The 118,053-nt window shown below is 42.0% G+C and overlaps 11 protein-coding genes and 1 long non-coding RNA gene across 22 annotated transcripts in view; 4 read left to right on the forward strand and 8 right to left on the reverse strand.

The window, feature by feature from the left end:
- Positions 1 to 2,951, forward strand: part of atp8b2 (ATPase phospholipid transporting 8B2) — a 37,924-nt gene extending 34,973 nt beyond the window's left edge. For all 6 annotated transcript variants that reach the window (XM_025007818.2, XM_025007819.2, XM_025007816.2 and 3 more), the window contains 2 exons: positions 1,467 to 2,036; positions 2,122 to 2,951. In XM_025007818.2, coding sequence (XP_024863586.1) covers positions 1,467 to 2,036; positions 2,122 to 2,220 — 669 coding nt within the window. In that variant the 3' untranslated portion in view covers positions 2,221 to 2,951. The remainder of the gene's footprint in view (positions 1 to 1,466; positions 2,037 to 2,121) is intronic.
- Positions 2,952 to 3,792: 841 nt separating this feature from the next.
- Positions 3,793 to 11,504, forward strand: il6r (interleukin 6 receptor). Its single transcript, XM_017424917.3, has 10 exons — positions 3,793 to 4,028; positions 5,020 to 5,541; positions 6,532 to 6,655; positions 7,164 to 7,336; positions 7,426 to 7,589; positions 7,708 to 7,852; positions 10,380 to 10,417; positions 10,533 to 10,590; positions 10,822 to 10,939; positions 11,123 to 11,504. Exons 1-10 carry the CDS (start codon positions 3,947 to 3,949, stop codon positions 11,373 to 11,375), a joined length of 1,677 nt encoding a protein of 558 aa, XP_017280406.1. The 5' UTR covers positions 3,793 to 3,946; the 3' UTR covers positions 11,376 to 11,504.
- Positions 11,485 to 15,528, reverse strand: LOC119617748. Of its 2 annotated transcripts, XR_005234144.1 has the most exons (3): positions 15,065 to 15,528; positions 14,449 to 14,589; positions 11,485 to 13,745 (listed from the first exon to the last, which is right to left on the reverse strand). It is a non-coding gene; the product is annotated as an uncharacterized LOC119617748 (long non-coding RNA). The 2 variants fall into 2 exon arrangements; XR_005234143.1 differs by having other exon boundaries at positions 14,449 to 15,528.
- otoa (otoancorin) lies at positions 15,528 to 26,859 on the forward strand. The gene is made up of 29 exons (XM_017425065.3): positions 15,528 to 15,665; positions 16,371 to 16,440; positions 16,547 to 16,617; positions 17,303 to 17,324; positions 17,564 to 17,612; positions 18,015 to 18,153; positions 18,739 to 18,801; positions 18,889 to 19,076; positions 19,165 to 19,298; positions 20,013 to 20,131; positions 20,234 to 20,373; positions 20,641 to 20,746; positions 20,874 to 21,080; positions 21,157 to 21,327; positions 21,419 to 21,553; positions 21,699 to 21,748; positions 22,179 to 22,299; positions 22,378 to 22,496; positions 22,595 to 22,736; positions 22,894 to 23,087; positions 23,166 to 23,256; positions 23,348 to 23,477; positions 23,586 to 23,785; positions 24,097 to 24,246; positions 24,324 to 24,466; positions 24,802 to 24,938; positions 25,048 to 25,145; positions 25,362 to 25,521; positions 26,258 to 26,859. Exons 2-29 carry the CDS (start codon positions 16,383 to 16,385, stop codon positions 26,338 to 26,340), a joined length of 3,420 nt encoding a protein of 1,139 aa, XP_017280554.3. The 5' UTR covers positions 15,528 to 15,665; positions 16,371 to 16,382; the 3' UTR covers positions 26,341 to 26,859.
- Positions 26,860 to 27,363: 504 nt separating this feature from the next.
- On the reverse strand, positions 27,364 to 36,083 carry znf687a (zinc finger protein 687a). Of its 2 annotated transcripts, none has more exons than XM_025007783.2 (11): positions 35,973 to 36,083; positions 33,772 to 35,569; positions 33,319 to 33,574; positions 33,000 to 33,196; positions 31,093 to 31,277; positions 30,822 to 30,998; positions 30,561 to 30,723; positions 30,256 to 30,477; positions 30,059 to 30,171; positions 28,768 to 28,861; positions 27,364 to 28,676 (listed from the first exon to the last, which is right to left on the reverse strand). In XM_025007783.2, the coding sequence occupies exons 2-11, from the start codon at positions 35,545 to 35,547 to the stop codon at positions 28,038 to 28,040; spliced, it is 3,822 nt and encodes a 1,273-aa protein (XP_024863551.1). In that variant the 5' UTR covers positions 35,548 to 35,569; positions 35,973 to 36,083; the 3' UTR covers positions 27,364 to 28,037. The 2 variants fall into 2 exon arrangements, with proteins under 2 accessions (XP_024863551.1, XP_037836027.1); XM_037980099.1 differs by having other exon boundaries at positions 35,977 to 36,048.
- Positions 36,084 to 36,766: 683 nt separating this feature from the next.
- Positions 36,767 to 41,199, reverse strand: LOC108241132 (26S proteasome non-ATPase regulatory subunit 4-like). The gene is made up of 10 exons (XM_017425077.3): positions 41,133 to 41,199; positions 40,027 to 40,167; positions 39,810 to 39,924; positions 39,386 to 39,472; positions 38,478 to 38,546; positions 38,162 to 38,377; positions 37,929 to 38,034; positions 37,654 to 37,791; positions 37,271 to 37,326; positions 36,767 to 37,188 (listed from the first exon to the last, which is right to left on the reverse strand). The coding sequence occupies exons 1-10, from the start codon at positions 41,156 to 41,158 to the stop codon at positions 37,018 to 37,020; spliced, it is 1,125 nt and encodes a 374-aa protein (XP_017280566.1). The 5' UTR covers positions 41,159 to 41,199; the 3' UTR covers positions 36,767 to 37,017.
- Positions 41,200 to 43,896: 2,697 nt separating this feature from the next.
- On the reverse strand, positions 43,897 to 53,950 carry LOC108241131 (phosphatidylinositol 4-phosphate 5-kinase type-1 alpha). Of its 2 annotated transcripts, XM_017425075.3 has the most exons (17): positions 53,848 to 53,931; positions 51,592 to 51,630; positions 50,461 to 50,495; positions 49,847 to 49,939; positions 49,515 to 49,645; positions 49,281 to 49,398; positions 48,810 to 48,962; positions 48,166 to 48,465; positions 47,059 to 47,294; positions 46,884 to 46,967; positions 46,730 to 46,778; positions 46,248 to 46,332; positions 46,001 to 46,171; positions 45,759 to 45,858; positions 45,619 to 45,681; positions 44,963 to 45,062; positions 43,897 to 44,872 (listed from the first exon to the last, which is right to left on the reverse strand). In XM_017425075.3, the coding sequence occupies exons 1-16, from the start codon at positions 53,891 to 53,893 to the stop codon at positions 44,966 to 44,968; spliced, it is 1,800 nt and encodes a 599-aa protein (XP_017280564.1). In that variant the 5' UTR covers positions 53,894 to 53,931; the 3' UTR covers positions 43,897 to 44,872; positions 44,963 to 44,965. The 2 variants fall into 2 exon arrangements, with proteins under 2 accessions (XP_017280564.1, XP_017280565.1); XM_017425076.3 differs by lacking the exon at positions 51,592 to 51,630 and having other exon boundaries at positions 53,848 to 53,950.
- Positions 53,951 to 55,185: 1,235 nt separating this feature from the next.
- On the reverse strand, positions 55,186 to 62,463 carry LOC108241034 (extracellular matrix protein 1-like). Of its 2 annotated transcripts, XM_017424932.3 has the most exons (11): positions 62,249 to 62,463; positions 60,230 to 60,280; positions 59,818 to 59,883; positions 59,691 to 59,738; positions 59,369 to 59,386; positions 58,982 to 59,259; positions 58,081 to 58,286; positions 56,247 to 56,523; positions 55,967 to 56,166; positions 55,775 to 55,862; positions 55,186 to 55,668 (listed from the first exon to the last, which is right to left on the reverse strand). In XM_017424932.3, the coding sequence occupies exons 1-11, from the start codon at positions 62,316 to 62,318 to the stop codon at positions 55,483 to 55,485; spliced, it is 1,488 nt and encodes a 495-aa protein (XP_017280421.1). In that variant the 5' UTR covers positions 62,319 to 62,463; the 3' UTR covers positions 55,186 to 55,482. The 2 variants fall into 2 exon arrangements, with proteins under 2 accessions (XP_017280421.1, XP_017280422.1); XM_017424933.3 differs by lacking the exon at positions 59,369 to 59,386 and having other exon boundaries at positions 62,249 to 62,462.
- A 5,472-nt stretch (positions 62,464 to 67,935) lies between these two features.
- On the reverse strand, positions 67,936 to 92,978 carry rorc (RAR-related orphan receptor C). 2 transcript variants are annotated; one of them, XM_017425139.3, is made up of 13 exons: positions 92,733 to 92,978; positions 92,546 to 92,633; positions 88,794 to 88,823; positions 77,437 to 77,522; positions 75,812 to 75,953; positions 75,351 to 75,722; positions 75,158 to 75,259; positions 74,961 to 75,082; positions 74,406 to 74,538; positions 73,749 to 73,856; positions 73,557 to 73,667; positions 70,364 to 70,473; positions 67,936 to 70,268 (listed from the first exon to the last, which is right to left on the reverse strand). In XM_017425139.3, the coding sequence occupies exons 2-13, from the start codon at positions 92,595 to 92,597 to the stop codon at positions 70,101 to 70,103; spliced, it is 1,536 nt and encodes a 511-aa protein (XP_017280628.1). In that variant the 5' UTR covers positions 92,598 to 92,633; positions 92,733 to 92,978; the 3' UTR covers positions 67,936 to 70,100. The 2 variants fall into 2 exon arrangements, with proteins under 2 accessions (XP_017280628.1, XP_017280629.1); XM_017425140.3 differs by lacking the exons at positions 88,794 to 88,823; positions 92,546 to 92,633; positions 92,733 to 92,978 and adding an exon at positions 85,852 to 86,164.
- Positions 92,979 to 97,085: 4,107 nt separating this feature from the next.
- On the reverse strand, positions 97,086 to 104,003 carry them4 (thioesterase superfamily member 4). The gene is made up of 6 exons (XM_017424974.3): positions 103,651 to 104,003; positions 102,234 to 102,423; positions 101,532 to 101,694; positions 99,865 to 99,975; positions 99,503 to 99,627; positions 97,086 to 99,376 (listed from the first exon to the last, which is right to left on the reverse strand). Exons 1-6 carry the CDS (start codon positions 103,762 to 103,764, stop codon positions 99,333 to 99,335), a joined length of 747 nt encoding a protein of 248 aa, XP_017280463.1. The 5' UTR covers positions 103,765 to 104,003; the 3' UTR covers positions 97,086 to 99,332.
- A 603-nt stretch (positions 104,004 to 104,606) lies between these two features.
- Positions 104,607 to 106,521, reverse strand: si:dkey-87o1.2 (uncharacterized protein LOC796684 homolog). Its single transcript, XM_017424973.3, has 4 exons — positions 106,096 to 106,521; positions 105,919 to 105,973; positions 105,617 to 105,734; positions 104,607 to 105,501 (listed from the first exon to the last, which is right to left on the reverse strand). The coding sequence occupies exons 1-4, from the start codon at positions 106,390 to 106,392 to the stop codon at positions 105,468 to 105,470; spliced, it is 504 nt and encodes a 167-aa protein (XP_017280462.1). The 5' UTR covers positions 106,393 to 106,521; the 3' UTR covers positions 104,607 to 105,467.
- Positions 106,522 to 106,992: 471 nt separating this feature from the next.
- zgc:174935 (uncharacterized protein LOC796019 homolog) lies at positions 106,993 to 112,665 on the forward strand. Its single transcript, XM_017425112.3, has 4 exons — positions 106,993 to 107,438; positions 109,133 to 109,187; positions 109,337 to 109,451; positions 109,540 to 112,665. The coding sequence occupies exons 1-4, from the start codon at positions 107,145 to 107,147 to the stop codon at positions 109,820 to 109,822; spliced, it is 747 nt and encodes a 248-aa protein (XP_017280601.1). The 5' UTR covers positions 106,993 to 107,144; the 3' UTR covers positions 109,823 to 112,665.
- Positions 112,666 to 118,053: the final 5,388 nt, after the last annotated feature.

The raw sequence follows: 118,053 nt of genomic DNA on the forward strand, positions 1-118,053 counted from the left end.
GGCCCTGGGCTAGGGTTAGGGTCTCCTCAGTTTGTGAGCGGTCAGTACTTTTTGGCCCTGGGCTAGGGTTAGGTTCTCCTCAGGATTTAACTGGTCAGGGCTTTTTGGCCCTCGGCTAGGGTTAGGGTCTCCTCAGGGTTTAAGGGGTTAGGGCTTGTTGGCCCTGGGCTAGGGTCCCTAGCATGTGTTTCAAAAACACACGCAGACAATGATTAACTTCTTGCCAAGAGACTCTTCCTAAGTCTGTGTGTGTGTGTGTGTTTACCGTCGCTGGACTCCAACTTCACTGAAAATATTGACCTGATCGGTGTAACTGAATGACACGAGCTGCTGTCAGTCAACAAGTTTCTTCTGAGTCCGTGAAGCTGCTGTCAAGGTGGCGCGAATAAGTTCCTTTTCTAATTTAAAAAACATTTTGGAGTTTTGATGAGTCTGTGAGACTAACACTTGTGCTTTCCTGGCTACAAATAGAAAAAGCAGTAAAAGCAACTCTACAAGCATGAGAGAATATTCAATATTTCTTTAGGAAGTGAACAAATGTTAGGTTTTTTTATCAGGGTTGCCCGTGCAATTTTTCTGTTTTTTTTTTTTTTTTTTGCAATCTACTTCTGCATACTTTGTGTTATTTCAGCCAATGGGCAATTCATCACTCGACATCTTTCTCTCCCCCCCTTTCTGGTTTTAAGCTTATCTTACAGAGAATATTGTGCACTAGTCTTGTTTCTCTGCTCCAACACACCTGATTTGAATCAATGGGTGTTTAACAGGCTTCTGCAGAACATGAAGAGGTGATTTAACAACTGAATCAGGTGTGCTGGAGCAGAGAAACAAATAAAACATGCAGGATGGTGGCTCTTGAGGACCAGGATTGGAGACCACTGGTGTAAAGGAAATTCACATAAAAAAAAAAAAAAAAAGCAAAAGATGTCCCCATACACAACAAAGTTTCCTCACTGGCTCCATAACTCTGGCTAACGCTGAAATGGGTCCCAGACAGTTAGATAGAAAGTTTGATATCTTTAATGTTCCTTTTATAACAATCACTTTAAATTTTATGATTTTTTGATTTTTATCACGGTAGGTTCAGCCCAGTGAGATGTATTTTTCCAAAACAATAATACTTCTCTTCTTTTTTCCAGTTTTTACATTTCCTACAATTTACACATCAAAATGTGGGCATTCTTGTCTATTTTTTAGCCCAGGGTGTTTTTACTTTTATAGGACTCACAGATTTCTCTCAAATCTCACCAGAGTGGTCACATCCAAACTCTCGTTGACTTCCATTTTGTCTGTGCTCAGATTTTTTTCTTCCAAAGTGAAGGTTATTTTTGGTCGTATCTCCTACATAAAACGCTGCAGACACCCAGACACTTCTGCCACTCAGTCTTCTGCAGAGTTTTTCTACTTTTTTAGTAAATGTGTTTAAAAAAAATGAGTTATTCTGTTTTTTTTGCGTATGTCTTCAGGTGCGTTACACTCAGCTGGTGCTGCAGAAGAGGCGGAAGCCGGCGGGCCGCAGCCTTGGAGGTGTGTGGCGTGGTGCCGGCAGCGTCTCGGAGAGCCGCCTTGGGACCCGCGGCGGCTCCAGGAGGTCGGGCTACGCCTTCGCCCACCAGGAGGGCTTCGGCGAGCTGATCACATCAGGGAAGAACATGAGACTCTCCTCTCTGGGCCTGGCCAGCTTCGCCTCCAGGCACAGCTCGAGCTGGATCGAAACCCTGCGCAGGAAGAAGAATCCTCACACCCCTCCCAGCGCTTCCGGGGACAGCAGCCCGGCGCCCAGCCGTGCTTCCGGGCCGGTTCCGCCCCTTTCCAACTCCTCCTCCGTTCTGGGCGGCTCGCAGGAGACCCCGATCGAGGAGGAGACGGTCACGGAGGCCCGTCAGGATGTACCGACCGTCTCCTGCTCGTTCGGGCAGCCAGCAGCTTCGGGATCAGCTCGGGCGTCTCCGCCTGACGACCTCACCTCTGCTGCGGTGAGGTCCCACGGAACAGACTCGCCTGGAGGCTGGACACTCTCCCTGGGGACGGTGCAGGTCAGCTCGCCCTTTTCACCGCATCCTGTTTAATGCGTGGCGTTTAAGGCCACGCTGACCAGTTCTCTTTCTCGCCGTCTGACAGGAAGCTCTGTTCGGATGGAAGGGCACTGAAGTGCGTGTCGACGCCTCCGACAACCAGGAATCACAGCACGTTGCCATGGAAACCAGCCAGGCTGAGTAAAACTGATGCAGCAGGTGGATGAATGTTTTTTTTTTTTTTTGCACACGCGTGCAGGGATGCATTGTGGGAACAAGGACAGTTTAACGGCGCAGTGCTCCTCTCCCAAAATAAACGGCTTGCACCAGAGTCGGAAGAGGAAGCAGCACATTCTAATGACTTAAACTTTCCCGTCAACAAGTTAATATTTTTTGTGGTGGAATAATGAGAGTAAAATTTTCTGCATAACGGCCGTCTGTGCAGGACTTAAGGTTTGCAACATTTAAGTAAAGATCAGAGGGATAACCAGCTGTTTCTGCATCATAGATGGCAACTTAAACACACAAACCTTCTTTTAATTTAATGTTAAACTGATAAACAGATGGGGAAAAAAGAAACATGTGGGCATTACCTGTAAAAGTTTTCTGTGTTGAAAAACACTTAAAGTTCTCAATGAGAACGGCATTTAATTTACAGAAAACCTGCGTTCCCGTTTCCCCACTGGCTTGCTGTCTTTTAAATCTGTTTTTTTTTTTTTGCATCATATTGATGTGTTTCTAGTTGCGCCTGAAATGAAGCTTTAATTGCTTTAATTTAGAATTTAGGCCCCTTTTTTAATTTTTGGGTGTGAAAGAAAAAAAAAAATTTAACTTCTCGCTGTTTATTTTAGGTCGAATCATAGCAGAAAGCGGAGAAAGTATGTGAAAATGAAAACATGGAGGTAGTTTGTCTAAATAAATGAATGAAAAATGTTATTTTGTGGGTTATCAGTTGTTTGGCTCTTTATGTTTTTGCTTTTTCACAGATGAGGTGGAGGTGTCGCCTTAATACCAAACATTCATCGTCTTTTCTGGATTGTTTTCCACTTGTCTAGTTTAATTTTTTTTTATGCAAATGTGTCATTTGTGTCACAAATTGACCTCTGACCCTTGCTGAGGTGAGATAAAATATGAAGTTTAGGGGAAGAATCTCCTCTTGAACATCTTCCAGATTTGATTTCTGCAATGGTCTGTTGCAGATTTCAGTTGTTTTTTGCAGACGTTAGCTCTTGGTGGAGCTGTGCGTTGCTGAGTAAAATAATAATAATAATAAAAAAAATTAAAATGAGAGAGACAGGTTGATGCAAATACGATCCCGTGCAGCCGTCAAAGTTTAAAGGCAGAAACGTTGATGCGGCCAGACGAGACAGACAGAAAAAACTAAACAAAAACTTGAGGATTTTTCTTTTTTTTTTTTTTTTTTTTTTTTTTTTTTTTACCAAAGAAACACATCAGGGATGTTTTCAGTTTATCCCTTTCTATCGGCTGATCTAAATCTGTGAGAACACCATTAATCAGATTGATTTGTTCCTGACACAGACACAGAATTTCAAATGGCTCCAAAACACCTGCAAAAACTTTACAAAGTGAGTCTGACCGTCTCCAAACAGATATAAGATGGTAGCCCCAGCTCTACAGGAGGGGAGGGGGGTTATTTTGACACTGAGGAGGATTTCCTCTGTGTAACGGCGCTGAACGGGGGGGGGGAGCTCTGGGATTTCACAATAACGGGTCAGCAGGCTGCGGCGGCCAGGGAGCCTCCAGCTCTTAACTCTCCTGCCTGCAGCCGAGCGCACTCAGTTTCCTCCTCAGCTTTCAGGGTGCGGAGCAAAGCAGGCAGGAGTGATCGCTGCGTGGCCGCCATCGCTGCAAAAGTGATGCTTTGAGGACCTTTTTTTTAAAAAAGGGGGGGGGGAAGACCGCCGGCAAAAATGGTTATTTTTCTCCTTCTGCTGTGTGCCCTGTGCATCCTGCCGGTTTGCAGCATTTTTGAGGTGACCTGTCCCAGAAAAGGTGAGAGCTCTAAGAAATCATCTCAATTACATTTGTGATTTATTGTTTTTTCACTTCTCATTAAGTTGTTTTTTTTAACTTGGTAACAGAGTTTATTCTAAAAAAAAAAAAGAAGTTGCTGCAATCTGGTGTCAATGATACGTCTATTTTATGAGTGTGTAATAAGTATTCAAATAGTCTGAAAGCATAAAATAACAATTTTATTATTATTACTGACATTTTCAATCATTTATATATAATTTAAAGGTTTAGCTGACATGGTTTCTGGTAAATGTTGTATTTTATTTCCTTTTAATTCGTTTTATTTCAGCTGGGAGAAAATATCTCCCTAACTTGTTTTGTTTACTGTTTTGAACTCGTTCGGATAACTTCATTGGGCTCGTGTTTTCCAGTTTTCCGTCAGAAATCTGCGCTTTTAGAAGCTTTGATACTCAAAGTTGTTTGGGCACATTTTAAGTTGAATTCTGTGTAAAGATTAAAAGGTACTAAAACCGGTCTATACGCTGTTCTGTGCAGAGATCTGCCCTCTTGTTTCGAGAGAATAACAGCAAGAACGAGAGGTTAAAGGTCATTGAATGGAAAGGACGGGCAAAGTCCAGAAGACATCAATCAGTTTAAGAGTGGAAAGCAGGCGGTGAAGAAACGAGCAAATAAGACAAGAATCTGAAGGTTGTTTTGAGGAGTTTGCAGCTTTTTGAGCTCTGAGCAAAATCAAATTGTCCAGCAGATTAGGGGAACTGTTTATGTAAATGGAGACGATCCGAAGAGGGCAGAAATAAGGGTAGAAGAGAAACTGTGTAGGCGAGAGACGAATCAAAAGAGGAAGTTTCAGAGGACTGGGTAATTTTGGTTATGCAACGTTGCATCCTATCTGAGCTGCGCCTCATCAACCGTGACTGGAGCCCGAGGAGTAGAAGTGAAGTCCAAAAAAAAAAAAACCATACCTCGCTGATATTGGGCGTCCAAACTGTTTGTTTGGTTTTGTGTGCAGATCCTCCCCCGGGTGTGCTGGTTGTGACCCCTGGAAGCAGGCTGGTTCTGACCTGCGGCGGTGACGTGACGGTAAACGAAGCAAAGGTCGTCCTGAGCGGCGCCGGCGGCAACGAGAAGAAGCCGACTTCAGCCCGAGCCCCAACCACCGCATGGGCCCCGAGCATCCGGACAGCCTCGGCTTCCCTGCCGGATGGCGAGAGTCACCTCCCTCCAGATGCCGAGGCCGGCGTCGGCTCTCCACAAACGGCCCGTCCGACCAGGTTGACCGCGGGCGAGCCGGACCGGGAGGACGAGGAGGGGCAGGAAGGGGGCAGCAGGGTGACCAGAGGCGTGAAAGCGAGGCACCAGTGGAAGAGGAGCAAACTGCCGGGGCAGAAAGGGGACCGGGGCGAGGGAGGAATCGAGGTCGTAGGTGACGAGGTGGTCCTGTCTCTGGCTTCGGTGACGCCGACGGACGCCGGCAGGTACTCGTGTCATCGCAGAGGCAAGGAGACGTTTGCTGTTAAAGTTCTTGTTGCAGGTGAGTTTTAATCAGGGGGGCGTGGCTACAGGTGAGCCTGGGCTCCAGGCCCATCCAATCAAATAACTCGTTATCTTTCATCTTTCTTTTCTCGGCTGTAAATCTGTCCATTTTACAGATATTGACCTGAAATTTGAAATGTCAGTGGCTGAGACTGATTCCCAACAGATCTTATTAACTGTCTGTTAGCAAAATATCTCATGAACCACTGGATGGATTTTAATGGGACTTAATCCTAATTCAAGATGACCACTAAAACCAAGTTCCCTTAAAAATAAGGCTGTAATTCGATTCATTTTACAGATATTGAGCTAAAATTTGCTTATTGTCATTCACAATACGTACACCAAGTACCACTCGTTGCACAAGATCCTTACTTTTTTCTCTGTTAGCAAAACATCTCATGCACCACTGGCAGGACTATAACGAACTCTTCAGGAAATAATCTCTGGATGTCCGTCTACAACTGATTAACTTTTGGAGGCAGTCCAAGTCAAGATGGCCGCCACAGCTGATCAACATTAGCCAACACAAAAACGGCTATAACTCGGTCAGTTTTACAGATATTGAGCTACGATTTGATGAGTGACTCATAATAAATACTCCGAGCATGACATCCGGCAATACTGCGTTAGATTGAGCTAAAGGTTATTTTCAAGGTTTGACCAAAAACATCTAAAAGTCCAACGTTTCTCAACATAATCTGTGTGAAACTCTGGGATGATGTGTGAGTATTGGTTTCAGTTCCGTGGCTGTAAAGTTGCTTTGAAGTTTGTTTTGATTTTAAAAAAGACACAAAAAGACTTTTAAATCAGAGGCACGAGTTCTAAAAGCAAAAGCTTAAAACAGGTAAGGTTCTGCTCAGTAGCTTTAATAATGTCATTAAACCACTGCTCCTTTTTTAGTCCAAATGCTTCCCTAAATAAGCTGTCTTGATGAATAAAATAATTAAACACATTTTTGAGCCGTTGCTTGTATTTTGTCCCGCAGATCCTCCGGAGACGCCGACTCTGTCCTGCTACAAAAAGTCACCCAGTAGTAAAATCCGCTGCGAATGGAGGCCTCAGAAGCCCGTCATGAAGAATCCGAACTGTTACCTGTTTCTGAAAAAACGGTAAGAATGCAACAGGTGGAGTAAGTCCCAAAACAGACATTATTACACGTCTACGAATGCTATTTATGAACCATTTTTGGACAAATACACGGTGTAGGAATTAAAATTGCATGCAATAATATAACAAATGGGCTTCTGGTTGATTGAGACAAAGCTACCAAGCCAAATAAATTCATTATTTCACTTTTAATTAAAAAAAAATAATTCAGAACTCAAATGTTTTGTGAATAACTTGAGTTGAATCTGATTTCTTATCATCGCTTCAGTTCAAAAAGCAGCGTTTGTAGCAGCGACTGAGGCACGAGGGATCTGCAGGTTTTAGAACATCATCTTGTGCAATCCAGTCGATCTTTTGTCACGGAAGAGAAATCATGACATTCTTTGTGTATCACAGTACAAAATATATATCCGTGTTACTGTCCCAGACACAGACCTTACCTTTGTTTTGTAAGAATAACCACATGTGCAGCACGGTACGTGAGGGATCATTTTTGCATTTTTCTCTCAGTAAAACAAAGGAACGGATCCCCTGCTCGTACTCCTCCCAGCACTCTATGTGCTGGTGCACTGGGGAAAGCGCTGAGGACGAGCGGAGAACCCTTCACGTGGCCTCCCTGTGCGTCACGAGCATCTTGGGCAACGCCACCAGCCCCCCGATGTTCTTCTCGCCTCTGGACATCTGTAAGTGGGCGTGGCGGTCGTGACCTTTTCCGGTGAGTTTCCTTGTGAGCTCAGGCTGCTCTCACCGTGCTCCCTCCCTTCTCCATCAGTGAAGCCCGACCCGCCGTCGAACGTGTCGGCCCGCCAAGTGGAGGGCAGCGAGAGACGGATAAGGGTCACCTGGAACATGCCGCTGTCCTGGAAGCAGCAAGACGAGTTCTACGACATCGTTTATGAGATCAGATATAGACCTTTGACGTCCACGTATGAACAAGTACGTTGAGCTGTCAAACAGTACGCCAGGTCCTGAGGAATCCAGCCTGAAGCGGTCCGACGAGCCACCGTTTCGCTCAGTAAAGTCTGTTTTGTGTGCGTCTGTGCGTCCCCCGCAGGTAAATGAGGTTAAAGGCCGGCGCTCGTACACCATCACCGACGCGCTGCCTGGCGAGGAGTACCTGATTCAGCTCCGAACCACGGAGGAATACGACGGTCACTGGAGTGAGTGGAGTTCGCCGGTCTATGCCAGGAGCTGGATGGGTAAATACCAACGCCTCCCCCACATATTCAAATCAAGCCTCTACACCAGTGGTCTCTGATCCTGGAGGGCCACCATCCTGCATGTTTTACTTGTTTCTCTGCTCCAACACACCTGATTTAAATCAATGGGTGATTAACAGGCTTCTGCAGAACATGAAGAGGTAATTTAACCACTGAATCAGGTGTGTTAGAGCAGAGAAACAAGGAAAACACGCAGGACAGAGGACCTCGAGGACCAGGATTGGAGACCCCTGCTCTACAGTAGGATAAGGAGAAAGTGCTCACAGTTCTGATCCGTTTAAGTTTTCCTGGTAGATAAAGCAGAACTTTTATCAACTCCTGGATAGAGTTATGTAACTCTGGACACAGACTGAAGAACCTGAATTCTGTTTTCTTCCTGCACTAATGGATTTTCCCATGAAACTGCAGCCATAAATACCCCCTCACACTTTTACCGCTTCCTGTTTCGCTTCCTCTGTGAATAAGTGTGCATGATTTTTGCCCTTTGCCCTTTTATTTTGAACAAAGACGAACACCTTCCACTCTAGCCGTGCTTTACCAGACGCAAGAGGTCAAGATTACCAAGTGGCTTCCTGACGCTCAGGAGTTTAAGACGCCGAGCATCAAAAGTAGCTCAAGCTTTCCTTCCGTGTGAGCTGCAGCTGTGCTGTTTCAAGCTTTTATTTTCTTATTTCCTGTCACTTCTGCACGCTGTCAGAAGAAAAGCAGAAACAACCTGCAGGGTTTACATTAAAGCAGATGCTTTAAAGACATTTTTTGGTTAACATTTGGATCACGAGCAGTGGAGATTTTCGAACATATTATTCTTCAAGACTTTATTTTCAAACCTGTGCTGTGGTCCTAATTTAGTGAAACCTAATTTAGAGCGTCTTGAATTTGTCGTGGCAAAAAAATGAGAGCGACAGGAAGACCCAGCTTGTTGGTTTCTAGCAATTTATTACAAAAGAAACGCCAATCAGAGCATCCCAGGGACGAGACAGAAATGAGGACATCTCAGAGAATCATGAGTCTAATTTTTCTACAACAGATTTGTTTTACAACATTTCACCAACTTTTAAAAACACCTACAAATAAAGTCTTAAAGGCAAAAGCACAATGTAGAGATATCCTTTTTTAAAATGTGTATTTGAACCTAAAAAAGCTCACAGAACTCGGCTAAATAAGCATTTTATTGTCCTAACCTATTAAAACCAAGTTCTATCTGACTATTAGTGATAGTTCAGATGCTTTGGGGTTGGTTTCTGTGTTGTAGTCTTTAGTCTCAGTCAAAATCAAATTCTCACACAGAGCTAAGCTGATGGTTAAATAGCGGTTTGTTAAACACTAACTTCCTCAATCTAAAACAACCCCCCCCCCCCTTTAATTTTGTCGCCGTTCAACCAGAACACAGGGCTGTGGACTGTGGCTTTTAACACCACGCTGTTTTTGCATCAGACGGTTCCTCTGCGTTTAACACCGTCTGTTTCGCAAGCCCTGTTTCGCAAGCCCTGTTTCGCACGGACGAAACCGCGTTGCGACAAAACCACAGATTGCGTTCCGACACGGCCAGCCTTCCCAGGGTAAATAACCGTCTGATGCAGAAGCTGAGTCGTCTGGTTCGCTTGACGCCGCCGTGATGGTCTCGCCCCGACTGTCCAAAACTGAAAATGTCCATTTCTCATACCTACTCCACAGAAGCCCCCTTAGAAATAATCTGACTTGTCCTTTTTTATCCCAGCTTACTGGTTGTAGAAGTGGAACTACAGCAGCCAGATTTTGCTGTTAATCGATTTTACACATTGAAAATCCTCATAAAACGAGCATTTTTTTATTCAAAGACTGTAGAAGAAAACAGACATCGATATGTTTTCTGCTTTCAGTCTCATCTGTATTCAAATTATTCACTGTCACGCTTGACGAGATGGCATTCCCCCTCATGAAAATGAACTATTCAGGACACATTTTATCGTCACGGTAAATATTGCATAATGGCGATCCTCCTCCTAAAACGCCACCATCACCCCGTAAAGACAAGCCTTGACTCAAATGTTCAACCTTTCAGCAATTTTAACCTGAGATAGAATAAAATATGACAGCCTGCCAACACACACAAAGAACAAGTTTAATGAGAAACCGGCCAGCAGGTGGTGATGTTAGAGAGGGAAACGTTCCCTCAAACGCTCAACTATCTGCCTTTTATTTGAAACCAAAACACTTTAATAACTTTAGCTTTTTTTTTTAACAGTCAGCAGTGCTTTCACACCCTGACATGAAAATAAAAAAGTCCATCTCCTGAGAAGTAGTTTCAAAAAGACTCAAAATATGTAGCTTTAACTGAGTGCCCACCCACCGAATACAAAACAAACAATGTATTTATGAAAATTATTCGGTCACTTATTCAAGCATTAACCTGACCTGCAAAGGCCCGCGACCCACTGAAAACACGTCCACTTTTGGGTCGTGGAGCCACCAGTTGAGAATCTAGAGCGTGTTTCTGATTTTGTTTGTGTTTTTTGTGTCTCCTCAGACGAAGTTGCAGAGACCGATTACGTCACGACCCCGATGGTGAGAGTTTGAACTGTTATTAAACCCGAACTCGTGCGTCGTTTTGCTTTATTTGTTCCATGAAATTGACCCCTTTTTTTTTGTTCTTGTTTGTTTTGGATTCTTTGTCTTACAGGTTGATTTGACAAGCACGGAAGACTCGGGCTCTGGTTTGCCGGATGACACCCCTGACGGTGAGATGCTTTGAAGTGTGCGTCTGTGAGAAAACTTGAAAATACTGTCTGCGCCGAAACTCTTCTCTGCCTCGCTGGGTTTTAACAGGAAACGTGCCACCATAATAACTGAGACTCAACAACAAAACAAGCCACAGGAGACATGGTTCCTACATCCACCATGCTCCCCCCGCTGTAAGGGTTAGATTTATGTAAAGATTTCTCACAGTTTTCTCCTTTTTTTTCCTGCAGGTCCTGAAAATGACCCATGTCTCAACTCAGAGGGTCGGTGGAAGACGCCACATTACGTGTTTTGGATTTCTGGTGTTTTTGCCTTGTCATCAATCGTTTTGGCCTTCTACATTTTCAGGTCGCGAAAGCTGAACTCATTATTATTGTTATTATTAATTATATAACATGGGAAATATGCCTTACCCAACTTAAATTAGATTACAGAGAATAAATTCTTGTGCATGCTCAGTTTCACAGATTGGGCGATAAGATTAGGCACATTTTTCACGTCAACTTTTTTTCCGTTTTTGTTAAATTTCAGACACAGGGACAAATTTTTGTCCAAATTCCACAGACTTAGCGTCGTCACCTGGTCTGGTGACTTGTCCCCACCTTCGTTCCCCGTCCCGGCAGACCGTAAGGGGAAGACCCTGGTGACCCAGCCTTACAAGGAATGCCCGCCACGCTACGTGCACGAAGAGGAAGAAAATGAGGAAGAACAAACTGTGACAGGCGGGGTGGAAGCCATGAACTTTAACAACACGACTTATTTCTTCCTGCAGAATGAATTGTGAGCTCGCTGGACATTTTGAACAGCTTTTTGGGTTGTTTTGCTCTTTAGAGCCAAAGTTACAGGTGACAAAATAAAAAAAAAAAGATGGTTTTCAGCCGGCTGATGGGGAAACTCAGGGACAGTTTGTATAGATTGTATATAGAACTATGTAACTATGTCATGCTTGACACTTTTTAAAAACCTGTTTATGTTGTTTTGTTTTGTACTTTTTTGACTTCTTTGTCCTGCAATTGCGCTTACTTGAACTGGGCTATCCACTTTAAGCCTGTATAAAGGCCAGTTTTCTTTCCACCTTGTGTTTATACATATCACTGAATATTTGTCAAGTTTATTCTGTTGTTAATGCTCTGTCGTTTGCATTAAAAGTTTCTTCTGAAAGGTTTAAAAATCTGAATTTTGCAGCTTTATGTCTTTTAAACCGAAAAGTATTGAAATTCAATTGACCTCTTCTTGTCAAACAGCGCCACCTGGTGGGGTAAACGGGTCACTGCAGTCGTTTAAGAGCAAATACTGTTCAAACAAGCGGCCAAACGTGCGTTTTTTTACGGTCTAAGTTTTAAAATTATATTTTAAACACTTTAAAGTTATACACGTCTGTACCAGATTGTTTTTTTTAATTAAAATTAAATTTAACGTTAAACGCTGCTTTCGGGCTAACTGTTGCCGTCTCGTGGACCTAACCGTTAGCTGCATTCGTTTCCATAGCAACAGCAGTTGTAAACCGAAGCGACCAAACGTTTGAACGTTTCTTTTATTTTATTCAGCTAAATGGACTTCGCACATGTTGCGCTTTGAGCTAAATGGTAGATAAACTAGCACAAAAAGACGCGCTATGGACGGAAAAAGCGTTTTAAGCGCTGAGTATCAAGAGAAACTGCGACAGTTTAAGGTAACGACCAAAAAAAAAAAAAAGCTAACCGACATCATTAGCTAATCAGAAACTGTTAAATGCTTTTGTTTTAACTTTCAGATCAAGACCAGAATCGACAACGAGAAGTATTTAAGAGCGCACCCCGAAGTAGACGTGATGATTGGTGAATTTTTAAGGTTTTGCCCGTTTTAATATTTATTGTAATCAACTTTCAAGGGCAAAATAAACAGAAAGCCTAAAGTTCATGTTGTTGGGAAGAAGCTTTCATGCATACATGGTCAAAGTCAGTAGCTACACAGCAGTCCAGCTGTTTCAATCGAGTGGCTGGACTCTACCAACAAAATCCATTTTAGGCAACCAGCTGAACAGAAAGTGTAATAATAGATCTTGGTGTTTTTAGGTTATGGCTCATTAAAATCTGTCAAACAAAATAAAAACTCTGTACATATAAAAACTATAAGCATGAAATGTCTCATTAGCTAAATCTAAACAGTCTGACAGGTGTTAAGGTTTCTACAGTCAGACTCCTTCACTACTGTGGAGCTGACTTCCTGAATGTAAGTTGAGGTTTTATTTCCAAGTTTGATAGAAGATCTGAAATCTGCCCATTCTGCAAGCCAGGCTAATAATCACCCGGTTGAATTTAAGTATCTGCAAACACCAGGTGGTGGTTGTGTAGTCGGTCCTCTAATTTTTCTTCTTCTCCTGGAACAGAAAGCTGCTTCTTACGAGACCGGCTGATATCCGCCAGTTTGCTGCAGGTGAGTCACGTGCACAAACACACTAACAGGTTTATTTCTGCGTCCCTCTGTGATGCAAAATTCAGAACCCTTGACCCCTTTCCTCCACCCTGAACATGAACTTCAGTCTAATCCCTAACCTCAAACCAAAATTTTAAATAAAAACTAAAAACACAGACATTAAAAATGTCAAATTTAATATTTTGTTTGCCATATCAGTCAGTCTATATTGTTCCCTTTTAATATTCGTGTTCAGACAGTTCACACAGTAGCTTTGTTTCAACATGATTGTCTGCCACTGACAGAAGGAAATCACACCAACCTTTTCCTTTAATAAAGATAACCAGATAATAGCTAAAGGGGATTAAGTCTTGAACCGACATGAACACACAAACGCAGACAAAGCTATACACTAACAAGTGTCAATGACTGCTTTTCAGATCACTTTACGAACCTCAACAGTCCCACTGGTCTTCTGATGGAAAGAAACGGCGACGTGGAATGACCTTCTCCGTGCGCTGACGGACCGATCGACACGTGTAGGCGCTGCCACGGGGTCTAACCGAGCCTGATTAAATGTAAAAAGAAGAGGATTTCCTGTGGGTACTAATTATTTCATGAATTTTGACCGTCTTATGTTGAGGAAATGACATTCTGGTCACACCTGAATGAAGTTGTGTGTGTTCTCATGAGGTATCTGGAGATGTCACAGTCAGAGCACGTGTCGGCCACGTCAAATTTTAGCTCAGTGTCTGTAAAACTGGCAGAGTTGGAGCCATTTTTTTTAGTTGGCTGTGGCAGTCACATTGAATCAGTTTGACTCCAAACGTTAATTAGTTATATGTGATTGTTTTCTGAAAGCTTCATTAAAATCTGTCTACTGACTCATGAGGTCATTTAAGAACTCACAGACACGGGCAAAAACATGATTATAATAAATTATTATAAGTTATTTCTTTGGTGAAAGTTTATTGGATCTCGAGCCAATTTTCTTGACTTAAAATCAAGCTTTCAGCATCTGTCTTAAAGGGGAAATGAAAAGTGTTTTGAAGTCAACGTAGTTTAAAAGAAGTCATAAAAGCTGTTTGTTTTCTGAGTCTCCCATTTAAAAGGATTTACACACACCAATTTAAAGTTAATAATCAAAGATCAAAAAGTTAAGTTAAAAAGTCTCATTGGCATTTTCTGTGATCACTCAGAAGTGTGACGTATCCTCAGCCAAACTCAGGAACACAAATAAGACAGTAAACAGCAAATATATAGAGGTGAAATGATTCAGTTTGTTGTAATTAATTATCTAAACAGACTCAAAACTCCAACAGCTGAATCATTCTTCAGCTTCAAGAAGGGCAAGAAAGTTGGATGGATGTGGTTAGTTCAGCTCCTAGTAAAAATTACAACCCAAAGTCTGGAGACTGACTAAGGAGTTAACTTTTTTAAAAAGGACCACCTGAAATCCAAACCTTCAACAGAAGAACCACCACCGGCCTCCTCCCGCTGTCCGGATGGGAAACTCCTTGCAGACTGTGTGACGTCACTGTAAAGCTCGGGGGTTCATCTTGTGAAATGTGGGGCTCCAGTTCCCGACAGCATCACTCCAGACCCTAACCCCCCCAAAAACAAACAAAAAACATGTTTTCTCCTCCATAGTGTCCTACAGCCGTTCACCACAGCCTCAACGTCACCAACCAACGTGGTAACACCGCCCTCACGATCACCCCACTTTGGGATTTTGACACAAAAACTCTAAAAACCAAATCATTAACGTTTTAAATCAGAGAAATTGACCACTCAGGTGTTTTATGATAGTGTTTAACTAAAAGAAAAAATCATGAAAACTCCTTATTTTGATATTTTTTTAAAATTTCCCCATTAACATTCAGGTGTGCCTTTTGCCTCACTGTTTTGTTTACGTGTCCCCCCCATGCGGAATGTGAAATAAAGCGTTTTTGTTTGCTTTTGGTTACGCAACACAATTTAGGTAAAGCAGGGCTGGATTGCAGTATGCGTGCATTTTATCAGCCCGTCAACTTTATTTTAAGTTTTAAAGCTGTTTGATCTTAATCAGCTGATACGTACGGTAGATATCATCCAGGTGGAGGGTCGGGGGTTCGATCTCGCCCCTGCCGAAGTGCCCCCGGGCAAGACGCTGAATGCCCCCACTTCCACTGATAAGCTCATGAGTGAGAATATAAAAGTGCTCTACATAAAAAAAAAGAGTAAAAACTGTATAATAGAAAAGCAAACTGTATAAATGTGGATAAATGGGTGAATGAGAAACATTGTCAAATGTTTTGAACCTTAATGAGGTTTAAAAAAAGGCTCCGAGTACCTTTTGTCTTGATTCTCGTCATCGGGTGTCTATTGTGTTTAGAATAATTGGCAGCAGTTTTACAGAAAACAAGAACAATGTCATTTCACCATTTTTCTAACCTAACAAAGGACAATTAGTCATCGCAGAAATGGTCTGTCTCTTTGCTTCTCCCTCTCTTCTTCCTACAAAGCCACCGTGTCTCACGCAACCTCTTTAAATAATGCAGGACAGGTAGACGCCCGTCCACATCGGAGCAGACACGAGCCCGAGGCTGAAGAAGAGCGCACTCATCCTCACTCTGTCCGCAGCTTGACTTTTTTATAATTACAACTTGTCCAACGTCTACAGGGGAGAAGACTCCGACTTGTAAGTAATATCTAATTTAGCCATAAATCTGTAAGGTTTTTATTTTTTGTAAAAATTAAAAAAATTACTGGTTTTGTATTCAAACCTGCGCAGACCTAAAATATCATGTCTACATGTTATCGATCCGTGTAAAAATAAAGGCAGTGATGAATAGTTAGGCGTGAAAATCGTGTTTGCTGTTTTAGAACATATACAACTTTTGGACACATTAATACAAAGGTTATTAATGTTCGATAATCGGCCTTCTTTATCTGTGATCATTAGACGTATTTAAATGAGAAGTCAAATGACAGGACAAAAACAAAAAATAGGCAAAATACCGGGATGCAAATTTCTCGGAAATTAACTGTCACCTTATAGATGTCAGTAAAAATGCCAAACATGATATGGTGGATGTAAGCGAGAAGAGAGAAGAGGAGTTGGCAGAACGTCGTCGTACATCAGCAGGTCTGTTTTTCAGCGCGCGTTATCCTCAAAAGTCCTCGAAGTCTCCCTCAGGGTGAGCAGCAAAGAACGTTACCAGGGAAGTGTAATTACATGACCTCTGAGGAGGAAGTTTAGAACTGGAGGTACCCTGCATGGAAACGGGATCCATAACAACCACGGTTCTGTAACGTCCTGCTTTTACCTCACCAAGTCAATATAGAGTTCAAACCAAGTGAGGAAAGTGGGAGCTGTGTGTGATAATGTTCTCTTGTTCCACAGATAGACGTCCCCATGTCTCCAAAGGGAGGAACAAGTGTCTTTCTGCTCACTGTGGCCTGTGCAGTCCTGGGTTAGTAACGAACCATTAAAGTTAATTTTTTTCCCCCTCCATCCTTCCTGCTGGTTTAAAGTGCTCGTTGATCACACTCTGAAGCCTTTTCTTTAATCTATCGTAGCGACCGTCTGCACAGCCGAGCCCCCGGATGTCATGTCTGCGAACGACGCTTCCTTCATCGCCAAAAAACTGGTATGACATCTTTCGGAGGGCTCAAGTCTCACAAAGAAATCCCTCTGATTTGTAACAACTTTCAGGTCGGCCAGGCTAACGGCGTCACAGCTCAAGCTGAAGACGCACAACACTTTTTCAGCCACGATGTTTTCTCATTATCCTACAGATTAACAAAAAAAAAAACAAACATTGTTAAACAAGAAAGTCAGTTTAAGGTTCAATCTAATCTAGGAAAAGTAAGAAACTAAAGCATCATTAAATTTCTAAGTTGGACTTTTATTTGCCAAAATAAAAGCTTAAGAAATGTTACTTATCTATAGAAGATATCTATATCTATCTATCTATCCATCTATATATATATATTAGTATATATATAGTAGCTATATTAGAGCTTTTCTACAGTGACTTTCTAGGAATCTGTTATTAATATTCGTCACATCCCCACCCTTTAACCACATATTTGTGCTGGTGTTACAACACCGGTTTCCTCCACCAAATATTTCACAATTAAGCCAGTTTCTGTGCTTACTTTGGTTATAATCCTAAATGAGCAGATGTTTTTTGTTTAAATATTACTTTATAGAGTTTTAAAGCTCATTGTAGCACTGTATTTTATGACCATAGAATTTTGAAACACCCGAATGTCTCGCCCTAAATGCCTAAACAAGATTTTTTTGTTTGTTTGTTTGTTTCCTGCTTTCAGATGATGAACTGCCGCGATAAAGGTGAGAAGGTTCTCAACACGCGTTTTTATTAAATTCAATCACATTTAGATCCTGAACAGATTTGTGTCAGAAGTTAAAAGCATAAACGTTTATATATTTCTATGTGAGGTGCATGAATGTGAGACAAAATAGGCTAAATCCTGTCTGTAATATGAGTCACAACTAATGCACAGCAAATAGACCGCTCCTGTTTGGGTGCTCTTTGTGCAACGTGCGATTATGAAGATTTGTTGTTACAGGATACCCTGCGCCTGCGACGACGCTGCTGAACAGTGTTTTCAATAACAGGTAATGTTACATATACGGGTCTCTGCTTAGAGCTTTGTTGGTCATCCGATGACCCAAATGATGGCTGGGCATTGAAATACAACAACACCTGTCCTCATGTTTGCCCTTAAAGCCCAAGTTCCTTCCAGTCACATGTTTCAGATTTGTTATTAGAACATGAGGTTCTTTTTTTAGCTCACATGCTATGGGAGTTCCTCTAACCTTTTATAAGCTATGATTTTATTTCCCCATTTTGCTAAAGTCGGGACAAATATTTTGGCCTTTATGAGCAAAACATTCGGTTCAAACTGGACCGTACAAGTTCCCTGTGCGGTCCAGCTTCCCGAAGTGTTGCACGAATGCCTGCATGAGTGTAAAAACGACGTTGCCCTACAGAAACCGTTTCTCCCATTGCTTTCCTAGTAACCTGCCTGCAGAGGCAGCGACCACCGATCAGTCCAGCACCATCCAGTCCTCCTTCCTTCAGTTCCTGGGTTCAGTCGCTGAGGGCAAATACAAGAACCCACTCCGCCAGCTCTCCATGAATGTCTTTGAAAAAATGGTGCACACACACACACACACACACACACACACACACACACCTTACTCACACCGTCAAACTCTATGTACAAAACCATGGGGCTGTTTCACAAAAGCAGAATGCAGTAATCCAGGATAAGAGAGGAAATCTGGGCTTGACCAAGCCTCGTCAGGGCGGGTTTCACAAACGCCCAACCAGGCTGAGGATGAGCAGCTCACATAATCTCAACACCTGCAGCTGCAGAAAGCTTTCTGTACGACTAAACTCAGCATGTAACTCTATTTCAAACTTCATAGAATCAAAATCTGGTCCGGAGCGGGCTAACACCACAGAGCGGATGCTTGTGGCAACTTATGTGTCACGACTTTTGTGAAATCCAATCAAAGATCTTTGGGTTAGGCCAAGATTACCAGAAAAATCCATCCTAATCCCCTAGGTATGTTTTGTGAAATATCTCCTTGGTCACAAAAGTGCAACAAAGGGAATTTATTCACACAGACAGCAGGCTTTTATCATTTTGAAGCTTATTAGTTAATAAAATCTGTTATTTGCTGTTAAAATTTAAAACTTGACCTGCTAATATCGTGTGTTTTCTCTGTCTTTCAGAAGAGCAACACGTGGAACTGCAGTTATCTTGCCACCATGATAAAGACGATGAGCAGTTCCTCCGTCAGTACATTAGAGCAAAACGCAGTTATTCGTTTAGGAATTTATGCCGGTTTGTAGCATTTGAACCCTCTGCTTCTGTGTCTGCAGGACCCCTCTGTATGTTACATGAAAGCCTTCGTGGCTCCTCTGGCCTGGGTGACTCTGACGTCGCAGAGCGTCTTCAACTCAAACGACTACGACACGCTGATGTCGGCTGCCAAACGCGTGCTGCTGGACGTACCCTCAGCAAGGACAAAACTGCCTGCTCAAATAGAGATCCAAAACCTGAGAAAGCTGTAAGTGCGGCGTGCAGTGACTTCAGTGACTTCACCCACTGCCTCCATGTCAGCGTCTCTAAAAAAAACCAAACGCTTTTGACTCCAGGATGAACACGCTGCAGGAGGTGTACGACGCCATGACGGAGGACCAAAGGACTGAAGTCGTCCACTGGGCCAAAGAACAAATCCTCCAGAACAACTTCAGCTGTACGCAGAGGAAGACATCCAACCCTAAATCAAGTATGAGACAAAAACATTTGTGAATATAGCTGACTCACATCGCCACACCGCAAGCTCAATCTCGCCGTGATCTCAAACTGTTTTATGCCGACATCTCTTTTTCTGTGTTCCTACTTCTTTTAAAATATCAACAAAAGAGGAAGAACATATATTGGAAAAGAGAGCAAATAACCACATTTCTTCTAACTTATTGCAAAGCAGAAGTGACCCTTACAGACAAAACAAGCAACACTGAGATGAGGAAAGAAACAAGAAACAGAGAAACGGGCCGGGAACAAAACATCGCACGCCACACTCGGAGCAGGTTTCATCAAACGCGCAGGCAAAAAGGGTCGACGCGAATTTGGACAAAACAGCCGGAAACCGGGTGTGTCTCAAGAGCATTGCAGTTGTTGTTTGTCTTTAGGCCCCGACACATTTGCAAATCACAGCGTGAGCGCACATTTGCAACGCATTTGAGTGTTTGCAAATGTGCTTGTTCTCAAAATAAGATTCAAGCCACTGAACTCTTGCAAATCCCGGAGCATGTTTGCTTCTACAGGCCCGTCGTCTCCGTCACTGGGAACGAAACGTGACCCATCACCGTGACAGCTCATGTTTAGCAGTGCCTAAAGAGCTGCAAAATAAACACCAGGCTCTTTTGCATCAAACCTTCTTTGTTGTTGCGTTTCTGTTCCATGTGCAAGTGAATTGTATAAACTTTGCTTTACATAGAAATGATGGCGAAGTGCAAGCCAGGACTGAAATGGCTAAGTTCGGACGCGCTGAGCATGATCGGGCCTTTCCTCTCCGGTTTGTCACCAAGCGATGTGGACTCCGCTCCCAAAGACGCCGTGAGTTGCCTGGAGAGAAGACGAGAAAGCATGTAAAGCTGGACGTTTCAACAGCTGTCGTAACGTTCCCCTCGGATGGTGTTCTTCTCTTTTCCTTCCCAGCTGTGCGAATTCTTCAGCTCGGCTCGGCTCAAATCCAGCCTGAGCAACGCGACGAGGCTGAACCCCAGCGTGGCAAAGAGGTTCGTCCAAAACATTCAGCAGTGCTTCACGCCAAAGGACTTTCCGAACCACGTGGATATGTGCGTATATTCTTATCTCAGTGCATTCGAACAACAAACATTTTAGAAGGATCTAGGTGTGCACGGCTCATTTTAAAAATCATGTGCTTTTTTTTTTTTTTGTACTTCTCTTTTTTGCACAAAGTTATGTGACATCAGAGGTTGTCTCGCTGTGATTTGTGACTAAATATAAGAGAGTTGTTGTGTTTGTGGAAAGGCTGGAAGGAAAGCTGCATTCATTCAAACATTAAACAAAATCACTACATTGTTACCTTTGATGCTCCCCAGGCTCGGCCCGCTGGCTTGTTATTACAATCCTCCAAAACTGACTCCTGAACTCAGCAAGAATCTCCTCTCTCAGCTTGACTCCTGTGATGACTCCATAACTTCAAAGGTACCTTTCGTTTTTTACACACTTCCTAAAAGCCTCCGTAACAACAGTAAGTTCCTCGCCCGAAGAGGAAGAGGCCGCTATGAGTCTCCTCGTCACTCTTTGCCTCTTTCCTGTCCTCTGACCGAAGCTGAAGAAGAACCTCGTCGACTCCGTGCTGTCGGGTCCCAGCGGCACTCAAGGTCTGGGTCGACACATCACTTTGCTGAAGCCCAAACAGCTGCGTGACCTCCCCAAGGCCAGTCTGAAAGAAGTCATTCAAAACCTGGGGTCCAGCGTTGAGTGGTCGCAAAGCCAGCTGCGCACTCTGGCCAAGAAGCAGCTGGGGGACAAGAAGGTGAGCCTGCAGAGGTGACGGCTGTTCTATAAATCCGCTGCGGTCTCGATACCCGCCTCACTCCGGTTCTCCTCAGTGCGGCGAGGTGACAGCCGAGGATGTGATGGACCTTCGGTCAGCCGCAGCAGGTTTGCCGAGCTGCGCGCTGAAGAGCATAAAGGCTGAGAAAATCCTGTCGGACCCGGAGGCCTTGAGTAGCATCACCAAGCAAATGAAAAGGGGGCAGCTGAAGGCCATGCTGCAGGGGGTGAGCTGATGTACACCAAAATCATTTATTCATCTCAGTTGGTAACATCTGCGCTGACGTTCTTGTCGACGATTATTCACATTTTCCGTAGCTTGGAAGGAACGTCTCGGAGCTGCTGCAGAAGCTGTCCGGACCGTTGCTTCGCAGCGTTTCTCTCTCTAATCTGGATGAAGCCAACATCACCCATTTGGATGAAGTGGAAAACAAAACCTGGAGTCTCCCGCAGGTAGGGCACATTTTTATCTTCTCGCTGACAAAAGGAGCGAGGTATCGTCTCGTCTATCATCTTATCAGATTTTTTTTTTCCTATGAAATTTCTTAGAAATTTACTTTAAAAAGTGTCTTTTTTTTTGTTTGTTTTTTTGATGTAGGCTACTTATCTGGCAAAAAAGTTGCATAACCTGAGGAAGCTTCAGTTCAGGTGAGTTATACAGGTGTTGTTGAGGACAAAATATACAACGTTTTTTCAAATATAAAAATATAACCAGGCAACGAAACAATCTGCTTTAACTTATATTGTATAGTAACAGATTTAAAGGTCATTGTAATGCTTAAAGTACTTTATAATGTGGACCGTTACAATGACTATTACTGTCTAAGTGTTCGAACTTGGGCAGAAATCTGTTTTTATTCTCACAGTAGTTTATGAGTGAAAAATAACTTTTATGATTTTGAGAACTACAAATAAAAAAAACTCTTGAATCTCCTCAGAAACAGACGGCGACTCTAAATAAAACCCTACCTGATGCGGCCCCAATTCGTACAGTTCACTGTTGAATGCGTAGTTGTGTTACTGCAATAACGTTTCCGCCGCTGCTTCTGTCGCTCAAATATTTTATTTTCCAAATCAGGAGGCTGAATTCCCTCCTTCGGGGCATCACCTGTAAGATGTTCGCGGAGGTTAACGACACCAACGCCCTCGACATGGCTCAGGCCGTGGCGGAACATCCAGTCTGGCTTTCCAAAGTCCAAGTAAGTCCCTGCCGCCGTCTTTTAAATAAAACAAAACCCCAAGCACGCCTTCTGGTAGTCAGTATGCTGTGTTTTCAGGTGGGATGTGCTGCGCTCAGACTTTTTAAGAGTTTGGAGCAAGAGAGAACCGACTACTTCAGAAACATCACCGAGCAGGAGCTGGCTGCCATTCCGACGCTGTTACTGATTCACCTGCCGTGAGAAAAACGCCACATTCTCTAAAGTACTTTGTTTGCTTTTTATACATGTTTTTAAAAACATCTTTATCTTTTTCTCCCGGTTTTATTCATCCCAGACAGGGGAAGGTGAAGGATTTGCCCGACTCTGTGTGCCAGGTGTTCCTCTACAAAATGGAAACGGCCAACCTGAGCTCTTTGTCTCTTCAAGCCCCATCTCGACAAGCGCTCAGCCAGAGAGCCCTGCTTTGCCTGACCGCTGTACGCACACACAGACATAAAAACTGGTGACAAACTGAAAAAAAAAAAAAAACTGTCGTCCGCCTGGCCTTCAAGTCATTCCATGTTGACTCTCTGTGGTTCTGACGCTGTGTTGCCCGTTTAAAAGATTCAAATCCAGCTTCCTGTCAACTTTCAGGGGAAAAATATGTCTGAGCTGACCAGCGCAGACGTGCTGAGGCTCGGACCGCTCCTGTGCGAGACAAAGCCCTCCGAGCTGACCCTGATGGCGCCTGACGTGATCACGTCCAGCCTCCAGGCCATGGCCTCCTGCCAGTACATTCCCGGACGCCACGTAGCCGATCTGATGCAACTGGTCACCAACACGTTTGGGTAGGTCGTACGTCCAGCGGACGCCGGAGCTGCTTCGGGGAACGCAGAGCCTGACGCAGAGTTATTTGTCACTTTTAGGAGCCCCTCTAATTGGACAGCTGACACCGTGGAACTGCTGGGCCCCCTCCTTCTTCTGGACGACAATGCTGTGTCTGCTCTGCCCAATGAGGTGTGTTTTCTCCTTGAAATTCAACTAACAATCTTCTTTGTTTGCCTTTGCCACCTGCTCAAAACTAACTAACTCTCTGTGTCATTGTTAGCCTTGGATGAAGGACGTTCTTATTTTCCTGAGGTCACGCCTCCCCGATGTTTCAGAGGCTTTCAAAAGGAAGCTGTTTGAGGTCTCCACCAACACCAGCGCATCAACTCCGACACGTAAAAGGAGAGCAGGTGAGGAAAAAAACATGTTCAGTTTGTGACTTTGTGAAGACGACCTCCGCTCATCCAGTTATCATTAACACTTACCTTTCTATGCTTCTGTCCGTCTGCTTTTCTCAGCCGAGAGTAACAGTTCCAGCAATGCTACAGAACCCACTGAAACACAGATTGAGGAAATGGGTCAGAATAATGTGTTCTGGGCGGCAGCAGATCTGGAAATGATATCCAATAGCACCTTCCTGGCTGTTGTAGAAATACTGGGGTCGGTCACTGGCTACAGTTCAGACCAACTGAATGTGCTCCAAGGAAAAGCGATCGAGGTACAGAACTTATCCTGGAGCAGGATTGTTTCTAACAATTATGGAATAACAGCAAATTCTCTGCAGCTAATAACTCAAAATAACTCAGTGAACTCTCCTAATGACGAACGGAGAGCATATCAAATAATATAGCCTTTCTTAGGAATTTTTACACCAATTCTAACATTTTCAGTTTTTGTATTTGATCCCAGAGCTAAAGATACAGCACAGTGTTTTAATCTTGGATTAGATGTCTGTTTTTAAGGCTAAAACACAATTTGGAATTCATTCACTGTGTTCAGATAAAATGTCATTTGTGTGAACGTCTGCAGGCCTTCGGCCCCGTAGCGCAGATGTCTGAAAGCGTCGTCGTGCAGTTGGGGTGCATCGCTCAGGGCTTCTCCAATGCCGAGCTGAAGGAGCTTCGGCTGCCCCTGGACAGCCTGGATGACGTGGCTCAGTGCGGCTGGAACCACTCGCAGGTGAATCGCGCGCACGGTTTTGCACGTCCGCAGCGAGCGCACGAGTCGGGGCCGTAACCCTACTCCCTCCCCAACAGGTGAAGTCGGTGTGGAGGGGCGTGGCCAACTACAACAACCTGACGGTGGAGCTGCTGGGAGCCGCGGAGATGGTTGGACTGAGCCGGTTCATCTGTGGCCTGAACTCCAGCGAGCTCAGTCAGCTCGACAAAAACGCCTTCAAGTTGGTTCAACAAACACAAATGTCTTTGTCAACTGATTCATGCCACTCTGGTGCTTTTCCTTCTACTGATAACATTAATTTAAAGCTTTAAAAAGCTAATATTTAAACAAACACAAGATGCAGCATCACCAGAACTGCAAAACAAGCTGAAACTTTCCATTTAACCGCAACAATCTATAAAAGATTTATTAATCTCAGATAGCAGTATTAAAGAAACAGTATTAGTGTAAATAGTATCAAGTACAGCTTAAATAGAGTAACTAATCTTTGCATAAAGGCTTGTTCTTCAGTGTGTGAGGAGCAGAGTAAGATCTGTGTCTGGATGTTTGTCTCAGGGACGCCGTGGGCTCAATGAAGGGTCTTCAGTGCCCTGTTGACGTTTTACAGCAGCTCAAAACTCTTGCCGTGTCGGCATTTGGAAGCGCCAGCAGCTGGACTGAAGCACAGGTGTCCGACTTGGACAACATCATTGGTGAGATCATTTTTATCTACTTACTAATCAGTGAAACTCCAACGATTACAGAGTGTTTCCACTCGGCAGCATGTTTAAATCTGAATTAACGCCAGTCTGTCTCCCTCAGCTGGGATGAATGCAAGGGAAATGAGTTCCCTGGACCCTGCCGTCTTCGCCTTCTTCAGCCAGAGTTGCATTCCACAGATCCCTCCACAAGTCTTTGCTGTGAGTAGCTCTCACCTGATTCGTTTAATCCCAGGAACACGTGCTGTGTTATTCTAGGACAATCTCATCTCCTCGCTGTGTCCTGATATTTAATTCATTTATAAAATGCATTGTGCATTTTATAAATGAATTGTGCAGATTTTGTTTGTTAGCACAAGCTTTTTCCTGAAGCAAACGTTCCAACTTTGGTACGTCTCTCCTATTTTTCCCTGTCAGGCTCTCTCTGTAGCTCAGCTGGAGGCCCTCGGGCCGGACAACGCCGCCTCGGTGACCCTCGAACAGCGAGCGGCTCTGACGGTGGAGCAGCGGGCCGCTCTGGACACGGCTGCGGCCGGCACAGTTGGCCAAGAGACTCAGATTGAGCCGAAAGAGTCGGGTAGGAAATTATCTGTTCTCTTAATTCACACATTTAACTCGAGCTGCTGCTTTCATTCTGACCACACTTAAAACCGTCAAAACCTGAGAGAACTGGGTGAAGTGTTTGTTTTTTTTTTTAAGATGTTGCGAATATAGATAGTTCAATAACAACACTTCAAAGCTGGGGTTTACCACGACGAGTTTGTGGATCTCCTGAATTTATTCAGCAGCTGTTTGAGCTGAAAATCCACAAAACGCTGCTTTCTCATTACCAAATAGTGAACTTTTTAAAGGGTAGAGCCAAATATTTCTCTAAGAAGGTGAAAATAAAGTGTAACACTATGGTATGGTTGTTGCTGAACGCTAATCATTGTTTTAAGTCTGTTTCTTAGCCTTGATGTCAACTAAAGGCAACTTCAGCCTTCAGCTGGAAACTGTTCTTCAGAAAGTAACATTCGAGTTCGACACATCAATCTGAACAGGTTTAAATCAGATTTTTCTGTGAACGCTGCATTATACTGTCAGTTTTTTGCTCCTGCTGGCCTAAAAGCAGCTAATAAATGTTAAAATCTGAAATTTGACAGATTTACACAACTTCTCTCTTTAGTCCCCCGCCTTAAAATCAACCAGGGACAATTAAACAGTCGTTGTTTTACGATACGCCATCACGCATATTAAGAAATAATTGTGACTTAGGGTTAATTGTGGCCTCTACGAGTTGTTTTCATCTCACCCACGTCCTGTTTTATGTTCAGGAGCCCCCGCGCTGAGCGTGGAGGGGATCTACGCCTTCATGAAGCCCGTTCTGGTTCTTCTCATTGGGCTGCTCCTCCTCTGAAAACAGAGTCGTCTCGTCCGGCTGCAAAAAACGGCCACTAAAGCTCAGCCTGAGCTACCTTCTTAAAGCACTTAATTAAACACAACTCTTCTAATTTCATCTTTTTTTTTTCATGTTGAAGACGTAAAACACTGTTTGACTTGTTGGGAAGTGATTACGCTGCACTTTTTCAGATATTCTGCTAAGATGTTTAATGATTACTGTACGATAGTTTTTAACTGCATGTTCATAAGAGTCTATTTTAATAGAAGGAAGAGGAGTTTTAATGTTAAAAAGAAAATGTTGCTTTCTCTGAATAAATTAAATAAACTCAATAATAAACTAACACGTCCAGTGCGGGGGTATTTAAAGACAACAAAATTAGGTATTGCCAGTTTTATTTTCACTCAGAAATATTTGATTAGAAACAGATTTTAGCAATGTTTACGGATGTCATTGACGTATAAAAGTGACATTTTTTTGTTTCCCAGAGAACTGGCAGCTCATCAGGTGTGACATGATTTGTTCAAAAAAAAAAAATTCAGCAAATGTAAACATACAGCATCTGACATTCTTCATAAAAAAAAAAAAAAAAAAAAAAAAAAAAAAGAAAATTTAAACAAAAATAGGTCAGAATATTTGAAGCAGGCACGACAGTACGGGATTTCTACAGAACAGGTAACTTCTGGACATAATCCGTTTCAATCTAGGTAAACAAATTAAATGTTTTAACAGTGTCTAGATCTGAAGAAGTAAATGGCGACAGGAAACCACAGAGTACAACTGAACCCATATTCTGTTTACAGTAATCTGAGAAAGAAAAACTTCAATAAAAACATTTACCTGCAAGAATAAAAGCAGTATATAATTTGACTTACATCTCTTGATCATCGGGAAAGGAATAAATCAGAAAACTATGTCAATAAACTACTTCCATTTTTTAAAAAAAGTTAATTTTTTTTATTATTTTGAAGGTTTCATCCTAATAAATATGATGCATTTACACGTCACGTTATTGCTGACCGTTTTCCAGAAAGTTGCGGGTCGACGTTCGTGCTTAAAACTCGAGATGGACTAAAACTCACAACTGCAGACGATTAAAGTACAAATTCACATTTTCTATTTTTTTTTTTTTCCCCACGTCTGTCAAACCGTTTGAAAAGCTTCTGTACATACTGTAAGTTTATACAAATTAAAGTTTTTGACAGAAATGTAATCAGGATAACAGCTGAAGGTGACGATAAAACAAAAAACAATATATAGCAAGCTGTAGAAACTGTCAGGAACTTAGAATGACGCGCAACAATAACTAACTGATGAGGTGATTATTTTAATTTTGATTTTTTTTTCTAAACGACGGCTCTAAAAGTCTCAGTTAGGGACTCTCGGTCGCCTAAAAGTTCCTGAAATCAGTTATAATCACAGTGGGATTAGATCATTACAAGATTCGCGGCTCTTTACAGCACGACGGTGGGAACGCGGTCACGCTGAGGTCAACCTTTAAAACAGGAAGTAGCTCTGATGTCGTTAGTATCGTGACTGAGCGGAGAGATGCGACGGTGGATCCTGAGTATCAACATTAAGGCTTATCTCAGACAGTAAGAGGAACACTGAACTGTTTCACAGCTGATTTACTGACAAGCTTTCCATGAATAATCTTTGGTTGTTTTAGTGTGAGTGTGTGACCGATATCAGCAGGAAAGAAAAAAAAAGGCACATCATGATGTAGTTTTACCTGCGTTCCTCGCATTAATAAACGCCATCCCGTGAGTTCTGAAATGCGTGTTCAGGTCGGTCGCCTTTTCGAAGTGTTTGCCACACACCTTGCAGATGAGCGCTCCGTCCTCGTCCCTCCCGTGAGCCGTGGCGGGCTGGCTGGAGGGCGAGGCCGGGTCGGAACCGTTCAGCGGGCTCCTGTCGTCAAGGTTCTTCGCGCCGGCCGAGGAGGTGGACGGGTGCGCGCCGACGTCTTGTGGGCCGTCGCCGTGCGCGTCCCTCACCTTGTGGGTGATGAACCGATGGCGTGACAGGGAGGAGGTGGACGCGAAGCAGGCGCCACAGTGCACGCACTGCAGGTCGCCGCCCTCCGTGCCCCCTCGCCTGTGCTGGCCAATGTGCTCCATGAAGGTGGCCTTGTCCTCCGTGGTGAACCCGCAGGGGGCGCAGCTGAACCCAGACTCGGGCTTAGTGTAAGCAGGAGCGGAGGACAAAGAGGAGGAGGAGGGCCGTAACTTCTTCGCCAGACTCGTCCTGTCTGCGGACTCAGCATCCTGCTCCGTTTTCACAGCCGCTCGACGTCTCCGGTGAGACCTGAAGCCGCCGTCCTGCTCCGAAGAACTCTCAGCCTCGTCGGCTCTCTGTTCACAGACGATATGAGAATCTGGTTACCTTACAGGATGAGTCCTACTTTGACCTTTTTTATTTAGGAGCACGGAGCAAGTGTCTCACCATCAGCGTGTCCGGGCTCATGCTGTGTCTCAGCTGGACGTGCCTCTCCAGCATCGCCCGGCTGCTGAAAGTTCTCTTACTGTCCGAACAAAACCTGCAGAGCACACAACAAATATAATAATGCCTTCGTTGCGATGTTTAATCAGCATCGTATTTCCGCCGTTTTCTTTTCAGGGGTCGCCACAGCGGGTCCTCCTCCTCCATCTAACGCTGTCCTCACTCCAACTACCTCTTTGTCCTCTCTAACTGCATCCATATGTCCCCTCTTTGTCTCTTTCCTGGCAGCTGCACCTCTTATGAGCCAACAAAAAATGAGCTCAAAATTTGCAGCGTTTGACATCAACTGTCAGCTGAACATTCTGTGGAAAATCCCAAATAAATTGTAATCGTACAAAAACCAAAAATGCCAGTTCAGACACGTGAAGTCCAACTTTCTGTGACCCGTTTAAACTCTGAATGATGTTTCTACAGTGAAGTCTGCCTCAGCTACAGAGCTCCAAAGAGAGGCTGGGTTTTTCCCTCATCTGCTGCACCAAAACCCCACTGATCTCTCATCATATTTTAACTCGCAGCTTTTTGAAAATTTTGTCTAGTACAACGGGCAAGTTTGATTTCAAAGCTGCATGACGAGATGCAGCACGTGTCAAACTCCGTTCTGCATTCACACCTGACAGTCCGGTGGACTCGGTTCAATTTGGGACTAAAACTGCAGCATTTGTTCCATTTTTCAGCTGCTGTGGTTCGCATTCACACTGCACCGAGTCGATCGAGCCAAACCCTTTTAGCGACCTGTTCCCCCCACCCACCTGTGGTGGCGCTGCAACAAAATCTACTGAAGGAAGTGACAGGAAAACCTCTGAGGAAGACACCAAGCGCAACTTCCTTCTGATGGAGGAGAAAACAAAAAAGGAGTGGCGTCAAATTTTAGTGGTTTTAGGATTTTGTTTGTATATTTGTATGACGGCCTTTAATTCCTCTGACACCTGATTTAAATGAACGACTCGTGGACGTGCTTCTGGAGAATTCGATGATTTGATGAGGAGGTAATTAAACCGTTTAAATCAGATGTGTTGGAGCAGGAAAAGCTAAAACGTCCAGGACTGCGGCCCTCGAGGCCCGGAGTCTGACGCCCCTGAGACACAGGCAAACATTTTGAACAGGATCCAGATCTGTCAGTTCTCCATGCAGAGCTGCTGTTCAATCTGACACCTTTTTTTTTCCCCTTTCCTTTCCTTGGCAGCAGCGTTGTGTAATAACGTGGCTAAAGAAATGAGCAGAACTGAACACTTACTGGCAGCGGAAGCCTCGATTCATGATTTTGTGTTTGTCTCTGATGTGCCGCCTCATACTGGAAGTGGTTGTGAAAGAGCTCTCGCATTTGTTGCAGGGAAACTTCTTTAAAATCTACACAGTGAAAACACAAACACACGAGGTTCATTTGGCATAAAAAAACTCATTAGTGAGTCTGACTATAGATGGCTTCCAGACCTTGCCGTGCTGTTCGCTCATGTGGGAGATGTAGTCTTCCCGTTCTGTAAACTGTGTGCTGCAGGAGCGGCACTTCCACCCTGAGGGGGTCTTCACCCTCTCGGCCTTCGCCTTCTCCTTACCCATCCATTCTTCTTCTGAGCTCTCCAGCTTCACGGGAACGCGCGAGGAGGCAGCCGCAGAAGAAGGCTGCTCCTCTTTTAACGTGGGAGCCTTGTGCATCTGAAGAGCAGAGTTAAAGAAGATGAAAACAGTAACATCTAACAGCTTGCGCTTCCATTTTAAACATATAGGCGCGGATATACCTTGAAATGATCCAGCAGGGAGCTCCTCTGAGAAAACAGCTTGGTGCACTCGGGGCATTTGAAGACGTGCACCTTCTGGTTGGTTAAATGAGTGTCGAAGTGGGAGTACAGCAGGGGCTTGTGTGTAAAAACTGTGTCACACATGACGCATTTATAGATCAACCTGTAAAAGGAATAAGATGGGGGACGAGTTCATTTAAAGGAAAACCTTGTGTGCGAGCGTACGGTATGCGTGCACATTTGTGTCCCGTGTATATATACATAGCCTGTCCGTCGGTGAGGTCTGGATGCCGAGATGAGATGTGGCTCTGAATGCTGGGCGCAAACTTGAAGGCCATGGGGCAGCTGGGACACTTGTGGAACATGTCGCAGTGAGCCTGTTGGATGTGAGACTTCACCGAGTTCAGGCCTCCGAACACGACGAGGCAGCTGGAGCACCTGCAGGGGGGAGGAACAGAAAAACCAGACCGGTTCAGCAGTCTGGTGTTTCAGCATGCTCCCGTTTGTTTACGTGGCGGGGGGGGCGTCGTACCTGTACCCGATGCGGCGCGAGAAGTGCAAACAAGTCTCGAGCAGGTGCTTTTGAAACAGGGGCTGCTTGACCGTGCCCCCGCACTCCGGGCAGACGTGCGGGGCGCCGCCCTGGTGGCTGCGCTGATGTGCTGCGGCGCTGCAGCTGTTGGGGAGCAGCATGGGAGGAGAGCACTCTGTACACGACTAAACAACAGGAGAAGAAGAAAGGAACCAAAGACAGGAATAACTTGGTGCTCTTTCATCATGACAAACTTTGAGGTCTGTCCTCAAAGTTTGTAAATACGACTATAGAGGTTCTGTAGAAAAATACGCAGAGACAGAAGTATCTGCAATCTTATGGAAGTTATTTGACACATCAGTAGGCCACTTCCATATTTGTTGGGGAGTGTCGTAAGATCTCCCCCTACTGGACATATGTGGTTAAAACCGTTCAACAGATTATTGAGCTACAGCTGCAGGAGAGCAGGAGGACAATCCTGGTCCTCGAGGGCCACCATCCTGCATGTTTTACTTGTTCCTCTGCTCCAACACACCTGATCTGAATCAATGGGTGATTAACAGGCTTCTGCAGAACATGAAGAGGTGATTTAACCACTGAATCAGGTGTGTTGGAGCAGGGAAACAAGGAAAACATGGAGGATGGTGGCTCTCCAGGACCAGAGTTGCCTACCCCTGAACTAGACTGAAGAAATGAGATGGACACCTGTCAATAACACAGAAATGGTTAAATGAGAAACCATCGATTGTTTCAGAACGGGTGGACAACACACCGACTTTACATTATGGAGCGATTAACTTTTTCACCCTTCAGAAAAATGTGAACAATATTGGAAAGAACAGAAATGTTTCCCTGATAAGAAATCAAATCAAATCCGTGAAGTATTTTATGTACCATCTCTAACCAGAAAACCTGTGAAATGTTTTACTTCTTTCTTACTAAATGGCTCTTTTAACCATTTTGTTTTCTTGTTGTTGTCAGACGTTTAGAAAATGTTAAATGAAAACAAGTTTAAAAAAAAAAAAAAAGCAGGACATAACAGGTTAAATGTTTACACTCGTAGCTCGTATCGACATGTTTAACTTTCAGGCAATCTTTCTATTTCTGATGCGACCTTTGTGCAAGACGCTGCCCTAGTCGTTGTTGATGACAATAAACGAGCTGTGAATATTAAGGTTAAAAGTCCCCGTTTGAGGAAAATATTTAGAATTAACTAGAAGCACTAAAAGAACGCAAACCTCCACAGTTATTTTAATCATGTGTTTGTTGTGACAACCTCATCGTTTCTTGAAATTTTCATCAAAATCTGTTCTTTAGTTTTTAAGTCATCTTGCCAACAGACAAACCATCACTACAGAAAACAACCTCCTTGGCAGAGGTAACTAATGCTGCCGCAGAAGGAATAATGTTTCATATGTTGGAGTTTCATGTAGTAAACCACATACAATGTTATCCTTCAGCGAGTGAGCTCACACAAAAGATCTGTCGACTGTTTTTCGCCAGATGCAACCTGGGCTAAAACCTTCAGCCTCGGGATTACGAGACCGCGGCTCTGACCTTCGACCTTCTGCAGCCCTGGTGAACCATATACGATAAAAACTGAAATGACCGCAGCAGCAATCAAAAGCCTAGAAGTTTTCTAAACCGGGTTTATTGCCAAGTTCACACACACACACACACACACACACACACACGTGTTACACTCAATTTAACAAAAAAGTGCAAAAACAAAGTATGTTGAAGTATGAGACTACAATAAAAATGTGCAAAATATGAAACAGGCAGATGTGTAGGGTTTAAAAGTAAAACAGGCAAAAGTATTAAAAGGAAGTTCAGACAGTCTGAGTGAAGGTTTCAGTGAACTCCGGTCAGGACCAGGAACACACACACACACCTGCAGTACTTACAGTGCTGTGAGCTGGTTTGATTTCTTGAAAATGGTCAGAAACTTCCTCCTTGCTGCCGAACTGAGCCTGACACTCGGGACATTTGTTACCGGCGTGCTGCACCGCCTCGGCTTCTTTCTTAGACCCTGCCGCATGATGTGTCTGAGGAGCTATTTTGAAACTGGACTGGCCTGAAACCGATGATGACGATGTTGGTGCTGAAAAGACAAGAAGATAAAATAGATGAAGGAGGCAGACCCACGTAAACAACGAAAATCGTCCGCAGTAATTACATCCCGTGGATCAGGATTAAAGAAACAAAACGAACTGATTTCCTCACCTGCCGCTCCCGGCTCTTGCTGGCTGATCATCTGATCCACAGGCACGGGCTTCATGACGAGGTGCGAGCACTGCATGATCAGGCCCTTCTCTTTGTGCTCCCGGGCGTGCAGGAGCAAGCTGCACTTGTTGAAGAAGGCCAGCCGCTTGGCGCAGTGGTTGCAGGTCACCTCGATCCTCAGCGAGCGCCGATCGTAGTGCTGAGCCAAGCTCTGCTCCAAGGCAAAGGCATCGCCGCACTCCAGGCACCGATAACCCTGCAAGCCGACCGCACGGACCTCCGGTCAGATACCCAGGCTACTAATGTCGCACGGATTTATTAGAAATGACATCCATTCTCTTTACAGGCATAGGTTTGAGACGATAGAGACGAAATATGTGACTTCAAATGCAAATTAATTAGAACGGTAAGTTATTCAGTCGAGTGTTTGGGATTACCTGAAGGAAAGCTCACCTGTGCAGGGAGAGAAAGGCCCCACTCGGCTGGAAGAGGAGAGCTCAGGTCTGGTTTGTAACTGGGCAGCAGGTTCTTGTTGTTGAGGATCTTGTTGAAGGCTTCCACCAGGTTGGTCTGGCTCTTCGAAATGATCGCCCCCGTGCTGTTGACTATAGAAGCAGGTTTGCTGCCGCTTTGAGCCGGGAGCGCCGTCAAGGAGGCGCTCGCGCTGGTGAGGGTCTTTTGACCCAGGCTGCGCAGGTTGACTGCACTGGGGCTGGTCCTGGAGGAGGAGGAGATGGAGGGCAGAGCTGCGGTTTTTGTGATGCTCACAGCCGTCGGGGACACCTTGGCCTTGGCCTCCGCTGGGGGTTTCTCTTTACAGGCGCTGGCAGCGTCTTGATTTGCCGCAGCTGGTAAGTTGGACTGCTCCTTTTTGGACTTCGTGTTGTGGCGTTCCGGCGAAGGTTTCGCACAGTCCGTTTCCTTCGCGGCGGCCTTTCCACTCCGTTTAGGTGGCAGGCCAGTCACGGTTCTTGTGATGCTCCTGGTAGGCATTTTGATCTTAACTTTGAGCGGTCGCAGCGGGGAGGAGGCCGTCTCTGCCACATCGGAAGCTGACGCATCCTCGCTACCAGCACGGCAGTCTGCCTCGTTTGCTTTTTCTCTTTCTTCTGTCATTTTATCACTCAGATCTTCAGCATCTCCCGACTTCTCCTCCTCTTCTTCCTCCTCCTGACTGTGCTCGCCCTGAATGAGCTCCTCTTGGTGGTTTAATTTCTCCTGATTCAAAGCAGGGACCAAATCTAAATCAGGGCTGCTGTTTCTGCTGGCGAATACGAGACCGGTCTCACTGGGCGGCGGGCTCTCAGGCGAGTCTCTCTCATCGATCACGTGCTCGGGGTATTTCTCCTCCCGGACCACCGCTGAGCTTGTGTCGACGGCTGAGAGGAGACCCTGGGGTTTTTGTGGAGAAGCGATGGGAGAGCTGGGAGTGGAAGGCTGCCCGTCATCCTCATCCTGGGCTTTCGGGTTATTTGGCGACGAGAGGTCAGGAGGAGGAGGAGAAACGAGACAAGAAGTATTGTCATGGGACCCCAGCAGATCGGGATGTAATTTTGCTCTGCGTTTAAATTTGGGAGGAGAAGATGGTCCGGACTCTGGACTCTCCTGAATCACCAGTGGACTCCCCAGGTCTGGCTCTGAATCATCTTCGTCTTTGTCCAAGACACGCTTGATGTCAGTCTCCAGGTTGGCGTTCTGCGGCATCAAGGGGGACAACGGGTTATCGGGAGGATCAGCTTCATCGTGCGGAGGCAAGTGAGGCGAAAGGCAAGGGGCTGCTGCTGAGGGAGGAGATGATGACGTGTCCATCGTCGTAGACGTGAACGGAGAGCTCTGGGACCACGACTGGGTGTTGGACTGTCCCTCCTCGAAGCCGTTGGTTATCTGAGGCTCCACGGCGGCACCGGCTGACAGTTTGGGTCCCAGGTCTGAGGTGAGGTCCTGCAGCTTCACAGGAACCTGAGAGGCCAAGGCACTTAAAGGGCTGCCGGCCTTGTCCCTGACGGGTTTGTCTTCATGCTCGGCAGTCTCAGGTCGGACCGTGTTCTTCACGATGACGCTGACCCCGGACGGCTCGCTCTGGGGGGCCGCAGAGCCATCATGGACGCCGGGACCCTGCTCATCCCGGTGCACCTCCGGGTCGGACTGGATGGCCTCTTTCGCGTCAATGTCAGGGATGTCAAAGGCCGCAAGCAAGTCGTCGAAATCCGGGGTTTTCATGTCCCCCATCGCCGGCGGAAAGACTCCGGACCTGTGAGGGTGAGAACTTTATGAGTAAACCCCCCCGAACAGCTGGGGAGGTAACCTGTTAGCACCGAGGAGTCAAAACGAGAGAAAACACGCTTGGGACAATTAATTTACAGAGACTCGACTGATGCAAAACAAACAAGGACGGATGAGGAGCTGAAAGTCAGAGTTACGCCGAAGTTCACTGTCACGCTGCAACAAGTGGCGGCTAACGGCTAGCTACCTTTAGCATCGAGGTGCTAGCTGGCTCTGCTAACGCTAAAGAAAATAAATAAAAACAACCCTCCGAAAAGCCGTAAAAACAAATGCTTCAGTCCGCTCAAACACTCGGTTGCTGCAGGCCTGATATGCGTCGTTAAACGCGCGTCGTGTTTGCTGAAAGCGACGTGAAGAGATATTTTATTTACCTGCCTGTTAGCAAAGCTGGTTCCTGACTTTCCTCTCGGTCGCACAAGTTTGGTGTCAACAAGTTCGCGACGGCGGCTGCGCTCAAATAAGGACAGATTTATGCAAACTTTGAGCCAGATTTCCCCTCTTTTTTTAAAAATTTACTTCACATACAATTTATAAATACAAATTTACCAATTTATTACTGAACAGTCTATGTAATTATTAAAGTAAACACTTTCGGTTGTTTGGTTTTATTTTTTTTTTTAATATTAAAGTTGTTTGCCTTTACAAATAAAAGCCCAAATTGAATTTAATGAAATCACTACATGCATTTAAATGACTAATATACATTTATTATATTATATAATTAATTTTAAATTAGTAATTTCTTATATGTATTTGGTTAAGAAATAGTCCAACAATGTAATGTAAATTGTTTTTATACAAATGTATTGTTTTTTAATAAAATCGCCAAAATTATTAAAGTTTAAACAAGTGTTTGTGTTTATTTACAAACCCTAATATAAATAAAATAAAAGTGCTTTATTATTCTTGCACAAGAACTAAAATGTGGAAAATCTCAAGTACCTTGTGTGCAAATAGCACATTTGATTCGATGTATAAATGTGCTAGAGGGTTTTATTTGTTTATATTTGGCATTTTAAGTTTAGTTTTTTTTCCCATTTAAAAGTGCTTGTGACTCTAAAGCGATGCTTTAGGAGCACTGTTTTTAAAAATAAGTTGCCTTTAATGCAACTTTCTCCAAAGCTGAACTGATAATTGTTCTCGAGAGACTAAAAGGAGGACTCAGTTTTCTTTTTTTTTGTGTAAATTTATTGAAGAAACCTGTTCATGTTGCTGAGGAGTTATATTACAAAAAGAAAAGGAAAATCAAGCACATGCGCTCGTCACAGAAAAACAGAAACAGAAAACGTTCAGGTCATGAAAGAGTTTACACGGAAACGAACAGAACCTGTTCTCCGCTGAGAAGAGACGTATTCTTACTGCGCGACTCTCCGATCTATTTATCATACAGTACATCGAGCGTTTCCGTCTCGGTGCTCATTTCTTCTTCTCCTCGTCCTTCTTGGCGTCGGGCTTCGATCCCGCCTGGGAAGCCAGGGAGCCCATGGCGTTCCGGATGGCCTCGTTGTTGGGGTCGACCCCGGGGAGGTTTTCTAAAACGCTCTGAAGGAACTCTGGGTCCTGCATTACATCGTAGTCCTCTTCGTCCTGCACACGGAAAAAACGAGGGCAGTCTTTAAATCCGGTACTTAAAAAGACGCATTTTAACACTGAAGCGGACTGTCCTGACCTTAGCCTCACTGGGATCCACGTCACCACCTGTGTCCATGTCCTCAGCAACAAACTCTGAAGGACGGGAGGGGGAAAAAAAAACTGGTCATCTGTGCACAACTAAAAGAGTACAGATAATAAAAATAAAATTGGTTGAAAGATTCAGGTTTGCTCACTTTTGACTAGAACCTCTTAAATAAACAGAAGTGTTTGTAATTTTTAGATATTAGCCACATTTAAAACATCAATCTAAGCTTCAAATTTCTGTACAAAACGACGCAAACTGTCGAGCAAAAAGGAAAACTATGGAAAAACTCAAAAAAATAAAAATGTTCAGTAAGAAAGGAAAGCTGAAATGCATTTTTTCCAGGGAAATCCAGAAGAGCAAAGATGAATTTCTACCCGCTCCCGCTCCCTGCATGGACATCTGCAGAGCATAGGCGATCTGCTCGTCCTCCGTCATGCGGCTGAAGTCGGGCAGAGCTGGAGCGGCCGAGTCCGTCTGTGGAACAGACACCTTCAACAGGGCGTCGTCAGACTCTGAGGTACAAAGACAGGAAACAAAATCAGGAAAAAAAAATGTGTCGTTGACGCACTCACATTCATTCGTTCATCATGCTGGAGAAAAGCGAGCTGAACGTTAAAACGTTAGCTCCAGATGGTGTGTGTTTTCTCACCATCTGCAGGAGAGGAGATGTTGGCTTCGGCCGCTGACGCTACGGCAGCTCTGCGAGCTTCATCCTCCTGCCGTTGCCTCTGCTCCTCCATGGACACACGAAGAGCCTAGAACAAAAAGCAGACGACAGCAATGAACTGAATCGGCCCTGAACGTTGTTTGGTTTTACCACCTGATCAGAAAAATCTAAAGAAAATAACAAAAATTGCGTATAAGTCCTCGGCTTTTTCTTACCAGTGCCAGCTCGGGGTCTGCGCTAGGATCCACTCCAAACTCAAAGTCACTGGCGCCCAGGCCCAGCACGGCCCCCCCTTCCCCTGCCAGGATGGGTGAGGACAACAGGGCATCAGCCAGACTGGGCCCCGGAGGTACCGTGACCAGGTGGGAGCCTGCTCCCTCTTTACCATTCAGCGTGTTGATGAAGGCTGTCAGCTTCTCTGTGTTCATCTCCTGCAGGGGACAAAAAGGAGTCAGGAGGAGACCGGACAGCACAAACACCAGCAGGATACCTGGGATGCTGAGTGTCTGTAGAGCTCAGATAAATAATCACCTCCTCGCCAAAGTTAATGACATCCACATTGACTTTTTCTTTCTTCAGACGCTTTGCCATTTTGACCAACTGCAAAGAGAAAACACTTTAATTTATGCAAAAGCTGCTTTTAATCAAAGAGTTGATACATTTAAAAGAGAAATGATTTTGTGATATGTCTTAAATAGTCTGTTTGATAAACCACCACTGAGGAAGATGGGAAAAATTTAGAGGAAGCAAAACTGTACTCTAGGCTGTGCACATTGTTTATTGCACCTCTCCACCCCCACTGTACCCACCCTGACTGCCAACCTCAAGTTGGCAGTCTTAACTTTATTTAATCTACTGAGGAACAATTTAGAGATGAAGACAGGCGGATCTGGACCAGTTTTTTAATCATTACTGAGTTGTTGTTTTTTTTTTTATTTAGACCTGAACAATCAGAGCTGGAGCCTCAGATGTCTTCTGTTATAACAAGAGCTCCTGTGCAGGTGTCAAAATACAGCTCCAGCAATCTGGAATTTCTAGAAACTAAAATGAGGCAGCTTTCGAGACGGGGGGCCAGCGACTCACGTGAGGAAATGTTAAAAGCCCACAAACGCCCTGAGACAAGTCTTCCTTGTGAATGCTTTTCAAAAACTAGTTGTTAACAGACGCAGCCGAGTGAGATATTATCTTTAATAATGTAATAATGTTATTCTGTGATTTCTCATGGTTATGTATTTTGTGTATTTGGTCTTGCATTTTGGATTTGTTGTATGTTTTATGCTGCAGTCTTGGCCAGGTCACTCTTGGAAAAGAAGTTTTAAATCTCAATGAGTCTTTTTTTTCCTGGTTAAATAAAGGATACTACTACTACTACTTTAGTAATTGATTTATAGCAATGGTCAGAAATCCACCATTAGTTAAGTAGAACACAGGGAACTCACTTCCTTTTCGTTGTCCTCCACCGGGCTGCCAACAAATGCAATAATGCGCATCTTGTGGTTTTTGCCCTGCCTGTGCTTCAGAGCCAGCTATAGAGAGAGAAATGTACAACAGAAAGTAACGCAATTAAATTGTGAATTTCACTGAGTGTGTCACAAACAAATATATATAAAAACAGTAATCACAGGCCATTTTCAGTGCAGATATTTTTATGCATTATCACGTTTTAGCTGAATTACACTGAGATCACTTCTTCTGTATTCGTTCCATCTCAAATGGAGTTAAACCAGATATTTATTCTGCATTTATGTTCTTTTTCTGAGCAATCTACGAATCTTAGATCTTCACCACAGTCAGCAGTATGTTTGCTCCTCCACTGTAGTCCTGCAGGAAACACTTGTTATATAATAAAAGTCACGGACTCACATGTGCCACCCTGATGCCGGTGCAGAAACTAATGTTGCCTCGAGGCTGCACGGCGTGCAGCTTGGACAGTATCCTCCCTGTATCTGGAGTAAGTGTGGTCAGCACCTCACAGTTGCTGCACACGGACAAAAAAATAAATAAAAATGTTAAAATGTGACATCACTGTACACAATCTGTTCAAATGTCAGAGCACAACTTAAAGTACGGCGACTCTTACTTTGCCATGGTGATGAGGCCCACGTTATTCTCTGGGTTACTGCGGGTCTTGGAATGACAAACAATGTTAACTGCGTCCTGCTGAGCCTGCAGCCGAGTGGGCAGGAAATCTCCATTTCGCATGTATTCACTGTTGTCCACACTGAAGAAACAAAAACCAGTGTAAAGCGTCGCCAATTACAGAGGAAAATCCTGAAATCTAATAGACTGGACCAGGTACAATACTGTAGGTGAACTCCGCAGATTACATTTGTATAATATTTTGTGTAGCTTCGGTATCGCAGAGCCACATCACAACACCGTGTTGTACAAAACTTGTCTTTTAACTTTTTATTTTCCAAACCACTTTCCCACAACCTTTGAGAGTTTTTCCATTTAAGTCAAAGAAAATAGCAAAGGAAATAGTAAAATATAGATGATTGTCCAACCCTTCAACCAGACACCAGGCCTTCACAACAACATAAGAGTCCCGGGATCTGCTCATAATATTGATAAAGGGTCAAATTCTTCCTTTGTTTCTATGAATCTAATGCTATATTTGACATTCAGACAATGAATTTTCAACAATGGAGGCATCTTTTTTTTAGGAAAACAACATCGATTTTAACAACACGCAGACTCTGTTTGGGGTGTGTAAATATTACATTGATCTGATAGCTCAAACAAAAGGTAATATTATAACATGACGTGATGCTTTGGAGAAAAAATGCAGGTTTTGGTTTTGCTAGCTGGCTAATGCTAAAGGATAAAACAGCCGCTTTCATTCAGAGACAGACTCAACCCGACTTTTACTGTTCTGGATATCTAAACGTCAGGCCACAAGTAATGTAAAAAACGATGTCCAGAAGCAAACGAGCAAGTTGTTAAATGAGCACGAAAGGAATAAAAATAATAAAGGTTAGCTGCTAGCGTCTGGCTACGGTCAGGTTATGGAGTGACTCAGGACTCGGACAAGAGAAGTACAAAACAAAGCGAAGGACCGCAGTTTTTGAGTAAAACAAAGACGGTTTTACAAATATATATTTCAGTTTTCGCGTGGTAGCTTTATCTATGTTAGGTTAGCGTTTAATGCCTTTTAAATTTAAACACAAAATCTAAATTCCTTACCAGACCATAGTACTTTCAAGCACCATCTTGATTTTGTCGTTTGCGTCTACGTCACAGCGCGGTGGCTTATGGGTAATGAAGTCTTTGATTTAAAGCCACAGCACAATATACTACTTAAGACCAATTGGTGAGTATATTTTTAAAATTTTGTTACTTTTAGATATTATAGGCTACTGTACTGCGCAATAGACTTGTGACAGACTTGTTTGTAATCTGTTTTTAATTAATCTTTAATAATAATAATAATTATTATTATTATTATTTATTCAGGTTCTCTTAGGGACTTTCAATTTTTTGTTTTTCTTAGCAATAAAAGAACCAAGCTTAAATAAGCATTTAGTGGGATTTTTGTTATTAGTAGCCTGTCACTGAGCACATTTGCTCCCATTTTATTTAAAGAAAAAAAGGTAAATCTCAGCCAGGTGTGCAGCGTATCCTTAAAAGAAACTAAAGGAAGCTGTGGAGTGGCAAAACAATAAGAACCGAACCAAAAAAGATTACTTACAGTAAATGAAAGAGATGCCTTTAAAAGTACAGGTGACAGAAATGTAAAAACCCCACGAAGACCTGAAGTCCACCAGCAGAGTATCCAGCACCATTCTGGCTCAGGCTGGATTCATGATTTCTTTTATTGGTGTGATCTCTCAGATCCACGTTGTTGCTCCGGCTGAGGTCAAACAGTGTGGAAGACAAGAACTTCACCCCATAAAATGTAAATAACTGGAAAGCCCCAGAGGATGAAACATTTAGCAAAAGGAGGAGACTACAGTCGTGCAACTAAACCAAACAAATTCAGTGTCTCCTGAATGAAAAGCACGGTTACTCAATGTGCATTGATACGTAACAGATTGAAACACAGTTTTAGAAAGTATTTTTTTTTTTAATTCTTTAAAATCAGACATGAAAACATCACCACCACATACTGTGACTGAAACATGGCAGGAGGAACAGGCAGTTCATGTTGCATGAGAAGGCATTTTCGTGACTCATATGTACATATACACATTTCATACACTGTAAAAATATAGCGATCGAAGCATATAGAACAACCAGCAACACTGGCTCATAAGCCGTGTGAGACATTCATGTAGAAAAATGGAAGAATAACAATCCAGAAACATCATGGAGAGTATATAGCTATCATATCACAATCTAAACGTTAAATATAAAAAGGTGAAATTGTCAAATAGTCCTTCTTTATAGGCAATATAAGCTATAAAGTTTCAGACATCCTTCTGTCAGTATCCAGTTTGCTTACAATCATACAACTTTTATCTTCTCAACCTACAGCAATCAGTCAGAGTCATAAAAAAATACCTTCGGGCTGAAAGGCGGCAGATTGTGCTTCATATTGCATTTCTTCAACATCACTGTAGTGTTTACGTCTGCCCGCACCCTGAAAGCACCAAAGGATGTTTCTCTTGTGCTGTGATGTGGTACAAATCCAACTCAGGCCTGCTCTGCATCCAGAAAACTAACCACTACTATTAAATTACCAAGAAAAATAAAAATAATAATAACAATAAATCCAGGTGTCACCGAACAAACTGGACTTTATCTCATCAGATTCAGATTCCTCGAGTGTTTTCTCTGGTAAGCAAACGTGTTTGAAGTCATTAACATTTAACATTTTTGTTTAATACCAGAAACACCTACAGCATAAAGGTGATAAATAGCAGGTCCTAAGCGCCACTACAAATGTAGTACAGGAATGTGGGGTTATATTTTGAAATAACAGAATATAAATGAACTGCTCGACAAAGAAATTAAAGTCAAAACACTCGGTCTATTAAAAAAAAAATAATGAAATTGTTCGGCAAAGGAACAAACAAACAAAAACAAACATCCAGTTTAATGACAGATCATTAAAACACAGGTCAGCCCAGTGTTATTACCGTAATAAACCCATCAGTTCGTGTAGGAGTGCATCACATCAAATTAACCATGCCAAAAACATAACAAAAAAACTTCTCAGCTTTTCTCTTTGGCGCCAGTACTTGTTCAGAGTACCAAACACTCAGTTCTAAAGTCCTCACCTCTGTGCATTTACCTTTTTTTTATGTTTACTGACAACCCTGCTCCCTCTCCGCTGCATAGACCACATGTGCTTCACGATTTGTAACCATAAGGATCCTAAAATGAGATGATGTCAAGTTTTCCTACAGCCACTAGGTAGGATAAAAGAAGTGACTGATTTTAAAAATGGACAGACACATAAATACTTCAGTATAAAAGAAAGAAAAAATAATAATAACCTTCAGCACATGGTTAGTGATATTGGTCCGGGGCTCAATAAGGGCAAACGTCACTTCTGTAACCAGCAGAAATGATTTAGACATCCTCGCTGATGTCAGGAGGAAAAAAAACAAAAACAAACTTCACAGCCGTGCTGATAAATCAGATTAGCAACCGAAAATGGGACGACCAGGTAGGTCAGTGGTGTCCAACCCTGGACCAGGCGGGCCGCCATGTTTCCCTGCTCTTCATCAGCTCTTCAACGTTCAAACCAGGTGTTAAAAGCAGGGAAACACCTAAAACACGCAGGACGGCGGCCCTCCAGGACAAGGACTGGACGTCGCTGAGGTAAGCGGTTGAGTTAGTGTTCAAATTTAAATTTGAAATTCCTACAAACCCTCAGAGCCGATCGCTTGGTTCAGACAAACAAATGGAAGTTTGTCGACTTCAGCCGTAGTGATGAGGCAAGTTTCTGTGCGCAACTAACGCAATAAACTTTAAACCTGTATAAGGAAAAGGGAAACGGACACAAACGTAACAGATAATAACTTAAAAATGACTTATTCTGGGGTTTTTTTCAAATGTAACAGCGTCTACTGTCCAGCACATTCAGCACATATGGCCACATTAGGGGGGTGGGGGGGGACGTTCAGGGCTCAACGAGCGCGGATTGCCATTTCAATAAGACACGTTTCAAAACATGATATACATTCGACAGTGGCGAGATCTGACTTCCACGAGAATAACTTAAATGCATGAAACGAAATGACCCTCGTCAGGTTCAGCTCCACCCGTTCGCCGTCCTTCCGAAGCGGGACTTCAAAACAAATACTGTATATTAGCAACAAGTAAGGAGAAATGCATACTTGGTTGCAAAGTTGACAGCTGCAGGTGTTGATTGAATGATTTCTAAGGATTACGTCGTCAGTTCAGAGTGCCCCCTGCTCGATGGGGAGACGTAACGGGCACGAACGGCGCGTCAGAGTTGAACCCACTCGAACGGAGAGCGAATCCTTCACTCCGTGTATTCAGGCTTCGCCCTTCATGTGCTCTGAAGTGAGTGACGTCCTGCTGAAATGTCTCTGCCTGCACAGCTGTGGACAGGAGGGAGGACTGGTCCTTCATCGTCCACTGATGATGGGGGACTTGGCTTTTTACAATATACAACTGATTTTTTGTTTCTTATTCAATGTGACGCTGCTTCAGCCACTAAAGATTTCTTTGGGACAGTTGTGGACAAACACGGGGACACAGAGACAGGGTTGAGGAAGCCTACCGCATTCCTGTCCTACCCCTGCTCTCTTCATTTTTTCTTTGTAAACTCTGGCACCACACAGCTCCCGTCTATACTGCAGTGGTGAGAAAACAACACAGGTGCAATGAAGGGTTTTGCCTTGGATAGATGACTTTCGTTCACGCCGTTCCGCATCGTCGCATCCAGAGGTGCCTCCTCTTCACAGACGGCACCGGGGGCAGCTTTCTTTTTTTTTTTTTCTTCTTCTTCACTGTGAAACAGAAACTGCTGTCAGTGACGAGTTTGTTAAGCAACACAGGCTGCTTCAAGGCATAACATAAAAACATTAATTCAGACTTACGAATTAGAGGTTGGTCTCTGGGATGATGTCAGTCAGAGAAACTACGTCTTCATTTCCAGACAGGTTGCCTGAATTCTCAGCAGACCCTTCGGCCCCCAAACTGGTGCAAAGAAAAGGTAATTAACAGGCTGATGACATTTATACAATCAAGATAAAAAAGAAAAAAAAAACACTCATATTAACTCCTCTGTACAGAAAGTTGCTTTTTGTTTAACTTCGATGAGAAAACAGGTGTTTCGTACAGAAGTACAGTTCAGTAATTTGATTAAGGTGATCCATAAAAACAACCTTCAGAACAAAACACTAAGATTAAATCAACTAAAAGCTCCTTTCAAAAGAGCAGGCGGCTGTGTGTCTATTATAAATATTACTTTTTGTAAGTCTGACACTACAGGAGCTCAAGAACAGAACTTGTGTTGAAAACCGATGCTTCAAATAACATATAAAATTCAAAACGCTTACTGAATGTGTAGTCAAAGTAAAAACAATAAGAAAAAAAGGAAACCTTGGCTTACAAAACATCTGCAGCGAGACGTCTGTGCATTCTGTCAGCGCCTAATGCAGAGTTTAGTTTCTTAGATTACAGCACAGCGTAATAAAAAGCAAAACAAACCTACAGATTTGACTAAACGGGTCTGGTCTGTGGTGCGGTTTACCTATGAGAGGTTCCCTGGTCGTGGTCTGTGTTTGCTGATTTGTGCACCTCCACTCCAACGGACCTGCAGGGGAAAGTTCGAGTCAGACCAGGAGAAGTGAAAACTGTGTGGAGGTGCGAGGAGGGTGTGGGAGACTCTACCGGAGCGGAGGAGAGGTGGACGGGTTGCCCTCGCCGTCAGCGGGCTGGCCAACTGGCGGAGGCGTTCTAGGGACCAGATCTGGTTTGTCCAACTGGACGCCTGATGAGAGAAAGGAGGAAAATTTACAGCAGGCTTCAACACTGAAGGCTAAATCTGGATACAGATACGAACAGACGTGTGTAAGCTGACAAATTAACCACAGATCTGCTTTATGTGATCACATAACCAGTCAGACACTTACCACTGTCAGCCTCTGACTCTGTGCTTCTAAAATGACTGTGATAAGCTAGTCTGGAGTCGCCGGCTGACTGCCCCGCCGTGTGGGACAGTGGGGTGGGAGCCCCCAGGGTGGGGGCCCTTCGAAGCCCTCCTTGACCTCCGCCACGGCTCTTCTTAGATGGTGATGGCTTAACTGGAAAAGGACGTAAAACTAGTCACTCAAACCTCAGATGTTACAACACACTTGAGTGAATAAACACAATCCTTACGTGGGATTTTTTTAAACACTGTGCTGCACATAAATTGCTGGAAACGCTCCGCGTAGAAGCTGGGTCTGTGAACTGAAACAGTGTCCTAAAAAGAAAGGAAGAACTTTTATTGTCATGACATTACGTCTGGCATCTCTCCATGTCAATAAAGTAGTATAGATACATAAAAATTGGAAAAAAGAAAAGTTGGAGTAAAGGGTCTACAATCTTGAAACAGCAGCTGAAGTTAGAAACGTATGGATGTCAGTGTGACATTTGCAGGCATCGATATACATTTTTTTAGTTATAAAAAAAAGGAGCATAGCAACATTGCAACATCAGAACTAGAATTTATTTCAGGTACACATGGAAAGAAATCATCCTCTAAATGCTCTTTGATTTGTGAACAATTATTTGTAATACTTATCAACTTTAGCAGTATTATTCATTAACCAGCTTTCCGCTTCCACTTTAACTTCAGTAAAAGACAGCTGGGCTCTTACCCCATCGTGGACCAACGCTTTCCAAGAATGTTCCAACTTCTTAATAAACCTATATCACAGAAAACATTAAAAGACATATGTTTAACCTTGATGTGTTGCTTTCTAATGGGCTGATAACAGAGGCGTTTAATAAAGGGTTCCTTTAAACCCCTACCTGTACGACTGGAGAATATCTATGATGCCGATGTAGATTAGCAACCGATCTCCTTTTGCGTTGCGAGCCGGAATACCTCCCATGCTGAAAAGTCACGGTCAGATGAACGTGTTGTTGTTGCCGTTTGACAGTCAAAACAAAGTTGAAACGTAAATCTGCCAACAGGAATACTCACTGGTCCTCTGAATCCAGAGCTCCCTTCCCTCGCGCCTCCCCCTGGATGGACTCCATGGCCGTGCAGTACAAACTCTTCTGGGCTTGAGGCCGGCGCTGATCCGGGGTCACCGGACCCTCCAACACCGCGCCGTCCCCCGAGCTTCCCCCGCCGCGCTCGCGCTCTCGACTCGCCTGCTCCATGTTGTGGATACCCATCAACAGACTGTAATCCATGATCTTGAAACTCTGCAGGAGCTGAAAAAAAAATGCAGCAATAAGAAAATGATGGATTCTGGTTGCAAACTATCAGGCAACAACTACTTTAAGGATTAAATTAAAGTATGATTTAGGTCCAAATCAAGAATTTCCTTTTATTTCTTGGATCGACTGACTGATTGATCAGGTTACTTAATAAAACTCTCCTGCTGATCTTCATTTTACAACTGCCCTAGTAGTCTGACGGGACTGTCCCAACGTATCTGGCGCAACAAAAAATATTCTGTGATATTTTTTCATTTGACACTTAAAACAAAATCAGAAGTTTACTTTCAGTGTTACACACAATCTATGAATTTTAAAGAAACAGAAAAGGTCAATAATTACAATAGCTTAACGTATATTTTCAAAGCTACATGACAAAACTTGAATATGTTTATGGTAAAAAGAACTAAAACCAAAAACTTCATACATTTAAAGATATTCAGCCATATTGGTTGAGTGTGATGACCCCATAGAGATAAAATCCAAAATGTTATTTCTGTGAGACAATTAATTTTTCTAGGACTTTTCGAACTGAAGTGTGAAATGTGTAAAATGTACCTGTTCAGCAAAATTAGGTTCAAGATACAGAGACTAACCTTCAATCAAATGTTTGACTTAAGTTTTGGGACACACAAATCAAGGGTTACAGCAGATCAAAGCCATCCATAGTTTCCATTTTAGAAAACTGAAAAGGTTACACAACAGTTGCCTCAAAGCTGATATGACAAAAAGCAAGCTAACATTTGGTCTGCTGGTTTATTTTATGACCTCGCTCAGTCATTTTAACACACTTCAAAGCACGACACCTGAAAAACAGTCAATCTGTTAAATAAAAACCCAAAAGTAACGTCTTTGTGAGACTCACCAAGCAGTCCCTTTGAATAGTTTTGCACAGAGCGTTGTAGTTGTCTGCTTCCAGCAGCAGGCCGTCGGGCATGTCCTGGATAAAGTCCAGGTCTTTGTAGGTGGGAACAGTCTTTTCTCTCTCCTTAGGAGAAGCTCGCCTCTTATAGGTGGAGCCTTTCAAGTCGTATTTGAGGTGCATGGGGATGATCCGAGGCAGAAGGTTATTCATGACAACAATACGGATATTTTTCCCCCCGGCCTGAACACAATACAGTCCGTAGAACTTGGGAAGCAGGGTTCGCTTGTTTTGGTTTATATTCTGGAAGGGAAAAAAGAATAAAAATACTTAGAATTAGAAATGATTAGAACTTAAACATGTTAAACCACGGACTATTACAAAAAAGTGTTTAGCTCCACAGCTAACAACTTTATGCCACAACTTATTTATTTATTATTTTTAATTCTAGCAAACACAAAAGACTTTTATGGTTACTCTGGAACAGTAGTATGACAGACAAGCAAAAAGGTGTTTTTATTACCACTAGAGGGAGCTCATGCCATGTTATCCAAGTAGGTAAAACTTTATTTTTAATACTAGTGCAACACAAATAATCACCACTCAGTCTGAACACACTCCAGCTTTCCTACCCTTTCAAGACTCACCATGAAGTAACCTGGCAGGAGTTTCTGGAGGAATTCTGCCTCTTTGTGTTGGACGGTTTTGATGATAAACTCGTCGTCGCTGGACACGTAGAAGATGGATCCGCTGGCTCCGGGGTTGGACAGCTCAATCAGAGGCTCATTGCACAAAGAATACTTTAACAAAACAAAAGTTCTATATTACTATACACTCAAAAATGCTGTTTAGTCTAAAATAAGTAATAAGTGTGCCACCTATTGGGAAAACGGCTACAGAAAGATACCTGAGAGCACAGTTACTTCAACGGCACTGATCAACTACAGAAACAGAAACTGAACAAAGAAGCTATAAAACAAAAATCCATCTAAACAAACACAACATCCTCAGTCATTGTTCCATACATCAAATGATGACTGCACTTGAAATAAATACATAAAAAGGCCCTGAATACAAAGGGATAAAACGGGCTGGAGGTGCTTCGTGTCAGTACTGACCAGGTAGTCATCTGGCCGGATGCCAAACATTTCTCTGAAGTAACGGAAGGCGATGGGAGCGTAGGTCTTAAAGCGAAAGTCACTGTAGTGATGAGCAGGAGTCAGGTTACTGCCCTCGCTGGAAACACACAAGACAGAGAAAGCAAGAGACTAAATGTCCACTGAGCTTTGTCGCGCAACTAATTCAGCCCGCTGTTTTCCTTTTTCTTTAAGCTACCATTTATGTGAACCCACCTGGGGAAAAAGATGCTTTCGACCACCACAAAGTCCTGCATGAGGACGTCTCTCTCTGCCTTTTGGCTCAAGCTGCCCACTGTGTGAGCGATGCCCAGCTGGATGGCCCCTTTTAGGGCCGATGACGTCGTCTAAAGAGGTCAGGGAGGAAAACAGAGTTAGAACTGAGACAAACAACGTTTCACCACTGATAAGGCTTTTTTTAACCTAATACTTGTGAGTTTAACTTAAAAAGCAATAATAGAAAATTATGGAATAATAGACAATACTTTTTTTTCCCCTACTTGTGCTCTGTGGTTGCAGGTGTCAACAAGCAACCAATCTGCACTCACCTTTTTGTATGTGGTCTCCCCTGTTGTAGTCTCAACGCCCCGGTGCCCGATGGTCTTCTTCATACTTTGAGTTGTGCCTGAAGAGCCAGGCATCTGAGAGGGACAAAAAAAAAAAAGGTTTAACATGTGTGTTTGTGGGTGTAAACACAAAAAACTGAGCACTATCTGCAACAGAAGGAACTTTAAATCACACTGGATGAACATCTTACCACAAAAATCACAACTTGTGGCAATATTTCCATCAAATTAGCGTTCAAAACTCTCAGAGTCAAAGTGTGACGACACAAAAAATAAACCAATAAAATGTTGGTTTCTTTGATGTTTACTTTTTATAGTTATAATGGGTAGACAGTTGTAACTGTTACACTTCATTTTTACATTTGTTAAACATAAATGGAGTCTAAAGAAGCAACTTTGTGTCTCTGCCTGCTTAAGGAAATTGTAGGACACCTGTAATTATGTTTAATAAGTCCAATCTTTTACTTTCACAGTAAATCTTTAGTAACCAGCATCACAAAAGCTGCTGTTTCTAAACTGCCCTCATTTCTTTGAAAGGTTCAACATTAACGTTACTCACTGCAGATAAGATTTGGGGCAAAACCTGGCAACCTTACCTCTGAGGTGGCCATTTTTCGAATGCTGCTGGTCCCTGAAGACAGAAAAAAATAGTTATTCTGAAACATACATTATAAAAGGAGACAATGTCTTGAGAACCTAAAGAGGAAAATGAACACAAAAGGAATTACTTTATTTTACTCAAGCTCAATTTAATAAAAACCCAAGCAGTAGTAGCAATAAAGGGGCTTAAAACAATCTTGAGCCGTTAAAACTGGAAGCTTTTGTCATGGAGGAACCTGTAAATGACTTGTTTATAAAAAACCTCTGCTGGTTAATTAGCATCAGGGCTATTTCCAGCATTTGGCTGACGATTACGAGGGCAACGATGAGTCCAGACCTAAATGTGGCCCTAGTTACCGACTGCTGCATTCGATACAGCATATCTATGTAAACTGGAACTACTTTTCCCCCGAGCTGGGCGCCTGCTCCACATTCATCTGTTCCCAGAGGATGTGCTAACATCACTATGTCCACTACCCCATCATAGCCTGCTTATTATGCCACAAAAAAATTAGCTTTTGCTTTGAATAATATCAACGTTTAAAACATTCCAAATGAGGTCATCCAGGAAAGTTATCCATCTGCGTGTTGTTCGTTGTGAGGGCACAAATGTTAGCGGCAACGTCAAGGAAATGCCTGTGGATGCGTGTGAAATGAAGCTCAAAATGCCGAAGATTAGAAGTCAAGGCCCCGCACAGAGACAGCTCGTAAGAAAGCCACACAACTGTGCCCTGAGAAAAACTTCCTCGCCCACCATGCGATCACCTCTACCCCGTAACCAATGGCAACATCTACTCCATCACCGCGCTACGACTGGTCAATGCGAACGGACTGAAGACTGAGACGATCGCTTTTAAAAACTACTCTCCTTCCCACAAGTTTACTCCAGCGCACGCAGAGTAAAAAGCTATTTCTGCACAAGAAAGGAGGGAGTGCTGTTAATAACTGGAGCAGATTCTCTGTAAGCCATGCGTCTCCACTCAGTTAACAGGGACACACTGCAGTCTGCCGGGAAACGACGAGCATCAGACTGCCCACATTCCCTCTCATTACGTAAAACATCACTACTCATGCACTTTCTGATCTCACGCACACACAGAAACACTCGCGCACACCCATGCGGGTACCTCGCTGCAGTGCCCTCCTCCAGAACTGAGTCCTAATATCTGTGAAGCAGGACATCATCATCATCATCATCATCAGGCCCAAATACTAACTTTTTTTTTTAAGAAAACTGTTCTAGATGTTTCAACTAGAGCTAAACAAATCAGACAACTAAACAACAAGAAATCAAAGAATAATCAAAGATGTGATAATTTTTAACTATTAGATTTAATGAATGACAAAGTCTATGTATTAGTAAGTTTGTATTATGTTTAAATTTTTAATATGTTAGCTGAATGTGTGAGGATGGGAAGGTATTGAGGATGTGCAAGGATATTTATATGGGCGGCAGTGGCTCATCCTGTAACCGGAGGTTTGCTGGTTCAAACCCCGCTCCGCTCCATTCAACACAGCTGTTGTGTCCTCGGGCAAGACACTTTACCCGCCTTGCCCACTGGGTTCGATGGCACCCAGCCATCTTCTATTGGGTTGACTTCGAATGTTAATTCGTTGTAGATGTGTCTGTGAGTTTCACTAAAATCTGCCCGGTGGTTCATGTTATTTTGCTAATAGACAAATAAGGGTGACGCCACTAGTTAACGGCAGAGATATCACACAAAGTGTGTGTTGGGACTGACACTCAGCTACTAACGCACCAAATTTTAGCTCGATATCTGTAAAACTGTCTGTGTTACAGCCACTTTAGTGTTTGTTAAGGTTGCTTAGCTGTGGTAGCCATCTGGAGTGTGGTTAACTGCAAAAATCAATAAGTTGTAGACGTACTTTCAATGATTACTTCCTGAGAGTTTTATTCAAATTTGCTAGGCGCTTCTTGAGATATATCACTAACTCCACAGACAAACAAACAGACACACACACACACTCACAGGTAAAAACATTATTGCCTCCTGTGGCAGGCGATAAAACAATTATAACTCATCACTTTGCACTTTTCTCAAACTTAGTAATAGCACACATTATGCACCGGATTTAGGGCAGAAATTAGACCAACCTAATTGCTCAACAATGACTTCTGCTCATCAGCGGCAGGCTTGACAAGAACAGAAAAACCATCTGTTCCCATACTAGACTCTGCCAACCCTATTCACAAGTAGCCTGCAGCTAAGGATTAATATGGGACACACACACGCACGCACACACTTTTAACATCAAGTCTTTATATGTACGATTTCTTGGCCATAACTGGAAACAATACTATGTTATTGTCACGCAGTCTGCGAGCTTGACGGTTTGCTGCATCTTGTATTTGTAGCTGAGCCAAAGCCACAAGTGCGTTTTAAAGACACTGTTTTTACCCACTGATTTCTACAGGGTGGTTACCAGCTCAGAACAACTCCCACAGGAAAGACACCAGATTAGTGAAATGTATGTCCCTCATTGTCTGCTTAGCTCTTTGGAAATAAAAATAAACAAAGCATCAGCCTGTGTTTGGGTGCCTACTGGAAAAAAAAAGACTTGCACAACTCACAGTGAGCCAGGATAATAATATTACTATGATTATGAGCTGAACAAGGACAGCTGCCTGGGTAAATGAGCCGAGGCTATTAACCGCATTAACGTGACGCGCATGCGTAAATGGTTGAAGGAATCAATCTAGGATCGATATCCATTAGATGATGCGCCACATCAAACCGTGAAACCTCTGGGTATATAAAAAAATAAAATAAGGGGGTTTTGGAGGTGGGAGGTGACGGATGTAAAAAAAAAAAAAAAAAAGGGATTTTATCTTCACCACAAACAGAGTGAGGAAGAGGAGGAGGAGGGGGAGCGAAACAGACGAGGAAGACGAGGGGCTGCTCCAGCATATTTCCTTCCATCGACATATATGTTTAAGATTTGAACAAAAAAAGCCTACGGGCTCGTTCAGGGTGTTCGTTTCACCACCGGCATGGTGCAGCTGCTTCATCACTTGCTGTAGAAAGATAATGGTACCGACACCCGGCTTCATACAAAACACACACACTTTACTCAGCTCTACCAGAGTCTACATTAACATCTTATCCAAATATAAAAATAACTCCGTGTGCTCTGGCTAATAAGGTTTATTTTCCAAGGAGCTAAACACGCCAGCCGCTCGGTCCGTTTGTTAGGCTGAAAATCTTCCAAGCTAACTAGCCGCTAGCTAACAGGGAAAATCGATAGCCGCCAGACGACACCGTTTTTTTTTATCGCGATGCGAAGTTTCGCCTATCAGTTTTTATCTTTTTTTTCTGCCCACCCACCAGACAATAACAGAGAAACGTGAACTGGCATGGTACCTGTCGGGACTGTTGATCCCGAGTCTGCGGTTCCAGCAGTCGCCATTTGCGCCGACGGTTGAGTTCTGGTGCGGCAGCGGCGCAACGGCGCCCCCAGTGGACGGACGCGGTACTGCTTCAGGTTTTAATTTTTTTATTTTTGTTGGAGGAGTTTTAAATTATTTTTAAATCAATACGACAAACAGGAGGACCGACAACGTTGCATACCTTAAAGAAAGTTGTCAGAGTAAACAAAAACCCAAATCATGAATTAAGTCACACAACCATCCTGAATACCTGTGTCTAGAGCTGGAATGGACAAGGTTTTCACAAAGCTGTGACCCTGACCTTTGACCCCGTGACCTTAAACTCAATAAGGATCATCCCCGACCCATGAGGTGTCCAACTGTGCAGTTTGACATTCCTACACTACATGGTTCCAGAGTTATTGCACGGACAAGGTTTTCACAAAGGGTTCACCTGTGATCCTGACCTTTGACCCTGTGCCCTTGAAATCTATAGGGATCATCCCCGACCCATGAGGTGTTTGACATTCCTAAGTTACATGGTTGTAGAGTTAGAGTGCAAACAAAGATTTCACAAAGGTGTTCCCTGTGATCTTGAAATCAATAGGGATCATCTTTGACCTATGAGAGGTTTGGCTATGCAGTTTCACATTTCTATATTAAAGGGTTATAAATAAGGAAGAAATTGTCCACAAGCAGATGGACACCATACCATAACACGTCCCATCTTAGGACGGGAGTATAAAAGCAGAAACTGGCTTTTAGCTTTAGTTTGCAGTTTTGCTTTTAGTTTCTTTATTTTCCTATAAGCAAAAAAAAAATTACATATGTTATTTAACAATGTGATGAAATATTTGACTTTTTTTTTTTTGCTGAGAATCTTGCAACAAAAGTACCTAAAGTAAAAACCCTTTAGGTACTTCTGCGACATCTCCATTAAATTAAGGACATAATTCAGTCTAATTTATCCCAAAGCAATAAATATATTTCTCTTTAAGGAGTCTTAGATAGGCACCAGCTCCCTGAGACCTGGAATGGCGAAGCAGGTAAAGAAAATGGATGGACAGATGGAGTCTTAAGTAAAATTTGATGCAACAATTTGTTATTCATCGTCGTTCCATTAACTAAAAATTCTAGCCTAAAATGTAACAGATTTTATCTGAAACGCAAATAAGAACAGCTCTCCTATAAACCAAAAGACAAAAAAAGTCACTATAGCCGGTCATGCAAGGTGTCACACAGTGCATCACAAGAAAAGCCTTTAAAAGGATTTTTATTAAAATAGTTTCAGATACAAATCTATGTAAAAAAAAAAGAAAAGTAAAAATATATCTTGTAATTCTCAAGTTTTAATCAAATGCTGTATGCAAAAAGCAACAATGAAAATAAAAAATAGTGAAACAACAAAGACAAGTGTGTTTAAAGCTGCATTTAACAGTGTTTTGTTTGATTCTTAAAGATCCTTATTAATTTACACTGGCAGTGAAGGAAGCTAGAATTTGGTTGACAGTTTTAATACAATTTGCCTGATTTGTGCTGCGTCACTTATTGGTCCTCAGTGGTTGAAAACAACATCTGGAGCAAGTTCGCCCATTTCACCCGACTGGCCCCGGTGTTAACAAGTGGGGTTTTAAGGGAGAGGGCATATTTTCTTCTTTTTCCTCCTCTGGATGTGTGTTGCCCTGGAGACGGCGTCGGTGACAATATTGGACACGCACTGTGAGATCCCCTCCTGTGACTGCGTTTTGCAACAGCGTCGAACAGCCGGACCGTGGTTCTTGTTCGAGGAGCACAGGCTTTGGGACATTTCCTCAAGCTGATGTCATTAAGAAAAACGAGGAAAAAAAAAAACCCAAACGGTTAAATATTTCGTTTGAAAGTTTGCTGTCATATGAACTGATTCCCCTCATTTCATCGCTCACCTTTTGCACAAGGCAGTTGGTCTTGTTCTCTTCAGGCAGGGGGCAGCATTGCTTCACAAAGGCCTTCAGAGAAAACCCAACATGGAACCTGCACACAACCACGTTATCATCAATTCGTCTAAACTTGAGTGCTTATACATCTGCTTAAAGCGATTAGATTACACCTTTGAGGCGGCTGCAGCACGGTCCTACCTGTTCTTGATGATTTTGTGAGTGTCACATATTTTGCCAAGCGGGACCTCCTCGGTGGCAGCAGTTGCGTTGTAGTGTGGGTCTGGAGAACTGAGCCGGAAACAGCTGTGCCGATCCTTCCCCTTTTTGCCCACGCAACACTGGAAGCCCGCCTGATCCTCCATCCGAGCCGAGCAGTACTTGTTCACCTCCATGCGCCACTTACAAAGAAAACAAACAAGAACAACGGTGTCAGAAGTCGTCCAGATGCACGGAGTGCAGCTAAGTGTGCTTGCCTTACCTTCAGTTTGGCGCAGCTGAGCGCCCTGACCTTCACTCTGCAGCAGTGTTTGAACCCCTTCTCCAAGCGGTTGATGGTCTTCACCTGACGCGCCAGCAGCTTGTAGCCTGAACTCGGCAGGCACTTGGTGGTATAAAGAGGTCGAAGCATCTGGTTGTCACACAGCGAGTCAATGTTCTCTTTAGTGGGCCGTCCAGGAGGAAAGTTAATGTCTGCAATCTGGGGAGTGGATGGGTTCGCCGCTGCTGCTCTCAGATTGAATGGATTCATCAGATTCCTGAAACACACACAGCATCAGATCTAAACATTACTTCCTTCGAGCTTAAGGATTAGTTTGAAACTAGGGGAGTGTGTTTTGCAATTTTGTCATTAGAGTTGTTTTACTGCACAAGGTTCAAGGAAAAGAACGCAAGAAAAGCTGAAAATAGCTCTAATTTTGAGCCTTGATGGATGCTACAACTCGCTACATCACCCCACTTTTATGATATTTTAAACCACATTAGGTTTCAAAAGAGTATTTGATAAGGTTGGTTTATATTTGTAATTACACTTAAAAGTTTCAAATAAGTGTCTCTGTGTTGTGTCCTACACTTTTAGCCTAATCATTCTGACATTAAACCTCACCAAGACTTTTAAAAACTTCCTCCATATAGGCAGTTTCATCTGTTGTTCAATAGCTGCTTGTATACATCGATTATTTTCACTTAGTTCTATTATCTTGTCTTATAACTACCTCTGTATGAATACTGATCGATGACTAGATGTCATCATTTTCCCATTGCCTCCCCAAAATCAGAGCACAACAACGTTTTCTAAAACAGTCAAGCTCAGAGCTGAAACCTAATCACCACCATAACCGTAGGGGGTGTGTGTGTGTGCTGTGACCACGTGTGAGTTTAGGTGAGAACATTTCTATGACCCGAAACACTCATATTAAAATACCAAACGTATGCAATGAAATGCAGACTGGCAGTACATGTTATCTCATCTAAATACAGACATTAATAATGTTTTTTGCAATATCTATAAAACTGGCCTCATGACCTTTTGCATGCTAAGCTGCAGCAAACGGATGGTTTTACAGGATTTTATTCATCAATTATGAATTGAATAAATGTCATGAATCAATCAAAATATTATTCCGTCAATCCAAAACAGATTTAAAATAAAGGCTTGTAGCAGGGCTGTGTTTTAAGGTTGTAAAAGTTTGTGCACAAATATACAGCTTATATAAGAAAATTTCAAATCTAAAATTAATATGAAAATATTATTAGAATTTGAGGATAAGTAGACCTAATCAAACCTGATTTAGTTTTTTTTTTTCTGTAACTATGTTTTTGGTCTGGCACCCTCTGCACCCCTACTTCCCAAGGCTTTGATTGCCACCCTAATAGTTTTGCACATTAAATCATTTGGATTTTTTATTTGCTAATGTTTAAATGTGAGTTTTATTGGGTAACATGAATTGACATCTGTCAGTCGTATAATGGCTGAAAGCTATTTAAACACATGAACAGAGCATTGTACACGGCTTTCACGGCTATAAATGTTACTCTGTCTCTGTTTTGTGCAAATAAACTACTTAGTTTTAAGAAGGAAAACAATGCTAGTAGTTTTTGGAACTAGCATTAACAGTTGTCTGAATGAATTTAGTGTTTTTTTTGTTGCCGAACCAGAGTATTGCCGGTCAAGTTCTTTACGGTCCTTGATTTCATTACTTTTCTGGTTCTTGTCTCTTCTGTAGGATCGACAAATATGAAGCTTTATTCATTCCTTGAATATCTAACTAACAGGGAAAGTGAAAACGACATCAGTCCTACTCATCCCTACAAACCTGGAGCAAGCAGCGCGCTCGAAGTTAAAGTTGGCGGGGGAGTGAAGCGGCTCCACCGGCAGCTCCTCTGTCGGCTCGTAGTTGGGGTTTGGCGAGTCCTGGCTGAAGCAGTTCAGTCTCTTGTTGCCCGTTTCCATGCAGCATTTGTAAAGCCGATCCTTCACCGACGAATCCGCCTCGCAGAACAGTTTGACCGAATGCTCCCACTGGATGAAAAAAAAAACACAGAAAAGAAAACATTAATTTACAGTGTTTGATATAAACCTTCCAAACCTGACAAGAATCCTTCAGCACTGAGGATGAGCACCGAGTGAATATAAAGTTAAGGTACAGTCTATAAGCAAAAAAACATGGTTCCACTTTAGGATTGAGTTCATGCTTTACCAGTTCATTGAATTTGTGCAGCTGCTGGCTTTCTGCTCTCCTGGTATTCGTGCCAAACACTTTCTGTTATGTCTAACTGGGCTTATCCACTGAAAACACCCCGAGGCCTTCAACTTTGGAAAAATGCAGGAACCGTCCTCTGTAATGTGAAGAATGTTTCATCCGCTTTACACTTTCAAAATCATTTCAGAACATGCGGACTGTTCATTGTGTGCTTGGTACATTTCAGCTTCAATTTTCTGCACTTATAAGCCGCTAAAAAAATAACACATACGGATTTTTCTGCTTGAGAAGTCAAGCCGGGAACATAAATAGTGTGGTCTGACATTTTACTACAGTGTGTTTTTTTTTCATCATTGGGCGGTGATTGTGTTGAGTGTTTTTAACTCGAAGGGTCAAAACTGCAAAACCAAAAGGGAAGAATCCAAGTGAATAACAATTACAACACAAAGGACACCAAATGTCATCTAACAAAAACAGCTGAATGAGCTACAAGAGCTGTTGTGACAAAACTCACAGCCTGTGTGGCGCAACACAGCGTCCCCTCTTCCCCCCACGTCTGGTTCCCTTTGCAGCACGTGCTGAACCAGGACTCTGCGTTGTTGACGGCGGCGGCCTTTCGCTTCTGTTTGCTGAAATAAGAGCGAGGGAAGTAGGAGTCCGGGTAGCGGGGACGGTGGTCTCCGTGGAGGCAGATGGCTTGGATGTTGTCGGGCGTCGGTCGGCCGAGAGGAAACTGAACGGGATAGTCCAGAGGCAGGCCGCCGAAAGAACGAGGCACGAAACCGCGTGGACCTTTGGGGGGGAAGAAGGGCGCCGTACAGTTTACTGGTGTTTTTGAAGTAAGCGGTGGTGCAATGAAGTGAGTTTTGAAAAAACACAAGTCAGGAAAGGTGATACCTACGTCCCATTGGTGTCATTTCTGGTGCAGAATGCCCAGGTCAGGAAAAAAGATGTGATGTAAAACTATATTTATTGTAAAATAAATTAAATTTTGATACAATAAATGGATGGATGGATGGATGGATGGATGGATGGATGGATGGATGGTTGGTTGGGTGGATGGATGGTTGGTTGGGTGGATGGATGGTTGGTTGGTTGGGTGGATGGATGGATGGATGGATGGATGGATTGATGGATGGATGGACAGATGGATGGATGGATGGATGATGGATGGATGGATGGACGGATGGATGGATGGATTGATGGATGGATGGATGGATTACCTGTGTCCGTCGGCGGATGCACCATTCTTGGCTTGTCGACAGAGAGCTCTGTGAAAAAGGAAACACGTTGCAGCTGTTATTCCAGAACAGGCAGTAATAAAAACGATTAGAGGACTGATTTCACCACCATCGTCTAAGAGATCCCCCAAGTCCACTTCTGTCTGCTCCATTTCTGAATTGTGTTGCTGTATCTCTGAAAGACACATTTGAAGATATTTTCCAGTGGTTCCCAATTGTAAAAACATAAGACAGACAGAATATTAAGATATTAATTAGATATTAATTGTTCATAACCTTTCCACAGAACCCCACTTAAAAAAATAAACTATCCCTTTAAACAACCGAACACTGTTTGTGTTTATAAACCTGAGAAAGTTTCCTTCAGGAGTAAATTGCGTATTTTGCAACTGTTTCCAATGCTCCTCGGCCAAGAAACTTAAAATTAATGTGGAAAACAAGGACAGCAAACCTAGGAAGCCACCAGCCTAAATTCTGATTCTTTTAAATGATTCAAATGATAGATAAATACAGACACACACCTCGCATGATTTCCTCAAAGGTCACTTCGTGCTGAAGGCAGTCATGTTCATCTGGAAAGTGGGACACAAAGAGAGAGAAGCACAACAAAGTTACACAACTTTTACAAGTTTTGATGCAGTTTCCTCCAAACAGAGGCTGCCAACGATGGATTTAAATTCCTCCCTGAGGGAACGTTTGGGAGTGTTTATGTGTACATACAGTCATGGGAAAAAAGAAAGCCCTCCCCGTCTTTCAGCTCTAGGCTTTTATGCATCAGGATACAATCAACAAAAAAACAGAAAAAAAAAAAAGATTTGGTCTTAACCAGGATCTGAAATTCTTCAAATCTAAACTAAAGTTTACAAAAACACACAGCAGATTCCAGCGACTCATTATTTATTAAACAAAAATGATGCCAAACTGGAAAAGATGTAGAAAACTATTTCTCCCCCATGATTTATTAGCTGCGAAACCACCTTTAGCAGCGATAACTTGAAATACTGTTTTCTGTACATCTTTATCAGTCTCTTACATGGTTTGGCCCACTCTTCTTTACAATGTTGCTTTAGTTCATTGGGGTTTGCGGATGTTTGTTTTTGTTCAGCTCTCTAAAGGTTCCACCACAGGTCTAGACTTTGACTGGACTATTTCAACACCTCGATTCTTTTCTTTTTCACCCGTTCTGCTCTAGATCAGCTGCTGTGTTTGGGATCATTGTCCTGTTGCATCGTGGCCCAGTTTGGTCCAAGCGTCCGCTGTTGGACAGATGGCCTCACATTTGACTCAAAATATGTTGGGCTTCAGAGGAGTTCATGGTTGACTCAGTGACTGCAAGGAGCCAAAAACAAGCCCAAATCATCACCCCTCCACTCCCGTGCTTGACACTTGATACAGTAGTTGGTTTTCACTGAATAGAACGTTTTCACTAAACTTTGGCCTCATCTGTCCACAGGACATGAGCTGTGCTGCCATTTTCTTTTTACATCTTTTTCCTCTGAGTCAAACCTACGTTTTAAAACTCAAGGCCCGCGAGCCAGATCTGGCCCTTGGTAGCATTTTATCTGTCCCCCGAAATAACGTTGAAATATTATTAGATCTGGCCCCTCAGCTTGTGACAGATCGAGTCTCTGTCGCTTCTCATTTTGCTTAGTGAAGTCTTCCTTACTTTGAAGCCAAGAAAAATAAGTTTTAATTTCTCAGTAAACTTTGATTTTGACGTGGAAAAGCAACAGAGAGCATCGAACGGGACGGATCAAACTGTTGTTGATAAACTTGCAGCCAAGAAAAGATACCGGGTGTCTGACTTGAGTTGAAGGGCATCGGAGGAATAAGTTTGCTTTAATTTATGCCGTCTTTTTCTGTATTTTCTTCTTGTTTCAGTGTTAGTAGCTGTATGACCAGATTTTTGTTGATGGCTTTTTAGCTGTTTTAATGGAAAAAAATCATTAAATTAATGATAATGATGTGTCTTTTAAAGTTCGATCTATTTTTCTTTGTTTATTAAAATGAGTTTGATCTAAATCCTATATAATATGTAACTGGGAAAAGGCATTTCTTATGTCTATGCAAATGATTTCACATATTGCACCTAAAACCAGAGTTAATTTATGCATGTTTTCAATAAATATTGAGGACCAAGTTTTTAATTTTGCTCCCCTTGTTTTACACCCCTGCTTTTTAGTGTTAATTGTAACATCATGTTTGTTATTTCTGCATGGTGTCAAACCTTTTTTTCTAAAGTGAGTCTCTCTTAGACTCACTCACGGTTTATCAGAGGGCATGTCTCTGCAGCTGCAGCCGATCAAACATGGAGCGTGAAGCAGAAACAACAAAAGGAGGAGAAGGCCTTACAAAAAAATCCCACGAAAATCACATGTGACTTTCACATGTGATCACATGTGATCACATGTGAATCACATGGGAATCACATGTGAAAACGTGATTTTTGGGGGGATTATGTGAATCACATGTGGAAAATGGGAATCACATGTGATCACATGTGAATTTCGTGGGATTTTTTTGTAAGGGAGTGGACCCACCTTTGCAAGAGGAGCTCAGGGAAACGAGGAGCAGCACCGAGGCGCAGACCGCCGCTCCAAACGCAGCCATGGCCGACCTGATCGGATCTCCTCCCTGGGGGGGTGGGTGGTTCAGTTCCTGCTCCTCCTCGGTCCGGGTCTGGACTCAGAGCACGCCCGGGTACTGGTCCAAACAGGAGCTGTCTGGATGAAAACCTCTCCTGCTTGTTGTGGGGCTTCAGGGAGGCGGGGAGCAGAGGGGGAAGTTTTCCAGCATGACTCATGGACGCAGAAAACTAACCCTTTTTTGTTTTTTTCTGTCTGGTTCTGGTTCTTTATCTTACACATCAGAACAGAAAAGCTGTATTAAAGCTGCCGTTTTCTGTCACATGTTGACATGCAGATAGTTAAGCTATAAGACGCCTAAATAAACTTCATCTGCAGTGTACAGGTTTGACAACATCAGTGATTTAGGAAAAAGTTTAGAAAACAATCAAAGCAGCATTTATTCTTTTGTTTATTTGTGGAGCACACGGGTCCTGTGAGAACTCTCAGCTGTTTGTGCTTTTTTTTTGTTTTGACTGGGGTAAATACAGCAAAAAAAAAAGAGTGTTGCAAACTATGAACACAACATGAGAAAAAAAGGTTATCCTGAACTATGTCTAACGGTGAAGTTTGAAATAATTCACTCCGTAGCTGTTCTGAAAGGTGGGTAAGCACTCAATGTAAACAAAGCACTGAGACGAATCCACCGAAAACCACGAGGAAGGTTGAGTCACATGATCGATTTGGCTGGCTGAAGTCGGTGGAGGTTAAGAACTGTGTGTGCATCAGAACGAGCCAGAATGAGCTCAGGCTGCAGGGCAAAAAATGTAGAAACGAGTTCATAAAGACCCCATTTAACGAAAATAATCTTCCTAATATACCTTTAAATCAAACTTTTTTAACAGGTCTTCAGAAATAATCTTATTATGAACAGTGGTCACTGCAGTGGAGATCTATTTAAAAGCCATTTTCCTGTATATGTATTGGTTTTTATGCACGTAGACCAATAAAGTGGACACTCATACACACTGCCATCTAGTAAAACGTCTCAAAACATGCTGTCCATCTGAGTGGACATGTGAAAAAGTTCTTGAATAAATACAATTTTCACAAACAAATTTTCCACTCTTTTTAAGCCCTAAGAAGAAGAAGAAGAAAAAAAAACACTTTGGGAAAAAAATCCTGACAGAAGTTATCATAATAAATAATTCTAATTCTAATCTTTATTTTCTCTGCCGGCTGCCGTAGCGTTGGGAAATCCCTTCGTATAATGTTTGCAGTCAATGTGAAACTGGACGATTCCCCTTTTAAATATACGGCTGTAATTCCTGATGACATCCCTCCAGACCAACAAAGTCAAGTTTCCAAAACTAGCTTGTTACCAAGTGATGAATCACCAATCTCTGACACGTTACGGATCTTTTTAAAGCTTTTTGAAACTGAGAAATTTTAAAATGCTATTAACTCAATATTGAAAAGATGTTTAGATGTAAATATGAGAGGGAATCTAATATAAAACACGACAGAAAAGAGAAAAAAACAAGTAAAAACCAACTTTAACTCCGAAAGGGTGAACAAACACACCTGGTAGTTGGCAGCCAGTGACAGTTTTGTTTATAATTTTTAAACTGAGGGACATATTAACCACCAATATGAGAAAAAAAACTGTGGATTTGGTTACTTATGATTTATTTTTTGATCTTTTGGTCTTCATTGGAACGAGTACCTTTAACAATACTCATTTCTTCTTTCTTGTTTTGCTTCAGCGGTATCTTTCTAAAAATGTTTTTCAAGCAATAATTCCTCATGGGCTTTTAGATTTTCTTATTCCAGTCTTGTCCTCATGGGCAATAAAGAGAAAAACACCTAACTTAAGGGGTGAGCCAACGTGAAACCAAGAGAACAGTTTTGATGCTTTATTTTTTTGCCTCTATTTTAAGGAAATGTCTCAGAAATTCTTCGCATTTTAAGCCACTTCTCCCTTTGAGCTCCTTCTTCTCCAACTTCCTCTAAACTGGCCAAGACGTGACAAGTTCTTTAAACCACTACATTATAAATTATGAAAGAGTTTGGCTGATTGGAAGCAAAACAAAGGAAGTTCGACATGTTTTGAGCTTCTGCAAATACATCTTTAACACCAAATTTTGTAGGAAACTTGTGTTTCCAAGGCCATTTAAACACAAATACGTCACACAAAATAATTAATGAGAAAATCACCAGACAAAGCAGTTTATATTTCTGTTTTCTTTCTTCCATAGTAGGGGCTAAAATGAATTAATTGCCCTTTCTTTATTGTAATAGTTTTACATCTGACTGCTGGGCTTCGAAGATCAGCCAAACTAATTTATTTAAGACAATGAATGAAGACAAGCTGCCTTTAAGGACTTTAGGGATCAATAAAAAACTCGTGGTGCGATGTCACAACAAGTTGTCTGAGATTTGCACAAAAATGCAGCGAGGAAATCTTTTTTTTATCATAAAATATCAATTTTTGAATAATTTGACAAGAGTGTCAGTGTGGAATTCAGATGTTTATACAAGCAGACAGTCTGTTTTGAAAGTAATATGACAAATAATCTGAAATTCTCCTTTATCATCATTACAGAATCATCATGTTATGTTTAGAGTTTCAGGCTTTTGATAAAAATGAAAAAATCCTCCCGATGCGCAGGCTGTAACGAACTGATTTTGTTTCATTAGATGTTTTCCCTTCCCTATCTCGCTGAGTTTGACCCCAGGTCAGCGTGACTTCTGCAGAACGTCTCCCATCGTAACGAGAGTCAGACCAAAGAAAAACTCCCTTTTTCAGACGTCAACTGCAGTTGAACTCGCCCTGTTTGCTCTCTGAAGGCCACCGCTTGAACTGTTTGAACACGGAAGATAATTCTGCTTTTCCTGCTCCGTTCACAGCTCATTTCCCAACACGACGGCGACGCTCGTCTGCGTCAGAAGCTTGACGTCGAGCTGAAGAACGCTGAGGGTCCGGATGCACAGAGGAGCTGAAAGTTCTTTAAAAGTTCAGACGGTAAAAAGGATGACTATCAGAAATACTGATGTAACATTTCGCTCCTTTGCTCCTGCTTAGAAACTAGAAACTGATTTTCTTTTTAAAATACTGCATGAGTTGTTGATTTGACGATGTCACGCTTAAAGGAATAGTTCAAATCTTTTAAAGTGGGGTTCTGTGAAAAGGTTATGGACAATTATTATCTTACCTGTGGCAGATAGCTCTTTGAATGACCTTAGTTTGCAGAAATAGTTTAGTTTTGATTAAAATGACGTTAGAACAGCTCTAATCTCATACATTTTATAGTGATTACTGTAAACGCTGCCAATTTGTACATTTATTTACATAAAATTATGCAGTTGTGTTACAGCAGCAGTAGCTAGCTGCTGCTGCTGAAAGGTGAAGATAGTTTATAATGTTTTTGCTTGGGTCTGTGTGAGTTTTTGTTAGCAAAATATCTCATGAACGAGTAGACAAACTCTATTGAAACTTGCCAAAATTATTCACCGGATGTATCTACAACCTATTAACCTTAATTTAAGATGGCTGCCACAGCCAGTCGACCTTACAATACAAACAAAAATGGCTGTAGGTCAGTCATTTTTACAGATATTAAGCTGAAATTTGTTGTGGTAGTAGCTGAGACTGGCATTTAACACACATTCTGAGCACTAATAGATTTAATAATAAATTTACTTTTAAAGTTTCCCATTAACCTGGCTTTTAGTAAAATACCTCGTGAACCACTGGACAGATTTTGATTAAATTTTTCAGGAAATAATGATTGGATGTTCATCTACGACTGATTAACTTTTAGAGTCAACCCAATTCAAGATGGCCGCCACAGCTAATCAACAGTAGCCAACACAAAAATGTGTATAACTCAGTCGATTTTGTGCTATAATTTGATGTGGTAGTAGCTGAGAGTCATTAGACGGCGGGGGATATGCTTTCCATTAAGGAATGCTAGGCCTTTAATATATTTTTGGGATTAAAGTTGCTTTAAAATGGCAGCAATCCAGCTGGACCCTGGCTCTGCCTGGACTAGCCCTTAGCTCATCAATCCTGTCCGAATTAATCTGTTTTCTCCAAACTGAAGTCATTCATAGAGCTATCTACAACAGGTAAGATACTGTCCTCTGAATCCCCACTTCAGAAGGTCTGAAATATCCCCCTTCACGTCTCAGTGGGCCTTAGAGGTTCAGAGCAGCGACGATGAAATGAAAAACACATAAAATACATCACAAAGTTATTATCTACCCCTGAACTAACTCAAAAGGCAGCAGCGTTCACCCAGCGTGAAACAAACTGAGACATGAAACCCAAAAAACCACCACATGTGAAAGCCGTTTTAAAGGCTCAGAACTGCACACAAATGACACAAATCACACCGAAGTAACAGACGTGTCCCGCAGACAGAAAAAAAAAAAACAGATCGTGTTTCACAAACGTGGCATAAATCTTTAGTCGTAGAAAAATGTGAGCGATTTGGGCTTTTTAAGTTGCTTCCTCTGAACTCGGTTAGCAACAGTTTTGTGTTTGACGGCCTGATGAAAACTTTCCACAAACCACTTCCAAGTTCACCCACAATGACTAATATTTCCTATGTGTCAACTGCTGCAGCTGCATTTTATAAAGCCCTGTTTTAAGTAGAAAAAACTCAGCCATATTTTCACAGCTATGACTATATTGTGGTTTTTGTTGAGTTTCTCCTCATACCAGATCATAATAATTTTCCCTGCCCGTCCTTGTTTTGCATATCTGTTTATATTAGCCTCTTTTTTTATCTCTGGCAGCTGAAGGCCAGAGATGAGTGATGATTTTTGCTCATGTGTCTGCGTCTGTGTGTGCACCGTTAGGAAAATATCTCATGAACGACTGAACGGATTTCAATGAAACTTTCAGGACGTAACCACTGGATGTGCATCTGCAACTGATTAGCTTTTGGAGTCGCCCCGGTTTTTAAGATGGCCGTCGCAGCTTATACAGAAAAGGCCAAAATGAGCGGTTAAATAATCACCCCCACACCTGTTTGACGTCGCAGCCTCTGCAAGTTTATTTTAAAGGTTTACAAGGAATCAAAATTGTCAAACTCACAGCGGTTCCAGTTACAGAAAGGACAACATTAAATGCTGAAAACCTCGCAACTTTGCTTATTTTACTCAGTGATATGTAGGGAAAGAAAACAAAAAAAGAAAAAAAAGGTAACACAAAACAGAAGAGATTTTTATTATTCCTTAGAATCTGATTTCTACATTTAACACAACATTTAATTATTTTCGATGAAGTCCTTCATCAACCTGAGCAAAAAAAAAGAAGTCTCTGGAGACAGACGCAGAGACACGGGCTGGACGAAACAGACGCCGTCACCCCTGGAGAGACGGGAAGTCTACGGAGGCTGTGATGGTGACGAGGAGACGGCGCTTGGTCGGTTTTCTGTTTTACTAGATGCGACGGTGCAGCACAAACACTGAGCAGTGCAGAAGCGGGAGGCGGATTCGGGTAAAAAGAAACAAAAAAGCCTGAAACAGCACGATGTACAAGCGCTGAAGCAGCTTCGTCCTAACTCAGCCGTGTTATACAGTAGATATGCAATGAAAATAAAGTGACAGCAGAGAAGTGGATTGTGTAATGATGGGTTTGTCATGAAAGCGGACCGACATCTGTGACAGTTTATCATTACGTTTTATTGCTCTTATTTTTTCTTCTTATTCTATTTGTTTCTTTTTTTTTGTCAGAATCTTTTAGTCAGTATCGTGAGTTGTGATTCTACAGAAGTCAAGTTTTAGCCTCACTCCATCGTCAGATTTGGATTTTTCTGTCTGATTTTTCAAACCTTTTACAACAGCTTCATACTCTTCAAGTTCCTGTTACGCAAAGAAATAACCTCAGTGACTCTAAGCTTATATCTACAAAAAGCTCAATCTAAAAACCTGAAAACGGTTAAAATCTTTAGAGGAAGGAGGGGTTCTGCTGAATAGTCATGAACAATTAATATCTTACCTGTTGTAGATAGATCTTTGAACGACTTCAGTTTGGAGAAACAGAGTTTAATTCTGACCGGACTGACGGGCTAAAGGCTAAAGAGGATTGCTGCTATGGGTGGGGTTATAATCTTATTTTCTTTTGACGATTCTGAATTATTAAAAAAAATAAAACGCAAAAGATGGAACCTTGTAGGTGCAGTTTATGGCGTGACACAACAGAGACACGACATACAAGCAGCACCCTCTGTACTAAATGTCATATTTTGGTACTTAAGTACTTAAACTTCTTTGAAGTTAAAGGTACTCATTGCAAAGTATAAAATCAATCGTAAAAAAGGTATTTTAAACTTTATCCACTGCTGCAGTTTGAAAGAGTTTAGATTTACAGATATACTGAAGTGCAACTCTGAAATGCAGGTACGCACTCAATGTAAACAGAGCCCTTTTTCCTGCATACTTTACAAATCTGAGCATAAATGCATCCCAACACATCAAACATTTTCGATTTAAAGACACATTAACAATCTGATATGAGGAAAAAAGAAGTGCGGATTTTAATTCTTTATGATTTCTTTTGACCAATCTTCTTTAAAACGACGTTCATAAAAGCCCCTCTTCATGCAGGCTGAGTAGACGTTTCACCCGGAGGAGAAGAAAAATGGCTGCTTGTTGATGCCACTTCCTAACATATCTCACCGGGCTGCAACCGCCGCCGGCTGGTCGGCGAAGGGCATTCGTTAAGAGCGTCTCGAAATGTTCGCTAAACATTAATTGTTTAAGAAACAGATTAAAATCTGCCTAACTTAATTTCTAAAATGTTCTCCAGTAGAATAAATCCTAAACGTGAGGGCTGCTACTGTGAACTGCACTCAGCATTTTGACTCTGTTTTTTGTTTATTTACTTTCTAAAATCTAGTTTTACTAAAAAAAACATCTTTTTTTCACTGCAGTGTAGAGTAAAATATTTTATTTCTCTGAGGGCTGAGAGATTCTACATTCAGGATTTTGTTTGAAGCGTGATTACTGTTTTAGTGCATAGATTCCAACCCCTGATTGTTTTAAAACAACTCCTGTTTTATTAATTTCACGGAAACGTTATTTCATACACCTTTGACTCCAATGTCAGTTTTGCGTTACGCTGTTCTTTCAGCGGGAATGTTGTGAAATTCTTGCATGAAGTGCTCCAGGATTCACACAGGAACCTGTTTATTCGGAGGCACAAACAGCAGCCGCAGCTTGTAACGCGAGACTGGCGGCGGGTTAGCTGTTAGCTCGTCAGAATAAAACTCCATTTCTCCAAACTGAGGTCGCCCAAAGAGCAGTCTACAACAGGTAAGATATTCATTCACCATACCATTTCCACAGAACCCCACTTTAAAACATCTGACTTGTTGCTTCGAGGTCTTTTTTGCTGCTTCATTTTGAGGTAAATATGACTTTACACCAAAGCGTCCTGCTTCTTTGCAGCTAAGACTGAGCAACTTCACATTCTAAAGGAGAGAACAAAGACGAAAGAATGAATCGTTTATGCCACAATGCTCTCTCACACAACATCAGAATCACCCCTGGAGTTATCAAAAAAATAATAATTCAAGCTATCAAAATACTCAAATTTATCTTTGACATAATCTAAAAGGTGAGAGATGCTCTGAAACTTTCGGTAATATTTTTTTCTTTTAAAAAAATAGATCTGACTTTTGGGAGACAGGATGGGAGTTCTGGTTCTATGTGTCCAACTTGCTTATATATATATATATATATATATATATATATATATATATATATATATATATATATATATATATATATATATATATGTTTATCTGGTGTTGGCTCAGGAGTGAGTGGTCCCTGGCAGCAGCTCTGCCTCGGAGGCAAACAGCTCCTTGTAGAGCGGCGGGAACAGCGAGTGAGCGGTGAGCGGGTATCGCTGACTGAACCAGCGCAGCTTCTCCATATGCAGGCTGCACAGTGAGCGCAACACTGCCATCCTCTGGTACAGCTGCAGGGAGGAACACAGAGGGTGGGATGAGGGGCGGATGCTCCCGGAGGAAGAGGTGTGTGAACGTCTTCCGGGCGACTCGGCATCTACTGTACCTTGTGCATCAGGCTGTCCTGGTTGTCTCGGTGAAGAATGTGGGTGAGTCCCAACTCCACACTCCTCTGCACTCGCTGAACTCTGCCTCGGTCTTCCAGACAAGGACGGTCTGCGCAGGAAGAAGACGTTTAGGCGGATATTGTCTCCAAAGGTGAAGGCTCATATCTGTGTGTGTGTTTGGCCGTACTATCATGATATCTCATGAACCACTGGACAGATTTTAGTGAAACTCTCAGGATGTAATGACTGGATGCGCATCTACAACTGATTAACTTTGGAGTCAACCCAGTTCAAGGTTCCCACAACAGCTAATCGACATTAGCCGACACAAAACGACTCTAACCCTGTCGATTTTACAGATATCGAGCTAAAACTGGGTGTGACGATATGGAGAAAGAGTTTGGAGGATACCCAATTCAAAGTGTTATAGGGGATGAAGATAGATATGAGAGGATCAAGAAAAACATGGATCCAATTACAGTGTTTACACTGGATTTATGGTTCAAAACATTAAAAAAACACAAGATAAAGAAAGAAATGAAAGTGCTCAGATGGGTAGCATATGATAGCGATTTCAAACCAGCAATGTATGATAAAGGGTTCAAGCAATGGATAAGCAAGGGGATCACAGGATGGTTTACCCTTCAGAAAGACGGGGAACTGGAGAGTTTTCAAAAAATGAAGGACAAGTATAATTTAGATAAACACGAATTTTATAGGTACCTGCAATTGAGAGATTATTATAGGACAGAAATCAAGTGGGATCCCTCTGTGGAAGTGAATGGTGTGATTGAAATCGTGATAAAATCATTCAGTGGAACGAAAATTAAAATAATATCTACTCTATATCAAAAACTGATGATGAATAAACATTCAACTAAATATGTAAAAGAAAAGTGGGAGTCAGAACTTAACATGACAATCACAGATGAAGATTGGTCAGACATGTGGAAAACACATCAGACATCCACCAATTCACGGATATGGAGGGAGTTCACATGGAAAAATCTAATAAGATTTTTTATTACGCCCAAAGTCAAAAACAGATATAAGAATACAAACACAGGATGTTGGCGGAACTGTGGATCAATGAACGCTGATCACTCACACATATTTTGGAACTGTCCTAAAATTGTTCAATTTTGGAAAGATGTACATGAAACTGTGAAGAACGTTTTGGGATATGATATTCCGATGAGTAGCATGGTACTATATCTTTGCAATTTTAACAATACCAAAGTGAGGGCAAAAGACAAGTATCTGATTAAAATAATGTTAATAGCTAGCAAGAAAGCTATTACGAGGAAATGGGGAAAGGCCGACCCCCCTTGTCAAGAACAGTGGACTGGAATAATAGAAGAAATCTACATTATGGAAAAACTGACATATCGTGTGAGACTTCAACAAACACAAATGGAAGAAAAGTGGATGAAATGGACATCATTCAGGACAAAAGACAGCGACAAAAACTAAAGAAAGAACTGGACAAACTAGGTGGGACAAATGCCAAATAGAAGAATAACTCCCAAGCAAAAGTTTTTTTTTTTTTTTTGTGTTAAGTTTAATGTCATGTTGTAAGTGAAGTGTTCATGTACATTGTATATATAAACAATTGTGAAAAATACCAATAAACAGTTAAATGACAAAAAAAAAACTGGGTGTGACCGAAGCTGAAAGTGACTCCCAACACACACTCTGAGCGCGGCACTTTACGCTACACCTTGGCTCAAAACTTTGCATTAACTATTGACGTCGATATCGTTTTGTATGTTTTTGTCTCATTTAGGAGCAAGAGGCATGAAGCGTTGAACCCGTTGGTTGGTTGGTTGGGGCCGTATTTGAGGACTTTCAGTCCCTGAACATCTGTGGCTTCCCGTCTACTGTACCAATATTTAAATGGGTTAGAATCAATGGTAAATTGAAACTGGCCACATTTCTAACTATAGGTTGCATCTGTTTTACCTTCAGCTAGATTTTTTTTTTTTTCAGAGACGCTGTACAGAAAAAAAACCCACATTTGTCTCATAGATTGATGGAAATTACACATTTAAAATCAAATCATCCCACATGTAAATAATCCTAACTCACTTGAATTTTTGTTAAAGATATTTTTTTTATTTTTATCAACTTTTAGATTTTTTTATTATCAGTGTGACAGAGAGTCTGGAAAGTGTGATGGTCTACAGATAAACAAAACCTAAAGTCTTTACTGGAGGGTCATATTGTTTCCCACAGAAGACACCGCTCCTGACCAACTTGAAATGTTTCATTTAAAATGGAGGAGTTTTGTTCCTCGTTTCTCTGCATCACTTCACGACATATTTTTTAGCACATTTAGCCTTTGGTAAAGGCGCCTTAAAGACAGCAGAGCCAAAAGTAAAATATTTATGACATAAGGGGATAGGAAGGGCTTTAATGTTTGTATTTTTTAACATAACATTAAATAATTTATACCTATTCTGGTTTACTTTCAAATAAAATTTGAAAAAGTTGGAAGAGAAAAGTATCTGCAATGTCACATAATGGCCACTAGGTGGCAAGACAGCTACTTCCGTGTGAATGAATAAACAAAATAAAAGTCCTGAGAAAACTGTTCAACATTTCACATGAAATAAGGTTTTTTAGTTATAAAAAAAATATAAAATATAAAAATACTATTTAAATAAATTCTGGGGAACAAGCAAAGCAAAAAAAAAAAAAAGCTATATGATAAAAAAAAGTGTTTTTGAAGCCTGGTCAGCATAAAATTTTGCGAGATGGATCCAAACCCTGAAAATTAGCTGAATCATTTTAATAGTCAAATCAGAAATATATTTATCCTCCCACTTTTTGTTGGGTTACGCCAGTGGTTCCCAAAGTTGGGGTCGGGAGCCCGTCGTGGGTCATGAAACCGCCAAAGGAGGAGCCTTGAGATGACGTCCAGAATCAAATTAATTCATTTTAAACTATTAAAAATGACTGCTGATAGTATGTTTTGGGCATATCTTTCACAATGAATAAAAACAGGGGTCATAAACTGATGAAAACAGTTTTAAAGATTGTTTGTTGTTGCTATAATAACCTTGTTTAATGACGTATTTATACACTTATCAGTGATAGACGGGGTCACAGTCCTTCGCCTGTTATTTGTGGTTTAAGAAAGAAAACAAACTAAAAGTTGGACGGGTGTGAAGCTGGTTAAAGTCACGTTACCTGCGTTGATCAGAACCAGAGCGCTGAAGAGGGCGATCTGCTGCTCGCTGAGCTTCAGAGCGCACATGCCATGAGCGAAGTCGAACACCGCCGCGATCAGATCCCCGCACGCTTGGAGACAAGACGCCACAGGGCACCGGTAAGTCACGGCAAAAACGCGTTCTGCGCCGATCTTTTCTGTGAAATATTCACCCAGGGACTTGAAGACCTCGGTGCCGGCGAATTTTCCGTCGAAGAACACGGTGTTGTTCTCCGTGTTGAAGAAGCGACACATTCGGACCAGAACCACCTCCATGGAGCCTGCGGAGGAGAAAACAGTGAGAAATCAGGAGGAGAAAACGACTTTTTTAGAAAATAATCATCGCCCACCGCCGAAAGGCGAAGATGGATGATAATGACTTTACATGTGTCTGTCAGTTAGCAAAATATCTCAGGAACCACTGGATGAATTTCAATGAAACTTGCAGACAGTAATTATTGGATGTGCACCTACAACTGATTAACATTTGGAGTCACTCCAATTCAAGATGGCCACCATAACTAAGTGCCATTAACCTGCACAAAAACGTCTATAATTCAGTAATTTTTACAGCTATTGACTTAAAATTTGATGTGGTAGTAGCTGAGAGTCATTCACAACACATACTCTGAGCGTGGCATCTCATGGATATGTTACGAGGTTTTGCATAATGTTATTTACAAGGTTTGACCGAAACGGCTACAACTCTGTCGTTTCTCATCATAAGGTGAGCTCAGTCTAAAACTCTGACATTAAAGAGTGACGTGCATTCCTCCAAGGAATGCAACACTTTTAATAAAAGCTCGATTTGAGAGTGAATAAAGGCTCACCCGTCTTTAAGAGGGCAATCTGGTCGTTCTGGCTGAGCATACGGAAACCCGGGATGTGTTTCGCAAACTCCACCACGTACTGCACAGCGTTAGTGAGTTGGATGGCACAGTGCTGCCACATCTTGTCAACTGTCTGGAAAAAAAAACAAAAAAAACAACAACATCACATAGAACAAAAGAAACAAGATTAATTGATTTGTTTCCTTTCTCGGCAGACTTCCTGCATGTAAAATGAGCCGAAACCCGTCTGTCACCCCACACAAACCAATCCTCACTATCCTATTTGATCAACCTACTGCTCAAGTCTATATTTTCTAACTTTATTCACCCCTTCTATCTTCAAAAAAGAAAAAAATTTGTGATCAAAGTGCGAGGAGGAGGAGGAGGAGCGGGAAAACGATGAAAGGAGTCGACTCAGTTCTCTGTTTGATTCATCAAACAAAAGTAACCTCAAGCCATGTGAATTGGCGTGTTTTCTTTTGAGTGTGTCTGAATCACACACGAGGAAGCCAGAAAAAAGAAACTAGATGGAAACAGAGATTACGTTGGTAATACCTTGCTTTGGTAGACTTGGATCTCCTCTCTGCTGAACAGCTTCCATCTGAGGGCCTGCAGCTCCTCCAGCCTGTACTGGCTGGTCTCGCGGTGGGAGCGCACCACGCTGGCGCACAGCTCGTCTGAGGAGAAGCGGAGAACGTTAAGCACGTGGCACGGTTGGAGACGCGCTTCGTCCCGCGTCGCAGAGTGCCCACCGATGTTCCGTGGAGAGTGAGGGTAGAGGCTGTAAGGATCGTCGACGTGGGTGTAGGGGTGAATCGCCATGGGGTCGTGAGACTGCTGCCTGAAGTCAAATCCTGAAGAAAAGAAAAGAAAACGGCGCAAGTGAGGAAAAAAAACGGGGAAGAATGTAAAAAGACTGCGTGTAATCCAACATGAATGGCTCACCTCGTATGTCAGGGTGTCCGCTGCCGTCCCCCCTCCCCTGGGATCGTGATGTGGGAGAGACACCGGAGCCTCGGTAGATCCTTCCAGACACCTGAGAATCGTTGGGGGAGCACACCAGGTAAGGGTGGACGTCAGCGGCGTACGACATCAGCTCCACGTCCCCGCTGCAGGCGTAGGCTACGGCCATGGGCTGGAGCAGCTGGGGGGAGCGGTCCTGACAGGTCTTGCCAGGATAGGGCAGCGCCACCGGGGCGTCCCCCTGCAGCTGCTGCTGTTGCTGCTGCTGCTGTTGCTGCTGCTGCTGCCGGTAGCGCTCCACCTCGGAGTTGAGGGAGTCCCGCTGGCGTTTGGACATCCGCCCAAACTTCACCGCTGGGAAGGACAAAACGCAGACATGAGGAACCCGGAAGATGCTGCAGACGGAGGACGGAGCGGGCTTGGCTGCTTGCGTCTGGGCTCACCGTCTTTGCTCATGCCCTGCGCCAAGCACTTCTGCAGGCGGCAGTGCTGGCAGCGGTTGCGGCTGGCGCGGTCAATCTGACAGTTACTCTGCCTGGAGCAGGAATAGGATACGGTGGGCAGCTGGCTGCGCCGGAAAAATCCCTGAGGGTTGAGTTAACACGGCAAAGCATGATGTCAGAATCAGAAACACTGACATCTGAATTTCCCCGTAAACACATGAGCTGTTAAGGTTTACAAACAACTGTCACTGTTCTCTGTTTTCAAGCTGTTTCACTCTGAAACAGGGGTGGGCAATCCTGGTCCTCGAGGGCCTCCATCCTGCATGTTTTACTTGTTTCCCTGCTCCAACACACCTGATTCAGTGGTTAAATCACCTCTTCATGTTCTGCAGAAGCCCGTTAATCACCCATTGATTCAAATCAGGTGTGCTGGAGCAGAGGAACAAGTAAAACCTGCAGGATGGTGGCCCTCCAGGACCAGGATTGGCCACCCCTGGTCTAAAAGGCCTTTAATGGATCATTTATATCTTGAAATGGAGTTTAAAGCAGGTCATGCAAATACTATTTGATACAACTTAAGTCTGTCATCAATTTTCCACCTCGCAGCTGTTCTGTCAGAAATAATTTGATATTCCTTATGGAAGTGCTGTGCAAATAATCATGCAATGCAAAACTGATCGCAACGTAAAGGTTTATAAAAATATTTCTCACAAGAACGTCTATTAAAGTTTGAAGATTGGAGCTGTTTCAAGAGGGCTTTGACGCCACTCAGACAACAAATTAGTTTGTCAGTCCGGTCAGAATGAAACTCTAATTCAACCGAGTCACACTCATTCACCGTCTCGGTCCTGTTCAGTCGACTCTAAGAGCAGACTAATAACCCTTTATAACATCACATAGATAATCAGGTGTAATGCTACAGTTACTGAGGTTTAGAGAACAGACTAAGGTGGTCAGCTCCAGTTGAGTGTTTTGACAGTGATGCAACTTGTGAAAAACTATTATGCAGCAAAAATAAAACCAGTTATCCTGCAGGAGCTAACTCCAATCTGAGCCGAAACAAAACAGAAGTAGAAGAAGCTGAGTTAACATTTTTTAAAAGCTCCACGTGTCATCTTTGCTCCCTACAGGTGACACAAGAAAAAAAAAGGATAAAATCAGATGATTTAGGTTTGCTACAGTCAGACAGTTCAGTGGTTCTTCAGTATGACAGCTTCAGATACATGAGCAGAAACTGAAGTTACCAAAAAAAATCAAACATTTTGAATCCGATCCAGAACTCACCATGAATATATTGTAAAATAAAAAAATGCAATGCCAGGGCACAAAACTGCTTATCGCTGTCTGTTTTAGTTAATCTCACTGAGCCTGTGAAATCAGAGGGGATGTAAGAATATTCACAATGAAATATTGTTTTGTTTCAGCTCAGGGTGAACCAAAAGAATGAGCATTAATTAAAAAAACAGAACCTAAGAACTAATGATAAAGGCAGCCAGGTAATACATATCAACCTGATGCTGTGCTTCACACTTTTAAACCGAAGCTGGTTTTCTGCTCTTTTATTCCATCTTGACGGATTTGTTTTAAGTGAACTGCAGCACATTTGTTTGTCTGCCGGATCTCACCTTGCAGCCCTCGCAGGTGATGACTCCATAATGCACTCCAGAAGACTTATCGCCACAGATCTTGCAGGGGATAACTTCAATCTGAGCTGAAAACGACAAAAAGAAAGACGTTGCATTAACAGGTTTTCAAAGCTCCAATTGTCCTCTTTGTCCTTGTTTGACCCTCAGCTACTACCACGCCACACTTTAGCTCAACATCTGTAAAGCTGACAGAGTCATCGCCATGTCAGTGTAGGCTATCGGCCGATTAGCTCTGAATCGACCCTAACATTTAACGAGTTGTAGACTTTCTGAGCGTTTCGTTCAAATCTGTGCACCAGGTCACGAGACGTTTCGCTAACAGACAAAACAAATGACCACACACACAGAGGCAAAAACATTAAACCCCTAGAAAAACAATAAAATACACGGAGTGATTGATTTCTTGTGTCTTCTCTGATCATTGTTTTTTTAAAAAATAAGCAAATCTAGCGCTCAGCACTCAGAAACGTCGTCAGAGAGGGAAAGAAAAACAAAAAGTTTACAGAATAATTGAGTAGCGTCGTTCTCGAGGACTCAACAATCGGTAGATTAATGGACGAGGGTGTCAAGATTGGGTCAATTTTTTTATTTTTCCAAGAATGAATGACTTGTGGCTCTAAACTTTGTGCCAAACTCTGCATAAAATCCTCGATCTGTTCAGAGGATGTCTGTCAGAGAAAAACTGCGAAAGACTTCTTAGGTCTTTCAGTGCAGCAGATACCATGGTGTGTGTGTTTGTGTGTGTGTGTGTGGTCAGGGAGTTTGAAGAAAAGTTAGAGGTGAAAACCACCGTTGCGCTACGTGCAAGGATTACAAACAAGTGTGAGCAGAAACACAGCAGAACAAGTTCATCTCAGACGGACAGAAGGATGCTTTAAAAAAAAAAGAGAAGCAACCTGTTCCACATGCTAATAATTAAAGAAACCATTCAGGTTGTTATCAGCAGAAAACATCTCATCCTGGAAGGCTGGAGGTTATTTTAGCAGAAAATTGTCATCCTCATATTAGACAACACACCTCTTTTTATTATATTTTCTAAATACAATGAAGTCAATCAGTAAAAACACCAAATCTTTTGTTCCATCTTGTCTGTTTTTATAAGCGTTCAAACAAAATTTCAATACACAGATCTAATTCTTTTTTTTTATTTTAGAAAACATCAATTGTTCTCCTTAAATTGTGGCCTGCGTGCTCAAACTAACAGCTTTTTACCTTTTTGAGTAAAATCTGACATCATGACACAATGCAGATTTTTTTTTTTCTTCACCCAGAGACTAAACTCCAAAGTGAGAACTTTTGTCAGAAGCTGTACTTCCCCTCTCACTTCAAACGGCTGCTGTGTGACCACGAGTAAACAGAGGGTATTTTCCGTCCCGTAACTTAATAATAATGAACAGAAGGCAATAAAGAGGGGTGTCGTCTGAGGACGTGGAATATTTGCAAGTGGAGAAAGGTGGCGAATATGAAGGTGTCAACCTCAGAGTCCTTTCAAGTGGTTGGCTGGCTTCTCTTTCATTCTGACTGGCCCTCTTTCATGTCATCTCTTAACTTTCTGATCCTTCTCTGTCTCGCTCATGTAGGACACAACTGCCAGTAATGCACTCTCCTTCCCTCATCACTGCCAGTAATGCCCCCCCCCCCCCCCNCCCGTGCCTCTGATCTCTGCAGACTCTCACACCCGTCAGGTTTCTTTTTTCTTAAAGCTTAGTGTGGATTTTTGTCACGTTTCTGAAATCAGCGAAAGGCTTTAATAGCTGTTAGAAGATGTGCCTGATTACTAAACGTGTCTAGCCCACGTTATGTTAATAAACCCTGCAAAGGTGCAGCCCGATGACATAATCTCTTATCGAGTCGTCGCATCTCCCTTCACGCCCTGAGAACGGCGGTGCGATTGTCCCCGTCGCGTCTGCGCCGGGATCCTGCTCACATTCAGAGGCGCCGTCTTTTTTCGCGTTTCCGTGCATAACTGTGTCAGAGTTGTGCTTCGAGTGTGTGTTAGTGTGTCAGTGTGTGCCCTCTTTTTCGTCTGGTGCCACTGGGATTGCCTGAAGAAAGGAGGACCGACGATCTGAGATGAAATAAGAAACAAACAGAGAGCGGAAGCAGAGTACAGTGTGAAAACGAGGAAGACAAATGTTTCGAGTGCCGCCGAGCTCGCAGCCCGAGAGACGGCAGATTAACCTCAAGATTTATGGCGTTATCTTTAACCAGTTCGCCAGCTAATGTTCGGTCTGCGCGCTCTGACTTCAAATCAACTTTTTGAGCAGAAAATAAAAGTGTCAAAACTGTGAGTTCAACTTTCTGTCAGTGAAGCAAGATATGTGGAAAGAACATTGGTGGTCTCTTTTTTTTTTTTTTGCTATTTCAGTTTTGATTGTGAACCTCAAACAACAGGAAATCCACCGTGACCCACAACCTTTCACAGCTCACGCACACAATCTCACACACACACACCTAGAAAACACTCAGTGATCACGCAACGCTGTTGCTTCATGATGTTTCCATCCAGGCAATCACGACCTACAGGGTGCAGAAAAGTCTAACCAAAATTAATACTTGTTTACCCGTAATAAGAAGAAATAGCCTGAGAGTTTAAAGGCCTCTGGTTGCATTAATCAGCTGAATTCTGGTGTATTATCTGCACCCGCAGGCCGATCCAATCGGTGTGTGTGCGCGCGGGTTAGTGAGAAATAAACTTATCTTTTGCATTTTGTGTCTTTTTTGGTAACCAGATAAAGACAGATTGTGTCTCGGTGCAGCTGAAGCGAGCGCAGTAATACCACCCTGTTTACGCAAAAACCAAAAAAAGAAACTTTGGATGCTGGGCACAACCCAAATAAATACCTCACCGAATCAAAGAAAAGTCAGAAAACCAAACTGAATAATACGACTGCAAGAATGATTAAAGCTTTTCAAAATATACATCCATTTTTCTCAATTTGATGCCAGAAACAATGAAGGAAAAAGTTAAATAATTGGTTTATTCAGCCTGTCATTTGCTCTTTTTATAACACTTTGCAAAAACAGCAAGTTTTAGCTTTAAAAGCTCAAAGCTTTTCCACCCTTTTAATGCTCATCAGATAAGGAAAGATATCTTTCAGAAATCTCAATATGTAAAGCAACAAATGTTTCATGCACGGCCTGCAGGCAGGACCGTTCCTGGACTCTTCCATGTGAAACATGGTGGACGTGGTGAAAAAAACAAAAAGAGCCATTCTTGAAAAATACTTCATGAGTGACACCGTATGTTGCAGAAAAACTACATCTGTTGTTCAAAATGAATGCTGCTTTGATACGGTCTAGAGAGAGACTGAATATTGTTTATCAGCCGAGATCGAACACTTCAAAAATATCAGTCGCAGGAAAATGAAGCTGCTGCAACCAGTCTACTGTAGGCCACTATTCAGTTTTTTTAAAGGTGAAAAAGGTCTTCTATATATTATTTTTGGTTGCTAAATATATATTTATTTAAGTTAAAAAATTATTGGTATATTTTGTTAAATGAAAAACAGAAATTGCCCCCCTTAAAAAAAAAACAATAAAAAAAAAATCAAACAGTGTTGTATATCGTGCGCAGCATGGTGGAGCAGTGGTTGAGGCTGTCGCCTCACAGCAAGAAGGTCTCAGGTTCGCCTCCTGGCCTCTCTGGGTGGAGTTGACATGTTTTTCCCATTTATCTGTGTTTTTTTCCCCAGGTACTCTGGTTTACTCCAACAGACCAAAAACATGACTGTTAGGTTAATTGGTCCCTAGGTGTGTCTCGTTTGTCTCTGTGTGTCCTTGTGATGGACTTGCGACCTGTCCAGGGTGTCCCCCACCCTGATAGGCACCAGCTGCCTGTGACCTGGAAAGAAAAAGCAGGTAAAAGAAGATGGGTGGATGTATATTAGCTGCTCTGATTTCTAAAGCTTGGCACCGATCGTGGAAAAATGTCTCACGTGGGTCGACTTTTACGGGCAGACTCTGTCTCTGCGCCTCAGCTCAGACAACACCGTCTTCTTAACTTCTAAAGAGAGTTTAAAACTTTCATTTCGCCCAATCTTCTGACACGTGGCGGTGCGGTGATGCAGTTCGTTAGCACTGTTTCCTCCCCACACAAAGGTCACAGGTTCGACTCCCGGCCGCAGCCTTTCTGGGTGGAGTTTGCACGTTCTCCCTGGATTTTCCTCCAGGTACTCCAGTTTTCTCTCACATACCAAAAACACCTGTGGCTACTGTGTGTGTGTGTGAAGGGTAGGACTGCTGACCTGCTCAGGGTGCACCTCGCCTCTCGCCCCGTGATCGCTAGAAATCCAACCAGAAAACTGAACAGGAAACAGACTCATGACTGATTTCAGACGATGTTTGACGGGGAGGTTTTAAAGAGTGCACACAAATCTGTGCGAAGTAATGTTGGATCGAGCTCACTAAAGCGAGGCGTGCAAAACTATCTGCCAGCATCTCTTCTGTGTGAACGATGCTCCCAGGGCCAAACTTCTTAAACCCTCCTGAATTATGTTTTTTAGTCTCAACATTCAATATGCTCCACTTTAACTTCTCTACATTAAGCATGGGATTTCCAGAAACAAGGTTTTGCACTTGTTAAATATCAAATCCCCAACCCTGAGTCTTATTTTGATTTACTTTCACATACGTTGGCACAACTAGGTTGACATTTTTTTCCCAGCAGCTCTCCGTCCTGATGCTCATTGTTTTGCTTTCGGAATTGCCCTTCCAAGTGACACTGTTTGCTTTCGCTGCATTGACGATATCTCTTCGCGAAGCCGCAACATTTCTTGCTTCCGTTGACGTAAAAAAAACAAAAAACAAGACAGGGTGAGCCGGAGCGAGGTTTACGGGGGCTTAGTTGAGCCGAACAGCAAACCCAATCAGTTAGGAGTTTGAAAGTGTCACGAGTTAGGGGCTGCAAAGAGGTTCGAGCAGGGTGGATGTTCAGGGCTGGAAATATTCTCATTTGTCACCGAAAACAAGAGTGTGCCGCCTCCCACGTTTCCGTACACCAAGATGTGGCTACAAAGAGATGGTGTGATAATCTGCCAATTAGTCTTCAGTAATACCAGTACTTACAAACTCCAGCTTACATGGTGCAGAAAAGGTGGACAGTAAATTTATAACATAAAAAAAAGTTCTTGAAATGTGGTTTCTTAAGAAAACTTGGATCTCCGTTTCTGTAGCTGCTGGCTGATTTTATTCCTGCAATGTTTGCAGATTAATGAGCCACAACATTTCAGAGGGGAGACAACGTCTGAGATGTCTGTCAACTTTACGAACCCCGATATTAACGCAGGGCTGCTTTTAATCGCTGTAAAATCTGAAGGAGCAACGAACAGCAGGCACAGATAGGAAGGTGGGGAAACAAGAGTAAAGATTAGCTGTAAATTATTTATTTTATCTTTAACATGCTGTCCTGTTTCAGCTCACTATTCTCACTCCTCATTACAAACCTGGACAATAACTTTTAACCAGTCAGGCTGCAGAACGTGCATTCAAATATATATTTATATTTTTTTGCATGAAAGAAAACAGGCAAGGCACTGAGTCTCAGGTCGGTAGAGAAGAAATCAAACTATCAAATCATGAATGAGTAAAACTTTGTTTTGTGTGCAGTTACCTTAAAGAATGCCTGTAAACCTGGAAGAGTTCATGATTGTGTTACAATTAAATATTGGAGAAAAAAACAAAAGGTAAACATGTAAAACTGCAACAGATTGAAGACTCAGGTGTGAGCTGAAACAAAGAGAACAGCAGGTTTGATATTTGATTTCTAACCCGAGAGGAGTCCATTAGTTCCTCTCACCTCATTTACGTCAAGCTGATACAAAACACGACCATGAGCGTTTGACTGAGGGGGCAAACAATACCTCGACACTGTAAACCAACAAGAGATTATCTGCCGAAAATCATCTCGTCAGCAGTCTGTTCTTTGCACTGTAAACGGACAGAAAAACCTCAACTTTCCTGCTGCGGAAGCTTACCTTTGGTACAGACGCAAGCAAGAGTGCAAACAAACTTTGTGTACACACACACACACACACAAGAGCCGTGCAAATACACAATGACACACACGCACACACAGAATGTTAATCTGTAAAATAACACACACAGCTTTAAGTTTTCAAGGCTTACTCCGGATAAGCCAATAAATGTTAAAGCACTTCAGATGTTTTCCTAAGTTTGTAAAATGTTAACTTTAAAATCTTAAAATAGTTTTTAATCATTAAGTAACAATAAATGTCTTGGAATAAAACTACTGCTCAAATACATTTAACTTTATCTTTTTTTTTTGTATAGAAATTTATCAGTAAGGACAATTGGAGACGTTCAGGAACTTTTTTTAACTAAATAAATTACGTGCATTATGTAACACATTTAAACAGAATAAGCTTTTTTGCAAGTGTGTGTAAATAAAAACGAAAAGATAAAGCTCAGGTCACAACAGATTAAATTTAATTACATTTATTCTGCAGCGCAAAACTGAATCCGGTTGATTAAAAACTTTAAAAAAAAATCTTTAAAAAAGTGTAGTTAAAATTTTAATTAAGAGGTTATGATTTCAGGATGCAAATAACTGTGTTTAGTGTTTAATAAAATGTAACAAAACGACTTTTATTATCAATAAAAAGAAAAGTTATTGTCATGAAGGGGTTACATTAACAGGTATTTATATTACATGTAAGTTTTTTATGAAATAAAAATAAATACATTATTTTTCATATTATTTTTTTAACCAAACTGTGCATAAATGTTAAAGCTACTTAAATAACGACTGGCATAATAAATAAATAGCAATAAAGATCAGATAAGGACAAAAGAAGACATGTTGTTTTATCTGAGGGAAAAGGATGAATTATTAAAGCCGATCTGAGCACGAATTAGCATCAAATTTGCCAAATTCGACTTTGAGGTGCTCTCTGAATTAGTAGGTGTTGGAGGCAGGTAATGATCTGACAGCAGCAGCAGGTATGAATCAGCTCGACTGCTGTTATTTCATTTACCATATTTCAGGGGGGGGGGAATGTGTCACCTGCAACATTTTTGATGTCTGCTTTGATCTGAAGCCAACGCGCTTCTGCTGGAAGTGCTGTGCAGCCTGCTGCACCCAGAGGAACAAGGAAATCCTTTCTGATAAGGAAACTGTATAAGATCTACACAGGAATCCCTCAAAACGCAGTAACAAAGCCATACGAAGCGTGTGTGTGTGTGTGTGAATAAATGGATCTGACTCTTTTCCTGCTGTGGCTAAGAGAAAGAGAGAGAGGAGAAAAGAAAAAAAAGGAAACATTTTTGGTAACATCATCAGTTAGCGCGTGCTCTCCAGGTTGTTTCGCTCGAGCCGTATCCCCAGTGCAGCTGCAGGGCAGAGATACGCTGCATCTAGGCGCCATCTAAAAAAAGCAGGTGTGGAGAAATGCGCTGTGTGTGTGCGTGCGTGCGCGTGTGTGTTTGCTTGTTGCAACAGCGACGTTGTGTAAGCAGCATGCATAGGCAAATGTATTGATTCTTTCCATTTTTCTCCTTCCCCCGTCTGATATGTTTTAGAAAATAAACAAAAAAATCTGCACGGAGTCGATCCATTTAAACCGATGCACTGATTCTTATTTCCTTTGGTTAGCACTCAGTGGAAGTGCGTGCAAAAAAAAAAAAAGTTTGTATAAGTCAAATGTCAAAGCTTAAAGTGAGCCCCTGGGTTCAGGATTACTAGCTGGTTTTATTCGCCTATTATTATGCAAAAAGGACAGACACCGACTTAAGATAAAGGTCATCTGGAAGATGAAAACCGTTTCCAACGCCACAAATTCGAGTCTAAAACGTTGCCCTTTACTTGTCACCCGCCATGAGCGGTACAGTATGCATGTGGGAGAGACAGAGCGCAGAAATATCTGAGACATGATTCAAATCTTAAATCCATCAAAGGGAGCCAACATTGAATCACGCTACCGAACCGTAAGAGCAAAACACATCAAACGTGGCAAAAGTTAGGGCAGAAGTCTGAAGAAAGCCAAATAAGTTTCACAAAAAATAAGATCGTCTGTCTTCATATTAACAGTAAAAATTATGTGTGTGTGTGTTTCGTACAGAATCTCCTTCAGGGCGAGAAAAAAAAAATCATTGAGTAAAACAGAAAGAAAAAAAAAAACTAAATAAAATGATCAGATTTCAACAATGTTTCCATACTCGGGTGAGTTTATCTGATTTAGCATGATCAAGCTATTGGAAACCACAGGTGTCTGAGAAGAAGAAGTTAAAATATAATAGTGCTACTCAAAACCAGAATATTGTGCAATAGCAGAAGCATCATTTCTAATTGATTTATCTGATCAGATGTCCTGGATTGCACTGCCCACACACACACACACACACACACACACACGGACCGGAGAACTTCATCCCTACCTCGCATCATCCTCACTCCTCCACGTCTCAGACGTTTGTCCCACTTTCACAAACTCTTCTTTTCCTCTCTCGCTGTACGACCGTCTATCACTTTTTTTTTATAGCGCTGATTGTATCTTTTAATCTGGCTCAGTTTCTTTCTTTTTTTTCCCTTTTGTTCGTCCTTTACAGAGCTGGGTCAGGTGCTCACTGCAGCCTCAGCGCACATATTCAGAGTTTTGAGTGACAGTCGCCGCCTCACCTTCCTCGCGAGCGAGCTGGTGTGTGTGTGTGTGTGTGTGTGTGTGTGTGTGTGAGAAAGAAGTGAGACAAAGAGAGGGGGACTGTCCCATGCGTTGTCTTTTTTCTCAAGGTACTTTTTTTCCTCATACCTTTGTTGTTATCCTGCACCCCCTCACTCTAAAACACACATCAGAGGCAAAAAAAAAAATTGCATCGTAGTGTCTGGCACCTTTGATACTCTCCATGAGAATAAAAATTGAACCAGTTAACCGGAACTGAAGGAGATGACGTAGAAACACGTAAGTTACTTAAAGGTTTTGGCCGCAAACTCGATGGATTTTCGGTTCAATTTTTTGTTTCTTGCTCAATTTCGGGATATTTATTGGTGATCAGTTTATAAGTCGCGGATGTCGGTTTGCTGCTGCATTCTGTCACTGTGGGGACAAGTGTTAAGATTTGTTTTTTTAACTTTTAATTTTAAAATGGCAAAATCTGCTTTGGGGAAGGGTCAGTTCGGCCCGTACCGACAAGCTTCGGACCCATTTCCAAACAAGATTTTGTCTTAAAACAGCTCCAGTATTCATCATTTCACAGCGCTTCATGCAAAGCGACATTATTTTAACCCTTATCGTGCTGTCGATTTCACATTACACTTTTATTTCGACAGAAATCATGTGAAATGTCTGCAGGATGTGACGCCTGGAAGTCCCAGAAGAGCGACATGTTGCTGCTGCTGGTGCTAATGACGCTGTAAACAACTACATGTAAATGACCGTGTAATACAACACTGATAGGAGGGAAAAAATTATAAAATAAGTTTTATGAAATTTATGAAGTCCCTGTCGGTTTTCGCTACGCTCATGCTAGCCTTTATCCCATCAGTCCAGTCGAACATAAACTTTATTTCTCCAAATTCAGGCCATTCAAGAAGCAATCTACATCAGGTAAGATAATAATTATTTATAATTTTTACACAGAAACTTGTCTCAAAGTGGCCACAGTTTTTCTTTAATATCTTAGCTAACAGCTAATCTCAGCAGAAGCTAAAGTAGACTGCTGCTGTCCCAGTGGCGCCATTAAAGGGGGGCCAGGGGTGGAAATGACCCCCCGGCTGGACCAGTCACATATATATAATATTTATGTATTTATGTGTTTATTAAAGTTCTTGAACCAGGCAGTTGTCTGGCAGTATTACCTGTAAAATAAGAAACTGGGGTCCATCAATCTTTAAGTTTTAAATCACTGTTTTCCAACAACAGCATAATAAAGTTTCTGAAATTCTTTTTCGGCTTTTGATTTTGCTGTGCCACCCCAGGACTTTTAGTGGCCCCCACATGGCCACCCCAATCAAAAAAAACAAAACTTCTGGAGGCGGCACTGTGCTGTCCCAAAGCAACTCCAGTCTTCAACATTTTATGCAAAAGCTATTTTAAAAACCTGTGTACTGCTATCAAATTCACATTACACGGTTATTAATTAGTTATATTAGATTCTGGTCATTCACAAGAGCAAATAGAAGCAGCAGCAGCTAGCTATATCACTTCTGCCCGGGACATTTCCTGCAGGAACATCAGAACATTTCTGTAGGAACAACCGTGTAGTTCAAAGCTTACAAAATAGCCAAGAAACACCATAAAATATAAAATATGAACGTTTTCTTTGAAACAGCAGCAATCCAACTACTGGCCCCACCTGAGCTGGTCAGTCAGTCAGAATTAAACTCTGTTCCTCCAAACTGAGGTCATTCAAATAACTATCTACAACAGGTAAGATATTAACTTCTCATAATCTTTCCAGAGAAACTCACCTCAAAAGATCTGAACCACTAAAGTGTCTAAACAAGGCAAGTTATATAAAATAACTGGATTTTTGTTTCGAGGCAGCCCAGCTGTTAGGATATTTAATTTGTGCTAATGGATCATATTTAACGAGATGTTTGCATAATTTGAAAGAATAATCTTTAGTTTCAAAGGAGCTGTAAAGAGTTAAAATCTTAATGGTGCAAAAAGGTGGAAAAGAAGAAGAAGAAATAAAATTAAACGTATATTTAGGTAGAAATACAGCACTGTAATTTCCTAAAACCCTTTTTCGTTTGTTTTTTTTACTCATTTCTTCATTTGATGATAAACCAAACCACACAGGACACACGTCCAAAAGCACAAGTCCATATTACCCTTCCACTCCTGTCTTGTGATCATTCAAGCCTCAGTTTGTTGATCTGCGCACCACTTGATACAAAAGTTATGTTACACACAGCATCCCACACTTGATAACACGACCAGGTGTGCTAAAGTTGTGGCAGAAAGTGTTAAACCCAAAAAGGTTTAAAAAAAGACGAGATGTTATCTCTCTCATCTGCATTCAGATGCCAAAGTAGCTGGCGTTTGTGTGTGTGTGTGTGTGTGTGGGTGGGTAAATGGGTATGTGTGTGTTTCTGTATATGTGTGTGTGAGAGGGGGGCTAGCACAGGTGCAACAGAGCTCCCCACAGTGTTTTCTAATAGCCCAATCCCAGTGACACCGATGTTTGTGTGTGTCTGGGTGTGTGTGTGTGTGTGCGTTTCTCTACAGGTGCAATGTTGCATGTTCGCTAACTATGAAGCTAACCACAATGCATGCACAAATATCTAGCACAAACATGAGCACTGTCATTACCGTGTGCAAACGCAGACATGCAAGGCTAACACACAGACCGGGGCCGGGTGTGCTCAGGCGACTTACTTAAATGAGTCTTCTTGGACACGACGCCTCCTGAAAAAAAAAAAAAAAAAAAGCTGTTTAGTTCATTACAAACAGACCTCAACAAGCTGGTCTAAACTCGAGCAGCCAAATTATTGTTTCTGAGCCAGAATTAAAAAAAAAACGAACTCAATTCTCCATAACAAGGTTAAACTGTCTCAGCTAAAACATTAAAACACAGATAAACCGTTCAAATGTAAAAACCATAAGAAAAAAGCCAGAAAGTGAACATATAAACACAAAGAAAGCGCAGCTTAATTATAGCTGCAGCAATAAAAAAAAAATGATCCAGTGTCACAAAATCACAAAAAGTAGGCACATTTTACTTTAAAAATTACCAATACTCATAAAAAATCCTTCTTTTTTTAAAAAAAGAGGGATTTCCCTTACAGAAAAAAGCACATAAATTTACAATTTTTTTAAAATCCCACACGATCACATGAACGTGCTGAAAATGCTCCAAAGCATGCATTTCGCATCCTAATTTAACATGTTTCCACAGGTAAAAAGAAGTGATTTTGTACACGTGAGGTTCGTGGGCTTTTTCCGTGAGCGTTTATGAGAGCTTGCTTTTCTTTAGAAGTGAACGATCTACAAACTGCTGCTGCCGAAGAGTCCAACAAATGACGACTTACTGAAAAATCAGCAAATGTGGTGTTCGAAAGGCAGCATTATTTTCTTTAATCACGTTAGACCTCTCATCTAACATATATGAAACACAAGAACTCTGCTTTCAACCGTTAGAGTTAACAAAGCAGAATAATAATTAAAATAAAAAGCAACTTTAATTCATATTTGGCTGAAATAAATCCTTCTCAGCCTCTTAATGCCAGTTTGACGAGGGGTTTAGTTTTTTCTTCTTCTTTGTCTTCCCCCTGGGCAAACAGGGCAGATAAGAATCTCAGACACAAGTGGTTAAATTAGAATATTACTATTTACACCGGGGTGAGTTTTGTGTGACTCTTCAGCGCCTTTAAATGCAGGAGATAAAGGCAGAGGAAGGTGGGTGTCTGTGAAGCAATTTGTTGTTGTTTTTTTTGTCTGCCTGTTTGACCGCAGTTGTGAGAATTTGAATTGCAGTAGGTGTGAGAGAGGGTCGGCTCTGAACCGAGGGGTTTATTTCTGGGGCTGTGTGTGTGTGTGTGTGTGTGAGAGAGAAAGAGAGATAGAGGGGGAGAGAGAGACAGAGAGATGTATGAAGGCAGAGAGCAGATAAGTATCAATGGAAGACGCAGAAGCTTGCCGGCCTTTGTCTGGCGCCAGTTCAGGCCCTCTGCGGTTTCCTCTGTTTTCTTGCCCTCATCAAGTCAGTTTTGCTTCATAAGCAGAAAGTATGGAATGAAAGCAGAGCAGCGCACGCACGCACGGAAAAAACTACAAAAAAAAAACAACACACACATCAGAACTGACTGAGCAAGGTGCTGAAAGGGGCGTTCGCTAAATAAACAGCGAACAACTGGAAGGAATTAGTTCTAACCACGCTCATCACAACTTTAGGAAAACTTTCGAAACACAAAGCGGTGCATTCGTTGGGTTTTAATGTGACCTTTTAGCAAAAACTCAAACTGCAGCTTCTTGCCAAATAAAGATCATTCTGCCTGACGGGGAAAAACGAGCACACTTTGAGTGGCTTTAACTCATTAAACGTGTCGCTTACGATTCAATTTAATGGAATGACAGCGAGCAGAGCGGAGAGGATTTTATTCTCGGGTGGCTGTGAGGTGGAAACGGAGGTCGCAAACATCTGCTTCTGTGCAAACGAACTGTGGCAAACCGTGGACACACCTCTCAGGCTGGTTAGGAACCCACCGCAGCCCTACAGGAACCTGCTGACTTACAGAGGCACAAACAACAAACAACAAACAACAACAAACATGTCTTCGCTCCGACATCTGAGCCAGCAGCTGGGTGACAGTTGCTGTGTTACATAAGACCCCCGAAGCCCTGAGAGGAGGCTGAAAACCCTGCCTGAGCACAAACGATTCTGCTCGCGTCTGATGAGGTTAAACTCAGCTATATGCAGATCTGGTGAGGATGATTTAGTTGCTGATCAGGATTAGAGTGGATTGTGGACCAACAAGTGGAATTAACGCCACATCTTTGGAGCTAATTCCAAGGTTAGGGACGATGCAGCTCAGGAGTGACGCGCTAAAAAAAGAGCGAGCAGATTTGTAAATGATGTGGAGGAGCAAAACTTTTCAGAAAAAACAAACAAACAAACCGGTAAGTTTAATTTAACTGGCGGCAAACAATATAAAGAAATCAAGTATAGAGATGCAGCTACCGCAGCTGTTTGAGTTTTGTGTCTTGTGTTGCCGCGTCAACAACAACAAAACGCCTAAATTAATTTCATCATGGGCTGCAGGAGGAGCGGAAAGCGGCGACGGGTTCCACGGTCGATCCGCAGGCTCGTGTCAGAGAGCAGCCATCAAAGACAAACGAGCTTAGGAAAACTGAGAAGACACCCACGGAAAACCAACGCGCTCATCGGTCGAAGAAACGCCAGCTCAGCAGCACGAAACTCGACATAAAAAAAGTGTTCGACTGCACAGAACCTGCACTTCAACCCGAATAAACAAGCCCTGGGACCTGACTCGTAAGCCGATGTTGTTTTACTCCAAGTCCCTAAGCCCCTTAACGTCCAGTTTTAACATTTTGTTTCCCCTAAAGCGACTTTAATCCTGTTAAAACTGTCTTTTTCCACTGCTGCGAGGATGCCACCGTGCACAGGGTACGAGCCTGATTTCATCCGCCCCCCACCAAACATCCTGTCATGTTTGATACATTTACTGTCCTTATAATCAATCATTGTGTGCATTTCGGCAACAAGTGTGTGTCTAAATGTGTTTGTTTCTTGAGCATGCAAAGGACACTTTAAACTAAACGTGTGTGCATCTTTTTCTTTCTGGTGGTTACACAATCGAATTAATAAGAATAAATCATCTCATCGAAGACAAGGGCATCACTTTCTGTACGGAGGGAGAACAGAAAACCTCAGTGACGACTTGCTGTTGTGGTTATTTGTGATAAACCTTCCAGTGCCGGCTTCACGTGGAAACTGTTGACAGTAAGTTTCAGAGCTTATCTGCGGCATCCTTCAGCTTGTTTAAAGAAAGATGCTGCAGTCGATCTTTGAAGATAAGGTCTCGTTTCGAGTAAAACTCTCTTTTTGGCCGAATCGCCAACTGTGTGACTGCGATCCTGCTGCTGCATTCAAAGAGACATGGGCGTGAACTCCCATTCCACTTCTGCACTCTGACTCCTCTCGAGTTTAAATAAATACTCTCGTCGAGTTCGCAAACTTGGGTGAGCAAGCGGCGGCGTTCTCTGCAGGACTGAAGGACGGGCTGGCTTATCTCCCACGGCGATGAAAGTCAGGCAGAAGCTCCGAATAGGAAAGCAGCCTCCAGAGCCAGAAATAAGAGCTAATCCCGGGGGATTATTCTGCTTTGGTGCCATTCACTCCCAGCACCTTACAACACTGCGCTGGGAGGGATGAGGGAGGTTACTGGGGTAAGGATTCCTGACTGCAGGTGCCAAGAGAGGTGAGAGTGAGTTAAAGAGTGTGTGTGTGTGTGTAGGGGGAGTTGGCACCAGGTGATATGCTGGGTAATAACAGGAGCATGTTTGTTTTTTTTGTGCGAATGAAAAAAATCGCACAGGACAAGATGAACACATTGCATTTATAGGATGTCAGCTGATGCAATCCTTTTTGTTTATTTATTTTTTTTTACCTTTTTTCCTGGGGGTGTCAGCTGTGAGCAAGTCGGGCTCCTCATATTCCATAACGTTCCTGTCAAAAACACACACTCGCTCACCTCTCTCTCACACACACACACACGAGCCAAACTGAACTCCACCCGCCTCCGTTTGAAGTCATAAAGTTGAATACATATAAAAAAAAGCTAAATGACATGCTACCTGTTGGTGGTCCTAGCGCCCGGGTCGGCGCAGGCATTTAAAAACATGCACAGCCATCTTCCTCCTCCTCCTCCTCCTCTTCCTCCTCGGGCCTTACTGCTCCCACATCTCGGCCATCATCTTCCAGTAACACCCCCTCCTCCTTATCTGTCGCTGTGTGTGTGTGTGTGTGTGTGTGTGTGTGTGTGTGGCTGTAGCAGAGCGGAGCGTGCAGCTGGACCGGACCGGGCCAGGCCGTGTGTGGCTGTAACACCCCCCTCTTCCTCCCCCTCCTTCTCCTCCTCCTCCTCCTCCTCCCCCCCAGCGCGCGCCCTGACCGTCCCGGGGCTTGGAGAGTTATGTCACCGGCTGTTACGCAACAGCAGGCGGATCGGGTTTGCTTTGAAGCGCTCAGTTGGGAAATATAATCCCGTGTCGCCGCCACTAATTTCCGTCGAGAAACTACAACGCGGACACGCGCGAGCCCACGGTGTGACCGAATCACCCGCGCGCGCGCGCCGGGAGGCTGGGAGGGCTCCGTGACGCGCAGGGCCGACATGAGTTTATTGATGGTTTCCAGCCACGTCGGCTGGACGCAGGAAGAAAGACACAACGGAAAACGATGAATAATCGATATGTCTTCTCGTCTTACGTCGCCAAACGCGCTGCTCTGCTCCTCTTTAGGCGGTTTACGCGCCTAAAACCTGCCGGGTCACATTTGGACCGAGCCAACTCGGCAGGGCTGGGTTATCAGTTTGACCCTGCGGACAGTGGGTTAAAATGACTGATTTGTTGAATTAGAGCTACTAAAAAGTTAATTTCAAAACAACAACCCCCACAGCGTTGTTATTAGATAACAGGGTTCTGTATTAAGTTAAGAAGGAAAACTATTCCTTATTTTTAAGTGCAAACATCTTCATAGATGACAAATAAAACAGGCATTTGGTTTAATCAGAGCAGAAGATGTTAAACAGAAATATACTTCAGTTAATTTAGCTGCTTTGTGCCTAATAAGCTGAACAATGGCTTTTTATTATTGTAGGAGTCAGCTATAAATACTTAAAGCTTAACACATAATGTTATTTTGTGTTTTTTGTTACTTGAGTTGTTTCTGTGAGTTACAATCAATATTTGAAGAAGATTAACATCTTGATTTGTATGTTGTTTAAAACTATTGCGTGGTGCCTTTTGATTGGCTGTTGACTAATTAGTTTAAGGATGAAAGGACTTGCTCATTGTAGAAGTCTGGCACCCCAGGAGTAACATAGTCTTTTGTATGTTATTTTTGTGTTTTTCTCACAAGTCCAGTAAATACTAAAAACATACCCGTTGGATTCAAGACCTTTTTTCTGGAGAAATGTGTCGCGTACGAAAGAGCTTTAAGGGGCTAGACTAGTGAGAGCTCGCTGCACTTGCAATTTTAAAATGGCAGCATATTTCAAACACAAACTCAGAGAAACTTGGATTTTGCTGCGTGAATGTCAAATACTGAACAACTGACTTGTTGGAGCTAAAAGAAGCAGAAGCTAGAAGCTACAAAGGCTAAAAGGTGTTGTCGTTTTTTCTTTCGGCTGCTCCAATCTGCAGGGGTCGCCACAGCGAGCAAACAAGCACGAAAGATACTCTCCCTGACGCAACCTGGACTCAAACCCGCAACCTTGCACTTGCAAGACCGCAGCCCCGGCAAAACAATAGCTAAAAAGAGCAAAATACTAGCTTGTATTTGTTTGTCTGGTAAATGTTCAGCTGTTGTGTCCTCCCTCTGCACCACCCTGTCCTGTCAGCATTCCTTAGTTCAGGTCCTGAATGTTAGTTACCCCATTAGATAATTACAACTTGGGTCTGCGCTAGCTGGCGTTAGCCTATATAAATATGATTTTTATATCCAGCTTCTCCAACCTCTAATCATGGAGGCTCTCTTGGGCCATATTAGCCCGTAGCCAAGTCTTCATCCTGTGCAGCCTCACGCGAGGACACTGTCGTCACCAACTCAAGCCTGATCAGAACCCCTGCACTTCCACCTCTGCTGCCTCTTTAATGCTGCTACAAGAGTTATTTGTTGTGAAGAAGGGACAACTGCACAGCAAGAATCTCTGTTCGGTTCAGGATACGGATTTAGAGAATCATCTGTCTCATCAGCGAGGAGTGCACTCTCTTTTACAAAGTCTTTAGGCTCTCCTGTTCAAAAAGCGTTCCCCAAACTGAGCCTGCACAGCAAACTAACACTTCGAAAGAACTCTGCCCTGTAGTGATTCGCCTTGAATGTGTCATCTCAGTGGAGTCGGCGTAATCAGCAGAGTCAATCAATGCCGTAGCTGTCTCATACGGTGCAAGGTAGCTTTTCTCTTTTCCTGAAGAGAAGACCGCACTCAGTGAACTGCAGCCTGCATGCCAGACACAGTCTGCGTTTTCTTCTGCGGTGAAATGTTGAAGGCACTCGAGCTCTCCGACAACAGCAGAGGCAAGTGTGAGTGAGGCCTGGCACAGCCTTACCTTTGCTGAAATGTTCAAACAAACCCACTTGCAGCTGAAGCTGTCCTAGATGCGCCATTTGCCATCTCCTCTGTCTAAGCTGCAGAGTACCCGCTCACACTGCCTTAGAGCTGTAATTGCACAGTCCCAACTTGTTGGGCATAGATTTTCAGGGTGGATAGATGTGGCAATGTTCCCAAACATGCTCTTAAACTTTCCTGACTGGCCATAGAGGATGCCTAACTGGTGAGCCCAGGAAAGCCACTCTTGAGCAGATTGACACAGTGTGCGCCGCGGTGTACGCAGAGAGCCAGAGGCTGCTGCTTTCTCAGTGTTGCCTGCGCACCTGTGCGTTTTCCTGCCGTATTTGAAGAGCCACCATGAGTCCTGCCCACAAAAGCCAGACACGGGCAGATCGAGCCTCAGCAGCGCATAAGCTACTGCCTTTGCAACGCCATGGCCTGTTGTGTCAGATAAAGCCCAACAAACTCTTCATGTGGTCCACACAGCGAAGACGAGACACTCTCCTGTTCAGCGCCAGAGACATCCTGAGTCCCATCAACAGTAACTGGAAAACAGAGCAACAAGATGAGATCTGATTTCATTTGCAAATTACTGTATTGGCCACGATGTTCAGAATTTCGTTCTGTGCTTTGGGGCTTGTGTACATTACGGTGCAGTCTGCTAACCAGTTTAGTAAAGTTTGAGAAGCTGATCCAAACTTACATTTTCGGCTGTGTGTCCTCTTGAGGCTTGCCACGTGTCGCACAGAACTAACAATTTTCTGTAATCAATGCCTCGTCACCTCCTGCTGTTTACCCCATGTGCTGAATAACTGGACACTGACTGGATTCAGCTGACGTGCACTCACAGTCACATAGTGACAACAAACCTTAGAGTTTTGGTGAGCTGTATATTTATGAATGGCTTTTTTCCCCAGTTTCTAATGAAAATCCTTTGATCCAGAGAGAACAACAAGACTCCTTTCGATGTTGGACTATAATGTATCCATGGAACATCGTGAAACCATTCCTCTTGGAATGATAATGACTTTCCACTAGCAAGTGTTTGTGTTGCAATGCAAATGGGATGTGGTTGATAAGGTTTTGTAGACACTGGGATCTGAACTTAAACATCTTGTGCTCACGTTGGCGATAGGGTCCTCCTGCTCTGGTCCTCCCGTGTCCCTCATGCTGACATGTGAAGGTTGTCTCTCTCTCCCTGGTCTAGTCCCTGTCTCTGAACAGTCTACGTCCTAGAATAAAAGATTATTTTACAATTCTGAACTACCCAAACACAGTTCAACACAACAGCAACGCTATTGTCTTCTCTTTATTCCATGTCAAAATAATATATTTATCTTTTTACATCAATAAGCTCATGAAAACTTACACTTACCTGATGAGAAGATGCAACTTACTTACAGTGTAGTAGAAGAGAAGCAACACACAAGACCTGAATTAAATATGCCAAACTGGATATAATTCAGATCATTACGAGGGCTGCTAGAGACATTCAGAGGCATAAATGCATCGTTTTACATAAACAAATAATGGATATGCTTTGTTTTTTTATATTGCTTAAACGTTTACTTTCCTCCAAATGATTTATTGGCAGCGACAATCTGTGAATTTATGAAATTGGAAATTCAGAGTATAGGACATAATAAACACAACATACCAGAATACTTTCCCAAATTAAAGTATTAAACTTTAGAGTTTTGCAGAAACATGTGCATGTAAATTGCATGTTTTATATTTCTTCTACAGCTTAAGATCATTTTCTAAAAAAGGTTCATTTTAAAATAAATAGTAAACCGTGAAGCAGAAACGTCCCCGTTTAATTACAGCTCAGTAATAATTGTTTTTTTTATAAAAAATGACACCGAAGCACTGACTCTTCTGCTGGAAGGAGATTTTGTGAGATTTGGGATTGTGAAATGGAGCCGTCTCACGTGAAAAAAACACGGCGGGGCCTGAAAGCGCTGCAGTGGACAGAGCTCGCTGCAGGTGGTTTAACTGAAAGTGGTAAACAAAAAGCCCCCACACCTGCTTCCCCAAACCCAACTTGACCACATGAGACTGGAAAGGAAAAAAAAAGACAAGTGCTCGTCTTCATTTTGTCCCGCTCTTACGAGGCGGCAGAAAGGCTCTGAAAAACGAGGCAGAATTTCCATTCGTAGACGACTTCAGCGAGGTTAAAAATGTGAGGGGCCCTCGGAGGACCAGAGGGCCTGCGCGCCGAGAGGAACCCGTGTACCGAGAAACAACACTGTGGAAAGCTGACGTTTAAATATAGTTGAAGAGGCTCAGAGCTGATACGGCTGTGACCATTAAAGGCTGAACAAACACTAAAATCAAGCATATAGAATTATTTTCTGATATTAACCACCCGTGTGTGGCCATTAAAACACTGAATCACATTATTTTGATCCTGGAATACAGCAGAACTATCAGCTTTGATGAATATTAACGTTGGAACCTGCAGTAAAAAGAAGAAAGCACATTTCTATAGCCAATTAGGGTATTATGTTATTTTTAATAAAAAACAAAATACATATATTTATAGTTTTTATGCCATTTTGAAGTACACAGAATGCAAAAATATAAGGGGCGTCCTTTCTGCGCGTCACACAAACAGCAGACAAGAAAACCACGCCGCTCTGACAGGCACCTTTGAACGTCTAATGTAAACACAGCAAAGAAATCAGGTGTGTATAAAAGCCTTCGTGGTCTGCAGTGGATGCCAGAGCAGCGCAGGTGCCCTGTAATGTGGACTGCGTTGCTTATTATAGAGCGCTGCTGCAGGATGCCTCGCCGCAGTCATCTCTACGCGCAGAGCAACGAGAGATGAAAGAGCGAAGGGACGATTGGCTGTCCTGGAGCTGTTGTTTTCTCCACCGTAAGTCAAAATATGCTTGTGGCGTGAAAATGAGCTCACACGTAAATAAAACCACAGCCGACCACACAGCGGGGGTAACAGCGAACAGCCCACACTTGAAAATCAAAACTGACGTGTGGAATACGTGTGCTACAAGAAGCCTTTATTGGCTGAAATGCAGCACAACTTAGACGCCGCCATCGTTTCTTCATTTCTGTTTTCACTAAACTGGAATGGCACTATGTCTTGATTAAACCTCACAACATACCGCCTGCCCCTGTGCACTTTTTAACAACAAAGTGATTTGGAGCGCTATTTGGCCCAGAGTGTGCAAAGCATGTGCACAAGTCTCCTTCTGAGTAAATTTACAATAACTCAAATAATTCACGGGGTGCTTCTTAAAAGCACAATCTTGATGCATTTAACAAAAAAGCAAACATTAGGAATATACATTCCAGGTAACCTTATAAATTACTAAAGGTTTGTTCATAAAGGAGTTATGAATTAGGCTGCAAACACTTTATAAAGCAGCTACAGTGCATTAAATAAAAAAGAACAATTCTGACTCCATTTGTCTGTACTCTTCAGTGTAGACATTTTTCTACACCAAACATTTGTCAGTGAGTTACCTGCATGTAAGCACTATGAGCTTTTGCACATAAAAAGTTACATCTAAAGTGATTTAGTTTAAACATGTTAGCTGACTGACTGACAAAAAAACCTGAAAGAATAAAAGTACTTGAAGCACTTGAATTTGCCAAACAGTAAGCCAGCTTCAATGTATGAACAGTGTTTTATAAATGCTCAATAATGTCTTATAAAGTGTTCACAAAATCCTTCATAAAGGCACCCTTAATTTGGACCAACGTTTCCTTTCTATTGACTCTAATGCCCTCCTCACAGACGAGGCCTTATTTAAGGACAGAGATCATCTAACTCTGATCTTTAAGGCCCCGGTGTAACATAAGTAGCATTAATACTCTCAAAGTTCAAATAAATAATGTCTAAAAAAATTGACCTCAATAAATAAAGTTTTGATATGTCCTATTTATGTGTTTGTAACACTCTGCGAAGTCAAGCAAACCCACTTAAAACGGTCAGCAGTGACTTGTTAGTATATAAGGTTAAATTCGGAGTTAGTGAGGTTTCTTTAAGTTGACCTGGAAAATATCCTCATGATCCAAACTAACGACACACTCACACACTGATCGTGTTAGCCTCGGTGTTCTGACAGCGTTTGAGGTAAGTTACCAGGCTGGAGTGTTCGTGTCAGCCCCTCAGAAGATGGCTGACACTGACTGACACAAACAGGGCTGCATGAGGAACAAAAAAAAAAGAAGAAGAAACAAGACAGTGAGAATACAGAAGGAAGGGTGGCAGACATGGAGCTGACAACAGGGTTCAACACTGATGGGTCCAGAGTGAGGAAGGAACGTCACCTGTTGCCTCTGTGTGCAGCTTGGACCCGTCGGTGCTGGTTATTTTACATGAGATAAATGTCTTTTTGCCCTCCTGCTCGTCCAGAGTCGATTCAATCAGAACGGTACTTCCCAGTGGGATGGGACTGGGGACAAGACAACAGCTTATTATGATAAAGTCACCATCAATAAGAAATTAAAACAGATATTTTTACTAATGAGATGTTCACAGCTACGTTAAGTTATAAATAAACCATTAGAAATATTCAAAAGTTTTCATGAAGATTTGCTACGTTTTAGTGAATATTTAAACTAAAGACCTATAAAACTGCCTAAATGTTCCTTCTTAATCAAGAAGAGTTTCAGTTTTTTGTGTTTTGTACCTGCGGTAGTTGATGTTCAGGTTGGCAGTCACAACCGGCGCACAAAGTAAAGAAGCATGAGTTCCTGTTACAGTATCAATGATGGTGGCTATCGCCCCCCCGTGGACATGTCTGGAAACACACACACAGAGTAAATTAGATATATAATACAAGTTTAAACCACAGGTTTTATGTAGCATAAAATTTTAAAGATGCCTAAATGAGAGAGGATTTTGCCATTGTTGTAAAGTTGATGCTAAAGAGAGAAAATGAAATTAAAAACAAGTTGGAATCTTTTTTTTAGCTAGAAAGGCTCACTGAAGTTAAGAGATGTAGAGCAATACATAATTATCTGATGTGCAATTGGGTAGATTAAAGGTGATAATACTGTGCTGTGTTTAAAATAAACAATAAATAAGAAAAACAATGCAAGCACAGATACCATACATGCAATTATTGGGTGCCTTTAAATCTCAACTTAAAACCCACCTGTTTGGAGTTGCTTATGGCTAAATTAGGGTTAGAGTGCGGGGTTTTGATGTCTTCTCTTTCTTACTGTTTATTCATTGTCACATGCTGTTTTTATTTTGTTTTTTAATTATGTAAAGCACCTTGAAATGCCTTGCTGCTGAAATGTGCTATACAAATAAAATTTGATTGATTGAATTCAAATCTTGAGCCAATTCTTCTTTTCTTATAGTTTGCTTCCAGGGAGTCGATTTTTCTTGTAATTATTAAATTAGTCTAAATCAACAGTTCAAGGTTGTTGTTTTTTTACTTTGGCTGCTTTGTTTGCCCTGGACCTAAAACTTTTTTTTGAAGAATATTTTGCTTATTTGTTAAACCACAAAACTCAGAATTATAAATTATAAAAGAATGAAAAGGAATGAACCAGTGAGTGTCAACTCACAGCTAACAACTTCACAAAAACTGTTTTTAACTGGATCTTTAGACTCTTTGTTTCTTTCACCCTGTCATAAAAACACAATTTGTTCTCATTTATTTTGTCGAATCTGTAAAAATGATCAAAGACAACACAGTTTGACACATAAAAAAACATTTTAGCACCAAGAAGGTGACTTCCAAAGAGCTGGACATACAATAGATGATGATATAACTTTTTAGATATTTGTATTATTTCTTAAGGACATGACTTTCATATAGTTTTCATCTTAAACAGATAGTTTTTTAGGACCGCATTGCCTTCTTTTATCCTCTACTTGTCCATTTGTCTCATTTTTTAAGCACATACACTACACTAGTAGTGCCCAACCCTGGTCCTCGAGGAACACTGTCCTGCATGTTTTGGTTGTTTCTGTACTTTGACTCACCCGATTTGAATGAGTGAGTGAGTGATTAACAGGCTTCTGCAGAACATGTAAACCTGCTGAAGAGCCGGGAAACAACAAAACCCTGCAGGATAGTGCTCCCTGAGGACCAGGTTTGGGAACCACTGCGCTACACAATATCCTGTCACGGTCAGGAACAAGGACTGGACAGAAAATAAGTGAAAAAGCAGCCAAAGTTCAAAGAAATGAACTTTGTAAGACCTTCAGAAAGACTGAAGAACTGTAGATAAAAAACACTTTAATAGATTAAAAGAAAGTCTAACTCCCTGGAAGCAAAGGGTAAAGAAACTGGGGGCAAATTAAAACTTTTCCACAGTATCGTACACATGAACATCTCACCCTGGAGGCCCCTCGAGCAGATGTCCAGCTTGGAAAATGCACACACACCTCTGCTTGTCTTTGGTAAAGAAGACAACATACTCAAACCCTGCTCCGGGGTGTTTGATGTTTCTGGTAAAAAGACGAGCTTTTGACTGGATTATCTTGCTGAGATAAACTCCACCTGATGGGGAGAAGAAAAAAAATACACATGCAAACAATGGACCATTCAGAGGTTAACAACATAAACCAGGTTTAAAAAACATCATATTATTAATTCAGGTACATATAAGAATAGCAGACTCTTGTTTTTCTTCTGCTTCACAATCTAATAGTCTCCAATCAGTAACATTTCACCTAAAGATATTTATGTAACAGTTAATTAATAGATATATAATTGAGACGCAGGAACTAAGGTCTAAATTAAAGGTTTCTACATTCAATTTGGAGACAAAGTTTAGAAATCTCAGAAGTCTTTTTATAAATGTAGTGCAGCCTTTCAAATATAACTGAAAAGGTAACAAACACATGCACAATTTGAACTTTTTCCTACACTGTTGGATCGTATCTGTTTTCATACATTTTGTGATACAGTTAACAAACATGTTAGCACGCCAGTTCATTTAATAATTAGTTTGATCTCGGTTTATGTCTAAACCGGGCTGTGCAACAGTATTCAAACACAGGACCGCCTGAAAAACATTGTCGTCATCTATTCTGTACCTATTGCATACTTGAGAGACCGATTGTAGCTCGGCAGTCTGGTCCACTGGCTTCCCTGCTCCTCTTCTCCCTCTGTCTCCACCTCGCTTTGGCTGCTGTAGTAGTTGTACAACCGCATCATCTCCTCCCCCCACGAAGGGTTTGGCAGGCTGAAGTCCCGAGGTTTGGGGGATAAAATTGGCACTGCCCTCTGAAAAAAAAACCAGAAAACACCACCCCGCAGTTAGTGTCAAAGGCACGTTTTAAAACACATGAGATACCAGCAGTAGGAAATGATGGTTCTGTTAGCGTCTTCAGGCCGTGAGCTTCAGCATGCAGCTGAATGTGAAGTGGGTCTGGGTCTGCCCCGGAGTCTCCTCCCTGAGATTCTGATAAGGATGCCTCCCTATGGAAGTTGTCCAGGAAGTAGGAGACCCCAGGGCAGATCCTGAACTCACTGGAGGAATTATGTATCCTCTTTAGCCTGGGAGCGCCTTGGAGCGAGCAAAGTCTGGGTTTCCCTCCTGGACCTGCTGCCTCTGAGACACGAATAAGGTGAAGAAAACAGATGGATGGATGCAAAGTGGGGATTTTTTTTAGGGCCTTTGGGTGAAGTACAAAAAACTTATATATTAACTTCTTTTAACCATTTGTGTCATTTAAAACATATTTCATGCACTTTAATCGTGACTTTGTGGCCATTTTCTATTTGTTTGGGTACCACTTTCCATATATTAGAAGCACTTGGAGAGCGCAAACCTCCGTCTAGGCCATAGGGTCATTAAAAAGTTGTAGGAGCCGGATCGTGATCCCGATCGCCACCTAAATGTAATAATTTCTTCTTTGTGACGACCTCAACATTTCTATCAAAATCCATTTATTACTTTTTCAGTGATCCTATGCACAGACAAACAAACAAACACCACAAAAACATACAACTCCTTGGTAGAGGTCAAATACGTGGTTATTGATTAGGATGTAAACGATTTAAAATCTAGTAACAAACAGTTAGATAAAGAGAAGAATAATGAGTAATTTTTTGCCAAATACTGAGCCTTTACTTAATTATTTTATCAAAATCAAATGTTTGTCAAGAACATTTAAATAAATAAATATAACATTATGGAAATTTGAAAAGTAAGCCATCAGCAAATGATTAGATTTAATAGGATGATTTAAAAATCGCAGCACTTGATCTAGACAAATAGCTACTGAATTGGCACCAATATATGAAAAGTGCCTTGAAGTTAGTCGTTTACAAAGTGTTTATAGTCTTTTAAAAACCTAATTGTAAAGCATTTATAAGTCCTTAAGGGTAGCCTTGTTGTAAGATGGTGCCCCTGTTTGTATTTTTATGCAGTTGTTGGGGAAAGTGAACTGAGAAACCCCTGGAAGCAATGAGAACTCCAGCTCTGTGAGAACACAATGTTCAACCTACCATCATCAGGGTCCGCTTCAGCGTGGTCCCGGATAAAACCTGGACACACTGACGGCTCAGGTGAGTCTTCCTGAACGACAGCAAAGTGAATAACCGACCGAGGCTCTGCGCCATCTGAAAGTTGTGTAAAAACTGGACGGAAAATACTGAAAAGTGGTCGTTTTCCTCGTTAGCTGCCACCGTAACAAACTACTGAGGTTTCAGTAAAAACCGAGCAGCTAAAATATTTTCCTTAAACATATTTAACACGGTGTTTTAATTTTAATTCGGCTGCTAAATAAAAATAAACCCTTCTCACTGTCGCTATATTTACCGGTGACTTTCATGTGTCACGATGAATAGCGGCGTCTACTTCCGGTAACATCAACGCTGCGTCATTCGCATGGGGTCACGTGGTTCAAAACGCGCACTGAGATTGGCTAAGAAAGACAGGCATTTCCTGTAATACTGGTGTTGCCAGGGCAACTGCATTCCCCCCCCCCTTATCTACGGCAAAAGGCGGAAAATATGTTTGCGGTCCAGTTTAACTGCTTAGGTAGATTTAAATAAAGATGCGAGCTACTTTCTGCTGAAGGCTGCGGATCGGTGGCACTCTTACTGAAAGTCCTGAAGTTAAACAGCTTCGAATAACAAACAAGGAGTGTAAACTTATAGGAGAGAATTATGCAAATTTTGGTACAATTTTGGTATTTTTTTTTTTGAAAAGTACAAAAACACCTCATTAGAAGTTAAACCATTTTTTGTTATATTTAGTTAATTGATGCCATTTTGTAAGATAATGGTGGTCATAAAGCTGATCATTTTATGACATGTTTTTGTATATCTTGAATAAATAAGTATCATATTTTCCAATGCATTTTAAATGTTAAGCTAATAGGAACTAATTTTTCTAAACAGTGAACCATAAGCTGCAGATTGTATCCCCAGTTTGAGCAAAAAAGCATAAAGAACGATACTTTTTATGGGCAATAAAATAAATCTTTATTCCAATTACAATTCAGGTTTTCAAACATTCATCAAAAACAACCAACAGGGTTTTTTTTTTACAAGCTATTCAATTTATTGCAAGTGTTCATTCGAACATACAAAGGTTTTTACAGACATTTTCACAAATGAAGTGTGTCCGTTTAAATAAAAACTAGCATCAAGAGAAATAAATGCAGCATTCTTGTAACAATGCACTCAAAAGTCAAGCAGCGTGTTTTTTTCTCTCCAGATGTGATAAGTGCACTTGAAGCATTGCAATGTTGATGTTTTTGGCATTACAAAAATGTTGTGTGAGCATCTCCCAACCTCTGATTCGTCACCAGGGGGAGGTAAAAAACCATGCAGCCTTACAGTTTTCCCTGATTGACCAATAAGATAATATCTAGATGTAACCATTCACACACACAAAGTATTTTCAACTGTGTTGATTGTAAGCTTAAATAGTTTTTAAAGTTTCTCTAAATTAATAGAGAACAATCAGTGAGCTTGTCAGCTCAGTTTCATAAATTAAAAGACCAGGGATGCCTAATTGCTAATGTTCTAAATAGAATATTTGTTAAAACATTTTTTACATAGACAAAAAGGACACATTTACTCTAAGGAAACAAAAACTGGTATAAAATAACACAAAACATGCAGCCGTCTTTCTGATTCTGTCCCTTCACGGCCCACGTTTCCTCGTGTAATTTTTGTAGTCTCATAAAAAAAATTAAAAGAAAACAGCAACACAACAACAGTGAAGTTACAAAAAACACACTTAGATGGCTCTTTTTTAAAAAATGCTGTACTTGTTTCTGTTAAAGCTTCACCGAGATTCATCGACTCCGACTTCATTTGGGTGCAGCAATCTCGCCACACAACTTCCTATAAAACAAAGAAGAAACAAAAGGTTTCAGGTTAGTAAACAGATGTGTTCAGAACTCTCGATTGTTGCCAGTCACTCCCTCTACTTCTTTATGATGTGTGTTTCACGTCTTACTTGGCTTCCTCCTTGGTCATGTCTGCGTAGGCACAAATGGTTTTGTCTCTGTCCAGAATCTGCTGCTTCAAGCTCTGAATTTCCTCCTGAGCTTTGTTCTTAGCCTCTTCAAACTCAGCTGAGAAAAAAAAACAACAACAACCCCCATTGATTCAATATATCTTTGGATGTTTGATTCTGAGTTTGCAACAGAATGGCTAATAAAGCAGTTGTTTGAAATGAAAAAGCAAAAAAACGCGATCACAGATCAGATCAAGGTGTCCTGTTTCCTACCAGGATCAGTTTGGCCAAATAGGACTTACTTTTGAGGTTACTTGTGCTTTCTTCCAGTTCTGCCTTCCTCTTTTCGGTGTTGACCTGCAAGTGAAAGTGATTTATCAGCAGTTTAGTTAAAGTGTGCTCACATTTTTTTAAAAAACAGGGTACAGAACTAAGAAAACGCGTCGCATCCTCGTTCACGGACAGTGCGCCACTCTTGCCTTCTCTGCGTTGCAGCTCTCCAGGGCCTTATCCACCTCGTGCACCGCCTTGTCGACCGCCGCCTTCTTCTTCTTCAGCTCCTCCAGCTTGGAGCTGGCGCCATCGAGCGCATCCTTCAGCTGCAGGATTTTGCTCTTCATCTCCACGACCGAGTCCTCCTTCATCTTCATCTCCGCGGAGTTCGCCGCCATGCGCTCGCGCGTGTTGCGCAGGTTCAGCTCCTGGCGCAGCGTCTGGAAAACCATCACGGCCATCACCGCCACGCTCACGACGGCGAAGAAAATCACCAGCTTCATCTCTCACTGGGCAATGATTGACAGGTGGGGGAGAAGTTTGGACGGCCGATGGCTCACTTGTTCATCCCGGGAAGGTTTCCAGGCTCTCTCGCGTCTCGCCTTGACTTCAGTCCCTCCTGATCCAGGTAACCGGTTGTACTTGTCAGACAGGCTGGGCGGGACATTACACCTGCTTCCTGTGGCTCATTGCTCTGGCCTATAGGGAGTTATAGGGTGTAAATACATTGTATCTATTTGCATCCGGGTTATACTGAATCTAACGACCGGATTTCTGTGAAACCAGCTGCTGTCATGGGATTAAACAGTTATGATCAGGAGTATTATGCGTTTTAAACGAGTGATTTTAAATTATATGAATTCTTCTTCCACCATCTTTCAAACAAAGTTCAGAAAAGTTAGTTTTTTTATTCAAATAACCCCCCCGCGCTTCTCAACTTTGCAAGCCGAATAAACAAGAGTTCCTAGGTTCTTACAAGTAAGGGAAGTATGATGTTCCAAAAGACATAACAGGTGCCTGTTGTTTCCGTGTCTGCAACAGGAAGAGGGCGTGTTTAATCGCAGGCGGCTCGGATCCAATAGAAACATGACAAAGGCGCTGCGTAAAGGCGCAAAGGTGAGCCGCGCGCAGGTGAAGGCGGCGTATCCGCAGAGCTGTTCGTGGGAATAAAGCCGCCGGGCTGTGACACCTGCAGGAAGAGCTGCTGTTTTAAAAAACAAACAAAAATAAAAAAGGAAGACAACGGATATTCGGGATGAAGGCGCAGCTGGTGTTACCTGTGACCTTGTTCGCGTCGGTCATCTTGGTGGGGTTCATCAAAATCCGGAAGAAGGAGTACGACAAGGAGGAGAAGATGAACAGGTTCCAGGACATCAAGTTGCGGGTGACCAACGACGTGCTGCAGGAGTACCAGAACGAGGAGATTGACAGGCAGAAGAAGCTGGAGAAGACTCAGACCGACCTGAAGAACGTGGAGGAGGAGGTGACCATGCTCCAGACCAAAGCCGAGAAGACGAAGGGGGATGCGGACGTCTGCCTGGGTGCCCAGGTGTGGAAATGGGTGGTCGTTTGCGGAAGTTGTGTGTGAAGTGGCTGGTGTGTAGATTCTCAGTCATCCAGGACATGATGAATCCAAGAAAGGTTAAAAAACACCAAAAACTGCACTTCTATTCTGATTTCAGCTACAGAATAGAAGTGCAGTTTTTGGTGTTTTTAACCCTTTTTGGATGTGTCTGAAGTGGGTTTGATTCATCTCTCTCTCTCTCACACACACACACACCCACACCCACACACATACACACACAGAGTTGAGCCTTCAGCTTAAAATACATATTGAAAACGGGAAAATACACTTTTGATGCAAGAATAAAACCTCACATTCAGATTTTAAACGATTTCTAGTTGTTTAGATTTCTTCATCAGGTTCATTCTTATTCTTACTTTTGATTATTTAGCTATAAGCAACATAGAACATATTTAACTTTATTTTTCTGCCTTTTCTTTCAATACTTTTATCTCTTTTACATCAAGAGCTCATTCTAGTCACTGGGGGATGTATGAAGGTGCAGCTTTCTCTTGGATTACATAAAGATTTCCTCTTTTCATTGATATTATTGAGCAAATTTGGAAGAGTCAAAATGAAAAAAATAAACTTTCCATTCAGGCAAATTTTGAAGTTTTCATGGTTTACGAGGTTTAGGACAGTTCAGCTCACGTCAAGATGATGACAGCCAACAAGATTCTTATTATTCGTTCAATAACTTTATAATAAATGTTGGTGCCTCTGTGCAGCTTTGATAGCATATTTGCACCAAAACCAACAATACATAATGATAAAATTAAGGTTAGTTTTTTGAAAACATTTTATGTTATTCAGCTACAAAGTTTCCTGGTGACATATTCACTTATATTTTCCATCTCCTTTTATCCTTCTGTATTTTCTGACAAAAAATGTTTATATTGTTCAAAAACTTTATTTTGAAAGAGTTGATATTTAATGTTTACATTATTTATATGTCCGTTCTGCTTTTTCAGCATCAAACATTCTTCTTCTTCATTTGTTAGTGTAAAAATGTTCATATTTTCAATCAGAAACCAACTTTAAAAGGCAGCTTCTGTCTGTGCAGACATCCATTCCGTTTAGATTTGACTTAAATACGAATTACTTTTGTCATTTTGAATGAAAAATCTCACCCAATAGCAGAACCAAACTGATCATAGTGCACCCCAGTGAGAGAAAAAAAAGATGGATGACAGCAGAGTTTTTAATTTGCTCAATAACCAAGATGGAATTTGCAAACTTGACTTCTAACTTCATTTTCCTGAAGCTTTCTTCCACTTTGACAGAATGAAAAATATCCAGAGGAAGCAGCCCTCAGTTGTTTTGTCCTGGAATGTGCTCTACTGTTAATCAGCACCAACCAGAAAATCAGGCTTGCTTGGTTCGGTTAAAACGTGGCACAGGAGCTGATACAATTAGGCTTTCATCGAGACGAAATCTTAGCCTACTTTCTCAATAATAATAAAAGTCTAATGCCCCTAAATGAGCATAAGGCTTATAGGGCTCTGGTTTATCCATGAGGCTTTATATGTCACATACATTTTACATATATAAGGAAATACATTTCTTTACCGCTTTACCTGAAATATGCGTATAAAAACTGACTCCGAGGTTTCAAAGTGAATCAAAGCTGACAGTTTTTCTGAGATTTGTGTTGCTGAAATTCTAATATTTGTTTGCAGAAGACGGATGCAGATCAGGTGGCAGCGTCAGAGGCAAATTTAAACGGTATTAAAGGTAAGTGATACTTCGCAGGGCTTGATTTCAGAAACACTGATGGACGTTCAAGCCCTTTCTTATACTGCAGTTTGTTAAACAACAGAAGTCCCAGTTTAATTCGGCTATCGTTAGTGATGTAAGTCCTCACGTCACGATGCCACTTACAGCTGAATTGGAGAAGGAGATGGCTGAGCTGACGGCAGAAATAGACGATCTGAAAAAGCAGCTGGCTGGTCGGAGCGCAGTGTGCAACTTTTTGAAAGAAATCCCAGACCCAGTAAAGTAAGGGCACTCCTTTACTTATATCTGCAGAATAAATTCATTATAAAGCAACTTACTAACAATCTGTTGTTGCACTTTTCGTTTAAAGGGATATGTGTGGCATTAAAGATGAACCCAAGGCTCAAGAACAAGAGCAGAAGGCCGAGCCCCCCAAACAGGAGGAGAAAAAGGAAGAGCCCCCCAAACAGGAGGAGAAAAAGGAAGAGCCCCCCAAACAGGAGGAGAAAAAGGAAGAGCCCCCCAAACAAGAGGAGAAAAAAGAAGAGCCCCCAAAACAGGAGGGGAAAAAGGAAGAGCCCCCCAAACAAGAGGAGAAAAAGGAAGAGCCCCCCAAACAGGAGGAGAAAAAGGCAGAGCCCCCCAAACAGTAGGAGCAGAAAGCAAAGACCCCTAAACAGAAAGAACCAAAAGCAGGGACCTTATCATGCACTACAGCTTGTTTTGAACTGTGCAGCACTTCACCTGGGGGTCAACAGGTGTGTTCGTATGGACACAGGGATCCTGCTGTGCATCTTAGGCTCCCACAGAGAACAGATGAATCTGGTTTTGCATATCCAAGTGTACACGACGAAGGAGGATTTGTCTACTGATGGCTGCAGGTTCCTGCGCACTCACCTTTTTACTTTTGCAAACGCTTTTCAAAGATCGTTTTGACGGGCCCAAAAGCATTAAGGGGGATACTTCTGACCTTCTGAAGTGGGGTTTTATGTTAGAGTTTACAAGAATTAATATCTTACCTGTTGCAGATATCTCTCTGAGTGACCCCAGTTCAGAGAACCCGAGCTAGCTTACTGTTACTCTTAACGGGGCCAAGATCAAAATGGATTTCTGCCATCTTAAAACAACGCTAACAGTTTCACATTACGTGGTAAATCTGGCAGAAATTTCATGATATTCCTGTCAAAAGTGCCCCAAGCTGCAGTGAATAAGTAATTAGGCGCTTAACATCTAATAAAGACAGTCAAAGTAAGAATAAAAGCAACGACTGAGATAAAAGAACAAAAACAAACAGGGCAAAAGCATAAAAAAATGTAAAAGTTACAGCTAAAACTTAAATAACTGCGTGTTGCTAAATTATCAGGAACTATAAAGATTTATAAAACAGCGTTGGCATGAACCCTTATGACATCGTTGAGATTGGAGTCATTTTAAGACGGCAGAAACCTACTGTAGCCTCGGCTCATCGGACTAGCTGTGAGCTCGTCAGTCCACCCAGAGTTAAACTCTGTTTCTCCAAAAATGACATCTGCAGCAGGTAAGACGTTAGCTGTTCGCGCACTTTCTCAGAACTCCACTTCACAAGGTCTGAACAATTACTTCGACTTAGGTCGCACGGGCAGCCTGGTTGTCCCCGGTTTTATTCAGATCAGTTTCGCTGCTTTGTCTTCAATTCTCCAAACAGAAACATCCAGGTTTTTTTTTTTTTTTTCTCAGCTCCTCAGCAGAATCAGGATTATCTTGTATCTGTCGCCGCACTTTATCTTACATGTGGCTGCTCATCGTTAGTTTTCAAGCTGCTGCTTATTTTTACTGAATGACAAATAATGAAAATATTTTTTGGTGTAGGCTTTTGTTTAAAGTATAATTAAAATGGTAATTAATCTGACTTTCAGATGTTGTTGCTGGAAAGAAATAGTAGTTTACTCTTTTCTATTGTGGATTAAATGAGTGTTGGGGGGGTTGTTTATTCACGGGTTTTAACAAAGGCGTCCGTTGAATGTCTTTTTAGATTTAGAAAGAAGGTTAAGCTCTTGACCTGTTTGCTTATCAACACATTCCTCTTGGATAAGGTTCCTCAAATGACCTCGCAAATGTTTGCACAAGATTCATTCGTACGAGGAGGAACTCTGTAAATGTGTCGTCAAACCTTATCCTGCTCGCGAAGCACGCCAACGTCAGCCGCGAGAAACAATTCGAGCCCAATTAAAACGTTGCGAAAAACAAAAAGGTTGGGCCATAGAAGAATTTCTGTACAAAATTTCCTAATTAAAAAAGGTTTCATCACAGGAGCGAAACTATCCAGACGAACTAGAACAGCAGTCATTCCTGCGGAGTTAATTATCGGTGCGTCAGAATTGTCAACAAGCTCTGACGACACAAAGAAGTGCAGTCAGGGAGTGGAGCTCAGCAGGTGTACGGCTGTAGAACAACCTGCCATACCTGCATCCTGGTCAAACAGGTAATAATTAATGCAAACACCCAGAAAGCAGAATGTTACAGATGTCACATAAAACTCAGGCCTTTTTCACGTGTTCATGAATAGCCCATTTGTTGGTGTTTTTTTTGCTTAATATTATGTAAATCTGACAGACATGCAGGGAAATGCAAATCTTTATTCTTAAAATAAAATAAATAAAAAACAGAGAGAAAGAAAAAATAAAAAAAAGCAAAATGTCAAAAGACGGTTGTCCAGTGTTTCTTTGTAATGTCACCCTTCCGCTTGGCTCCGTTCCTTTGATGAATGTTGTCCTTTGCAGAGCGTTTCACCTCTTGGCCTTTAGTTTTCCTCATTCAGACAAGGCTTCAGTTGTGTGGAGTTTTTTTCTTTTGGTTTTTCCCTGTTGTTAGGTAACTCTACCACATCCAACACAGAAAACAGAGTTAGTTACTAAATAATCTTTGTTAACATTGTCTGTCCTTCTTTTTTTGTTGTGATCCTGCCTCTGGGCTTGTGCGTGTGTGTGTATCTGGTTTTTGTTACCTTTTTAGAGCCTTTTATGGTATAATCACTTATCTTTTCAGAACCAGTTGTGCTTATGGGGACCGAATGCCCTGTCCTGATCCCGTGGAAGTTCATTTTTGGGTTGGGGGTTAAGTTTTTAGGGTGTGAGTTTAGTTTAAGTTAGGGTTTGGGTTAGACATGTACTGGTAATGGTTAGGTTTAGGGTTAGGCTGCAGAAATGAACAGGCATCAGTACAATGTTACTGGAGGGATAGAAATACAAATGTGTGTGTGTGAGAGGAGGAGCTGACCAATCAGAGAGCTCCAACCCTCCGTCTCTCCCAGTAAACTCAGATGTTTCATCTGGTTCGAGGTGCGACTTCAGTTTTCACTCGGATCTCGGAGCGTCAGGATTTCTGCTGAAGTCCAAGGTTTTAATAAACTATTTGTCCTGTATTTGTGTGCATGTATTTGTGTAAGTTTCTGTGTGTGCTTCTTTGTTAGTAAAAGCCAATACAGAGCAAATATGTTTCACAAAAGGTGAAGAAACACATGCATGGTTAATATTCATTTTGATTCAAAAAGCAGACGATTGTTTGTTTTTTAACTCTGCATAATATGTAGAAAATGTTCAACCCTGTCCAAACTGGACATAGGAACAAAAGTGTCAAAAGAAAAAGGATGGGAAATCGAATGCTTCAAAAGAATTACTTATTAGATTTATAGATAAATTTCACAAAATCCAAATGATGTTTTTCTCAACTTTTAGGTGATTTGTTTTTTTATTTTTTTCAGGGTCATGTTTTTTTTTTTAAATATAATATTATCTTAACCATGATTAAATGTTAACTTTCAAGGTCTGGGGAGGTTTGAATCTATATTAAGATTTCTTTAAAGCAACATCTTCTTCTTTTTTAATCACAATCTTTACCAGCTTTTAATTTTTATTTTTATTCCCCTCTTTAACCTGGACTCAACGACATCTGAGAATAAATGACTGGTTGTGCATTTTGGGTTGAAAATATACATTCTTAAAACTCATTGAGATGTTCTTTTAGTTTTTAATTTGGTTTATTTAAAAAGGACAATGCACATAAAAATAATCTCACAAAAGATGAAGTGTATTGTGCCAGGTTTAGCCACTGACTAATTTCCATTTGTAGTTCCTGGGCAATGATTTGTGATTTTTTTTTATGTTTTTATTCTGCAGATTATTTGTTGAATGTAACTAAACCCAACTTCAAATCTTTGACTCTTAAATATTTAATAATCCAGAGAAAAACGGTTTTCTTTCCAAGTATTTCAAAGATACAGATTTGTTTAACTGAATTATTAAACTCAAAATTTTTTTTCCATATAGCTTGTGTGTTACTCTGCCTCATACTGCCCTCCATCTGTTACAGATCAAAATGTTTCCCCCCCAGGCTCAATTAGACAATCAGAGAGCCATCATTCCGCCCCAATAGGCTCAGAAGGTCGTAGCAGGAGAGGAGACAGAGAGGGACAGAGGAGACAGAGGAGACAGAGGAGACAGGGAGGGACACGCGACCCGATGGATGCCTTCATCTTCCTGAAACCTAACGTGGAATCAGTGTGGACATTCATACTGTTTTCAATAATGACATATACATATATGAAGAAGTCACACTACAGAATTAACATGCTATCAATCATAAGTTTTGTTGAGTACAGTTAGATGAACCTATGAATCAAATTCCTGATTATTTCTTCAGCTGCTTCAAGCCTACTTAATACTTCCTCCGCTGCCATGATTTCCACTGTAAGCACAGAGGTGATAGTTCTGTGTTGGTACCTGCAGGAATCAGACAGATGATGTTAATGAAACTAATGTGAGAGTCCCACAATAGAACGGAGTCACCGCAACTTAAAGTAATAGCTCAAATCTTTTAAGGTGGGGTTTTTGCAGAAAGGCTATGAATACCTATTATCTTACCTGTTGTAGATAGCTCTTTGAGTGGCCTCGGTTTGAAGAAACAGAGTTTGATTTTGACAGGATCGACAAGCTAAAGGTTAGTAAGAACAAAGGAGATTTCTGTCATCTTCAAACAACTGCAAAATCAAAAATTTCATAGAGGTTTATGCTTTTTTTAAAACCTTTACACTGATGTCAAATTTGCATCTCACAGTTATTCCAGCAGAAGTGTTATAATAATCCTCCAGGTCGAGTCCCAGGCTGCTCCGGAGGTGCTACAGCTAGCTGCCGCCGCCACCATTTGCACATAATATAAACTTAAAGTTCTATGTACATTGCTGTGTAATGAGAAATTCACGAGATAGGATTTGTTTTGAGATGGAAGAAATCCACTTTAGTCTCGACCACATTCAGACTAGCCGTTAGCCCGTCACTCCAGTCAGGATTAAAGCTTTTTTTCTTCAAAGTGAGGTCATTCAAAAGAGCTATAATGCAAAACTAAACAAACTAATGTTATCATGAAACACTATAAATACACAGCAGCAGTCTAATTTTATTTTGGCCCGGCTTAAAATAACCTCGATAGTCAGACAGAAATAATCTCCTTTTCTCCGAACCGAGGTCATTCAAAGAGCTATCTACAACAGGTAAGATGTTTATTGTTTGTAGTCTTTCTGCAGAACTCAATTTCAAAAGATCTGACGTTTTAATTTAAACCAGCCATCCACGGTGAATGTCTGAGTTTTAAGACCCTTGGATCCAGACAAACATCAAAAACTTTGAAGTTGTTTTGCCCAATGATATAAATATGAGCACCTGTACATTTGAAAGAAAATAAATTGCAATATTCATAAAACCAGAAGTGTCAAAAGTCACTTGCGTATTATGAAAGAAAGAAAAAAAGATCTATAGAGATATAGAGATTAATATATTTTGTACACATTTTGTCTTCAGCATCATTATAAAACATTTTTTTCTTATTTTGTTCAATAAAAGGATATATTTTTAGAGGCCCTGGCTTCAACTATTTATCTTTTGCTTCATTTGTTTTAACATTTACATTTGTAACAGTGGACGTAGTGAAGTGACCATGATGCTCGGTGTTTGTCCTCGCTGCGGGCAATAACTGGAAGCTCTTTTACCCACAACATGCCTCCCTGTGTGTTTCTGTGAGAGAGTTCACAGTAGGATGAACATCACATGTATCGATCAGTCTAATGTGTAGAGGAAAGGCTGCAGGCCACAACTGCTGATCAATAAACCTCTAATTACATCAGTGTGTGTGTGTGATTATTGGTAGCCTGCACCCCGTCCGGTCCTCCTCCCAAACTCACAGGGGTGTATAAATATATGCTGTCCCACTCATGAAAAGCTCCCACAAGCTCCCACGGCCATGAGTACTTTTTAAATTTTATTTTTTAAACTTTTGAGCCAACCGTCCAAGTAATAAAAACTTCTATTTCTGACGTATTTAACTACGAGACTCCATGAAGACGTGTGCGTGAAACGAGGTAAGAATCGTCATTTCCTTATTGTACGTAACTTAGGAGATTTTCTTCCTTTTTTCTGATTCGAATCTGAAATACCAGCAGAGTCTGTAATTGCATGAGAGGCTGGCTCCCCTGAAGGCAGATTCTGTGCCGTGTCCCGACTGAACAGGTTGTTCGAGTCTTTTTCCAGTCCAGTCGGATTGCTGTTTTTTCCCATAACTCATCGTGTTCCCCTTTCTCCCCCAGGGCGTCCCAGTCTGAGGGCCCCTTCCTGCTGATCTGCTCGAGGCTGTGTGATATGTTTGATATTCGGTTGTTCTCGTGTTTCATCATGTCAACTAAATATCAGACATATTCCTACAGAGTCTGGCACTGACTTCAGATATTTGCTGGATCCCTGAGAGAGGAGGCCCCCGGGGGAGGAGGGGAGAAGGTCATTCAGGTAAACGGGTGGAAAGCTGCGATATCCATCATTTGCAGATAAATGCTTCACTGGCAGGAAATAAATGTGGCAGTCAGAAATCTCTTCATGCTTTAAATGAAACGCACACAAAATGACACGGAAAGTCGCACTAAAACACACAAACGCCTTTATTAGTGAACCGCCATTGTCTCTTATTCAAGTGTGTTTGGACGCGTGGCTCCTTGTGCAAACAGGTGTTCCCTCCACGGTGCAGATTCATTAGAAAAAGAGGCGTAAAAATAAATCTGCAGAGAGGAGTCCGACCTTTCGACCTCTCGGCTTCTTTTAGGCATAACCGGTTCGAGGCAGTTCAAAGATGCAGTTTCCCATTTTATTGCAAAAAAATATGCAAATTTTGTTCTGTGTGATTTGATCTGTGCAGCACGAAAATAAAAAGTGTTGATTTCCTCTATTTGTGAGTGTTTCTTTATGCCTGATTTCCGTCTAAATGCTTCAGCTGCTGTAAGTTTTACACTTCGATAAGTTGCGCTCACTTCGTGAAGAGACGTTTTTTGGGGGTTTTAAGTGTGAAGTAATTCAATAATTTTTTTAAAAGGATGTTTAATTACTTAACAGTCCATTTCTTTGAAGAAAGCCACGATAAGTACCATCCTCTTGGAGCAGTGAATAGAAAACTGTTCTCTCATGTGAAGAACATTATGTTTGCAGTCGCTTTGTTATCTTGCTCTAGATTTTTGGACCACATTGTTGTGCGTCCTTCAGGCAGAAAAAGAGAAATGTTGGAAGCAAAATGCTTTAGACAACAATTAATAAATTGAAGAGACATGCCGGAGTTGTTGTGTTTTAAAAGAGTTGAACAGAAAAACACAACAAAACACTGAGGATGATATGTATTTCATGCTTATAAGGCTCGTCTGGGGACCATTTCAGAAAACCTCGATGGTGAGCTGGAGCAGGATTTAATAGCCATTCTGAACGACCGTATTTGTTACTCAAATTCATAAAAGTACAAGAGCGTTCGCTACCAAACAGATTTTATCCGTATATCCTGTTTCAAACCAGACTAACGAGAACATTTATGCAAACCTTGGAGCCATATCTGATCAGTCAGCTGTCAAATCCAAAACCACAGAAATGTTTGTTAGATTTCCATCATGATCCTGCAGGTTGGTTTACTGCTGACATTTATTGATTTACCACAGACACAATGCGTGCGTTCACATTTAGACATTTAATTCAGTCATTCAGGGATACTTTGGACTTTTGTGAAGGTATCAGTAATCAGTACCTTACCTACGGCAGAAGAGTGTTTTCAGTTTGTAATATTAGGCCTCCTCAACCCTGCTTTGGGTGCATGATACTAAGAAAGCAGATTATTTCATTTCAATTTGACATTCAGATTTTTGCCTTTTGTGAAACATCCTTCTGGTTAATTGTCACATTTAAAGGCTCGTTCCTGGTTTAAAGGATGACCAGGAATCGCTGTGAGTGGGAGGGGAAAAGTCACAATAACTGCTTGTTGTCACTGTAAATAAAATAATTGTGAAATGAGTGGACTGCCTTGTCAAGATCAAGGCAAAAAAGCCTCAAGGCAGTGAAATCTACCCAAAGCAACAAACAAATTTGCGCGTCTGCGTCTCAACATTTGCGTACGGGCGCATGCTGCCACAGGGTCAAACAGATTTCAGCACAAAGAAAAAAAGCTCAAGTTTGATCAAGAAGCCTTCAAATGCCATCCATCTTTCTTTGTATTATTATTATTATCAATGAGATAGAGTGAAATCCTTAGTGAGTTTAAGAATTTATGACGTATTTGAAAGTCAAATGGGGTTAATCTGGTATCTCCTGTATGAACAGATTTAGGATGAACAATCAGCCATGGGTTGGTTGTCCTGTAGATGATGTAAGCAGCAGGATCCACTGATGGGGTCAAAGGTCATCCATTGAGACAAACGTTATCTGAAAGAGTGCACGCCATGTGCTCCGGGGCCCTGAAGCAGCGCAGCAGCGAGTGACGAACATCGTAATAATAATGCTTGCGTATGATGTGTGTCTGTGCATTTGGGTTTGTTGTGTGTGTGTGTGTGTGTGTG

Source organism: Kryptolebias marmoratus, linkage group LG16, assembly GCF_001649575.2.
Source record: "Kryptolebias marmoratus isolate JLee-2015 linkage group LG16, ASM164957v2, whole genome shotgun sequence".
NCBI classification, from domain to species: Eukaryota; Metazoa; Chordata; class Actinopteri; order Cyprinodontiformes; family Rivulidae; genus Kryptolebias; species Kryptolebias marmoratus.

What these genes read in the sequence shown, in the direction of transcription:
- si:dkey-87o1.2 (XM_017424973.3), bottom strand. Translation starts at nt 106,392, where the DNA reads ATGAAGCTGGTGATTTTCTTCGCCGTCGTGAGCGTGGCGGTGATGGCC. An exon ending in AAGCACAAGTAACCTCAAAA is followed by an intron (nt 105,735 to 105,918) that starts GTAAGTCCTATT and finishes TTTTTTTCTCAG; the next exon opens with CTGAGTTTGAAGAGGCTAAG. An exon ending in ATGACCAAGGAGGAAGCCAA is followed by an intron (nt 105,502 to 105,616) that starts GTAAGACGTGAA and finishes TTTGTTTTATAG; the next exon opens with GAAGTTGTGTGGCGAGATTG.
- LOC108241131 (XM_017425075.3), bottom strand. Translation starts at nt 53,893, where the DNA reads ATGGCGACTGCTGGAACCGCAGACTCGGGATCAACAGTCCCGACAG. An exon ending in TCCGGCCAGATGACTACCTG is followed by an intron (nt 48,963 to 49,280) that starts GTCAGTACTGAC and finishes GTTTTGTTAAAG; the next exon opens with TATTCTTTGTGCAATGAGCC. An exon ending in AGTGTTTAAAAAAATCCCAC is followed by an intron (nt 46,172 to 46,247) that starts GTAAGGATTGTG and finishes GTCCTTTTCCAG; the next exon opens with TTAAGCCATCACCATCTAAG.
- zgc:174935 (XM_017425112.3), top strand. Translation starts at nt 107,145, where the DNA reads ATGAAGGCGCAGCTGGTGTTACCTGTGACCTTGTTCGCGTCGGTCATC. An exon ending in AAATTTAAACGGTATTAAAG is followed by an intron (nt 109,188 to 109,336) that starts GTAAGTGATACT and finishes TGCCACTTACAG; the next exon opens with CTGAATTGGAGAAGGAGATG. An exon ending in GAAATCCCAGACCCAGTAAA is followed by an intron (nt 109,452 to 109,539) that starts GTAAGGGCACTC and finishes TTTCGTTTAAAG; the next exon opens with GGATATGTGTGGCATTAAAG.
- znf687a (XM_025007783.2), bottom strand. Translation starts at nt 35,547, where the DNA reads ATGGGGGACATGAAAACCCCGGATTTCGACGACTTGCTTGCGGCCTTT. An exon ending in TCAAACCAGCTCACAGCACT is followed by an intron (nt 31,278 to 32,999) that starts GTAAGTACTGCA and finishes CCTGTTGTTTAG; the next exon opens with TCGTGTACAGAGTGCTCTCC. An exon ending in TCGCGCCGCATCGGGTACAG is followed by an intron (nt 30,999 to 31,092) that starts GTACGACGCCCC and finishes TCCCCCCTGCAG; the next exon opens with GTGCTCCAGCTGCCTCGTCG.
- them4 (XM_017424974.3), bottom strand. Translation starts at nt 103,764, where the DNA reads ATGGCGCAGAGCCTCGGTCGGTTATTCACTTTGCTGTCGTTCAGGAAG. An exon ending in GTCTCTCAAGTATGCAATAG is followed by an intron (nt 101,695 to 102,233) that starts GTACAGAATAGA and finishes TCTCCCCATCAG; the next exon opens with GTGGAGTTTATCTCAGCAAG. An exon ending in GCTGCACACAGAGGCAACAG is followed by an intron (nt 99,377 to 99,502) that starts GTGACGTTCCTT and finishes TTCCTCATGCAG; the next exon opens with CCCTGTTTGTGTCAGTCAGT.
- LOC108241132 (XM_017425077.3), bottom strand. Translation starts at nt 41,158, where the DNA reads ATGGTGCTTGAAAGTACTATGGTCTG. An exon ending in CAGACCCCGAGCTGGCACTG is followed by an intron (nt 38,035 to 38,161) that starts GTAAGAAAAAGC and finishes TTTTTGTTCTAG; the next exon opens with GCTCTTCGTGTGTCCATGGA. An exon ending in TGGATCCCAGTGAGGCTAAG is followed by an intron (nt 37,189 to 37,270) that starts GTCAGGACAGTC and finishes TTCCGTGTGCAG; the next exon opens with GACGAAGAGGACTACGATGT.
- rorc (XM_017425139.3), bottom strand. Translation starts at nt 92,597, where the DNA reads ATGGAATATGAGGAGCCCGACTTGCTCACAGCTGACACCCCCAGGAAA. An exon ending in CGGACACCCTGACATACGAG is followed by an intron (nt 75,260 to 75,350) that starts GTGAGCCATTCA and finishes TCTTTTCTTCAG; the next exon opens with GATTTGACTTCAGGCAGCAG. An exon ending in TCCAAGTCTACCAAAGCAAG is followed by an intron (nt 74,539 to 74,960) that starts GTATTACCAACG and finishes TTTTTTTTCCAG; the next exon opens with ACAGTTGACAAGATGTGGCA.
- il6r (XM_017424917.3), top strand. Translation starts at nt 3,947, where the DNA reads ATGGTTATTTTTCTCCTTCTGCTGTGTGCCCTGTGCATCCTGCCGGTT. An exon ending in TGTTAAAGTTCTTGTTGCAG is followed by an intron (nt 5,542 to 6,531) that starts GTGAGTTTTAAT and finishes TTTGTCCCGCAG; the next exon opens with ATCCTCCGGAGACGCCGACT. An exon ending in CTATGCCAGGAGCTGGATGG is followed by an intron (nt 7,853 to 10,379) that starts GTAAATACCAAC and finishes GTGTCTCCTCAG; the next exon opens with ACGAAGTTGCAGAGACCGAT.
- otoa (XM_017425065.3), top strand. Translation starts at nt 16,383, where the DNA reads ATGTCTCCAAAGGGAGGAACAAGTGTCTTTCTGCTCACTGTGGCCTGT. An exon ending in AACAGTGTTTTCAATAACAG is followed by an intron (nt 17,613 to 18,014) that starts GTAATGTTACAT and finishes TTGCTTTCCTAG; the next exon opens with TAACCTGCCTGCAGAGGCAG. An exon ending in TGAATGTCTTTGAAAAAATG is followed by an intron (nt 18,154 to 18,738) that starts GTGCACACACAC and finishes TCTGTCTTTCAG; the next exon opens with AAGAGCAACACGTGGAACTG.
- LOC108241034 (XM_017424932.3), bottom strand. Translation starts at nt 62,318, where the DNA reads ATGGCTGCGTTTGGAGCGGCGGTCTGCGCCTCGGTGCTGCTCCTCGTT. An exon ending in CTTTGAGGAAATCATGCGAG is followed by an intron (nt 59,884 to 60,229) that starts GTGTGTGTCTGT and finishes TGTGTCTTTCAG; the next exon opens with AGATACAGCAACACAATTCA. An exon ending in GAGCGCGCTGCTTGCTCCAG is followed by an intron (nt 56,524 to 58,080) that starts GTTTGTAGGGAT and finishes TGTGTGTTTCAG; the next exon opens with GAATCTGATGAATCCATTCA.